The sequence below is a fragment of the Ostrea edulis genome, chromosome 5 (genome assembly GCF_947568905.1).
Source record: "Ostrea edulis chromosome 5, xbOstEdul1.1, whole genome shotgun sequence".
Taxonomy (NCBI): Eukaryota; Metazoa; Mollusca; class Bivalvia; order Ostreida; family Ostreidae; genus Ostrea; species Ostrea edulis.
Genome location: NC_079168.1, coordinates 81642472 through 81786650, shown reverse-complemented (window position 1 = coordinate 81786650; position 144179 = coordinate 81642472). Strand labels below are relative to the sequence as shown.

The window sequence follows — 144179 nt, the reverse complement described above, 5'->3', positions numbered from 1 at the left end:
CAATTAATCCACCCTCAGATTGAGGTTTAATTCAGAGTTTATTTTCCAGCTTTGATAACATCCTGGATCACAACATTTTTTCATTCTGACAGTTAAAGAGAGAGAAAAAAGAACATGACGAGTTCTCGGATCGAGTGCCCCGCCTCCCGTACCACTGGCGAGTTTCTCACGGCGGTGGACCAATGAACGGGCACCTGCTGCCGATCTCTATTCCGGTTGAAACTGTCTCTGCAAATTCTGTGGGGATCCAAATATTTTTTACCACTTCATCTCATTAAAACGTCATTCAACGGTAGATAACGAAGGACATCTAAAACATGTATGCCTGTAAATATTTTATTTTTCTATTTGTATATGATACTATTCTTATGCTTTATCGATTGGATAATAGATATATTTTTATATAAATCAAATTATGTATAATTTGTGATTCGTTTTTATGATCTAAAAGTTGTGAGTTAAATCTTATTCAGATAATGATATCAGTAAATCTATATATTGATTTACGTATTACCCAGAAGTATTAAACAACAATTCACTGTCCGATACACATGTAACAATAGTCTTTCATATAGAATTTCGTATTTCAGATTACGCTAAAACGCCCAAAAGAACAAAAATATTGATAACAAAATTGGTCATAACAAATCACACATATCTTGCTTTATTTTTATCCGCAATAGTGCAAAAAACTCTTCGTAACTCTTGCGATAATCATAATATTTACATTCTTCATAATTTTGATACAAACATATCAATTACACGTTTTTCTATCAGTTAACACAAGAATCTCTGCCGATGGCCCCTGCTAGTTGTCATGATTCCTAGAGAGGTCTCGTCCTTCAGCAAACAGCACGCGAGAGTAGCCATATCGTCTGACATATCAGTGGCGGGAAAACATGCCACACAAACACCGCAACAAGGCCCCAGTGTTTCTTCAAATATTTGTATCTTTATGTTTGCCTAAATCGTCACTTGAGATACCTGAAAAGAAGCTTATGACTCCTTAGCGTTTGGATATAGTGACGGGAGATTTAAAGAGCGGATCGGCCGTGATGTGATTGACGTGGGTAGGGAGATCCCATGAAGAGGTGATGATTCAGACACGGAGTAGCAGAAGACGTTCCCATTTGACAAGGTACCACTTGTCAGACACCGCGAAGGACCATCAGGCCCGGTTCTCTGCCGGGAAAGTTACATATTGACATTGAAACAGAAAGCGCACGTATGATATCAATTCTTGTAGTCACTGTGCAATAGGTTATCATGCATTTCTTATGTAACAGCTGTGATGCTCGGCGTTAACTTTTTGATCGGATGTACAAATATATTTCAAGACAAGGGGTAATCGTGCATCTGTATGCCATCAACATTCACTCTTTTGAAAAACATCAAATAACCCCCATATGTCGAAATATGTTAGTTTTAAAACAAATGTTTCAATAGCAGCATGTCTTGTTTTTATTGATCTGTTGAAGAACACATAAAAATTCTAAAATCATAAAACGAATGTCAACTAGAAGTACACGAGGAGTATAAGTTAACATGGCGGACTTTGATGAGTTTTTAGTGAAGTTTTTATTGTTCTCAAATGTATCACAAGTTTTACAGGAGTTCTCTCACATCTTTTAGCAACACATGTCCCCATCTACAGGTCTCTTGACGCCGGGGTGATGCATCATCGCGACAGGCCGATTCGATTGATTTACTGGACTCAGACGCTATAGATCACGGTGTGTTAATGCCACTATTTGTAAATGTTTGGTCAATTAACGCCGTCTTAATCCAATCAGGAATTTATTTTCAGTGTTTGAATTAACATGATATGACCAATATCAGATTCCAAACTGTAGAAAATGACCATGCAAATTCAGGTTTCATTTGGTGTCTTAGAATCCTGATCAAACTGTTTGTATATGCACGGAGGATGTGTTATAAGCTTGACCAAGGTCCTATGTATTACTACAATCTAACGAAAGTTGTTCTTTATACAGTTTGCTCCGAAAAAGGTCATCGGTAGTGTTGGGGTTTATCACGTGACTCTCTCTCTCTCTCTCTCTCTCTCTCTCTCTCTCTATATATATATATATATATACACACACAAACCCAATATATATATAGTGTTTGGAAAGACCAATATGCCCGAGTTACACACCCCATCTATGCAAATACTGAATCCAATCCAAAATAAAGTGCCCAAAATGTAATCATTTGTTGCTGGTCACAAGGAATTTTAATAAACATCTACACTTCACGCGTGACCTAATTCTGTTGTTACGTAATACTGCTGATAGACAGACAAACAAACAAACCAAGTCCGAGGGAGGAGGTAAAAAAGATTTGTGTTATGTCTAACACCTTGTATGTTCCATCGCGGTTCATGACTTATATTTCCCAAAATAATTTCGGATAACGTTTTTATTTGATTGTTTGACCCCATTCCTGATCTGGTTTTCTCACTAGAGTCTCACTTTCACGTTAAAAACGTGACGTCCGTTGACACTGACGTTAAGGGGGTCCTCTCCACGAGACATACAAACGGGTCATTGTTCTGTCTTTTGCAGGAAAAAAAATGGTTGTGAACATAAGTTGAACAGAGTGCGTACATTACTCACGTTAAATGCCAGTAACCTTGGAAACAAAAAAGTTAGGAGGACACTTTTGCATGACGGTGAAAAGTTCTGGGGACTTATAATGGGACTACGGAGAACTGTAGCTACCGGCTGTGATTAAAACTGACAGGGGAGATAATCGGACGGGACAGGTGCCACTTGTTCACATTGACCAAATGATTACGGGCGCTACATCCGAGACCATCACAAGGTCCCAAGAGCCCGGATTGTAAATAAATGCATTAAGCATGCAATCATATGGTCGACTGTAATGAGGCATTGTGAGGCGAGACGTAGCTGGACATCCAGTGAAAGCAACATGGTTAAAAACCAAATCAGCGGAGATTTGTGCTATGACTAATGCAGATATTTACGACTAAAGAAACCGGGAACAAAAATCAAGTCATAATAATGAAATATATTAACAATGGATCATGCTCCAATTTTCCGGAGGGAAAAGTCAATAATGGCTGACATTGCTAATCACACAGGTGTTAGAACCGCTTGGATCAATGCTTGAAAAAAGGGAGTTGGGACATTTATGCAGAATTAATAATGATTAGTGTTGTTGCGAGATATTTGATCCACAACAGCAAATTACAAATTGTTTCCTATTGTAAAACATGCAAACTGCAATTACCCAAGGCATAGAATGTAACTGATATTCTAATTGAACAGAATAGTAGACGGCCTACGAATGCCTGCTTACTCCGACCTCCGAGATTATTGAACACTAAATTCTAAATATCTTCGACATTGTAAGTTGTACAAACAATCCACAACTTTTAAAATATTTAAAAAAGATACCAGTCCAATACAAACTATCTGACAAGAGAGAAATGGATGAAGTGGGGGGAGGGGGAGGGGTTCACCTATTTGACCAAAATGCAGTGAATCCGCTATCGGAGAAATTTCTGGATCTGCACATGTATGGGTATTCTTTTATATAAACTGCATCATCCTTAATAAGCTATCGATTATGATTGAAATATGTACCCATCCCACGATATTAACAACAGAAATTGTTGTGAATACTTCAGCACAAAAACTGAAAAAAATACTCGCTGAAACTTATACCAGCATATGTATTTCCGTATCATACTGAGAATAGTTCGACGAAATAATACACCACGAATATAGACGGCCTACTTCAATGAAATTAAACTGTTAGCAGCATTTTATCGTAGTGAGAAAATTTGTTTGACTGATGCAGTAAGAGTTGCTGTTTTGTTTCCGTCTTCCAATAGTTCGCGGATTCCTAGTTCATTGATTTCCCGGACTAAAGAAAATAAATAGTGTTTTCTGGACATTGATTATAAAATAAATCGTAAAAAGAGGTCGCATGCAATGAATCGCCTCGGTTTGAAATCTTATGTTGATCGTTATATATTTCCTTATGGATACCCGTCTAAAATAATGTTGCTCAACCTTTTCGCTTTAATAATGAATTCTGCCATTAATCATAAATGGAATGCAAACAATTGGCTTCTTTATGACAATGTTATAAATTATGGTTTGAATATTTGACAATAAAAGGGCCAAAACTTCACAATTTCGTGTGGAAATTTATATTTATAAAATGAAGTCCATGGCATGAGCGAAGATAGAGTGCCAACTATCAACGATCAAATGTTTCCAGGATAATTAAGTATCTTCCTGCTCTATCCGAGAGTTAGATTTCACAATGTCACAGATTTAACTAAAAACTTAATATCCCCCAGGATATCTAAACTTGTCTTGTTCCACGAAAACGCGCGTGAGATTACGCGGGAGGAATTATAATGACGTATTGAAACTGTCCTGTTGCAAGCCGCGATCAATTCGTCCTTACCGATCCTCGCTCTTTTTATGTACGCCCGGTAAAAGCTTTTTAAGAGTTCGTAATTAACTGTTCATTACATCTGTTTCTTGGAGTATTTTGCGAATTAAAATTATAGCCCGAATCCCTGTAGAAATTTTTGGGTTCCTTGCCAGTAACGAAGTAATCGTCGCGAAGAAAATGAGACGACGGTCTCCAAAGACGCCGCTTCTGTTTTGGCATTTATTTCGCGTGAAAGGTAAGAGACGAACCAAGCTAAGTAGGCGATATAAAAACTTCCGCTAAGACGATTAAAAGTTCAATGTGTTATACGAGTATATATATCGAAAATGAAATTTAGGAAACATCAAAACATATCTATGAGGCCTTTAAACGATAAATGGTGCGTAATTTTCAAACCACGTTCCTTTTGTAATATTAGTGATCTGGTATGATACCGCATTTGTAGCAGGAAACACGACAAAATACAAGTTTCGAGTGATAATTGTCATTTCTTATATGACAATAAATATATGAATATCTATATAACATAAAGATAAAGGGGAGATCACCACGCACTAGTTCTCCGAGATAACTCAATCTGAAACGGAGGTCCCGTGTTGCGGCGGGCGTTGATACGTTAAATACCACCACTACTACGGTCCTGAGCGCTAAGTATAGGTCTAAAGTACAATCAGCAGCCGCTGAAGTCTCTCAACATCAGTGAACAATTATCGAAGACATGTAAAACGAACACGCAAACATTGTCGTTTGAGCAGGGTCAAATTTATTGGGGAAAATTGGAAGTTCTTGTGCAGGCCTTCTTTGGCTCGGACCTATGGTCGGCACCTAGAAAACGAGATCCGGGGTTGCAGTAGATGTAGCATATAAAAGAACTCTCACTGCTGCTGAAATACTGTAAACGCCAAATGTTGAAACCCTTTATGGCAAAGGTGATGTCTCCTTATGAGTAATGTATTCTCACAAAACGTTCAACACCACACAACCAATCTCTTCCTCAAGGTTAGCAAATACTATTTACAGTGATGTATCAATTTCTATCAGTAATTACATTTTTCTCTACATCACATGTCCTGCCCTGACCCAGGCCACAAACAAAGATTTCATGATAGGTCTTAAGGTTTTCTTGCTCACAATAATTATGCAACGAGTTTGTCCAGGAGTACCTTCACTGGATGAGCAATCTAGCCTCACCCAAGCCCAAAGAACCTCTGACCGAGGGTCGTGGAGTCCTAATTTTAGTAGCGTGATCATTCTTTCTGTGCACACCCTGTGTGTTTACTAGATTTTCGGGAACAATGAAGATATTCTTTGAACAAGATTTTTAGGTCACCTGAGTTAACTTCATTGGTTGTCGTCCGTCGTCGTGCGTTAACAATTGAACATTTCTAACTTCTTGATAACTACTATTCCAATTCTTTTCAAATTTGGTATGAAACATCATTGGGACAAGATGGACATAAATTGTGAATTTAAGGAATCCAGCACCCCTGGGGCCAAGGGGCGAGACAAAACTGCCAAAAATTGACCAATTTTCAAAAATCTTCAGTACAACCGCACATGTGCAAGAGAAACTAAATGTATATAGTGATGTAAAGCAGGAAGGCCTCTACCAGATGGTAAATTTCATGATCCCCGGGGTAGGAGTTCTGACCTCAGGGCGAGGACAAACTTATTAGTGCTATCAATACTAAACTGAAGTTAAATGGATATTCAGAAAGAGCAGGTAGTCCTTTACCAAAATTGTAATTGACGACAACAGGGATAGGGGTTTTGGTATTAGGGTGAGGTCAAAATGGTCAGTTATTAAATGTGTGAACAATAGACATTTCTATTTTATTTTTGATAACTGCCATTCCAATTCTTTTCAAATTTGGAATGAAGCATCTTTGGGATAAGGAATACATAAATTGTAAATTTCATGACTCCTGCACCCCGGGACCTCAGGGCGGGGCAAAAACTGCCAAAAATTGATCAATCTTTAAAAATATTTTTCTTTACACCTGCGTATCTTAAAGAAAAACCTAAATTCAAAGTGATATAGAGCAAGAAGGCGTCTGCCAAAATTATAACTTTCAGAATCCCCAGAGTAGAGGTATTGATTCCAGGGTGGGGCCAATTTGGTATATATGGTGCATATGTGCAAAACATATAAATGACATCTTCTTTAATGCCATTTATACTAAACTGAAACTAAATGGATATTTCGGAGTAGGTTGTCCTTTACCAAACTTGTAAATTTCATGATCCTAGGGGGTAAGGATTTGGTTTCAGGATTTGAAGGACTTCTTTGAGTTTTCTGATACGGTGTAAAATCTAAATGCATGTTTAAGAATAACAGAAAAGGATGTATTTTAAAAATGGGGAATTTCGGAACCCAAGGATTTTGACTCTAGGATGGGTCCAAATTAGTCATATCGTTTAATGTTAATGCATATGTAAAACTTATACGGTACCAATATCATATCATATAAAACCTTTCACCAGTGTATGCACTTCTGAGGAAATTGAAGTTTTTTAAAAGAATGCATCTTTTTTCTACTTTTGCTGAATATTAGCATTTAGCTTACATTCAAAACAGGGATTTTTTTCTTCTAGATTTCATAGCCCTTGGGACTAGTGATACTTTTAACTAGTACTCAGGTGACCGATAAGGCCTGTGGGCCTCTTGTTAAATACAGTTTTACTACATTGCTATTAAACCCATTCAATCTAAACGAAAGACTTTTGAGCTCATTTTCGTAGCGGAATTTTCCCCCCAGGAAACTTTCGGAATCGCAAATAAACGCGTATTTTTCACGATATAGCACAAAATATTGTATATGAATGAATGATTATTTATTAAAGTATTCAAGGCCACTGGCCCAAAGTACAATACATTTTAAGTCACATGTATTTACGTAGTCAGGTTCAAGCATAAACCCAAATATAACATCTTTATCCTTGTAATTTTTGTTGTTGGTATTATACAAGTAATGTACGTATTTTAATCTTCTTGGGACTTCATAAAAATGTCTCCTCTTTTAAAAGCAAGAAAAACATACTTTGTCAAAGCATTTAGGCCTAAGATATTTGTTCCTCCATATTGAAATAAGCTTTCAGTATTTCCCAAAAAGAAGAGATATTTTGATATTCAACAGCTTTTTCTAAGATCATTATACAAATCACAATATTCGATTAAATGGACTTCATTTTCAATACAAAGAATATCTTATGTTTTTAGACATTTCTTGGAATATTTATATACCTATAAGATATGGCATATATAGTTATGTAAAACAGGAACCAGTGATTAGTACAGTGAATGAAGGCTGATGTTATACAAAGAACGATACACACACGCTAGCTAACACCCCTACATTGTACGCACGCGTATTGCTAAATAGAGTTAATTACTAGTAATACCAATGTTGCTTAGTTAACAACAGCTTTGAATATAGGGGTATAAAATTTCCTCCATTGAAATCAAGCCTTAAAAATATTGGATTAGGAATCACTAAATCTCCGAATTTATGTTATGTTATTGAGTAAACATGGCTTAATCTACATTTTCTTTTTATTCATTTGATGACCTAAAAAACGTCAGAGTGTCTCTAGAAACCTAAGTTATTTTCTTCCGATAGTAGATGAATGGTTATGCCCCTTGGCTGTCATCTTTGGATAAAACCAATCTGAAGAATTCTCACAGTAACCTTTGTAACGTATTGTTTTATAACTTTGTCATTTGATAAGCTATTGGTTATGGTTTTAACATATTTTATTGTCTAGAAAGACAATGCCTATGTGACAATTAATTACAAATTATGCTCGAAAATTTAAGTACGATGGAATCAAAGGTCAATAAGATGATCTTCTTGCATAAAACTATACAAAATCATAAAGTACACTTGGACAAGTCTATCGTTATTTTTCTTCATTCATTTCATGCTACTATTCTTAATTTTGATATTTTATCGATGAATTAGGATTTATGCCAACGTTTTGTGTTTATATGCAAAAATTTATGCTCTGTAATATGTTTCGGTTATAACGCGAAGTTTTTTCAGCAACGAAAATGAGCTTAATGGGCTTTCGTAAATATATAAGACTCAAGGGGCCATGGATTTCTACAAGTTTTTAAAGACAACCAAACTGATCTATATATACCGATATCTTATTGTTCAGTTTGTCAGCTAGATAAATGAGTAGAGACGTTAGAAATGTTCAGAAGTTTACGACGGCTAGCTTATAAGTCAAAAAGGAGGCACGTGAGGCATAGGAATGAGACATATAAATGGAATATAATTATAAATGAGGCATATAAATGGGATATGAAAAAGTGAAGATAACGGACATTGATCAATCTCATAATTCTCATAAAGAATACAATTTTAAGAGTAGGACAAACATGGGGTCTTTGGAATAAGGTGTCAAGGGGAAGTAAGCATCCTCTGTTGACCGGTCACACCCGCCGTGAGCCCTGTATCTTGATCAGGTAAACGGAGTAATATATAAATGAGGCATATAAATGGGTTATATGAGAAAGTAATATAAAAGGATGTATAAAAAGGCATATGAAAGAAGCTTATGAATGGTATATGATGAATGAAGTGAATGAATAAGACATTCAAATGTACGAAAGCCCAGAAGGCTCATTCGAGATTCGAAATTCAAAATACGAGATTCGGTCACCCCCCCCCCCCCCCTTCCCGCTTTCTACGGGTCTGTCTGCATGATGAGCATACATCAAAACATTAATAGTTTCGTTGTTTGGTAAACAAATTAGAAGAATAAGCTTTCTGTCATATGCATGTACACTCTAACCTTTAACCTATTGTGACCTACATTTTAACTGGTTAATTTGGATTTTAAATATCGAATCTCGTATTTTGAATTTCGAATGAGCTTTCTGGGCTTTCGTACAAATGGGATGTATAAATGGAATATATAAATGCGATATATAAATGAAGCGTATGAATGGAGTATATAAGCGAGGTATGAAAATAGGATATATAAGCGAGGTATATAAATGGAATAGATAAACGAGGTATATAAATGGGATAAATAAACGAGGTATATAAATAGGTATATAAAATGGGATATATAAACGAGGTATATAAATGGGATAGATAAACGAGGTATATAAATGGGATATATAAACGAGGTATATAAATGGGATATATAAACGAGGTATATAAATGGGATATATAAAAATATATGTAAATGGGATATATAAATGAGGTAAATATGATGGAGGTCCGCTCCTCAGACATCAATCCCAAATCGACCAGTCTTCTCAATTTAGAATTTTTATTGAAATTTTGTTATCATGATCTCTGTTCTCATTACTATAGAATCCCAACCGCTCAAAACATTCAATGCGTAACACAACATGCTATTTGGTGGCTATATACACAGAAATCTCGGAATCTGCACAATGTTCTCCTTCAGAGTGGTCTCAATTTGTGTTTTCTCCTTTCATCACCTTACCTAAAAAAAAAAAAAAGTCGTCTAAATTGAAATCATGCTTTTAAAAGATTACAGACTCGTTATATTTTCTGTAATTTTGTGATTTGTAAATAATGAATAGAATTAAACTTAGCAAAACATTCCAAAAATTGCCTCACCGAGGAGTGATCAAGCCTTGAACTCAAACAATCTATGTAAGTTATACAGCGATAATGGCATTCACAGATGACTTATCTATATTCTCATAACAAACGTCAAAAAAATTAATTCCTCGATACCTATCTCAATGATTTACGCGCAAAATCTATAAAAAGCATGTATCATGTAAAAAAAAAAAAAAAAAAAAAAGTTAGCTCCTCAGCATTTAAGCACAACCGCGCAGGACGCTATAATTGTGTAGGTACTGGTTCAATGCCTATTTTATTTGTCCAGTTGATTTTTTTTATGTTAATTCTGAAAAGTTTGTAGAGGACGAAATTTTTCGGCGGATGGATTGTCTAATCAAAATGCTAAACATTTGTACGGTTTTACCGTCTCTATTTCATCTAATATACTGTCCAATATCTATACCCGTAGACGTGTATTTCATTTTTAGACGGTAACTAGTCTTATGCTTCCACTCCTGTGGACATTCCTGTATATGCACGGGGACCATAGCGGCGGAAATTTGCAGACAGAAAATAAAGGAATTTGAGTTGTTTTTATTTTCAAAATTGAATGTCTATGATTGTAAACAGTTCTTGAAGCCACTAACATTTTGTGCTATATACGCGAAGATAATCCCCAATTACTGATATGTTATATTCCTCGATTCATAAATATTCATAAGATAACGGCGTAACAAGAATACCGCGCATGCACTGGATTTGAGAGTTCCTCATTGACAATATCATTGTAGTCTTTGGTGATTAGGTCTTCCAACAGTCTGTTGAAATTCCCATGGACACGAATTGTTTTAGTTGACCAATTCTTATTCTCTTATGAAGCATAACTCCCATAATCAATACAAAATAGATAGTTGGGCAAACACGGACCCCTGGACACACGAGAGGTGGAATCGGGTGCCTAGGAGGAGTAAGCATCCCCTGTCGACTGGTCACACCCGCCGTGAGCCCTATATCCCGATCAGGTAAACGGAGTTATCCGTAGTCAAATCAGTGTGCCAAGAACTATGATTCTCCTATTGAACTATGATTATCCATCGTCAACTTCCAATATTTATGTAGCAATATTCCATTATCTCCTGCATATGATGTTTATATCTCTCAACTGATTCGATACGCAAGCGATTGTTCTGCGTATAAACAGGTTTTAAATCGAGGCAGGCATATGTCGAATCGATATATCCCTGTGAACTCGAAACAAATGACACCACCACAGAGTCGTCCACTTCTGCTCCATACTTAGTTATTTTATTGAAAATAGATAATAACGGCAAACTAACAACTTAACTTTATGATAACCGGGATAATTTTTAGCTTCTCCATCGTCAACTTCCAATATTTATTAACAATATTCCGTTATCACCTGCATATGGTGTTTATATCTCTCAACTGATTCGATACGCAAGAGATTGTTCTGCGTATAAACAGGTTTTAAATCGAGGCAGGCGTATGTCGAATCGATATATCCCTGTGAACTCGAAACAAATGACACCACCACAGAGTCGTCCACTTCTGCTCCATACTTAGTTATTTTATTGAAAATAGATAATAACGGCAAACTAACAACTTAACTTTATGATAACCGGGATAATTTTTAGCTTCTCCGTCGTCAACTTCCAATATTTATGTAACAATATTCCGTTATCACCTGCATATGGTGTTTATATCTCTCAACTGATTCGATACGCAAGAGATTGTTCTGCGTATGACCAATTTTTAAATCGAGGCAGGTGACTGACAAACAAGTTGATGGTGCATGGGTTTCAATACTCTCGTTTAAAGTCAGCATTTTGCAAATTCTATGGTCGTTATAACAATGTAGTTTGCCAATACAACCTATCATTGGGTCAAATGCTGTTGGATGCGTTTCATACCGATTGTTAGTCCGTTCTTGACACACTGGTTTTGACTACGAATAACTCCGTTTACCTGATCAAAATATAGGGCTCAGGGCGTGTGTGACTGGTCGACAGGGGATACTTACTCCTCCTAGGCACCTGATCCCACCTCTGGTATATCCAGAGGTCGGTGTTTGCTCAACTCTCTATTTTGTACACAGGCACTCGACGTTTTAAATATCTATAAAAAAAAAATTGTCTTCCTCTAAACATAATATTGACAAGGTATACCACGCCGCCATCTTGGTTTTCGTTTTTACCAGCTGCATCGCTTGAAAATTTCGGCGAAAAGTTCGATATTTTCGTATCGTACATTTTCTCGGAAAATACAATGAAAATATTGATTATAAACAATAAACATCTATTTTTCATGGGTAATTTTAAATTGTTTGAATGAGGTAATTTCATGTTCCATCTTCATTTTGTTAATTTTCAAAATCTTTGTGATTGGTGGAGTAATTGATATCGGTTTTAATTGTCTTTGGTCTCAGTACGATAGCTATGATTTGTATGTTGTTTGTTTATTTAATTGAGAGTATCAATACCGATGTTTCAAAAATTCCGACTTACCAAGCGCCTCGGCTCAAGTCTATGTGGCATATTTCATAACAATTATTCCTTCCCTCGTGAATTTTGGCGTATTTAAATTTGATATTGTTCACATTACGCAAAGCGACGAGTTTCCTTCAGCTAAAGATAAAAAACCGTTATTATGTAAGGTGCGAGGCTAGTTGAAATCAAAGGGGAATCAATCTGTCAACGATGATAACAGCGATAATTTCTTCGCGCTAGCATCAAATTACAGGTGGTTGTCAAATGTGAGTCTCTTTCATTTTCATAAAGATCCCAAAGATTCACTTCTTTTGATTTCAACAGGAGTGGAATTCTTTTCATTTATAACAGCTGGTACACATGGATTTCTTATATATAGATTTGACATTTATATACAGGTAAAATGTCATTTAGAGTGTTTCTGAGTTGTAATTTTACCAGAAAATGTCTTTAAGATAGTTCAGAGTCAAATTCTGGTTCACTTTATGCATCGTTTATATTTGTGTTGTTTTACGCCTAATGTGAAGTGGTTCCTAACTTGTTTCCAAATAAAGAGATTTTATCGATGCTAATAAAGTTCACCCTGTAACTATTCTTTCTGCATTTTAATATTTTGAAATTTTTCTAATTTTGCAGATTTGTGTTGATTTTACATCCTCTCTGATCGAGTCAACTCTAGATATCTTTTTGATCCAACATTCTATTAGTTTGGGAATTGGTGATTGAGAATTCTAAGACAGTAGACTTCAGAAAATTATTTAATAACGCAAGATATGAAAATAGTTTAAACACGTGTTTAAGAACTTGATTAATTATTTTAAGATTGCATAACTGTATATTACTGGAGATCAGAATAACAAAGGATTTAAAATGAGTGAAAATAAGATAAAAATATAAGAAGTTAGGAACATACACGACTAAAATAAAATATACTTTGAGTCGAAATATCTTGAGAACTTGAACGTTCCATTACATTTAAGATTTTCTACTTTTTAGCAGTTCTGAGGTTTGTATGATTAGAGACTATAGCAATGAAAATTATTGAAGAAATTATAACAATTTGAGAAATATGTGAACATATCATCATTAAATATGAGAACTACATGTATCTACAAATCTGTGAAGATGAGAAACATTTTAAAGATTAGAATAAATAGGAATTATTTGAACATATGCGGACTTTAGAGAATTTGATTAAGCTTTATTGAGATTACATGACTGCAATGTTTGGTGACTGAGAAGTTGACATTACATGGATATCTGAGAACAACGACTAACACACTCTCGCTGAGTCAAGACATCTTCTGAAATCTTGAGCATATCATTAATGATTTTTCAAGGTATGTTATGTTATGATTGAGAACTGTAATACTACAGCAATTAGAATGTATGATAATTTTTGTTTTACCGTCCTTAGATTTGTGTATACTTGATATATCAAATCCAACGTCCTTTTTAAAAAGAATACTACCCCCCCCCCCTACTGAATACAGAATCTGAAAAGCAAAGAAAAGATTTCCCATGCCACCTAGCATTGTACTTAAATTCGTTTTCTTTAATATAATGAGTTTCCTGTAAGAAAATTATATCGTCTTCAGTCATTTAACCATGTATAGATCTTTTGTCTTTTTTCAGTATTTAATCCTCGGCAGTTTATTGATTTGACTTTTAAAAGTTCCATGTTAGTTCATGTAATTATTTTAGAAGACAACGCACTTAGTCTTAAGTCACTTTACCGTTCCCCTCCTTGAACGCGTTGCTGATTGGCTGCTTCGCATGCCTCTCGCTAACTCGGAGTATAATCGACCCAACTCGTTGTTTCCCGGCCAATGTTCAATGGACGTATTGAGCTCGAATGTTCCAATTTTCTTGAGTCCCGAACCCCACGAGTTGAGCAAATACAGACCCCTGGATATACCAGATGTGGGATCGGGTGCCCAAGACGAGCAAACATCCCCTGTCGACCGACCGGTCATATCCGGCGCGACCCCTTTATCTTGATCAGGTAATCGGAGTGCTCCGTAGTCAAAAACAGCAAGTAAAGAACGGCCTAACAATTGGTATGAAATACGTCAGGCAGCATTTGACCCATTTACAGGAGTCTGGGATTATACAAAATATCACTGTGTGGAAACGGTCTAAAACAGAGCAATACGATACTTCCTCGGTGTGCATCGTTTCAAACCGATCCTAGTAGTCCAACGAGAAATTGATGATCAACATCGTTCTGTCAATATCAACTGAACATGATGCGCCTTTGGAACCATATCTATTGATGATGGACGAGGAACGAATTACTTAAAAAGTATTCCACTGGGATCGTACCCAGCTAAGTCAGTCAAACTGGACCGCCCACATTAAAGCCATATTGGACTCATTAGATATGGCTAAACATTACATAACTTTAAGAACATGTGATCTTCAAGCCACCGACGCCAAATTGCCTCAGCAATTCTCAGTTCATTGGCTCCAAAATATGCGCATACCCAGAACTTACTCTCTCTTTAAAACTCAATACAGTGTCGAAAAATTTGTGGAATTAGACCTCCTAAAAACGTGAGATCAACTATGGCCATGTTTAGATGCAGAGTTTCACCACTGAGAATCGAAACTGGTCGATATGAATGCAAACCATATGAGGACAGAATATATGTTTTGTGTGATCAAAATGAAATAGAAACAGAAAAGCATTGTTTGTTACCTGATCCCTATAAACTGTAATTTAAGGAATTATTTCTTCAGTAGAGTAGGTGTATCTCAATACCAAGATTTAATTTTAGATTATTCCTTGTCTGTAAATGTAATTATTAATTATCCACTACAGACAACAAACTTTATATTTAATCAGGTTGCAGAAAATAAGTAGAAATTGACAATTTGAAACTGGGTGCCACCAGATAACTGAAAAATTGTTGAGTGTGGCGGAAAACATCAATCAATCAATCATTCGCATATATATCTACATTATTATAATACATAATCATATATATATTGATTCAAAATGACATATAGGTCCGTTTGGGCCGGGTGTTAAATCATTTATGTACTTTGTAAAATGTTGTGAATTGCTGTAAAACACATGTCATTATAGCAAACTTACTTACATGTATAATAGACCGTTCTCCATTTCACAAAGTGATCGTTTTCAAAGTTCTGAAATATATTCCCTATAAACTGAAGAAGAAAACAGTGCATGGATATGAGTTCCATGTTCCTTTTATTATTTCACAAGAAAACAAATTGCTCATTTACATGGCATTATCTTAATTCTGGTTTGGAAATTTTTAAACTATATGTACATGTTTCTTCTTTTGGATTTAATAAACTATCTATGTATTCGTTTATCAGCCATTACTGAATTATTACAAAATGAATCACCATTAATGATTGCTCATAAGGCAGTTATAATTTTGGTACTGTTTTAAGGTCACCTTAGCTAAGCTTTTCCCAAACCACACCACCGTCTCTCAGTACTTCGATTCAAAATACGAGTAGTAGACACTTAAATTGAAATTAATTCTATTGATGCAAATCAATTGATTTGGTTGAGTTATTTTCCACAAACAAAACAATTCTAAAAACATCTACATCAATTTACCCGAAATTTTGCATGAAAATTTAGTTTCTTGACTGATAATTCAAATCTTTTATTTATAACTCCAATAAGTATACATGTAATGCTTGTTTTACTTCTGATGTAAAGACACTAACAGTATATGCAAATAAATCAAAAAGTAGATTTTAAATGCAAAGAGGTCAAGTTTAACACACTGTACCTCAATAAGTACTATGACCCTTGTTTTCTTTTCATATCTCCCCTTCAATCTAGAATTCTGAAATTAAGAATAAACTTCCAAAAGAAATGGCAATACGACAAAACTCAGGTGCGAACTCTTTAAGAAATATTTCTTTTAGATTTCTTCCTAGATACACGTTCTATTGTATGTTTTCATGTTGTTTCACCATACGTTTGTATATTGTCAATACAAAACAACAGACTATTAAACGCGGTGTATGACCCGTCTCACGTAATTGTCAATACAAAACAACAGACTATTAAACGCGGTGTATGACCCGTCTCACGTAATTGGAAAACACTTTCTTCACGGCGAGAGAGAATTGCATGATAATAATACTTCCGGATCACTTAGTGACTTGATGGAATTTATAATTGATCAATCATGCTGTGATTGGAACAACAGAGCCTTAAAAACGTATCATTGTCAAATACAGCTCCGCCTCCTCTACATTTAGCTTTACAGTCTACTGTGAGTCGGCAGAACGATTTACAGCCCTGACCCATTTTACAGTCTACTCACGGCGGAAAGATTTACCACCCCGACCAATTTCACAGTCTACTCACGGTGGAAAGATTTACAGCCCCGACTTGCGTTAGAGTCTACCGTGACTCGGTGAAAAGATTTACAGCCCTGACCTATTTTACAGTCTACTCACGGTGGTAAGATTTACAGCCCTGACCCATTTTACAGTCTACTCACGGTGGAAAGATTTACAACTCCGACTTGCGTTTAGAGTCTACAGTGACCTGGTAGCAAAGATATAATCGGTGGCGAATCCAACGTTGGCGCGACCGGCGTGCAACCCACCCACTCTACAACAAATATGATCCATTTTATTTATAGAAACATGTCTTAAACACTACAACATATTACACATAATTTTGTCAAAACTCAGAAGCTTCAGGGGGCTTCGCTCCCTGTGCCCCCACCAGGGCTTCGCTCTGAATCCACCGAGGCTTCAAGACAGTCTCCAACCCCCAGCCTTTTACTGAGCCACCCCCATACAGAGAAGTCTGGATCCGCCACTGATAATTTACAGCTTGCCTTCTTAGGTTTACAATCTAACTTGACTTGGTGGCAAAGACATAATTTATAGTGTTTACAGTCTATATTGACAAGGTAAGATTTACCGTTCGGGTTTACAGCTCATCACCGGATATGAGGCGCAGGTTAGTGGCATTATAGGGAGGGAGGTGGGGCGGTGGGGCGGTGGGGGGGGGGGGGGGCGGCGGCGGCACGGATTAGTGAAATAAAATACATCTTTTGAGTTGTTGCCGGTTCAATTGTAAAATATTAAACGTTAGGGCTAGTATAGATCGGATCACCCCCTCCCACCCATAAATAATCACATACACTCAAACAACCTCGAATTTAAACTTTACTACCCATACATGATACAAATTGAATAATCACTTGCTCTCAGACATAAGATTTTAACTTTACCTACTTATAAACAATTACATACATACTGAAAGCATTGAATTTAAACTCTACTACCCATAAATAATTGCATACACAGAAAGCATTATACTTAAACTTCACCTAGAATTTGAAAATATTCATCAAATTACTTATCCTCTTTCTTCTAATTTTAAGTATCGTGTGAGGGCTATTGACCGATACGCATGACAGGCCACGATAGCGTTCTCCGTCGTTTACATAGGAGACACGGTCATTTATCTACCACTGTGAAACTGAAAAAAAATCGTCTTTACGTAAGGCGACATTTTTTAGACCACCAACATTCCAGGAACATAATTCGGTCTAGCCTTACTAAATTAATTTACAACAAATTAATATCTTTTTCAGGCGATTAAGTCAGCTTTCAGTCAGGGAAAAAACCCTCTCTTGTTGCGGAGGAGATTAATATTTTGCCTACTCCACGCTGTCCTGGATTCATTACTGCGGAGTTACAAAAGGTTCTAAGGCTCTCTCTCTTGCAGTTTCTAATCGCCATCTGAATTGAATTTCCAGCAAAGGAAACGACGGATGAAGCACGGCTGCAATTTTCTGTCGGATGAACAAACTAAAATGATGAAGTTCATTCATATGCCGAGAAAATCATCGTATTAGTCGGTCGGAAGACGGGACGGGGGAAGGACGTCTTGACGAGCATCAAGAGGAAATGCTGTTCACCGTTTCCGAAAGTTTCCTGATATTTCAATGGCTAATTCTTTTCTAGGAAAATATCTTTACCATCTCTCCTTGAGTCGCTTTAAATGCAGTTATATATGTGTGTCACAAAATATTTGTTGAATAATTTTCTCACTACTACAGCCTCCCCACGAGTCTTAATCGCTTATCCGGATCTCTATTAATCCTACACATTCGACAAATATATGTAGGTTTATAGAAGAGACTGAAAAGGTCGATCTATATATCAGATCCGATATCGAATCGAACACTCGATTCGTAAAAATTCACCATTTGTAGATATGTGCGTATTTTCTTTAATAATGCCAATACTGACAAAGATCGGGGGGTTATTTATTTATTTGCTTGCATATCCATCCCCACATCTTGGATAACACGTGAAGAAGGGACACCTACTCAATGACGTAGAACAGCAGTGGATTATTTATGTTCACGATTCAAAACTTTGGAAACGAATAAATAACTAAATCAGCCAGAAAATCCACGTAATGATTGTATGACTATCGACAGATCTATTGGTTTTTGTAAGCCTATCGACAGATCTGTTGGTTTTTGTAAAAGATTTTTTGACACAGTTCTTTATCATATTTTTAATGTCAGCGTCTCCCTTGATTATGGACTGAAAATCATTGAAGATCTAACTGGTCAACACTAGTGGACACCATTATTAGTATTTCTAATATTGATCAGTCAGCAAGCGATCTGTACAACTTGTGCAGTGTAAATGAATGGAGGTCTTCTTCCCCAATGACATTTGAATTTTTTTACTAGGAAATTCCTGAATTTCGGAGAAATAAAATAAAGTTTAAATTTCAGGACCAGAAATGACACTGTCGGATCTGGTCTTTAGCCTTGGTTACACTTGTATCATATCAATGAGCTCAAACCTAAAAAGTCCCCTCCTAAACTACCCCAGATCTGATGGGAAGTCGCTCTTCTCTCTGTAGCAGTTGTCCATAGTATCACATGCTAATTTTGACAATGAAAGTCCCGTAACTCCAGAGCAACAGATAGGAAAGTGACCCATGGTACACATTGCTCATATGAGCAGAAGCCTTTTCCCGCGTCAAATCCTCATTATGACCCTAACCTGGCCCGCGGGAGGGGGAGGGGGGGGGGTCATGCTCCGAACTGTACCGTTAACCTATCAAAGAATGCACAGTGTATCCTTAATTGTGGTTCAATCCTAGATGATTAACTAAGAACATCCCAGGAAAAACTGCATAACCAGCGTTTGAGAGACAGTTCATGAAATTGACATGCAAGGATTCTCATGCAGTGCAAGTTCGTGTTTGTTCACACCTCAACCCCTGGTGTCTTAAATAACTAAGCTTAAACAACACATGGTCAGCCTTTGTAATTATCTTCAATAACTAAGCTTAAACAACACATGGTCAGCCTTTGTAATTATCTTCAATAACTAAGCTTAAACAACACATGGTCAGCCTTTGTAATTATCTGCAATAACTAAGCTTAAACAACACATGGTCAGCCTTTGTAATTATCTGCAATAACTAAGCTCAAACAACACATGGTCAGCCTTTGTAATTATCTGCAATAACTAAGCTCAAACAACACATGGTCAGCCTTTGTAATTATCTGCAATAACTAAGCTCAAACAACACATGGTCAGCCTTTGTAATTATCTGCAATAACTAAGCTTAAACAACACATGACCAGCCTTTGTAATTATCTTAAATAACTAAGCTTAAACAACACATGACCAGCCTTTGTAATTATCTTCAATAACTAAGCTTAAACAACACATGGCCAGCCTTTGTAATTATCTTAAATAATTAAGCTTAAACACATGGCCAGCCTTTGTAATTCTTCCTTAAGAGAAACATAAGGATGTGATTAACAAGTATTTTCAGTAGTGCATATACTACGGTATATCAAGTTTCCTCACACCATAAAGCCTGGGGTCTGGACAGAAGTTTATGTATAAGAAAAATGTCTGCGACTTTCATATCCCGTTTAACAAACCAAAGAAAGATGTGTGTATTCGGAATTCCAGAGAATATTTCATAAATGAATAAAATTTATTAATGATATCAGTAAATATTAAGCTTTTCTTTTTCATTACAACTTGTGAACGAATTCCAAATTAAGTTGAAGATTGTTACCGAATCTGTACTTTTTCTGTTTTTTATTTTTTTGTTTCCGGTCCCGTCGAGAATTTTTCACTCAATAAACCTCAAACGGGTAAACGCGTTATCGGCTATTCGGTTGTTATCGGACATTCAGTTGTTATTGGACATTCAGTTGTTATTGGACATTCGGTTGTTATCGGACATTCAGTTGTTATTGGACATTCGGTTGTTATTGGACATTCGGTTGTTATTGGACATTCTGTTGTTATCGGACATTCAGTTGTTATCGGACATTCAGTTATTATTGGACATTCGGTTGTTATCGGACATTCAGTTGTTATTGGACATTCGGTTGTTATTGTACATTCGGTTGTTATCGGACATTCAGTTGTTATCGGCTATTCAGTTGTTATCGGACATTCAGTTGAAAGTGGTTTCTGACTGGTAAGCTTATCTGCTCAAATTCATTGTGATTGACGTTCTTTTAGGGCATGACAACCGGTCTGGGTTGAACCGCAAATATTAAAAAGTCAAGAAAAATGCGCTGATATATTCTATAATGGTGATGTAGAAGAATAGGAAGTTTATAAGTGTAGAATTCACCAATTTTTGTTAGGCATTTGGGTCACAAATTTTTTTGTATGTAAATGCAGCCCGACATTTTCTGCAATTTATCAACCATCACTTACTGTCAACAATATAACATATGGTCAGTGTCCGTTAAAACAAGTTTTGTCAATCTACAAGCAATAGTTTTGATTTTAATTCATTATCGGAAATCCGATTGATTGTTTTAAATGTTATCGGAAACTCCGGTTTTGGTTATCGGTAATTAAGTTTGATGTTAATGTAGAGGATAGTAAGAATCACACGAATCACTCAGCATTGACCATTTATTGAGTTGTATATGGAATAAAATAAGGTGGAAAAGACTTCTCTTCTAATAAAAAGTGCAATTTATTTCCCCTTATTTGCTTTTATAAAGAAGTTGTACGATCTCTTCATCGGGCTTTGCTTCTTTTCTATGTATATTACATTAAAGTTAGATTAAAAATGACTATCAAATACAAAAATACGTGGAGTTCTGCATCTTCTTATCTTATAACAAAGACATATAATACTCTGCTTATTGTAACAAACATAATCAGGCTTAAATTACAATGTTATTCAAATAAGTGTGAATATTTGAATTCATGTACGGAGAAGTATATGTGGTGTGGAATTTAAAAGATGCAATGAAAATGAGAAATGTGTCGAAAGAGACAAATATCAAACAATCGGGCAAGAACCAGCCCTATAACATAATAACAACTGGTCAGTGGATAAATGTGCCAAGTGCATGACAAAAAGCCTTTTGCAGAATTATCGGACTAAATTGCATTGACATCAAATAGCATGTTATGCATGGTCGGAAAACATGTCCTCATCTGATAGAAAATGAATGTCCCATCAAGTTAGAGTTTGATGACGATAGAGAAAGGGGTGTATATTTATCCCTGTCCACACATCTCGATTGAGTTTTATGTTAGTGTGTTTTGGTGCATGTGTCAGCCACTATATATTCTATGTTGAAATTAATATTGTTACATTTGATTTACATATGGATTGGTCTTTGGTAGGTAGTACATCATAGCCTAGTTCTTAGTAGGTTACTGTAACATATACATGTATTTTCGCTTGGGTGTCTGGTAAGTTTACGAATTCATGCCATTTTCTCATTGTATAGCCGTAATATTTCACGTGTTAAATCCTAATTACTAATTGTCTGTATTTAATAATATCATTGGGATGGTTATCGGTACAATGTTCTACTATTATTCGGAATGGGAGGTCGAGAAGTTACAGTAGTAGCACGTGAAATCATCCATGGTATCTGAAACAAAATTTAAAATTCGGATTCAATGAGGGCTTAGATTTTTTAAATGTTTTCAAAAATCCACATATTTAGGAAAAAAAAGTTTTTTACTCGATTATTTTATAACTTGACATCAGTCCAAACCCCCTCTTCCTAGTATAAAATGCCCCATACCTTACATGTACTACCCTACTATTTTGGCTGACCCTGCTTGTCCTAGAAGGCGACTAAATGGGGCGGTCCTTCGGATGAGACCGCTTAAACAGAGGTCCCGTGTCACAGCAAGTGTGGTACAATAAAGATCCCTCCCTGGTCAAAGGTCATAAGCGCCGAGCATAGACCTAAATTTTGCAGCCCTTGACCGGCAATGTTGACGTCTCCATACAAGAGGCCCACAGGCCTTAACGGTAACCTGAGTATCAGAGATCATACAAAAATTATATTCACATATCCATCTAGTACCCTCCAAGCCTATAAAATCAATGATTTGGAAAATGACAGACTGCATTATAATCTCTTTACATTAGAATTCAGCGCTCCATATATTCAATGCATGTCACCGAAATATTTTTATAGAAATAATGCATTTCCACTAAATAACCACAAGGCCACACCCTCGCTCTCAAAAACCCGTCCTGAGGGTCATGAAATTTACAATTTTGGTAAACGCTGCCTTGCTCATTATACATGTAACTATATACTCACTTTATATGTTAGATGTCCAGGAGTAGAGAAGATTTTTAAATAAACGATTTATTTTCGCTACATACATGTAACAATACATGACCCCGCCCTTGCACAAGAACTCCTGCCCTGGGGACAATGAAATTTACAATTTTGGTAGAAGCTTCCTTGCTCATCATTACTATATACTCACTTGCTAGATGCCCAAGAGTAAAGAAGATTTTTAAAGAAATACATCAATTTTACAGTTTTTACCTCAAAATTAAGGCCCCTTAAATTTACAATTTCCAGTCTCCTTCACCTACAGATGTTACATACCTTTGATCAAGACCGGCTCAGTAGTTTCTGGGAAGAAGTTCTTAACGGACGACGCACAACGCACGACGGACACAGACCAATAGCAATAGGTCACCTGAGTGACTCAGGTGACCCAATAAGTGAAATATTCTGGAGAGGGATGTTAAACAATATACAAACAATCAGATAGTCATGTGTCCACTCAGACGATACGGAATCGGCTTCACAATGCAGGTCTCAACTCGAGAAGGGCATGTGTTCGAGTCCCTCTGACTGTTCGACACCGGCGGGAGCGATTGGACTGGGCTGAAGATCATGTCACTTGGACACAAAATGATTGGGTTCAAGTTCTGTTCACCGATGAGTCCAGGTATTGTTTGGACTTTACAGACAGGAGTCACCGAGTGTGGCGACGACAACGTGAACGTTTCCATGATGCCAATATCAGTGAACATGACGGTTATGGTGGTGGTTCCATCATGGTCTGAGGTGGAATCAGCAGGGATGGAAGAACAGATCTTCATGTCCTGGAGAGAGGAACAATGACGGGGGTGTGGTACCGGGATGAGATCCTCGATGTTTACGTCAGACCCTACGCTGGTGCTGTTGGCCCTGAGTTCATCCTGATGGATGATAACGCCCGTCCTCATCGCGCCGGGGTGGTGGAGCAGTACCTTCAGCAGGAGACAATTGTCCGTATGGACTGGCCAACGCGATCGCCGGACTTGAACCCGATTGAGAATGTATGGAACATGCTGCAGGTTGCCCTTTCACGCCGTAGAGCACAACCCACGACTTTGGCAGAGCTCGGAAACGCCCTCGTGGAAGAGTGGAACAACCTTCCCATTGGAAACATCCGGGTGCTTATTGACAGCATGGCTCGACGTTGTCAAGCCGTCATTGATGCAAGGGGAGGCCATACCCGGTATTGACACTTCATCGACTAAGTGTAATGATGGACTATCCCCAAAAACTGTGTAATTCTTTCTCTGGTTTGCTGTTAACTTTTTGTAATGAAATGCCTTTTGGTGTTGTTATCAGATTTCAAGCATTCCCGTATTGATAAAAAATTTCATGCATAACCTGAGTAAACACGTTTCTGAGTCAAATTTATGTCTTTTGTTATGTTAGTGGTAAATTACACACATATAACCTAGTGATCCTTATAAAATTTTGAGTAGTATATATACATGTTTAAAAGGAAAATATAGGAAAATAATGAAAAATTAAACCATACCTATGGAACTTGAAAATTTTGGTCCCAATGGCATCGATTTGAATATTAGCGCGTGGACATGTATTTCTCCATTTTGAATCTCGTCTACCCTAATTCACGTCGTTCTGAGATGTTACATAAAATCCGTAAAAGCATGTAAATCTTATATATATATATATATATATATATATATATATATATATATATATATATATATATATATATATATAATATAATATATGCAAGGTGAAGATAACGAACAGTGATCAATCTCATAACTCCTACAAGCAATACAAAATAGATAGTTGGGCAGACACGGACCCCTGGACACACCAGAGGTGGGATCAGGTGCCTAGGATGAGTAAACATCCCCTGTTGACCGGTCACACCCGCCGTGAGCCCTATATCCTGATCAGGTAAACGGAGTTATCCACAGTCAAAATCAGTGTGCCAAGAACGGCTTAACAATCGGTATGAACCACGTCATACAGCAATTGACCCAATGCGAGGTTGTATAGACGAACTAGATCGTTATGACGACCATAGAATTTGCGAAATGCTGACTTCAATCGAGACTGTTGAAATCCCTATGCTAACTTCGGGTTGTTTTTTGTCCTGTTTTGGATATAGATACTAATGCCAATACATTTTGCTTCGCCCTCAAACACGGTCACGCCGTAAGACATATTAATAATGTTATTATTAGTATACAGACAGCATAACTTATATATAGAAACAAGTGCCTGTGGGGTGGCCCAGTGGTTACAAATGCAAGACGACGGGCGATAAACAATTTAATGTTAATTACGGTACGTAGATTGGGCAATCTATAAGTCACTTGATTGATTCATATCAATCACTCGGAGCTCCTCGCGTGGTTCGTATAATGTACCTCACTCTGCCATGTGAAGTTGAGCGGAATCACGCATAATTTGTTTGCCATTTCCTAAAAACCAACATTTTGTTTATACGATCATTCATTGAAATGTAATATAAAATTTGTTTTCATGCGTATGATAGCTGCAGAACTGTAGCTCTCTGAAAAAATATTTTGACAGACTTCCGTCAAAATATTTTTTCAGATAGCTACAGTTCTGCTCTCTGAAAAAAATATTTTAACGGAACAGATATTTCCGTCAAAATATTTTTTTCAGATAGCTACGGTTCTGCAGCTAGCTAATGCCAGAGGAATACATTTTAACCAAGTAAAAATGTTGGCAACACACCCATCCCCATATTTACACTATCCCACCATCGCGACACAGTTTACCCAATCCCACGTGACGCAATTTCCTTTCAAAACAATATGGTGGTGGTGAAAGACGGGTTAACAACATGCGTTTAGAAAAGTGCTATTTCTGTTCTTCCACCGTCTACCCAGGTCACGGAATACAATTTGTTCGTAACGACTGTAAGGTTGGTTGTTCTCTTTTTGTATTTTTATGCGTTTTACAAGTTGCGAGGAGAGCACGTTCTCTTAAGAATTTCAGACACGCGCGTCAGCTAATCATATCACAGCTAAACACCATTAAACTACGTTCTCCTTCCACCATTCCCTAGCTCAACTAGAGTTTAAGAACAAAAAAGTCCATGTGTTTAAGTCACAAATATATGTATTATTCATTTCTGAAAATGTGATATTTTTGTCTTTGAACGGCTGAACGCTTCTCTTACTTCATTTAATTAATCCGAGATTTCTCTCCGACACATCACAATATAAAAGCGGGGGTAAGAGTTGGAGGAATCTCAGATTAAGAGGGAATTTGTCATTAAGGTTCATGAAAGGACTTTTTATTAAAAGTCTTAAACTCGTTCTAGATTTTCAGATTCTGTCGTTCAAAATGTCACAAAGCATTTAAAAACAAGAGAAACCCAAGAAAAGCTAAATGGACAAAAGCATTCAGGAAGGCTGCTGGAAAAGAGCTTGCTGTGGACCCATCACTGGAATTCGAGAAACGCAGAAATGTACCTGTCAAATACGATAGAGAGTTGTGGCAGACATCATGTACGTACTTGGAATAAGAAATAATAGAATATTCTTCAAAATATTTCACTTCCTCAGTAAGTTGGAATTTGTGATGAAAAATTAATTACCGATAATTAGACTTTTGTTTCACCATTAAATTATGCTGTGTTTCCAAACACCAAGATCCAGTGTATACATGCCAAAGGCATTGGACCTTTAAACTTGCTAATCAGTTGACTGACCAGCATATTAGCTATTGGTTGGGGTTATTGCATTGTCTTAATGGACCATTTTGAGTGATGTCTTGGAAAGCCTGGACATGGGATGCTGTATTTAATTAATAACAATAGTTTCTGCAACACAGAATAACAAGGAATGGGAGTCCAGTGCACTTGTGCAATAACATGTCTGAGCATGCTGGCTCACAGGAGGAACTGTTAGGGGTTAAAAAAAAAACCAACTGGCATACAATGCAAGAACCCAGGGAATCCTGTATTCATAAAACTCTCTAGCTTAACACCACAACAGTTTGGTGGGCAAGTAATGTTTTCAAAAGGATGTGTAAACATTGTATTCATGGCTGTAAGTTTCACTCACCTAGTCAAGAGTGACTGGGATGTCCAAATTTTCTTCCATTCCCTGTTCAGGAATAAAAATGTTGATAATTTTTTTTTTGATGTTTGCCATTGCAGTAAAAGCAATGAAGAGAATTGAAGAGATCCGAGTGAGGAGACAAAATCAGTTCATCCTGAACAGGTAAGTGGTACTTGTATTTTATTATCATATCCTAATAAAATATGGTAAAAGCCTACAATCTTACTCATGGGGGGTAATCTTCATTTTTCAGACTAAAGAAGGGCAAAGAACTCAGGAAGGAAGCTGATGTGAAGGAGTTTGAAACAAACATACACTTAATCAGAGCACCAGCAGGTTTGTCTTATTCTTATATTAAATAACAGGGTACAGATTATGTTTAATTTCCATTTAAGGGCCGGGGTGGGGGTGTACAATTTAAACAGTATGATCCAATTTAAACTGTTATGATACGAAATATGTTGCATGTAATCTTTCATATTCATCTGAAATTGGATCATGGAAATATTGAAGATGTACAATACTGTTTAAAACAGTATTGCATAGGCAAGAAAGGTGGCTGGAATGCAGAGGTACTGAGGGATGGTACCCGTGTACAGTCATTCAGATGAGAGGTCTTGTATTCTTAAGTGGCCTACATATAGAAATGTTAACTGAATTAAATGTGACATGGGAAATAACTCATCCGTTTCACTGGGAACAAAAACCAGTGGCTACCACCAACTGCTTGGAATGTATGTGGTTGTCATGTGATCAATGTAAACCAACGATAATATTACAAATTGCAGAAGGAAGATATTGAAGAAAAAAAATCCAGCTAATTTGTTTCTTGTCTCTGTAGCCCGTGCCAAGAAACTAGAGAAGAAGATGGTACAAGTAATCCAGGAAGAGGACGATGAAGATATGGAGGAAGTATAGGGATCAGTGGGTGGATCTCACAGGAGTGGGGACTTGGGTCATTACTTTCTGTTATCAGTTTTAACTTTTGACATTGTGCTGAATGTGACCTTGGTTCTTTTATCATTATTGAAAATACACGTGTACATATAGAAGACTTTCCTTCTGTCACTGAATTCAATTCGCAATTTTCAAAACTCATTGCAATTAAGTATTTTCATAAATTGAAAGTCTGTCACTTTTAGAAATATGGCAGTGTTTAATAAACTGAAAAGAAACATATACATGTGTGATTTTTTTTATGAAGATGAAATACAGACCAGGGGAATCAAACACCTATCAGGTTATGGTGTAAGGATGAATCAATATATCGATATATAATAGGGGGCTGTATTATGGTGTTGAGAACATGTCATTTTTGATGACTGTGAAAAGAAAAACAGTTTAAAAATATTTCACCCAGCTGTATGTGATTAAGGATATACCAATATGAAGAAGGTGGTTCCTCCTCAAGTAAAATTAATATCTAAACAAATGTCTATGATTAGCCCTCATGGTTTATGCTTGAAATATTTTAGTTTTGTCCTTTCAAATAAGAAAAAATATTCTTGGATTTGATCATCAAACTTGATTTTAATCTATAGAACTCGAAGACTATTTCGAGACTGATGGTGACAAAGTAGCACTGTAAATACACACACACTTGGACCAGCAGCAGTACTCACTAGAAGTACATTTTACAATGAATTGGACTTCTTTTCATCTGTTCAGTAACAGTTTGTAACAGAGTAATGATGTGTCTGGACTGCCGTCATGTTAAAGGACCCGGGTTGGTGTAAAGCTGGTGGATTAATCTGCTAGGGTTGATTCCCAAATTTCTGAAAAGAAGTACAAATTATAGAAATTATCATATTGCAGTTGTCCTCTCATCTATAAATATTCTGTGTATCATATAACAAGACATACTCAACAAAGAATATCAAGGTAACTTACCTGAATGACTTGTTTACTTTGACTGTGGACAATAAACCTTCTGCTGACTTAGAGTTTGGACATGATCTGTAAGCCTCCATCAAACTGCAAGGAAAAGTGTAAATAGTCAAAACATTACGTGTAAAGTCTGTCTGGTGATGACATATAACACCACATGTACATGTTTGTGTGGGGTTGCTCTCCACAGCTAGACAGTTATCGACCGTGTCAGTGTAGGTCACAGCCTGATAATTATTGGGTCAGTGTGGGATTAGATCTGGGTCACTGATACTTACTGATTGACTGATTGTATATTGTTTTACGTCCCTCTTGAGACTATTCCACTCATAAGGAGACGTCACCACTGCCGGTGAATGGCTGCAAAATTTAGGTCTATGCTCGGCGCTTATGGCCATTGAGCAGGAAGGGATCTTTATCGTGCCACACCTGTTGTGACATGGGACCTCAGTTTTTGCAGTCTCATCCAAAGGACCACCCCATTTAGTTGCCTCTTACGACAAGCTAGGGGGGTACTGAGGACCTATTCTAACCCAGATCCCCACGGGAACTGATACTGATTGGGTCAGTGTGGGATAGAGCTGGGTCATGGCTTGATACTGGGTCAGTGTGGGGGTAGATCTAGGTCACAGTCTGATACTTACTAGGTCATTGGGGGTACAGCTGGGTCACGGTCTGATACTTACTGGGTCAGTGTGGTAGTAGATCTGGATCATGACTTGATATTTACTGGGGTAGATCTGGGTCACTGATACTTATTGGGTCAGTGTGGGGTAGATCTGGGTCATAGCCTGATAATCATTAGGTCAGTGTGGGGTAGATCTGAGTCATAGCCTGATAATCATTGGGTCAGTGTGGGGTAGATCTGGGTCATAGCCTGATACTGGGTCAGGGTGGGGTAGATCTGGGTCATAGCCTGATACTTGGTCAGGGTGGGGATAGATCTGGGTCACTGATACTTATTGGGTCAGTGTGGGGTATATCTAAGTCACAGCCTAATACTTATTGGGTCAGTGTGGGGTAGATCTAAGTCACAGCCTAATAATTATTCAGTCAGTGTGGGGTAGATCTGGGTCACTGATACATATTGGGTCAGTGTGAGGTAGATCTGGGTCACTGATACTTATTGGGTCAGTGTGGGATAAATCTAGGTCACAGTCTGATACTTAACGGTCCAGTGTGGGGTAAATATAGGTCACTGGTTCTTACTGAGTCAGTGTGGGGTAAATCTAGGTCATGGTCTGATACTTACTGAGTCAGTGTGGGGTAGATCTGGATCATGGTCTGATACTGGGTCTGTGTGGGGTAGATCTGGGTCACAGCCAGATCCTTAATGGGTCAGTGTGGGGTAGATCTGGATCACAGCCAGATCCTTAATGGGTCAGTGTGGGGTAGATCTGGGTCACAGCCAGATCCTTAATGGGTCAGTGTGGGGTAGATTCGGATCACAGTCTGAAACATACTGGTTCAGTGTAGGGTAAATCTAGGTCAAAGCCTAATACTTATTGGGTCAGTGTGGGGTAGATCTGGGTCACAGCCAGATCCTTACTGGGTCAATGTGGGGTAGATCTGGGTCACAGCCTGATACTTATTGGGTCAGTGTGGGGTAGATCTGGGTCATAGCCTGATAATTATTGGGTCAGTGTGGGATTAGATCTGGGTCACTGATACTTACTGATTGACTGATTGTATATTGTTTTACGTCCCTCTTGAGACTATTCCACTCATAAGGAGACGTCACCACTGCCGGTGAATGGCTGCAAAATTTAGGTCTATGCTCGGCGCTTATGGCCATTGAGCAGGAAGGGATCTTTATCGTGCCACACCTGTTGTGACATGGGACCTCAGTTTTTGCAGTCTCATCCAAAGGACCACCCCATTTAGTGTAGGGTAAATCTAGGTCACAGTCCAATACTTATTGGGTCAGTGTGGGGTAGATCTGGGTCACAGCCAGATCCTTACTGGGTCAATGTGGGGTAGATCTGGGTCACAGCCAGATCCTTACTGGGTCAATGTGGGGTAGATCTGGGTCATGGCCTGATACTTACTGGGTCAGTGTGGGGTAGATCTGGGTCATGGCCTGATACTTACTCGGTCAGTGTGGGGTAGATCTGGGTCACGGCCTGATACTTACTCGGTCAGTGTGGGGTAGATCTGGGTCACGGCCTGGGCTCTCTCACCGGACATCCCACTCACTTTGCTCAGGTGTTTACAGAACATGTCCTGGACACTCAGATTCTACAAGTAAATCAATACAACTTGTGTATTGTAATTACAAACATTAGATACTGGTTTCTTTATTGAAAATATAAATGTGAGAAATCAGAAGATTAAATCAGATTTAGACTTGCCTTTAATAATACTGTAAACCAACTTTTATTTGTGTCTACTTTATTTCACAATTTACCAGAGATGAAGCAGTTCACGGCGACTAATTTTCATGACTTAGATTACCTTAAACAAATAAAAGAGACACTAGTGAACTGGTTGCGGCGAGAAATATTCATGATGATGAGGTTCTCCTTATTCTAGCAAAAATTTCTCATTTGCAAAAAAGGTTGGTTTACGGTAAGTGGTATTCTTAGCGAGACACAAATTTGAACGATTTCTCCATAAAATATGGGTACATATACTTAGCTGTTCCGCACCGGACAACAACCAAAAAAAAACTGTTGGACCAATAATTTTTTTTGGGGTCTGCGACCTTTTAAGAGGGTCGGGCGGCTAACGCCCAACAAACAATTTTTTAATAGTGGCCTAACTTAAAGTTTTACCATTCACTATCAGCAGAATGCTTAACAGAAGCACATACCCCACACAAATTTAGAGTTTTATCATTCACCATAAACAGAAGCGCATACATGTACCACACAGTAACTTAAGAGTTTTACCATTCTACATCAGCAGAATGCTTAATAGAATCGTAGACTGCAGAAAAAGGAGGCACAATGCTGTTTAGTAAATTCCTAAAACACGAATAAGTTTCAAATTTTTAGTCACTGATCGGTATGACACCAATATAGTCGACTAATCAAATTCTGTTTGATACTCCCGAGTTGGAGTGTAATTTTGCCTGTGTATTTCATATTCCGATTGTAATTTTGCCTGCATATTTGATGTTCCGAGTGCAATTATGCCTGCATATTTGATATTCTGAATGTAATTTTGTCTGCGTATTTGATATTCCAAGTTGAAGTGTAATTTTGCCTGCGTATTTGATATTCTGAGTGTAATTTTGGCTGCGTATTTGATATTCCAAATGTAATTTTGCCTGACTGTGTATTTGATATTCCGAGTGTAATTCTGCCTGCGTATTTGATATTCTGAGTTTAATTTTGCCTGCGTATTTGATATTCCGAGAAGTGTAATTTTGCCTGCATATTTGATATTCCGAATGTAATTTTGCTTGCGTATTTGATATTCCGAATGTAATTTTGCCTGCGTATATGATATTCTTAGTGTAATTTTGCCAGCGTAATTCACATTCCAAGTGTAATTTTGCCTGCGTATTTGATATTCTGAGTGTAATTTTGCCTGCGTATTTGATATTCTGAGAAGTGTAATTTTGCCTGCATATTTGATATTCTGAATGTAATTTTGCCAGCGTATTTGATATTCCGAATGTAATTTTGCCTGCGTATATGATATTCTGAGTATAATTTTGCCAGCGTAATTCACATTCCAAGTGTAATTTTGCCAGCGTATTTGATATTCTGAGTGTAATTTTGCCAGCGTATTTGATATTCTGAGTGTAATTTTGCCTGCGTATTTGATATTCCAAGTTGAAGTGTAACTTTGCCTGTGTATTTGATATTCTGAGTGTAATTTTGCCAGCGTATTTGATATTCCGAGTGTAATTTTGCCTGCGTATTTGATATTCCGAGTGTAATTTTGCCTGCATATTTAAATATTCTGAATGTAATCTTGCCTGTGTATTTGATATTCCGAATGTAATTTTGCCTGCATATTTGATATTCTGAGAGTAATTTTATCTGCATATTTCATATTTTGAGAATAATTTTGCCTGTGTATTTGATATTCCGAGTTGAAGTGTAATTTTACACGCGTAATCGATATTCTGAGTGTAATTTTGCCTGTGTATTTGATATTTCAAGTTGAAGTGTAATTTTACCCGTGGATTATAAAGCGTAAACTGACCCAAACCAGGTTATACTCGTATAACCTGCCCCAGAATTAAAGTCATTCCTTATAAATTAATGCAAGAGACATAAACTCGGAAAAATACAAGTCAACTAAGCCGCGCAATGATTTACTTAGCAACAGCGACACGAAGCGTCTAGCTGCGAAGCCGAAGGTCGCCATCTTTAATCTTAGTTCTACGGACCATAGCCATTTATCAAAATACTGTATCGAAAGTGAAGTTTATCATGATAGAAAATATGCGTAGACTATCCATGCAATGCGTATTTCGCTGCCCTTTAGAGATAGAGATCGACTTTGAAGTCGCTCATCTCCGACAGATTGAGAAAATACGGGAAATTGCATTGTTTAGGCCTACCCAAAATAGATCTTCAAATATCAGAAAATGCAATAATTTACGGCTTTCAACTCTGTGAAAACTTCTACTAAACGAAAACTTACCCTTGTATGCAATGTTGTCGCTAATAGAAATTCCGACACAAGAAAATATGTAAGCAAGTAACAAATAGCGATCCACATGTCAATGTGTCTGACGTCATGTGATAAAATGTGACGTATGAATTTTTGTTTGCTTTGTTGAAAGATGGATCAAGGAATGAAACAAGAGGTACTGTGAGCAATGCTCACAAAGAATACCCCCCACTTACCCCAATCTCCCAAATGGTGTTGGTAATAGGTATAAACTACCTCTTTTCTGAGTGTAAAAAACAAATGGCATGACAAACCGAACCATATTGCTACTTCGATGTCCAGTGCACGTGACCTTTGACCTTTTGACCCCAAAATCGATAGGGAACATCTTCATCCCATGGGTAGTCCATATATATGATATGGTGACTGTAGGTGGAAAGGATGACGCTTTAGAGCCCGGAAACCATATTGCTACTTCGATGTCCAGTGTGCTTGACCTTTGACCTTTTCACCCATAAATCGATAGGGAACATCTTCATCCCATGGGTAGTCCATATGTATAATATGGTGACTGTAGGTGGAAAGGATAACGCTTTAGAGCCCGGAAACCATATTGCTACTTCGATGTCCAGTGCGCTTGACCTTTGGACCCCAAAATCGATAGGGAACATCTTCATCCCATGGGTAGTCCATATGTATGATATGGTGACTGTAGGTGGAAAGGATAATGCTTTAGAGCCCGGAAACCATATTGCTACTTCGATGTCCAGTGCGCTTAACCTTTGACCTCAAAATCGATAGGGAACATCTTCATCCCATGGGTAGTCCATATGTATGATATGGTGACTGTAGGTGGAAAGGATAACGCTTTAGAGCCCGGAAACCATATTGCTACTTCGATGTCCAGTGTGCTTGACCTTTTGACCCCAAAATCGATAGGGAACATCTTCATCCCATGGGTAGTCCATATGTATGATATGGTGACGGTAGGTGGAAAGGATAATGCTTTAGAGCCCGGAAACCATTGCGTCTACAGACGGACGGACGGACAGACAGACGGACAACCCGATTCCAGTATACCCCCCCCACAACTTGTTGCGGGGGGTATAACAACACACACACCCCCCTCCTTTTCCCCAGTGAGAAATTTATTTCAAAATGAACAGGGTAATGCTTACTTGGCAAATCATTAATTCGAATACATCTTTGTTTTAATCTATTATTCGACCATACATACAGAGAAAGATGTTTTGCAACAGTGATTTGCGTACAAGTAGATGCTAATATTGACAACGAGAAAACAACATGTGTATCAAACCGAAGTATCTTATTGTGCACGTTGACTTTCTATTCCATAGAAGGCTGAAAACAGTGCTGCGATGTAAATTTAGAGAGAGAGAGAAAAAAATATAGTTCCGACATCTGGTTGTCAAGGGGGTGTGTCCCCATACCAAACCAGGTTATACAAAAATAACTTGCGTTCCTCAATTGGAATTTGACCAATCAGAGACAAGGATACAATAAGAATTAAATTATTCTAAGTTGTAGTGTAATTTTGCCTGCGTATTTGATATTCTAAGTTGAAGTGTAATTTTGCCTGCGTATTTGATATTCTAAGTTGAACTGTAATTTTGCCTGTGTACTTGAACACTTACCCTGGACTTGACAGATCCTGCATTGAATTCATTGAATTCCATCAGTTTAACCTCGCAGTCCTGGATGCTGTTGGTCCAGTCTTGCTCTTTGAGGTCGTCCCTACTGCAGGCATAGAGTGTCTTGTTCTTAAAAATTGACCTAATTTTGTGATATATTGATAATCATATAAATGCAAAGTTAATTACCTAAATATATATAAAAGTACAAACTTTGTTACACGTTACAGAGGTCCATGGGTCACAAAAGTCACCTGGGTCATGTGTAATCAACTATCTCCATGTGCTTATTTGTCTATCTCAATGTGCTTATTTGTCTATCTCAATGTGATTATTTGTCTATCTCAATGTGATTAGTTGTCTTTCTCAATGTGCTTATTTGTCTATCTCAATGTGATTATTTGTCTATCTCAATGTGATCATTTGTCTATCTCAATGTGATCATTTGTGTATCTCAATGTGATCATTTGTCTATCTCAATGTAATTATTTGTCTATCTCAATGTGATTATTTGTCTATCTCAATGTGATTATTTGTCTATCTCAATGTGATCATTTGTCTATCTCAATGTGATTATTTGTCCATCTCAATGTGATTATTTGTCTATCTCAATGTGATCATCTATCTCAATGTGCTTATTTGTCTATCTCAATGTGATTATTTGTCTATCTCAATGTGATTATTTGTCTATCTCAATGTGATTTTTTGTAATATCTGGATATCACCATCAGGTAGGTCACCGATTCCTTGTATTTACCTTGTAATACCTGTGTAGATATCTCTTCATCACTGTCAGGTAGGCAACCGATTCCTTCACATTCTTTGTTCTTTTGATTTGAAAACCATCAATGACCTGTATATACATCCAAGAATGCATTTCATAACCTCCCTACAGATTTGTACAGAATATTGAAAAATTGCATTCATTTTCATCTTTTTTTCTTCTGTAAATTTAAAACACTCCAAATATTATATCCAGGACCCAGTAATGAGATGCACAAAAGTTAGTGAATTTTAACTGACAGTTAACACCTACTTAACACTCAATAAATGTACAAGTTAAACTTAACGAACTTTTCTGCAACTGAGTCCTGGTTAAATAATGTTGTTTTAAATCAATGCTACAGGATTACAAGTGGTTTAATAAAACTCTCAACGCAACATTGGATGTTTGCTTATTAATTCAATAAACATGTAACCTTGGGTTCTTGAGAGGGTGATTATAACACATATTCCTAAAGTGTTATATATATTCCGAAATATCTGATGTTTTCCTGGCTTTTTTATTTTTGATATTTACCGTGCCAGGAAAACGTCAGAACCGGCGCCATTATGTAAACTGGAAATTTGCCGCCTCCAGCTCGGGCCGATTTTAAATATTTTTAAATCGAATTCAATGTTAAACTCATAATTAATCAATAAAACAATGCTTCTTTTACTTACTAATATCGATTAAAAGAAAATATCACTCCAAAATTCGATAACAGAAACACACAATTGTAGTCAATTGAATTTTAACTGTCATTTGAGCGAACGAGTCACATGACTCAAAACAAAGCTCGACAGTTTATTAAAATGTTTTCAGGAGACTGTTTATGTGATGAAAGAATTCATAAAATCGATATTAGTAAGTACAAGAAGCATCGTTTTAGTGATTAATTATGAGTTTAACATTGAATTCGGCTCACAAGTATTTAAAATCGGCCCGAGAATGATACCTCCAGTTGGAGGCGTCGAAATTTCCAGCTGACATTTTCCTGGCACGGAAAATATCAAAATCATAAAAAAGTCAGGAAAACATCAGATATTTCGGACAAAGGGATTGTGTGCTGTGTATCTAAGAATCATTTGGTCAAACGAGACGTTATAGACAATCACCATCACCTTAAGATTTGTTATTGTTTGCCTGATGCGGTCCTCTGGGATGCTGAAATGCTGAAGGGAGCCATAGTCCTCTATCATGAAGATTGGTTTCTTCAGGCCGCAGTGCTTTAGGCGGAACTACAATGCATAGTTTATAATTCAATTTGAGAAACAGTCACTTAGACTTGATATGATGAATGTCTCTATATATTCAATCAAGGTCGATTGGTCTGTATACATTGTAAATAACGCAATAGCTGTTCACCACAACAAAAAACGCTTTACTAACAAAGAATGGGAGCATTTAAAAGGGTTAACTTGTACCAAAATTATTCATGTATTGTGATAAAATTTATTTAGGATGACTGAAACTTGTGGGAATTTTTACCATCTTCCCTACCCTATTTGAATTAAGATTTTTATCCGACATTCATCTTTTGATATTGATCTTTAATCCATATCCATACTAGTTTGACCTGCTCTGAACTCTGACCTTTTGATCTGGAAGTCTTCCATCTGTACAGCTATGGACGAGGTCATCCATTCTCTTCCTCTCCACAATGTAGTCCAACACAATTTCTCTTCCCTTGGGTTGACCAAAACCTACTTCCACAATAACCATAAAATAAATCCTTAGATATTGCTCCAAAACCTCATATCTAGAATAAGTCTGTCTTCATAGTAAAAGTTATTCCCCCTTACCAACTTCTGTCTGATGAGTTTTCTCCCTTGCCACCCACAGCAGGTCTCCCACATGGAGTTTTCGGAGGTCACAGGTCACACCATTCTTGATCAGGTCAGGCAACAAGGACTTTCCTCCCCCTTGCCTATACATACAAGATGGTAATTTACATCAACTTAATAAAGAATGACTTTCCGTGGGTAAAAGTGGTCGAGTGTACCTTTTATGTAATACACACTTATTTATTGTGTCTGGAGCTAAAAATGATCTGACCAAACACACAAAAACACATGTACAAAATTCTTAGGCACAAGAGTCTTCCCAAATCATTGTTGAAATCTACAAGGTTTTATTTATTTTCCTATACTCGCACACATTTTAGTTATGGAACTAGCACAAAAATGCCTAAGTGTTGTGGAAGAGAAAGAAGTGGATATGTTGCAAGAACAGTTCACAGACTATTTACTGTCCAGTAAGGTGGATTTGCCACCCTTTGAAGAGGAAAATATGGACAGCTTTTGGCACAATGTGAAAACTACCACTGACATCAGTATAATAAAACCAAGAGTTAACATTTCTTTTAAAATTGGCTAAAACTCTACTTGTTTTGCCTAACAGCAATGCAGATTCTGAAAGGGGATTCAGCATTGTTAAAATAAAGTGCAGTGGTAGGGTACATGATACCACTATCTGGAACCACATGTACACGATGTGTATCTATATGTATGTTTGCATGCTTGAAATCACAATCTGTAACAATGTCAATTGCAATTCCAAAATGAGGTTACAGTGACCTACATTTGGGTTGAGACACACCTTCCCCCCCTAAAGATGCATCAGCTGACCATGTCTGATGGTACTAGGCCTCACCGTGTGAAAGATATGATCCGTACACAATTTGAGCATGTATGACAATAAAATTCCAGAAGGAGGCCATATTAACCTACTTTTGGTTCGTGACACACTTTCCCCATAAAGATACATCAACTGACAATTTTGATGGTCCTAGGCCTCACAATGTTAAAGATATTACTGTTGTATGTTTCTTCGAAATATAAACACATACTGTATTCAAAAATTTTGCACATTATGACAAGATTTTTGCTTTCCAAAGAGGGTTATAACCAGATTTTTCACATGCTGGAGGTCATCTTTGCAAACTAAGGGTGACAATCCAGTGTTTCTCTATTCCCCTTGGCAGATTTAGCAGCTTTAAAAAGAAGCATTCTGAAAGTATTGCATAAGAAATATATGTCCCCTACTGGTGCCCCCATTAATTGACAACATTATTTAATATTCAAGGAAATGTACATTTGATGTTGTTTGACCTTGAACTTTGACCCAATACACTGGCACCAAGTCACCATGTTTACCAGTGTCAAATTAATTTAATGTTTTGTTGTTCGTAGAGTTGACACATGTAGTATTTATCAGGATGAAATAATAATTTTTACAGAAAATAAGTGGGGGGGGGGGGGGGGGGGGGGTTATTTAAATAATCGTGCAAGTGGGACACAAAAAACCCACAGATATAACATTCATATCTGTATGATAAATACTTATAAAGGACTTCTAAAAATACTACTTACTATCAACTGTTTGAAGGACGATTTTAAATATCCCGACAACACAAAAATACTCCGAGTCGGTGTAATTACCAGATTTGATATATATCTTCATTAATATGTTCCTTTTACGATGAATAAGCTTGAAATGTTAAATTAATGAAGTGATTATCTGCACAATCAGTGACTGAGGCTCATTGACTGCCTCTATTCGGATGTCCTACTTTTAATGCATTCCCATTGGGAACACAATACCGATGAATAAAAAACGTAGAATCTAAAAATTAATTTCTTTAAAAGTTGTCCATCATATGTTACGAAATTCGAACTTGATCTTTAGTTTGCAATTCTGAAATTACACTGTACGTTTCAAATGAATCCACGAAAGCATAATGGAAAAAAGTTTGGAAAACCAATATGGGACAGACCAGGCTTGCAAGTGACATTTTGCAAAAAATAAGGGCCATTTTTGGGGCAAAATTTTTAAGGGCTTTTTAGACAAAAATAAGGGTTAAATTTACAAATCAATAGGAAAGAAAAAATGTTTTACTCACCATTTGCAAGAGCAATAATACAACAAGAGGCCCACAGGCCTTATCGGTCACCTGAATACTAATGAAAAAGTATCACTACTTCCATGGGCTATGAAATCTAGAAAAAAATTTCTGTTCTGAATATCTAAGCTAAATTCTAATGTTCACCAACAGTATAAAACAAGATGTGTTCTTAAAACCTCACTGCCCTCAAAAATGCATACACTGATGAAAGGCTTTAAATAATACGTGTATTAACATTAAAACATCAAAATATATGACTAATTTGGACTCATCCTAAAGTCATAACCCTGGGTTGCGAAATTCACCATTTTTTGTACATGTACATCCTTTTCTGCTATTCCTAAGTATGCATTAAGATTTTATACAGTATCAGCAAACTTACACATAAATACTATACACTATTAGTTTGGCCTCACCCTGGGGTCAGAACCCTTACGCTGGGGATCATCAAATTTACAATTTTGGTAAAAGACTACCTGCTCTATCCATTTAGTTTCAAAAGCACTAAAGAAAATGTTATTCAAGTGTTTTACACATAAACACTATATAACAAGTTTGGCCCCGCCCTGGGGTCAGAACCCCTACCCCGGGGATCATGAAATTTACAATTTACAATTTTGGTAGAGGCCTTCCTGCTCTACATCACTATGTATTTAGTTTTTCTTACATGTGTGTGGTTCTTGAGAAGAAATTTTTTGAAAATTGGTCAATTTTGGGCAGTTTTTGCCCCGCCACTAGGGCCCCAGGGGTCCTGGACTCCTGAAATTTACAATTTATGTCCCCACTTATCCCAATGATACTTCATACCAAATTTGAAAAGAATTGGACTAGTAGTTATTAAGAAGTTAAAAATGTTCCTATTGTTAACGCACGACAACCAATTGCAAAACTAATTACCCACTCAGAAGATCATACCAGTGGTTATCAACAGCCATATTTGGCATTCAGCACAAACCATGATATAATTGAGGTGGACTCCCATGGCTCACAATCAATGCTGAATATAGCTGATAACCATCAAGATGTCTTCTGAGATGTACATTTAATCAACATATTCATTTTCTGAAAGTATACTAAGACTAAATTTAATAAATTCCAACACTTACTTTATGTCAAATTTTTTTAAACTTTCAAAATTTGAAAATGTAGGAATTTCAACAAAAAATTAGGACTTTTTTTTCGGATTCTAAAGCTCAAATAAGGAAAACAAGGGCTGTTGTAGAAAAATAAGGAAAATAAGGGCCCGCTTGAAAGCCTGGACAGACTGACAGACGGAGAAGAAAGCTATAGTCCCCTTCGGTTTTACAAACTGGTAGGGGAGTAATAACACACCTAAGATATTGTGTTTAATATTATGAAACATAAGGGCCTGGTTTGAATCCCTTTCACAGGATACATTTTCTTTGATTACCAAAGAAAGGTTTAACAGTAAATACCTGCTGCCATAGAATTCAGCGTTGTCTACACACAGAATGATTTCAAACTGCCCAGGTTGGAGCACAAAATTTGGTATAGAAGCACTACTACTGGATCCCTGAGAATTCTCAATGCCTTGTATAGTGTCTAGACAACTAGTTTTGACAGAATCAGTGGAAATTCTGTCTAACTGTTTCCTGGCGAAAACGGAAGGCTCCAGACTTTGGAATGATAAAAGTTGTGGTACAGCAGAGGTAGAAGACAAAATGTCTGGTGGAGCTTTTGTTCTCTTCTTCCCTTCTTTAATTGGTTTGACTGCAATAAGGAACAAGAAAATGGAGTCACATACTATGAATTAGGAGCTGTCAACAAGTAATCTCGGTTGAGATTCGGCTCGGCTGAATATTTGGACTGACGCCTTCACCGAATCTCGGAGCAGTCCGTCATAATTCATGTCTGGAAATTTACTTTCAGCTTCGACTGGTTCTAGCAATTAATGTGCACTTAGGTGACACTGCTGTTCGCTTCAAATCACTTAGTTGACTATTAAACCAAATCTGTATCACTATTAATGCTGTATTACTTACCGTATAAGTATGTAGATTCCATAAAATAAACCATCACTTATTATCCGTTCAAATGAAGACTTCTATGGCGCAATATTTTATCTCCAAAAATTGAAGAGTTCTTATAGTCTGTTTTTTAAATTAGCGAAGTGCAAGTAGGTATGTAGATACAATGTATCAGTAACTAGATAAAGCAGACTAAAGGAACTCTTCAATTCCAGGAGATAAAATATTGTGCCATGGAAGTCTTCATTTGAACGGAAAATTTAGTGCCTATTTTCATTTTGGGATTTTTATACCAAGACGGTAAGCAATACAAAATTAACAGTGATAGAGAGTTAGTTGATAGTCAAATAACTTATTTGAAGCGAACTACAGTGTCACCTAAGTGTACATTAATTGCTAGAACTGGCCGAAGCTGAAACTAAAATTTCCAGACATGAATTATGAAGGACTGCTCTGAGATTCGGTGAAGGCGTCAGTCCAAATATTCAGTCGAGCCGAATCTCAACCAAGATTATTCAACAGGAAGTGACATGCTATGAACAGGAAGCGAGATGTTATGACATCAGATATTGATTCAAGTACATCATATTTTTAGGAATTAAATCATGATTTCTATTCACCTGAAGTCACAAAGAAAAGACACATTTAAAAGGATTAAATAAAACAAGATGTGTTTGTAAAACACAAATCCCCCCAATAATGGCCAATTCCAAGGATGGCCAATGTCACAAGGACAAATATCTTGGTACCAGTAGAAAGATCTTGTCACAACAAATGCTCACGTGCAATATGAAAGCTCTTATATTTACCATTTAGAAGTTATGACCAATATCTAATTTTTTAAAAGGAGGTCAAACTCCAAAGTTAAGGTCACAGGGTCAACAATGTTGGTACCTATGGAAAAATCTTGTCACAAGGAATACTCATGTGAAATATCAAAGCTCTAGTATTTACTGTTCAAAAGTTACTAGCAAGGTTAAAGTTTTCAAAAAGTAGGTCAAACTCCAAGGTCAAGGTCATGGGGTCAAAAATGTTATTGGCAAGGTTAAAGTTTCAGACAGAATGACAGACAGGACAAAAAACAATATGCCCCCCGATCTTCGATCTCGGGGACATAAAAATTTCATCTGCCGTGTTGATAACAGTGCACCTGTAAACATATTAAATAATGCAGGTTAGTGTATTGTTTATTAACAGTACAACAGATGTCAAAACGCAAAAAGTTTGAAAGAATTGTAATCACCAATTTCCTAGAACTCTCCATGTTTGTCAGCCAATTGTAAAGAAATAACTGTGACTAATCTCTACAATGTACTAGTTGGTCTTATCTTAGTACATCGTCAGAAACCCCCAGTTGGTCGCACTTCTTTTAAAAGAGGTGTGACCGACCATGGGTTTCCGGCGATGATTTTGATATTACCTGCAGTAACAACTGGAGTTTCCTCTACATCTACATCGGTCAATGATGGTAATGCGGGCATTTCCTGTATACCAACATTATCAACAGCATCATCTCCATGCAGATATACAAAAACATCTTCTCCCAAAGGCCTGCAATTATCAACTAAAACAATCAAAATTCACTAGCAGATTTAATTATGCTTGTGTACTTGAGTATTTTAATAAAATCTGGAGTCCGATCATGTTACTACTAATTAACCAGATAACAAACAAACAAACTAGTCATTATACATGTACATTTGTTTAGATTTACTTTATTAACTTCTACAAATGTTACTAGTCATTATACATGTACTGTATATATATTTGTCTGTGAAGATTTACTTTAATTATATCTGAGCTCGGACTGTATACTTATCATTACAAGTAAACATGCACACGTATCAATGCCACATCAGCAAGGAGTTTGTGGGTAGTTATTTGAGTGGACATTTAGACCTTGTTGTGTTTATTTAAATGGACATTCAGACCTTGTGGTGTCCAGTCTGTAGCGTTTCCCACTGGACAACAGTTGTCGGTAATTCACTCTGATCAGAAATCCAATCCCTAGATCATCTGAAATATACACACTTGATGAATAAAGTGTCCTTAATTTTGTAAATGAATACTTGTACATGTATGTGAATAAAGCATTAAATTCACATCTGTTCAATATTTGTTAAAATTAACACACATTCCTAACCATCTTCACCAAAATCTTATTAAAACCACCCCCTTCTTCTTAAACTCACCTGACAAGAGTAAAGAAAAAGGGGGTGGTTTTAATCAGACTGTCTTCAGCATTGATGAATTTCTGATATGCTACTCTCCTCACAAACACTAGGCCTATTGTTTAATTTAAACTGTTTAATATTTGTTAAAATGAACAGACATTCCTACCTTATCTTCACCATGGACAGGTTCCTGACCTACCTTATCTTCACCATAGACAGGTTCCTGACCTACCTTATCTTCACCATGGACAGGTTTCTGACCTACCTTATCTTCACCATGGACAGGTTCCTGACCTACCTTATCTTCACCATGGACAGGTTCCTGACCTACCTTATCTTCACCATGGACAGGTTTCTGACCTACCTTATCTTCACCATGGACAGGTTCCTGACCTGCCCTATCTTCACCATAGACAGGTTCCTGACCTACCTTATCTTCACCATAGACAGGTTCCTGACCTACCTTATCTTCACCATGGACAGGTTTCTGACCTACCTTATCTTCACCATGGACAGGTTCCTGACCTACCTTATCTTCACCATGGACAGGTTCCTGACCTACCTTATCTTCACCATGGACAGGTTTCTGACCTACCTTATCTTCACCATGGACAGGTTCCTGACCTGCCCTATCTTCACCATAGACAGGTTCCTGACCTACCTTATCTTCACCATAGACAGGTTCCTGACCTACCTTATCTTCACCATGGACAGGTTTCTGACCTACCTTATCTTCACCATGGACAGGTTCCTGACCTGCCCTATCTTCACCATGGACAGGTTTCTGACCTACCTTATCTTCACCATAGACAGGTTCCTGACCTGCCCCATCTTCACCATGGACAGGTTCCTGACTTGGCCTCACCCATAAAGTTTTCCAGAAGACTTGTGTATGATCAGACCATTCACCACAAACCTGATGTTGATATCATGCTACTGGTACATTAGGAGGCTTCAAAACAATGTTTCGAGAGAAAAGCATGCATAAAATGTGGCATACACTCATACAAAGGTATATCAAGAAGATTCTGATCTCAATCTGGCCATTGCATTTTACAAATACAGTAAAACACAGTTACTGCGAGCATACTTATAATGAATCCATGCTTACAGCAGTGATTCCCTGTAGTTTTAAAATATACCTGTATTACGAACTTATTGGATATAACAAATGACGCTTAAAACAAATCAAAATGTTCATATCCAGCACTTTTCTATACGCTTGTTCTACTGTAGATCCATTTTGTTCAAAATTGTCTTATAGTTATAGGAGGCATTTGGGGGGGGGGGGGGGGGGGGGGGCTATGTTGAATAAAAAGAACACTATCTTCAGAGTAGAATTGAAAATGAAGAATCCCAACTCCTTCAAACTTAAAACAAAAATACCATTAAAAGTGTTAAAGCATTAAAATCATATAATGATGGGCATTAATAAATTGTTTATTCTGCATGTCATTTACATAATCAAAGAGAATTTCAGAAGAATTTGAGCATGAAATTTGATTTGTTAATAAGTAAATTGCTTTAATTTCTAATGAAGTAAAGAAAATGCTTTTCAGAGAATTCTGCTTCTGATGAGAAAATCTCCTTATTTTACATCCCCAAAGGTTAAGGTATCAGAAACATGGGCAACTGATGAAATTCACGTCTAAGGTTCGTAAGGACATCTTCGCTAGGCAAGGGTTTTCATGGGGAGCGGAGTGGACCAAAAACCCTTGGCTAGCAAAGATGTTGTAAGGAGAGCAATGTATTAGAAAATGGCCACTGATGAAGTGACTGTGTAAGCGTTTGTGAGGAGATAAATGTATATTAAACCCCGACGACAGATTGTGTTCATTCTACATCCTCACCATCAATCAGAACAGCGGCTTTATCCTTGTGTTTTACCTCCTCTCCATCGTTTGTTACATACTTGTACAGAAGTGTCCTGAAAAATATCACAAGTTTAGAGATCAGTCTTGGTGCTCTCTCTGTCCATCTTCCTTACTCCACCTGTATTTAAGAGACACCTCACCCTCTGTCTTGACTGACAGTGTTAGGAACTATAGCTGGTCCTCTCTGGACTGGTGGTGGTCTGGCTGGAAAGTCGTCTGCCTGAATTGCTTCCAGTCGATGTGCCAGCTCACACCCCGCCTCGGTCAGACTGTACTGAGCTGGACTACTCTCCTTGACGACTAGTCCTTTCTTTATCAGTGTTCCCATTGAAGACCAGGCTGTGTACCGACAGCTGGGGTCTGCCTGTAAGGGACAAATACTAATCTGTATTATCCAAACTTTAAAATAGCTAATTGACAAAAATAAATTCATATTCAGACTTTATTACAGTCGGAGTCTGGCTGTAATTGACAAAAACGGATCTGTATCCTGACTTTTAATACAGAATTTGACATTATTCCTTTTAGATTTCAAAGAATGTACACTTACTACAGTGAAAGATTTCTCAGCTAAGGGCTGGGCTTGACTACATAAATCTGATTTTGTCATAAATCCTCTCCCATTTGCAGACTAAAAAAAAAAAAAAAATCTGATATAAAATACAAATGAACAATAAAGAAAGAAAATCACACTTCTTGCACTGGAAATACTGTACTCCACAGGAAATGATGTGTGCTCCACAGCAAATACTGTGTGCTCCACAGGAAATACTGTGTGCTCCACAGCAAATACTGTGTGTTCCACAGGAAATGCTGTGTGCTCCACAGCAAATAAAGCAAATGTGTGCTCCCTAGAAATGCTGTGTGCTCCACTGGAAACACTGTGCTCCACAGGAAATGCTGTGTGCTGTTAGATACCTGTCTGTCTCTGTTTAGGGTGATAAGAAGAGCGAAGGGTCCGGATCTGTAGGCAGGTATATATTCCCTTTCACCACTTCCTATTCCTATTCCAGATCTTGGTCTTTTCTGCATTGAAATTTGGAAAGTAGGGTTAATTTCAGTTCACCAGCAGTGTATCTACAGCAGTCATCATTATGTTACGAGGTTAATTCATAAAAACATAACAAAGGTACACTAGTCACACACACAAGAACGCCATGCTTCTCTGCGTTCAGTTATAAGACATTAGACCTAAATATATTCTTCATTCAAAAATATTAAGAAGTCACTGTTTGTGTAGCTAGCACATTGCTGAAGATGGAAGACATTATTGTATAGGTTTGGGAGAAATATTTTGGTGGTGACTGCACGCTTGAAGTCTGCAAGGGTTTACCCTGGGGGGTTGCGGAGCCTCTGCATCTCCTTCACTTTCAGAGTCGGACAGAGTATGAGCTGCCCCACGGGGGACCACCTGCTGCTCTGTCACAGGTCTGACCACTGTCGCTGCTGGCTTCTTACTCGGTTTTGGTTTCTGCCTGGGTGGTGGTTTGGTAAATGAATTCTCTGGCTGTGGGGGAACTAATGCACCTACAAAATAAATAAAAGTGGTCTTTGTACTTTGCACATCAATTTTCTATCAACTTTCAGAATTCAATTTCATGTACAATACATGTATTCTCTATGTTACTGTGTATATCTACAAGAGAATCCCCCCCTCCCCCGAATATCATTCCTTTATTTTTTTTGTGGCATACATTTGATATTTGGAGTAAAGTCTCACAGAGACTCCCAAATAATCCTCGCCTAGGGTGGACATACATGGATTGGACATGTATGTACGTGTATATATGTATACATACATATATAATGTATATATATAGTGAATTATATGCATATTTTAGAAATATACTTTTTAAATTACATGATATTAAACATAACATACATGAGAAGTTGCTTTTCTTAAAATTCAAAACACCCTATAAAAACATATTTAACTCTTGAATGCTCTAAATACATTGTATGTCAACAAATATTATATTCTAATAACAGCTCACAGACAAAATCATACAAAGATTTACACACTCTTACCGTGTTCTTGTATGTGTTTCTGAAGTCGATCATCCAACAACTTACACAGTTTGTCTCCTACAGAAAGTCAAAATCAACAAAAATTATGGGGAGATAATCTACCAAAAAAATTAATCAACGAACATTAATTGAGGGAAGATTAGCTCAAAAAAATTAATCAACGAATATTAATTAAGGGAAGATGAGGTAACAAAAATTCAATCAAATATTGTTGATAGTAAACCTGAAGTAAAAAGGAAGTTTTTACCAAAATTTTCCAAAATTTTGCAGTCCTTTCCAGATGTCAGAAGAAGAGGATATTTGCGAAGTGACTTGAGCGCCTACAAACAGACATTGTGATTATTTTATCAGAATTAAGTAAGTGTCCGCTAGCATCTGCCTACAAACATTGTGATTATTTTATCAGACTGTCCGCTAGCATCTGATCTGCTTGGTTCTTTTTCTAGTGCAGACATATGCATATAGTAAAATCAGTCACTCAAATTCATCTTGATATAACTGCAGAATGGTTGCTAAAACATTTCTGAATTTCAAACTGGAGAGGGCTTAACAGACCTAATACTCCCTATACCAAACTAGGGCATTATCTTTTCTCCCAGTGACCTTAATCTAGTGAATGACCTTGCCTCAGGGTCATAACACATGCTTCAGTCATAGATTACCCAGTATGAGCTTCTACAAAAGTTAGGACCTGGACAAAATATTTGAACTTCTTATATCTATTACCTTGGACAAATGACAACTCCTGTTTTATGAAAACAACTGTAACAAGCACAGTCGTATTGTGACGTACATCAAAACAGACATGACGTCACACTTCGTCTCACCCTGCCTTTTAGCAACATTGTATGGTGCACTGTATTTTGGAGCTAGGAGACCACAAGATTGGGATGATAATCCACGTAAGTTCACAATCTTAATCCAGGGTGTGACTTTGTGAGATCTTTGTTGTATTTTTTCAAATCATTACGCTCTCTCAGTCGTGTTCATACCTAGTTCATAATCCGTTCATAGTCAATATGAATGGATTGTGTCGCGTACTGAAATTGGTGGGTTCATAGAGGAAAATGCGATTTGTAATATAAATATATATTCACACACATACATATATTTTTTTTTTCCATTATTAAAATCTGCACTGTATATAGGAATCCATCATACGCATTTGAAAATCTGACAGTGATTTTAGAGACTAAGATTTTGAATTGGATCAACTTCTTATTACAATTTCTGAATTATCTGCTTTTTTCACTCGAGATAAAAAAGCATAAAAAAGAATTGTCCACGGATTGCTTGTGTCCATTGAATTGAAGTTCTGTAAAATGATGTTTACCAAAGGCAAGAAAAATTTAATGGACAAACTTTAAATAATAATTGATCCTCTGGTTGACAAAACATTTGCAGGACTGACAGAAAATTACAGATTTCCTGTCCTGATGCCTTACAGATTTTTTTAATGATTCAACATGTCAGACAGGTTGCTGCCCATGTACTGTTCTTTTTGTATCTCGATACAGCATTGACAAGTTATAGATACCTTGGCATAAACATATTGTGATTTGATGCCTTTATCGACAGCTTCCTGTTTCCATTCCTGCAGCCACGTCTCAAAGAAGGGATTAGGGGTCTTGTTCTTTTTCTTCTTTCTCTTTCCATACAACGATTCCTCCTCCATCAGCCTGATTTAGAACTGCAAGGTTAGAGTAATAACAAGACAATAATAAACAAATGATAGCATCAGACTCCAATTTCAAATGCACTTTTGTAGTTTGCTTTGTTTCGGTATTTTAAACAATTTATTGCATGGATGTTCGGGAAATATGAAAATTTATTCACCCAAGAAAAATCATATTCCCCTCTTGGGTGAATAAATCTTCATATCTCTCTCACTATCATGCAATAAATGTATATTATACACAACTTTGCTCAGATTGTGTCAAAACCCTGTGATATTTATAAACATGGGAAAATACTAACTTAACTAAGGTCGCGTTTTTGCTCCGCTCCTTCGACCTCGCAATTTCGCACTAAATGCAAATGAGTAAAATACTGGTCAATGGACTTGTTCAAGATCAACTACGCCTTGGAGTTGCTCAATATTACATGAAACTTACACAAACTGACCGAGTTACAGACTGTGAACCTTCAAATATGGCGCCAAAATAAAATAAATCCATTGATAAACTATTCGATCAGATTTAAATTGATATGATTTATTCAAAATATAAATCAGTAAAATAATAATTTTCTTAAACTTTCGAAAATGTTTGAAACTGCTAAAATTTATTCACAAAGATAAACTAGAAGAATATTTTTGAAATATGCACGAATACAACTATGATCGAGTTATCTTTTAAATTCTTCATTCCGAGAAGTATTTCCGGTGAAGTATTGTTTTCATTCGCAACAAAACTACCAAGCTGGCTGGCAAATTAGTGGTTTTGATTGATTATTTGTGGATGTAGATAGGAAAGTAATAGATTGTTTACGAGAGTAGACATTCGTTATACGGAAATGTCAGGCGAAGACAAAGATCACATTGAAAATGACACGACGGGGTAATTATTTTAACAGGTTTGGAACACTTCCCCTATAGCGAGATATTCTCGCTAAAACGTGATTATCCCTCTCTAGCGAGAATAAATATATCGCGTACAACAGAGAAAAACACTCGCGGAGTACATCTTTTCGTGATGCACGTGAAAAGAAGAAAAAGTGCTAAAATGTCTGATGCTTCTGCAAATATATGAATCAAAACAAAAACACTCACGATGTGTATTAGATTTCAGACTGCTTCCCTCTTACACAGCAACTTTGGTATGCAATTTCATTACTATGTTGTCAATTTCATAGAAACAATTCGCATCATGTTGAGTACGTGTCGCACTTATTCAGCGTTACACGGGATTTGCCGTTATTTTCAATAAAGACGCCAAAACACCTGTTTATGGTAATGTTTATTTCTCGCTAAAGAGGGATAATCGCGTTTTAGCGAGAATATCTCGCTACAGGGGAAGTGTTCCCAACCTGTTTAACACTGTCAGATCACAGGGGCATGTCACTAAATATTTACATTCTTTTATCTATGACCATTCTCTCTATATGAAATAATTATTATTCTATATAGAGAGAAGTGTCGTATAGAGAGAATGGTCATAGATAAAAGAATGCAAATATTTCGTGAAATAAATATATCCGTACAACGGAGAAAAACATCCGTGGAGTACATCTCTTCATGTTTCGCGTGAAAAAAAGAAAAAGTGCTAAAATGTCTGATACTTCTGAAATCTCACGATGTGCATTGGATTTCAGCCTCCTTCCCTCTTATGCAACAATGTTGATATGAAATTTCTTGACTGTGTTGTAAATTTTATAGGGACAATTTGCGTCATGCTGAGTGTGTGTGTGTCACACTTATTCAGCATTGTACGGAATTTGCCATTATTGTCAATAAAGACACCAAAAACACCTGTTTATCGTAATGTTTATTTCTCGCTAAAGAGGGATAATCACGTTTTAGCAAGAAGATCTCGCCATAGTGGAAGTGTTCCCAACCTGTTAAATATAGCTATTTGAAATAGCTTTTATCAAACCAATTTCTAAACAGCATAAAAATTGATTGCAGAATTTCACTGAGGGAAAATACAGTGGAACCCCGTTATTACGATTTTCATTTTGTCATAACGTAATAAATGTGAAATCCGTTAAAAATATCATTTGAAATTGTTTATCTTCTGTTGATACTCCGTGAAGGGATGTGTGCGTCAATGTATCTTTACTGTTTCTTTGTTTAAAAGACTATGACACTTGATTTATTTACATCTGTCTGTCACTCTTCATGTCCTTATCCCTTTTCTTTATTTCTTGTGTTGGATACATAAGGATACTTTGATAAGCATTGTTTATCGCATTTCGTTTCCGCCATTTTGTTCAACTTTAACATAATGCATTCATATAAATTTCTCTCAATAATTCATTCTAGTTTGTATTCAACATTCGTACATAAAACAAAAAATTAAAAAACATCGTTTTTATTAAAAGTTCTCTTTTTACACAATACACAACACAATAAGAAAAATCCCACCCAAAACACAACAAAACTAAAGACACAAAACGCACACGATACATAACACTTACACACTTTTCTCACCAACGATAAACACGGAGAACAGTTATCCAATCTTCAGCATAGAATAAGGATCAAGAAAATAATGGATTGGCAATCGGATTCCACATTGTAAAGTCATCACGCAGTTGTGTTAAGTAGGGCCATAGAAATATATCAGGAAAAAAGCATTAATAAACAGATCAATTTGTGACAAATTCTGTAAACACAACCCTTTTATACAAAAACAATATGTATATATCATTAAGTGCATATTGACCTCTTATACATTTTTACCAGACCGACAGTCTCAACATCAACTCTCTATCACGTGATCAAATATCAAGATAAAAACGTATCGTGTATGTATAAATCGTAAAATTGGCACAATATCCAGATATCAATGCAAGTTGAAGTTCATATAACTTCAAAGCATATTAATTTCTTAATTTGTAAAGTGCTGAGAGCAAGTTTACTGTGACTTGTAACATGTCTAATTTTTGCATTGAATATGCAAGATGCAGCGATTTTTGCACATACGAAGTTGAATCTAGCCTGAAAAACATTTTTTCTGTTGAAGCCAGAACTTGCTCCCCTAACTTTCCTTTGGCACTGAAGTTCACATGTCACATAAATGAAACATCTTTCACTTAAAAACCTCGGGGTGTCGTGCCAATGATGAAATTTTTATGTACGGAAACCCTGTTTATGCAAATGAGTCCATTGTGAAAGTAACTATACGTGTAGATTAGGGATGATATCAATATCACAATATAGTATGGATATTACTTTAGCATGTATGCTATATAAAGAAGAAATTGAAACTTTTTCAATATCAAAGAGAATTAATATAACCCATTTGACAGAAACTTTTACGCGATTGCAGTTTACCGTTTGACAGCGGTGGTAAATAACGAAACAATATTTTGACATTTCCAACCACAAAAGGACTGTAGATATGTACGTCATGACCTTCGTCATGACGTAATTTTCATTGTGACGTCGTACAATGTGCCAGTGCGGGAAAGTATATTTATGTAAAGCACCGGTATTAAAAATTTTATGGGGAAAGCCTTAACTCAACCGCGCATGCTTATCTATGCTTCATTGTGCACAGGATAGTGGACAGTTACATGTAATACACTAAAGAAGTTCTCTTTTGATGAAAATTCTTAAAACAATGTAGTATTGTCATGAACTCTAATTAGAGCAGTGTTGTGGTTGGTAAAGTTAATAAAGCTATGTAGCTAAACATAGACTAGAGGTAGTTCTGGACCTGTACATAATGAATTGTACTATTACATGTCGACAGTGAACAAAACACCAGGACAAGTACTCTGTATTGTCGAGTTTTCATTTGCTTTTCTTTTATAAATAGGTTTTTTTTAATGATTTGGTGGCAGAAAGAGTTTTTTTTAGATGCAACTGGCATTTGTATGAAATTTTCCCGAAAGATGAACCCTGAAAACACTTAAAAATCTGTTAACTGTTTTAAAATTTGTTTGTGTAGGTTGATGGGAAATGATAAATGGCTGGATGCCTACAAAGACCCAGTAGCCTCTCTGTATACGCTGACACAGTGCATCTGTTTGTCTGATGTCCAGGCTGATGGGGACTGGAAACTCATCATAGCAGACCTAGGGACTGGCTCTTTCAACATGAAACTGAAAGTCTACAAAGGTAAGGAAAGCGTCATTAAATGTGTAGATGTAAGGGGGGGAGCATTAAAGTACTAATAAAATGTACATATTTTTCTATATGCAGGGGGAAGCATAGACTTACAGATATTTGCAAAGGCTGAGGAAAGATCTTGAAATTAATACTTATGTGTACTGAAAGTCAATGTAGTTTAGTTTTGGGTTGCCTTTGGAGCAGAACAGACATATTGGGATCACTTTGTTTATCTGTGTGGATGGAGTCACACTTTTCTAAAAATTGTTAAAACATTCTTGAATTCTAATACAACTCCTTCCAGATTTAACACCTGATTACTTTATATGGAATTTTATTTTCTATTTGAATTGCAGAATATTCATCCCAATGTGTGGGGATCAGAAGCATCAGTGTTTACTGTGATATGATATACATGTACATGTATGTGTATCTATTGTTAACTTTTTGTACATTTGTACTCTGAATGAGGGGGCGGATCTAGAGGGGGTTACAGGGTTTACGGGGGCGGATCTAGAGGGGGTTACAGGGATTGCATCCTCCCTTGGGTTGAACGTTTTAAGGTAGTACTCTACATCGTCATAATGGCTGACTTCCTTTAAAAACATGGATGAAAAAATAGATATCAGCAATATTATACTTTTCCTTTTCTATTTAAATACCTAGCCGAGTAGCTCAGTAGGTTAGAATATTGACTACTGAACTGTAGGTCGCAGGTTCAAGTCCAGCAGGGATTTTTAAATTTTTAAATCTTCTATTAAAACTGTATTTTTGACAAAATAAAGTAGATTTAAAAATTTTCAACTTCAAAATATTGTTGTACATATCCTCCACTTTTCATCTACATCAAATTTCTCTGGTGTAGCATACATCCTTAAACACAAGTTGTCTTTTTTGTCATTTTGGGCTCTTCAACCCCCCTTTCAGGGCAGAAAAGGCACAAACTTAGGTCACACACACCCTTTGAAAATTTTCTGCATCCAACACTGCATAAATTATTAGATATGAAATTGCAATTATTAGATTAACATTACCATTGCCATGTAATGTTACAAAACAAATACGTGTAATATAAAGTAAGGGAGACAATTTACATGTGGATTTATGTGACCCCCTGCAAGTGATTGTACAAATAAATAAAATCTTGCTGCAAATGGCACCAGGGGGTGATATATTTGAAAGCAATATGTGTGCAGTAGATATCAGATGTACTCTCACAGGACAGAGGGATAAGTTACTGAGTTACTGAGTCATGTGTGCAGTAGATATCAGATGTACTCTCACAGGACAGAGGGATAATTTACTGAGTTACTGAGTCATGTGTGCAGTAGATATCAGATGTACTCTCACAGGGCAGAGTGATAATTTACTGAGTCATGTGTGCAGTAGATATCAGATGTACTCTCACAGGACAGAGGGATAAGTTACTGAGTCATGTGTGCAGTAGATATCAGATGTACTCTCACAGGGCAGAGGGATAAGTTACTGAGTTACTGAGTCATGTGTGCAGTAGATATCATATGTACTCTCACAGGACAGAGGGATAAGTTACTGAGTCATGTGTGCAGTAGATATCAGATGTACTCTCACAGGACAGAGGGATAAGTTACTGAGTTATTGAATCTTTAACTTGATGACTAGATATTGAATCTTTAACTTGATGACTAGATATTGAATCTTTCACTTGATGACTAGATATTGAATCTTTAACTTGACGACTAGATATTGAATCTTTAACTTGATGACTAGATATTGAATCTTTCACTAGATGACTAGATATTGAATCTTTCACTAGATGACTAGATATTGAATCTTTCACTAGATAACTAGATATTGAATCTTTCACTAGATGACTAGATATTGAATCTTTCACTTGATGACTAGATATTGAATCTTTCACTAGATGACCAGATATTGAATCTTTCACTAGATGACTAGATATTGAATCTTTATTTTGATGACTAGATATTGAATCTTTAACTAGATGACTAGATATTGAATCTTTCACTAGATGACTAGATATTGAATCTTTCACTAGATGACTAGATATGGAATCTTTCACTTAATGACTAGTTATGGAATCTTTCAGGAACAAACTTGGTGACTAGATATTGAATTGTTTCCTATTCATCTTTCAGGAACAAACTTGATGAGTGAACACACAATAATTGACTTGCCGACAGGAGTGGTAACATTCTATATGGACACACATGAACCACGCACTCCAGGTAAGGAGAAATTTGGAAATAGATTTTGCAGTAGTGTGTTGCTGTATTATATCTAACTGTATTGAGAAAAGTCATACATTATCCACAACATTGTCATAAAACTAGAGATGGTAAATTAGGTAAACAGTTCAATAACAAAAATTGACAAAATGTGTCAATTCATGTGTTCTTATATTTCATCTATAGCTTAAGAAATCCATGTGTTCTTATATTTCATCTATAGCTTAAGAAATCCATGTGTTCTTATATTTCATCTATAGCTTAAGAAATCCATGTGTTCTTATATTTCATCTATAGCTTAAGAAATCCATGTGTTCTTATATTTCATCTATAGCTTAAGAAATCCATGTGTTCTTATATTTCATCTATAGCTTAAGAAATCCATGTGTTCTTATATTTCATCTATAGCTTAAGAAATCCATGTGTTCTTATATTTCATCTATAGCTTAAGAAATCCATGTGTTCTTATATTTCAACTATAGCTTAAGAAATCCATGTGTTCTTATATTTCATCTATAGCTTAAGAAATCCATGTGTTCTTATATTTCATCTATAGCTTAAGAAATCCATGTGTTCTTATATTTCAACTATAGCTTAAGAAATCCATGTGTTCTTATATTTCATCTATAGCTTAAGAAATCCATGTGTTCTTATATTTCATCTATAGCTTAAGAAATCCATGTGTTCTTATATTTCATCTATAGCTTAAGAAATCCATGTGTTCTTATATTTCAACTATAGCTTAAGAAATCCATGTGTTCTTATATTTCATCTATAGCTTAAGAAATCCATGTGTTCTTATATTTCATCTATAGCTTAAGAAACCCATGTGTTCTCAAGGTTTGACATTTACTTTTTTGAGCACTAGACCAGTCGGACTACTTCAAATGATTTTTACTAGACCTGACCTTACATCCACTAGCCCTGACCAACTGTACAGAAAAAAGTGATAGTTTCTCCATATTTAATTTCTTACTTCGAATTACAATCGTTCAGTTTGAACTAATCCTTATTTGATTGTCTCAAAAAAAATCTTCAGTCTCGTCAATCAATTTGATATGCTTTTATTTTCAAACACATTTTCTGTTTCTTTAAATTCTACCTGGCACGGAAATTCTTTAGTCCATTTAAAATAAAATGACCTCATCTGGTTTTTTAAATTTCTATTTCATAAGCCCTGCTTTGTTTCTTCCCAACCATTTCCTTTTCTTTCTTAAGACATCTTTTCTTGAGGACGAGAAGTCGTATTTGAATATATAGAGACATTCCCGCATATATGTCAACACTGAAAAATTGCTGTTTTTATATCTATTTATCCGAAACATATCTTTATACCCATCATTGAGCAGATGTCGTAAAACATAACTTCCGATCGCGACTTATTCATTAGAACTAAAAATAGAGATTATGTCATCACGCGGTTTAAAATTGCTCGCAAACTCTTTACAGTTATTTTCTTAGTTAAGAATAAAATATCTTATTGTTTAAAGTTTCTTGTTTATCATTACTTTTAGGATCATTTTGTTGATATGTATATTTTCAATACCTTTAAATTATGCCTAGCTGTCAAATACTAGTTCATGTAGAAAGTTTTGTATGGAAGATATTGTATGCATGTGTGTGATTTTGTGTGTGAGATCATCTATGTAGATGTAATTGTAAATGTCTAAAAATAAAGCATGATAAAAAAAAAGTTTCTTGTTTATTTTTTCATCATGACCAGTCGGACTAGTAAGTCGACATTTTACCCGACCGGACCCATCATTTAGTAGACTCGGTCGGTCGGACGTGCCCTAGTGTCAAACCCTGAGTTCTTATATTAGAACTATAACTAAAGATGTTCATGTCTTTTTATATTTCAGCTATAGCATTAGAAGTTAATGTGTTCTTGTATTTCAGCTATAACTGAAAAAGTTTGTGTCCTATTTCAGCTATTAGTGTTCATGTGTTTTTATGTTTCAGCCATAGCTGTAGCGTCAGGCCCTTACATTTATGTTTACAAGAACCTTAGGCCATATTTCAAGTTCACTCTGCCAACACTAGAGGTCAACCCAGTGGAAGCTGATCTCTGGAACCAGGTCAAAGAGGTACCAGTCCAAATAACACATGTATAATTTGTATACAGGAGCACTAGTCCAAGTAACTTAACTGTAATCTGTATACAAGAGGTACTACTACAGTAACTTTTGAATGTGCTATAATAAGTACACAACCATTTCAGAATATATTACACAGATGAAACTATGTTGAAATTTTCAGGAGAAGATAAATATATTTGTTCTGAGAGAAATGAAACTATGTTGAATATTTCAGGAGAAGATAAATATATTTGTTCTGAGAGAAATGAAACTATGTTGAATATTTCAGGAGAAGATAAATATATTTGTTCTGAGAGAAATGAAACTATGTTGAATATTTCAGGAGAAGATAAATATATTTGTTTTGAGAGAAATGAAACTGTATGTTGAATATTTCAGAAGATAAAATTTATATATTTGTTCAGAGAGAAATGAAACTATGTTGAATATTTCAGGAGAAGATAAATATATTTGTTCTGAGAGAAATGAAACTATGTTGAATATTTCAGGAGAAGATAAATATATTTGTTCTGAGGGAAATGCTGGAGGGGATGAGGTGAGCACACACTCCTCGTGTTAGATGACTTATTTCTGGAATATTTTGAATTTGTTAGATAATATTCATGTGGTTTTTTTTACTCAGGTCTGAAGGCACAATCTTAACTGTAAGATCATTGAGATTTCTACAACTGCAGGATGTTGGGGATTGTGAAACTTTTGCCAACATGTACAAACACACCCCACTAAAGCGACAGGTAAAAACACAGACTAACTCAGACATGTACAAACACACAAGGTGTACAGACCAAATCAGATGTGTACAAACACGCCACTAAAGCTACAGATAAGCACAGACCACATCAGACATGTACAAACACATGCCACTAAAACTACAGACTAACTCAGACATGTACAAACACACCCCACTAAAGCTACAGATAAACACAGACTAACTCAGACATGTACAAACACACCCCACTAAAACTACAGATAAACACAGACTAACTCAGACATGTACAAACACACCCCACTAAAGCTACAGATAAACACAGACTAACTCAGACATGTACAAACACACCCCACTAAAACTACAGATAAACACAGACTAACTCAGACATGTACAAACACACCCCACTAAAACTACAGATAAACACAGACTAACTCAGACATGTACAAACACACCCCACTAAAGCTACAGATAAACACAGACCACATCAGACATGTATAAACACATGCCACTAAAACTACAGATAAACACAGACTAACTCAGACATGTACAAACACACCCCACTAAAACTACAGATAAGCACAGACCACATCAGACATGTATAAACACATGCCACTAAAACTACAGATAAACACAGACTAACTCAGACATGTACAAACACACCCCACTAAAACTACAGATAAGCACAGACCACATCAGACTTGTCTGTATTAAGCATTGTTGTTCATCATGCACCATCATGTTTTTAACATAGTCCTTTTGCCAAATGTTTGATTTAGTTTGTGTATTGCAGACTGTGATAACATGTTTAAGTACAATGAAGAAGTCCATGGCTGAGGAGGACGCAATCAGCTGTCTGGTGCTGGGAACAGAAAGTGGATCTGTTTATGTCCTTGACCCTGAGGCCTTCACTGTGCTGACCACAGTAAGTCAAACCCCATCTCCAAAACCAAAGTTTGTTTGACCATCTCCACTAGCCAAGGGTTTAAGATTCCCTCCTTCTCTCCAAGTTTCGCTAACCAAGGATTTAGAATCCCTCCATTTCTCTTCAAGTTCCGCTAGCCAAAGGTTTAAGACCCGCTCCTTATCTCTCCAAGTTCTGCTAGCCAAAGGTTTAAAATCCCCTCCATTTCTATCCAAGTTCCACTAGCCAAAGGTTTAAGACCTGCTCCTCTTTTCTCCAAGAATGGATTGTACACTTTAGTCTAGTGTAGATGGTCAAACCTTGACAGGAGAAAATTTCTTAATACCTGAACAGAAATTATGCTCTTTATATAAACACCAAGCTTGTTTTCCAAATTCAAATTTTTAGTTTTCTAAAAGAAAAGCAATTACTCATTTTTTGCATGCTGATAATCAAATCTTTTAAATTTAAAAATGTGTTATAGTGACTGATTAATCAGATGAACTGATATTTAGTCACTGGAATTACAACTTGATTGGTTTAATCACAGAATGATTTGTTTAACAATATCTTGATTTCTTTACATACAGCATGATTTGTTTAACAACATCTTGATTTCTTTACATACAGCATGATTTGTTTAACAACATCTTGATTTCTTTACATACAGCATGGTTTGTTTAAGGCAGCTCCATCCTCATGTGACTTATCAATTTCAATGGTTCAAAGTGGAAGAACTGTCACAGTATCAATTTCCACTTAATATAGTTAAATCTAATCAATGACCAAAGAAAATGTGTATGTTAAATCTAATCAATGACCAAAGAAAATGTGTATGTTAAATCTAATCAATGACCAAAGAAAATGTGTATGTTAAATCTAATCAATGACCAAAGAAAATGTGTATGTTAGGCAATAAACAGAAACATATGTCAACACCAGAATATCACATAATTTCATTAAAAAGAATAATATACTGATTTGCCATCAGTTCCTGTGTTTCTCAGTGTTACTGGACTTAATGTGTTTCATTACAGCTTGATTTGCCATCAGTTCCTGTGTTTCTCAGTGTTACTGGACTTAATGTGTTTCATTACAGCTTGATTTGCCATCAGTTCCTGTGTTTCTCAGTGTTACTGGACTTAATGTGTTTCATTACAGCTTGATTTGCCATCAGATCCTGTGTTTCTCAGTGTTACTGGACTTAATGTGTTTCATTACAGCTTGATTTGCCATCAGTTCCCGTATTTCTCAGTGTTACTGGACTTAATGTGTTTCATTACAGCTTGATTTGCCATCAGATCCTGTGTTTCTCAGTGTTACTGGACTTAATGTGTTTCATTACAGCTTGATTTGCCATCAGTTCCCGTATTTCTCAGTGTTACTGGACTTAATGTGTTTCATTACAGCTTGATTTGCCATCAGTTCCCGTGTTTCTCAGTGTTACTGGACTTAATGTGTTTCATTACAGCTTGATTTGCCATCAGTTCCTGTGTTTCTCAGTGTTACTGGACTTAATGTGTTTCATTACAGCTTGATTTGCCATCAGTTCCTGTGTTTCTCAGTGTTACTGGACTTTATGTGTTTCATTACAGCTTGATTTGCCATCAGTTCCCGTGTTACTGGACTTAATGTGTTTCATTACAGCTTGATTTGCCATCAGTTCCCGTGTTACTGGACTTTATGTGTTTCATTACAGCTTGATTTGCCATCAGTTCCTGTGTTTCTCAGTGTTACTGGACTTTATGTGTTTCATTACAGCTTGATTTGCCATCAGTTCCTGTGTTTCTCAGTGTTACTGGACTTTATGTGTTTCATTACAGCTTGATTTGCCATCAGTTCCTGTGTTTCTCAGTGTTGCTGGACTTTATGTGTTTCATTACAGCTTGATTTGCCATCAGTTCCCGTATTTCTCAGTGTTACCGGACTTTATGATGTGGAATACAGGATTGTTGTTGCGTGTCGTAATGGATGTATATACACATTAAAGAGGTAAGTACTGTTTTCAATGTGGAACACATTCCACAGAGAAATTCATATATCAAAACGATGTTAAATATCTTGTTTATGTAGTTAACTAGGACACAGATCTAAAGAGGTTAGGACAATAAGGGAGCTATTTTGCCCTATAAGTTGTAAGTCTTTGAATCAAAAGGGTAGTACAGTTTTACTGTTATAAGTTACTGTTATAAGTGCTAGCATGTAAGAATTTTAATACAATTCACCACATCAATTTTAAATTGAAAGAAATTCAAGTTAAAAGTATAGCAATATTTCTTTAAACTATAAATCTATGGGATTTCCCCGGTTAGATTTAGGTAAAAGTATGCTTGAAAACAATAAAACTAGATATTCACAGGAGAATTTAACATTTATCAAAGCTAGAGAATATGAAATTCTGAATGCTTCTTGCATGCTTTCACAGATAAATTGCCCCAAAAAATATTGTTGCCAAATTTTTTGTTTTAGGAAGTTTATGCTTTATAATGATTCAGAATGAACACAAACCTTGAATTGTATCAACATTTATGTAAATCCAATATCCTTTATTTCTTTATGATAAATCAGTTTAGATTTGATATGGATGTACATATCGGTCTGAAATAGATTTAGTGACCTTGGCCTTATTGACCTTTGCCTTAATGACAGTGACCTTTTTTTCAGAGGGACAACAGACCCCTTGAAGAATAGCATTGAGTTGAACTCTCAACCTGTTGGTCTTGAGAGGATAAACAAAACGATATATGTAGGAACAATGGATGACTCTCTACACTGCTACACGTCAAAGGTAGATAAGTCTTAAGGTGCACTATCCCTCAAGAGAGATAACTCTTACATCGATACCTTTAATTGAATGACTCCTCTTGCAATGGCAAGGTACACTACTACAAGTTCTTTATTTTTCTGAAACAACCTGCGCTTTGTAGTACAATGTAATATGTGTATTATCAACAATGTAATGGACTTATTATCAACTTTTATAGCACAATGTAAAACATGAATTATCAACTTTTATAGCACAATGTAATACGTGAATTATCAACTTTTACAGCACAATGTGAAACATGAATTATCAACTTTTATAGCACAATGTAATACATGAACTATCAACTTTTATAGCACAATGTAATACATGAATTATCAACTTTTACAGCACAATTTAATACATGAATTATCAACTTTTATTGTAATATGACCCTCTTTTGATTTACTTAGATTATTCTGAAAAGAAGATACCTATTCTGTTTTTCTATAAAATGCTATACCCATTAAATATCTTTTATCAAGGAATGTTTATTATAACATGTGTAATCAGAGTATGTTTATTTAAACTTGTGTAATTAGAGAATGTTTGTTTAAACTTGTGTAATTAGAGAATGTTTGAACAGATGTAATTAGAGAATGTTTGTTTGAACAGATGTAATTAAAATATGTTTGTTTGAACATGTGTAATTAGAGAATGTTTGTTTGAACAGATGTAATTAGAGCATGTTTGTTTGAACAGATGTAATTAGAGAATGTTTGTTTGAACATGTGTAATTAGAGAATGTTTGTTTGAACAGATGTAATTAAAATATGTTTGTTTGAACATGTGTAATTAGAGAATGTTTGTTTGAACATGTGTAACTAGATAATGTTCGTTTGAACATGTGTAACTAGAGAATGTTTGTTTGAACATGTGTAATTAGAGTTTGTTTGTTTGAATATGTGTAATTAGAGTTTGTTTGAACTAGTGTAATTAGAGTTGATTTGAACATGTGTAATTAGAGTTATTTTGAACATGTGTAATTAGAGTTGATTTGATTGGCAGGGTAAGAAGTTATGGACAGTAAAGTTGCCAGGCAGCATGACAACAATGGAGGTGATAGACTACAAGTCCAAAGGCTTCAAGGCTGTTATAGTGGCCCTCAACAACTGCCAGGTCCACATCTACAAAGAAAAATACTTAGTGAATGTCATCAAGACGGACGACGTTGTCACAGGACTAAAGTTTGGGCAGTTTGGGCGGGAGGAGGGGACTCTTATAATGACTCTGAAGGGTACGTGGTATGTTAAAATGACAGTCTGGAAAACGAACACCTGCTCCTTAAAGTACATCTAGTTCAAGGTCAAGCTGCTGTTTCTCTTTGTGCTGAAACATGTAGCTTTAGACTGACGTTTCAATCTAACTGCAGGAAAATTAACATTGTCAGCTCAAATACAGTTTCAAAGATAATGTTGATTTAGAGGAAACTCCTAAAACTGCATCTTTGTTTTTGTACAGGTGGAGGATTGATGATTAAGATTCTGAAGAGGAATGCCACATTTGAAGAGAAGGATTTGTCCGGGGGTCCCCCTGCTGCCCAGAACACTCGTCTCAACGTCCCAAAGAAAACCAAGCTGTTTGTAGATCAGACCATGAGGGAGAGGGAGAGTGCTGTCAGTATGTATATTCTTCTCCAGAAGAAAATTCCATCATAGTCTTCTATGACATTATTCGCTGACTTTTTTTTAAATGTTTTATCATCACACTATAAGAGGAACCTATTTCTTCTTTAGCTATGCACAGGACCTTTCAGCGAGACCTGTATCTGCTGAGGCTGAATACGCTGAGGGAATATGCAAAGTCCCTGGACAACAGCATGAATCCCATTTCATCTGATCCCACAGAGCCACTGAAGCTCAATGCTCAGGTATGTGATTCAAATTACTCCAACTTAATTCTCAGATAGGTGATTCAATTTACCCAAACTGAATTCTTGGACAGTCCTGTACCTGTAAATTGTAAGTGGTATGTAAATGCTGGATTTTTGCTTCTGTCTTTTAATTTGCTGTATGTGTGTCACTGTCAGGTACAAGGAATTGGTCCGACCTTCAAACTGACCGTCAATCTACAGAACACGTCCCTAAGCCAGCCTTCCACGAGTTTGCTGATCACGTTTCTGTTCGATGAGAAATTGTACTCCTTCAAAAAATCCTTCATTGAGGTTTGTACAAGCAGTGTCAATCTGAACCTCCAGTAAAATGTGATTTTTTAAAAAGATGACTCCCTACATTTTGAAAGAGTATTTCAAATCAGCAAATGTTTCAATTATGAAAGATATGATTATATGTAATAAGTACATTTGTACATATGTCAAAAAATATGCATTTTTGGATTTAAACATGATTTTCAAAAATTTATTTGAGTAAATATGAACAAAATACTGACAGATTTAAACTTGGGATCTGCGGGTTACTAACCCGATACTTTATTCACTACTGATTGACAAATTAATTGACTGATACAAATGATTTCACAAAACATTTAAATCACCATCTTGTGTCGTAAACAGTATAATTCTTGGTGTTATGAGCTACCATAATTCTGCAGAAGACAGTTGTATACAGTATATTTGTCTACCATTGTTAGGTCCCAATGTTAGTTCCTGGCCTGAACTACGCCTTCGAGACGTTTGTGGAATGTCAGAGTGATAAAGGGGTGTCGGACAACATCAAGGTACACACAAAACTGTACAACACAATTACAGGGAAAACTGTACAACACAATTACAGGGATTAACTGTACAACACAATTACAGGGTAAACTGTACAACACAATTACAGGGAAAACTGTACAACACAATTACAGGGAAAACTGTACAACACAATTACAGGGAAAACAATTACAGGGAAAACTGTACAACACAATTACAGGGATTAACTGTACAACACAATTACAGGGAAAACTGTACAACACAATTACAGAGAAAACTGTACAACACAATTACAGGGATTTTAAAATTTCAGGGTTACATTTTTTATGAGTTCACTAGGGCTGAAAATTTAAGTGAGATTTTCCTATCAAAGTCTGTCTGTTGTCCGTCGTCTGTGAGAGATTTGTTTCTTGATATAAACGTGACCAATTTCAACAGTCTTGCCTTGAATCATCCTTAGGTGGAGCAAATTCAAATTTGTTCAAAAATAGTGAAAATTGGATGGGATGTTTTTAAAACCTTTATACTGAACCAAAAATGTCAACACTTCTGCAAAATATTCCATATATCATGAAGATTCAAATTCATTCAAACCATGACCCCTAGAGTGGGGGTCACGTTATGGGTTTTAAGTTCTACATGGGATTAGAGAAGAAAATTCAGCAAAAATCTTCTTCTCAAGAATTACAATTTGTCAAATTTACATGCAAGTGTCCTCTTGTAGTATATATACATGTTCATGCTGTAAAACTTGGGCTCAGGCCACTTTAGAGTTTTACATGGAGGGACATACAACTGTGTAGGTGAGCTATGTGGTGCATGGGCCACTTATTGTACATTTAAAATTTACATGTATTCTACATTTATATGAATAATATCTGTTTTTTGATATGTTGTGTTCATTTTGAAAGTTTGTGACCTGTTTGTTGCATTTGTGCAAATGAAATGCCTTCTTCTTCTTCTTGATCTTCTTCTATTTCTTTTTCTTCTTCATCTTCTTCTTAAAAGTTAAATTCAGCATGAGGCAAAAAAAATCATTTGTAGGTTGCTGAATCTTCTCTGTATTAATTTTGTCATGTGACCTGTCTTTGTCAGGCCTTTGTTTTGAAGCAGGGTTCCCAGGTCCCAATAATTACTGGGGTAATTAGCATGCCCTGTACCGATGTGGAACCGGTGTCCAAAGTCTCAACCAAGAATAAGGATCTCTTTGAATAAGTGTAAAGTTGAAATAACAAAAAAATTCAGCATGGTAGAAATAGCATTGTAACATGAGAAGAAAAAACCAGCATGGTAGATGTAACTATGTAACAACAGTAACCTGAGAAATGTGTAAATCACAAATCAGAGAATTTCATGTTCAACTGAAGTTCTTATTTGTACCTGTTCATCACGTGTATCATTCAGAAACTTTTGAATATTTTTATTTTCAAATGACTTTCAGGCCTTTTGGTTACTTATTCTTTAATGTCAACTAAGAGAGAAGAAAAATTTGTGTCAGAAGTTACCTCCCTTAGAACATAAACCCAATAGGAACAGCATCAAATAACTAGTATTAATTTGTATTAACCCAGAATCAACAGGACTACTGATGAAGCACAGTCCTTTATATCCAACCTGATCAGGAACATGCTTGATAAACACATATACTTGTTTCAGCTACAGCACACACTATATATCTACATGTTAAACGAACTTTTAACTTGAAGAAATTTTTTTCCAGTGTTGTTTATTTCTTTAGTCATACACATTTATGTGTGTTAGGCTTACATCAAATGAAATTTTAACGTATTACTGTAATATAGTAAAATATTCCTTTAATTTTACCATTTTTTCCTCGGAAAGATTTAAGAAGCAATTCGGCCGGAGATTTTTAATTTAATCCTTTTCACCAAAATACTTTGTGATTAAATTTATGTTAGATTGATAATTTCATAGCAACTTTGAGTGGTTGAAATTTTTTTGATGATACCTGCATCAACTGAAAAATGTACTTTGGCATGCTATTGTTTGAAATGTTTGTTTTGGAACATCACAACACAGGATATACAATTGTTTGACATTGGTGCAGTAATGCACTGCACACTTTGATGCAGTTTTCCATCCATTATTTTGGTCAATACCTCTGCAGCGATTAAAAATACATCAAAATAATTTCTTAGATAACCAAATTCCTTATTAACGAGGCCTTTTGTATTCTCCATGCATTCATGTATAAGACAATCTGTAGACATTTACTTTATTAGACATCATTGATTGTTCTGTAGTCTGTACTTCAGTACAGCAATTGTCTCTTTTATTACCATCCCTAACGTAATAAATGCCATTCTCTCTGATACTACTATCCTTAACCTAATGATTGCCAATCTTTCTGATATTACCGTCCCAAACCTAATAAACGCCAATCTTTCTGATATTACCGTCCCTAACTTAATAATTGCCAATCTTTCTGATATTACCGTCCCTAATCTAATAATTGCCCATCTTTCTGATATTACCATTCCTAATCTAATAATTGCCAATCTTTCTGATATTACCGTCCCTAATCTAATAATTGCCAATCTTTCTGATATTACCGTCCCTAACCTAATAATTGCCAATCTTTCATGTATTACCGTCCCTAACCTAATAATTGCCAATCTTTCATGTATTACCATCCCTAATCTAATAATTGCCGATCTTTCTGATATTACCGTCCTTAACCTAATAATTGTCGATCTTTCTGATATTACCGTCCTTAACCTAATAATTGCCGATCTTTCATATATTACCATCCTTCAGTTAACGATTGTCAATCTTTCCTATATCATCGTCCCTACGCTAACAATTGCCTCTCTGACCAATAATGAGTTGTAATTTTACAGATATTGATTTAGCACATATGATTTACATAAACCTTGTTATTAAAAACCAATTGTGTCTCTGTGAAATCTTGCATGTAAAATGTTAGCAGCAGTCAATATTAATGAGAGGTGTTGTTTCCTGAAGATGATGAATTCAAAAGTCTAAGATCGACATCATCTATGCGTTTTATTATTACATGTTTCTGTGTATCAATTAGCATTGTGCAGTTATTAACTGAATTAATTAATTAATTAACATGTAGTTGTATTAAAGAGGAGTGATAGAGTGGCTCAGCTGACAGCTGACTTGACTTACTGACACAATTACTTTTCTCTTTAACAATATTCTCAGAGTGACATAAATGCTTCTTTCTGTTTTGTGTGTAAAATTGTCTATGATAATTCAGAAAAATTTTATTCCCATTGTAGTCTCCAAATACATTCATCAAATGTCAACTCAGTTTTGGTTTATAAATACAATACAATTTGTTGATGATTTTCAGTGATTCACAGATAAAGTTAGTGTAAAGTTTTACTGTAAGAATTCAAATAATAAAAAGTCGGGGGAGGGGGTGGTGTTAATAAATTCATTCAAGGACAAAGCTGTTCTGACCTTATGCATTGTATAGTTAAATAAAAAAAGGTGATACCGGTAGATTTTATAGTTCTATGATTTTATTGATGAGTGATTTTAAAGTAGATGATTTTTATAGTATAGTGATTTTTATGGTTGAGTGATTTTTGTTTTGGCAGGTGTTCGTTCTGAAGGATGGAAAAAGTGTTCCTATCATCACAGGGGTCATCAGTATGCCAGTCAGTGAGGGACTAATTGTTGTCTGAGGTCACCAAGGTCAAGAAAAATCATAATCCGAGCCATGATCCACATATCTTCTCAGTGGAGCAATTCTCTCAATGTGTTGAGGAGACTAAGTACTTGCTTATCAAAATATATCTGTTATTCTTTGCTGAAAGACTTCAAACTGAAATGTCACAGTGCAATGATTATTTCAGAGTTATTGATTTATTAGTGAACAAGGAGAGGTTTGTCATTTTCTGTCTGTAGTGAATGTAAATGTAAACTTTGTGTACTATTGATAAAACATTTTACAAACTGAACCATTCTGTTTGTTGATACAGACTTTTGTGTCATTAAAAATTTGATTTATTGCAATGAAAACATGAAAAAGAACAGTATGATACAGGAGACAGTGGTTATGTTAGTATTAAACATGAACAAGAACAGTATGATACAGGAGACAGTGGTTATGTTAGTATTAAACATGAACAAGAACAGTATGATACAGGAGACAGTGGTTATGTTAGTATTAAACATGAAAAAGAACAGTATGATACAGGAGACAGTGGTTATGTTAGTATTAAACATGAACAAGAACAGTATGATACAGGAGACAGTGGTTATATTAGTATTTCTTTTTTCCTTCTTTTTGATCATTGCTTTGTGATCCACCACATTTCTCACAGAGATGACAGAAGAAACATGAACCTATTAGATGGATGTACGCAGTATCTGAAGAAAGCGGTTTTAAAATATGCAAATTATAACATGAATAACGTAAATCACAAAGTTATGCAAGACATAAAAGTATTAATTGAAATTCTGAGGAATGATGCAAATTACAACAAAAATAATGCAAATCATAAGATATGATAATATGTTTTACGGTGTGACCATTGAGAGGAGCGAAGACCCTCGGCATCCTGCATAATGACTTTAGACATTTGATCCGCCTAATCATTTAATGGGGGAAATATTGTGATGTCATATTTAGCTTCACGTTTTCCTTCAGCATCTAAACTTACGGAGGTATGAGAGGCCTTGTTTGATTATAGATACATGCCGCTCTGTACTGGTTACCTTCCATCCTCACAACGTCAGGGATCCAGAGTCCAGTCGTGGCCGTGGGATTCATGGTCACAAGTGGACTTGGGGACTCCTGATATTGTGAGAATAATTATCGTCAGACTTTTATAACAACAGGTACACATACACACAATGACGAGTTTTCATGTTCGAGCACAGACACCTGAAGTGTGGTTATCTTGTACCCCCTCCCTCCCCCTTTACCCAATGAAGAATTAAATATACAACCAATAATTTTTCCAAAAATATGTTATTTCCCCTCCTATTACCTTCATAAGACATTCTGCATAGCCAGTTTCACTTTCTGTAAGCTTTTTTATAAGATGACCACTTTGTGAGATCGATGTATTCACTAGTACGTACATGTACCTGTTTCTCATGAGTGGTCATCTCAAAAGCTACAGAAAATAGAAACTGGCTATTCAGAATGACTCATGGGGGTGATTGGTGGGGATGTCACATATTTTGGATGAATTATTGGTTCTATATTTTTTCATTGGGTCAAAAGAGAGGGGGGGGGGGGCAACAATTCAGTTAAAGATCTTTTTAAAAAATTAGTGATGTCTTCAATTTTGAATCATTGTGTGCGTTAATTGAATTGGTGATATAATTAGATATTCTGCTAAATTGATGGTAATTGAATTATTGCTCTCTTCAAATGAATTGATGATATCAACAATTGAATTGATGCACGCTACTATTCAATTGAAGGGAGTAACGATTTAATTAATGTATGCATCAATTCAATTAATGCATTATTGCAATCAGTTAATGAATTATTACTCTCTTCAATTGAATTAATGAATTCATTTGATGTGCGCAATAATTATGCCCCCCTTCAAAGAAGAGGGGCATATTGCTTTGCACCTGCAGGTCAGTCATTCGGTCAGTAGACTACATGTTGTCCACTCAATATCTTGAGAACCATTCACTTGATTGTAATATTTCATATGTGGGTTGGTAATGAGTAGAAGAGGACCCCTAATGTTTTTCAGAGTCAATCTACTCTAGACATAGGAATATACTGTCCACTCCATATCTTTAAAATCCTTTGTTTGACAGACATCAAACTTGGTAAACTGGTACAGCCTAAAGAGTAAATTACCCCTGTTGAATTTGAGATCACATGGTCAAGGATCAAACTGGACATAGGAATATACTGTCCACTCAATATCTTGAGAACCCTTTGCTTGACAGACATCAAACTTGGTACACTGGTACATCTTCAGGAGAAGATGACCCCTATTGATTTTGAGGTAACATGGTCAAGGTTTAAACTGGACATAGGAATATACTGTCTGCTCAATATCTTGAGAACCCTTTGCTTGACAGACATCAAACTTGGTACATTGGTACATCTTCAGAAGAAGATGAACCCTATTGACTTTAAGGTCACATGGTCAAAGGTCAAACTGGACATGGTAATATACTGTCCGATTAATATCTTGAGAACCCTTTGCTTGACAGACATCAAACTTAGTACACTGGTACATCTTCAGGAGAAGATGACCCCTATTGATTTTGAGGTCACATGGTCAAAGGTCAGTGGTTGAACTGGACATTGTAATATATTGTCTCCTATATTTTAATATTTATTTGCTTGATTGACACCAGACTTGGTACACTGGTACAACATAAGGTGTACATGACCCCTATTGATTTTTAGGTCACATGGTCAATCCACTCTTGACATAGAAAGATATCGTCTGCTCAATATTTTGAATTGATGATACTACTATCAATTAAATGACGTGTGTGTATAACTCTTTTCAATTTTGCACCATGGGGGGGGGGGGGGGGCATATGTGTTTTACAAACATTTCTTGTTCTTTTAAAGCTAATCAGAGATGTTTCCAATTCAACATACTCATATCCACAATTATATTGTTGCTCTCCTTAAAAGAATTGATGTGCGCATTAATTCCTTATACAAAATCATTGTAAATAATTAAAGATCTCTTCAGTTGAATTAAAGATATCATCAAATCATTTATACCAATCTCCAAATTAATTTTGCAAGCAATAATTCCATCAGATGCGCTCATCAATTGAATTGATGAGGGCATCAAATAAATTATCACTTTCATCAATTGAATTAATACACACATGAAATCAATTATTGCTCTCATCAATTTAATTGATGCATGCATTATTTCAATATTGTGCACAATAATTGAATTGATGCACACATCCAAAAAATGCTTTGTGAAATACCTCTGATTCCATGCACAAGTACTCTGAAGTTGAAATAAAAAATATGCTGGAGTTTCTCATTGACAATATCTTCATAGTCTTTGTTGATCAGGTCATTCAACAGTCTGTTGGAATTCCCGTGGGCACAAATTGTGTTCCTTTGATAGCTGACCTGTTTTTCAGGAAGTGCGATTATAGCGGTATATCGAGATAATTTGTGGCACAATACGTATCTTGATATGGCGGAGAGAGAGAGAAACCCGGTATTTTTGGACATATGTAAATTCCAGAAAAATTACATTTATGTGTTAGGTTTCAAATTAACAAAAAAATAACAATGGCGCCGAACATGTTAAGATTTACATATAATCGTCATATTTTTATTTTTCTAGTCACAGGGTGTGAGTCATTTATTTATTATTTGATCTGAAGTTTTTGTTATTTGTTTTATTACAGTTACTTATACAAAATAAGGATTTAAAATGTATTGATTTTGGCTTTTTTTACGCTTTAACACCAAAGCAGCAAGTTTAATGGAAATAACAGAGAATTAAGGAAGAATATAATTTCCTAAAATATCGTGATATTATCATGATATTGTGAAAAAATATTTCGTGATATAAAGAGAATATTACATGCCAAAATCCATATCAAGTCATCCGAGTGGCCCCGTATCAGCCCGAGGGTTGATATGGGACCTGAGGGCTGATATATGGATTTTAGCATGTAGTATTCTATTAATCATATACTGCACTTTTTAATGCTTCCATATTGTATACGAATGGCATATAGTGTCAGGGCCGTAAATTAACCTTCAATTTGGAGGAGGCAGGAAATTAGGCGGGGGTCTGCACACTGAACACGTTTCGTGCAAAATCCTTGATTCTAGGGCCTTCTAAGATGTTACTTGACTAACTCATTCTAAAAGAAAGATTTGGAATGCTTTTTAAGGGAGGTATCATGTTCTTAGTTATTGGAAACAACATAAATTCTAATGAACTTTAAATTTTAATTTTTTTTGGCTCAAAAGTTGCTGCCTCCTCCGCCTCCATGTAATTTACGGCCCTGAGTGTATATGATGTGTCCCCCCCCCCCCTTAAATTTGATACGGAGCTCGGGAGCTGATCTTATAAAATGCTTTCCTTTTTCTCACATGCGGGTTGCTTTTTTTGCATTTTAAAGGTACATCGAGGAATATTTGAGATTGATCACTGTTCGTTATCTTCACTTTTCATCAATAAAATTGATGAGAGCAACAATTGATTTGATGCGCATTTCAATTCAGTTATTGTGCGCAACTATTGAATTAATGATATCTTCAAATGATTAAAGGTATCTTCATTTATTTGAGTTTATGTTAATCTGGCGCTCCATATTTCTTTTGGTCGCTCGGAGAAGACAAAGCGATTCTGTCCTAACAGTATATATCCCTTTCTACGCGCTTTCGGTACATAATGATTGCTGGGAACGATGACTTTGGGTAGTGTTTGCTAATGTGATATAATCGCAACTTCTCGGGTCTTTCTGGCAAGCACGGGCAAGTTTTTTTCCGTTTGCCGGAAAAGCCCCATGATGTGCGATTGATGGTAGTAAGAGGTTTAATTAATACTAGAGTTCCGTGGCTATAATGATTAATTTTATTGGACAATAAATTAAAAAACATAAGAATGAGCGAATTGGTAGAAATCGACCCACAGGTGATGGAGAGGGGATTGGTTGTATATTGTTTTACGTCCCTCTCGAGAATTGTTCACTGATATGGAGACGTCGCCATTACCGGTGAAGGGCTGCAAAATTTAGGTCGACGCCTACGGCCTTTGAGCAGGAAAAAATCTTTAACGTGCCACACCTGCTGTGACACGGGACCTCGGTTTTTGCGGTCTCATCCAAAGGACTGTCCCATTTAGTTGCCTCTTACAACAAGGGGTAGTGAGGAGCTATTCAAACCCGGACCCCCACGGGACGACAAGCAGGGGATACTGAGGAGCTATTCAAACCCGGACCCCGCACATTCAACCATGGCTATCCGACAACGAAGGCCATTTAGATTTTGAGAATGTGTCGAAAATCTCCTCTGATATCTGACAGTATAGTGAATTTATATTTAATCCCTCGTCCCCTTTCCTCCTCTGGGTCCCCAACAATTGAGGTCTTCGCAAGGTGGTTCCCACATCCCTTGTATGGATGGTCCGTTGTATACAACTAGTATCAATTTCGGCAGTAGAATGTTTTAAATTCGTGAACGGTGACACACAGGTGACCTCTATGGCCCACAGGCTAATCCCTGCCCTATTTTGGTGATTGCAGATAGAGTCCAACAATATAGGTGTACTTTTTTTACCAGTGTGTACTAAATCCAAACAATTCCACGCTTCACCGTCATTGATTGAAAGTTGATTTAGTAAAGCTCTGTACTGTGTTAACCAGAGACAAACACGGCACACTATACCAAAAAGCTTGTGCACAGTTTATACAATGGCTATGGTAGATGTATATTGACAGACACGAGTGGATACTAGTATAGGTTAATTAATCATTGATTAACAGAATAATCAATACCACTTAAATTTAAGGTTGAGGCTTCAGAGATCGAAAAAAAAAAAAACGGCAATTAGTGTGCGTGTGTATTTATGAAAAAGTAATGACCCATTTTACCAAATATATGTCGTATCTAAAAGGCAATGACCCATTCAGTTTGTGATACATTTATTGTATGAAGGTTAAAGGATAAACAACCAGACCAAAGAAAATAGAAATGTTTTGGTTTTTGTCAATTTCAAATATATTTGTCGATTTGTTTTCATAAAACACTTGTAAGTATATCGTATCTATGAAAAAAGATTTTTAAAAAACTTATTGGTTCTGATTACGTCACATGCGACAGCGCCATTTTGAGAGTTCTGTTACAGGCTCTTGTGCTCGTACTTTTGAGATTGTTTTAAATGATTATTTGTGTGTATATTTATGTACATGTATGTATCAACTGGAATGCCCTAGGGAAGAATAGTGCGTGTAGTAACCAAGTCACCTTGAAATAAAGTATTGTCGTAATAGTCGAGGAAATACCTGACCAATCCCTCCAGACAGGCTGTGTCCATAGAAACGTCTGGCAGGATGGCGGGTCAGGATATCGATATATCATTAGATAGCTCATACGCAGATGAGTCGGGCTGTGGTACCACACTCCTCCCTTCCTTGTAGAGCCGATGATGTTCATTGGCGAATTAATACTATATTAACTTTACAGCTATTTAAAATCCACCCCCAAACAGTTCAACAATAGGACATGGAGTATAGTAATAACCGAATTGTCCTTAAGATATGCGGAGACCCATATGTAACAGCAAACATCAGATAACAGAAATCATGCACTTTTCCTAAGTACATATATATGAAAAATGTATGTACAATCCAAAGTGAGGTCCACAAAGAAAAAGAAAAAAAAAATATAACAATACGAAAACTGGCACTATATATATATAGTTAGTGTCTAACCAGTCAATGATTGGATTCAGGTCAACAGCCTCTTTTCTGCATTTGTCTGACATCTGTTGGAGTGAAACTTGCTGCCCAATTGCATGTGTGAGACTCCACATCCCTGGACTCTGGGCAGTGATCATCCAATGTTCGGATAGCCAGAACAGGGCCTGCAAGAAGGGATGGTCTAGTCGATAGGGGAACGACATCGTCAACATCTTCTGTAAATCGCCCCCACTGTGCATGAGCTCTGCGACAGTAATGGCAACCCCCGCAGGGTAAGCTTGAGGGATCTGAGCCAGTCTGATAACAATAACATTCAGATATATCGTCTCGTAAACGACTCATTCCATCAGCATGTGTATGCTTTTTTCCCGGTCTGTGAATTATCTCCATGTTGTACTGTGCTAGTTCTTCCAGCCAACGGGCCAGCTGCCCCTCTATGTGCTTGAAGCGCATCAACCATACCAAGCTATTGTGGTCAGTGCACAACAGGAAACAGCGCCCAAGGAGGTAATGCCTGAAGTGCCTGCAGAATTTAACAACGGATAAGAGCTCTTTCCTAGTTGTGCAATACTTGCGTTGAAGTTTGAACAAAACATGACTTGCATAATAGATAACCTTCTCCTGGTCATCCTGGACTTGGGATAGTACAGCTCCGATTGTCTTATCAGAGGCGTCAGTATCCAATATAAATAGACCTTCAGGGCGTGGATATGACAAACAAGGTGCTGAAACTAAGGCCTTCTTTGCTCTGTCAAATGCAAGTTGGTGCCTATCCATCCAAGCCATATCCCCCTTTTGCTGTGCCAAATCATAAAGGTTTGCACATATTGTTGCGTAGTCCTTAATATGGTCTCTGGGATAATTCAAGAAGCCCAAAAAAAAAGATAGCAGCTCAGTTTGCGTGGTAGGTACGGGTCATTTCGCTACTGCCTCTGTCTTAGAAGGCGACACAGAAATGCCTGAACTGCTCACTACTTTGCCCAGGAATTCAACTTTTTTCTGGAATAACGTGTACTTTTTTGGTTTTAACTTGTTGTGTAACCTAAATATGTAAAAGGCCTCCCAAGCTATTTTCGAAACTACTAGTATGCCCAAGAACTACAATATCATCTAGATAGACAAGGACCTGGCTCCAAGTGAGACCTCTGAGCACAAGCTGCATTGCCCTTTGGAAAGTAGCTGGGGCATTGCAGAGACCCATTCCCATACGAGTGTGTTCAAACAAACCATAGCGTGTTATAAAGGCAGTTTTATGACGATCTTTTTTGTTTATCATTATCTGATAATAACCGGAGGCCATATCAAGCATGACAAAATATTTTGTTCCTTGAAGGGTATCCAAACAATCCTCGATTATTGGTAAGGGGTAACAGTCTTTCACCGTCTTTTAATTCAAGGCTCGATAGTCTATGCACCATCGCATCGGCCCATCTTTCTTTCTTACAAGGACGGGCGGTGATGCCCAATCAGAACTTGATGGCTGTATGACTCCAGCTTGTAGCATTTTGTCTAATTGTTCTTTTTCCTGATCTTGAAACCCGAGGGGGGTTCTGCGCATTTTGTGTTTGACTGGCCGATGATCCTGAGTGTTTATCTTGTGTGTTATCGCTGTTCAGCATCCAAGGTCAAGATCATGCTTTGAAAATATGTCCCGGTATTCCACTTTGTCTAACACAGCACTTTTCTGTGTCACTGAGTTCAGAGACTGATCTATTGTACATGTCAGTAAGATGTGCTGGAAGTGTGTAGTCCTCACTGAAACCAATCTGGTTAGTTCGGATACGAAAAGCGCCACTGTCTTCTAGACTGATCTCCTTGTAAACTTCAGCCTCTCCGACTACAGTTCCTTCTTTGATCTTGACGTTTGTATTGGTATCATTTATAAAGTTCATGGTTGTGGTACATCCCATTCCTAAGGTATGGGAACCTAGAACACCAAATTTCAGACAAACTAAATGGGTTGTCAAGTTGGACTGGTACTCGGGCTATAGAATTGGGCGGTATACACGCTGTTCTCTGTACCCGCACCTGAGAGCTATGAAGCCCTTCATGTAGGTTAGATATCAACTCGACTGGAAATGTTTTGCCTTCTAGAGACAATGTTTCCTCTTTTATGTTGATAATCCCATGATTGGCCTCCAGAAAGTCCAGTCCAATTATCATGTCATCTTCCATTGGCACAGCACAGTAGTCCCATGATACATGTAGAGTGTCAATTTCAAAAGTGGTATTTTTAGTAGCCTGTCGTGCACAATTTGGGATCCTAATCCTTTTAATTTTATGAGCTCAGCAGTGACTAGACGATTCTGTGGAATTATGCGTTCATTGATAAGGGTAATCATAGCCGCTGTATCAATGGTGGCATTTGATGGTTTCCCCTCCATGATGACATCAAGCTTAATACTTTTTCCTAAAGTTCTTCTTATAGTTATTAACTGATCCTTTAGGCCGCTATCATCAAGGGTCAAGTGAGGGCCTATAGACTTGACCCCTTCCCGTGTAAATCAATGGATTTGAGATTTTTGTTCTCGACTACAGTCTTGTTATACTGGCCACTCCTGATTGGGGAATTGTAGCGCTGCCCTCTGGTTGGCGATCTAACTGGACTTCGTGTTCCTAAAGAAACCACCCTCGCAGAACTGGAGAACTTTCAGTCCTCGTTCATTGTATTAATCACGGGTTCCTGTTTTACATAACTAACTTTATATAAAAATATATCGTGTTATAACGAGAAAATTACGCGTTAATTCGCGAAATTTCACGTTATAACGCGAACAAAATTCAGCTTAGAAAATGAGCTCAGTGGGATTTTGTAACAAGGTACAAAATCATGCAGTCTCCTGGAGCATAGTAAGTTACTACGTGAGTACACGTACAGTGATACGATAGGACCTGTTGAATCCAGATGCCAATAATCTCGACGATTCATCTTCTGCACCGCTTTTTGTGGGAACTAGATTTTGCATCGTTAATCTGGAAATTTTCGTTCCGGATCCGGATAGTCAGTTTATTCATGGAAAATCGTTTCATAATTAAATCCAAAGAGTACTTTTTTATGTAAATGTTGATGTCTTATATTTGACAAAGCTTAAAATGTGATGAAGATATAGGTAACACCGGAAGCAGCCCTCTAACTAGAGAGCGCTGAGGCGTGTAGAACAGACGGTTGATATGTACAAGTGCAGAATAATCACAGAACTAAATCTGACCAGAAGCTTGGGGTGTTCCAGCATCAGATGGTTTCTATACAACAGCACTGGATCCCCCGTTGAGTTTGTTTGCATACCGTGACACAGATTGTAACTTTTATGCTAATGGTGTTGAATTATACATTTAGCCTCGAGATTTGTTTGGATTGGGAATAATTAATTTCAGACAGGTCAAACCTAATTAGAGTTTGTTGAAATAATTGGTTGGGATTATTAAATAAAATGAAGCTGGTTGTTAAAATCATTGACAATCGCAACCTCGACCACCAATGATTCTCACTGGTTCAATTAGAACAACAGACTCACGGGCCATGACGCTCACCCGAGTATCACATCTGTACCAAATAACCTCTACTACATAGAATCATCTTGTCTTTCATACTGAATAAAAGGCTGAATTCTAAACCTCTGAAACTACGAAGTAGACTAATCCCTGGGTTTGGTCATGATGCGTATATCCTAACCTTTCCTTGGTTTCATTCTCAATTTTCTTAATTGTTCTGGTGTCCTTTTAAAAAAAGAAAGATGTTAATCCGGATGGTTTTATGTTTCATGTCTGCAACTTTGTCATGAATACATATGCATACATTTTTAGTATAAATGATAGATTCCGTGACAAAGGCACCTGTACTGGTTTTGAAATCCCTTGAGGCGACGCAATGTCAGGTACAACTTTCCTGTTTATTGACGATGTTCTCCACTGTTTGCTACAAACACTGTGGTGGATCCAAGATATCACTACAAAATGTCGCACACTGTGGTGGATCCAAGATATCACTACAAAATGTCGCACACTGTGGTGGATCCAAGATATCACTACAAAATGTCGCACACTGTGGTGGATCCAAGATATCACTACAAAATGGCGCACACTGTGGTGGATCCAAGATATCACTACAAAATGGCGCACACTGTGGTGGATCCAAGATATCACTACAGAATGTCGCACACTGTGGTGGATCCAAGATATCACTACAAAATGTCGCACACTGTGGTGGATCCAAGATATCACTACAAAATGTCGCATACTGTGGTGGATCTGTACCTATTTAGCGAATACTAGCGGTCTGCGAATTATAAGATGTACATGTACCTATTTTGAGGTGTTGCTAAAACGCGGAACGGAAAACGGAACGGAAAAGTTAAACGGAACAGAATTTAAGAATTAGAATGATTAATGTAGCTAAGATAAATAATAATAATATTTTTATTTATATAGCGCCCTATATGACTAAAGCGCTGCACACAATGAAAATGACACAGCATATTATAAAAGTAGTAAAAGGAAATTACAATAGCATTAAGACAGATAATATCAAAACAATGCTAGAAAAACATCAATAATGTGAAGTAAAATCACTAAAATCTAAAACATGATGTGCATGAAGAAAGTTCCACACCGTACAATCAAATGATATAAAATACAATAGTTGAAATAAATATACAATTATACACTTGAAAAGGTCATGTTAAAATGATGGTAAAGAAACCATAAAGATTTAACCATCTATAATATACTAGCGGAAAAAAAGAAACTGTGCATTATTTAATATATGAAAAAATAATAGAAAATAACAATGAACAAATTTTATTTGTTGTAATACTGTTAACAAATGTATTCGTTACAACATTTCATAATCCATTAATGTTAACGTCGAATAACGTCAATTTCAGCACACCCGAAAGACACTGGTATTCGAACTTGAATTAACAAAGTTAATAACGCGTGTGACCACCATTTGCATTCACGCATGCTTGACAACGGCGCCGCATTGATGCCACTAAAGTGTTCAGAAATGCTTAAAGGGATGTTATTCCAGATGTTGATTAAAGCCTGGCCTAAATCAGCCAATGTCACTGGCTGATTTGGTAAACGGCGTAGACGTCGTTCCATTTCATCCCAGACGTGCTCGATCGGCGATAAATCGGGGGAAACAGCTGACCAAGGGAAGACATCGACATTCTGTTAAACAAAAAAAGTCCCTGACTACACGTGCAACATGTGGCCTTGCGTTGTCTTGCTGCAGAGTGATGTGATTTTGCTGTCACTGTATGAAGGGTATCACATGGCGCTGAATAATTTCGTCACGATAGCGTACGCCGATGAGATGTCCATTGACAATTTGTAGAGGGGCCCTTCCACGTGTTGTTATTCCACCATAACGTTACCTCCACCGAATTGTCGACGTTGCACAACACAAGCGTCCTGGTACCGCTCCCCAACGCGACGATACACTTTACAACGACCGTCACTGCTATCCAAATGAAATCTGGATTCATCATTGAACAGAATATTGGCCCAGTCCTGTATTATGAATCGCAGATGTCGTCTGCACCACGCTAGTCTAGCGATACGAGGACGTTGAAGCTATATTGGGCGCACCACTGGACGTCTTGGTCTGATGTTGTGCTCGCGCAGACGATTACGCACATTTCTTGGACTGATTGGTCGAAGTCCAGGAATGCTACTAACAGTCAAACTTGCTGTCTCGAAACGATTTCTCAGGTGCACAAGTCTAATGTGGTTGTCCTGTCGACATGACGTCACACGAGGACGCCCAGAATGTGGTCGATCCCGAGTGTTACCAGATTGTTGGAAACGTCTCCATAATGACTGGATGGTGTTCCGATGAACTTCAAAGTGTCTTGCTACGATATTTTGTGCCATTCCAGCTTGAAGCATCCCAACAGCACGATTACGTTGGTTTTCGCTGAGTCGTGGCATGACAGAAGGGTAAATTTTGTCAAAACTAAAGTGCTTTCCTTAACGAATAGTGTCCAAACAAACCTTTTACACCTCTTACTCCAAACAGTATTGGCCATTAAAACTCGTGCGTGCGAACACTTCAATAAACATGTGTTCACTAACCATGAAAAAGTCCGTGCATCTGAGTCGGGTACTATGCGATATTGTTAAAAAAAATCACCTTTATCGGTTGTTTAGATTTTATAAATTTAAACAATAAATATAGAAAAATTATATTAAATTTTATAATGCACAGTTTCTTTTTTCCGCTAGTATACTAATAATATGCAAGTCTAAAAAGATGTGTTTTTAAATGTTTTTTAAAAGTGTTCAAATTCTGACAACGGCGGATAGTTCCACATCCAAGCGTCTGTTTCCATATGTGGAGGTTCGACATCTAGGTCTAACTAATGTCGGTGAATTTTCAGATCTTAGAGAACGATTTTGTTGGTAAACAGTGATCACCTCCTCCAAGTATTTTGGTGCCATCTTATGAATCACCTTATATGAGTAGATGATAATTTTGTATTGGCTGTGCCTGTCAATAGGAAGCCAGTGTAAAGAAATCAGCACTGCAGTTATGTGATCACTTCTCTTGGTACGAGTGATGATTCGTGCTGCCATATCCTGTATCCGCTGCAGTTTTGCCACGTCGGTTGTGTTAATATTGGAAAGAAGAGCATTGGCGTAGTCGAGCCGAAATGTCACGAGGGCACATACTAAGGTCTTGCACGCATCTTCTGTGATGAGCGACCGTATTCGTCCAGGTTACGTAGTTGATGATAGCAAGCACGAGACACAGATGAGATTTGCTTTTGCATGCAAAGTGTCTTATCAAACCGTACACCTAGGTTCTTCACAAACGGTGCTTCACTGATAATAGTGTCGGCATAGTTCAGATGGTACGATGGTGAGTCAGTGACTATGGTTTTCGGTGGAAAAAACAATGAACTCTGTTTTGTCCTGATTTAATTTTAGCATGTTAGCGGACATCCACATCTTTATTTCGTCCATACAAGCCTCAAGGCGGCTAGCGGTATTTTGCCAGTCATCTTTAGGTTTGAAAACTAGATAGGATTGTATGTCATCTGCATAACAGTGATGTAGAACAATGTTTTTAAGACATATTCCACCAATAGGTTTGGAGAAAATGGCATAGAGCCGAGGTCCTAGGACAGATCCTTGTGGTACGCCGCAATTGAGACGGAAATCACCGGAGAAGGTAGATCCAATTTGGGTCCTCTCTGAGAGATATGACTTAATCCAATTAAATTAAGGAACGAGACAGAAATACCAAGTCTTTTTCAGTATGATTTGTTTTCCCTTTATTAATATTTTTCATGGTAAGTTGATGATTTTAAAATACATATGCATCAATCTAATTAAAATTAGATGTTAGATACATAACGTATGCGAGTACGCAAGCGGATCTAACATCCAATTCTACTTAGATTGCATATGCATTAGTATGAAGTATATGAAACGGTGGATTCTGTGGATGACATCCCGTTCTCTCTGTAATTTCTGCTTTCCTTGTTCATGACAAACCTTTTATTTTGCAAAATGCTGACCTCGTAACATTATTGCATACAATATTTTCCGTTCCGTTCCGTCTTCCGTTTCGATTTCTGTTCCGCGTTTTAGCAACACCCCTATTTAGCGAATCCTAGCAGTCTGTGGATTATAGAATGTACCCTATATGTAGCGAATCCTAACGGTCTGCAGATTATAAAGTGTACATTATATATAGCGAATCCTAGCAGTCTGTAGATAATAGAACTTACCCTTTATATAGCGAATCCTAACAGTCTGTAGATTATAAAATGTACCCTATATACATGTATAGCTACAGAACTGTAGCTCTTTGAGAGAATATTGGGACGGAACAGAGAGCTACAAATCCACCCCTTATAAAAACCTTCGATTTACGGCGCACAAAAAGCTGCGCACGGTTGATATCGTTGTATTCCATTTCTTGTGTTACTGTCTCAAAACTTTAATATCAAAAAATTCTTAACATATTTTCCTAATATACATGAGTCCAAACATACCTTCAAACATTAATTAAAGCCCCAAACGTCCCGAAAACTCACAGCTTTGAGTTTGAAATGATTTCGTTTGCTGACGTAGCCATGTTAGGTAGCCGGGTCAATTCGAATCCCGGTTCATTTCCATACTTGCACATACCGTGTCGATGTGAACTAATATCCCCACAAATATTTTAGCTAAATATTTTAAATAACATATCATCCAACTTCCTTTAAATAAAAATTATTCACAAACCTAAACTCACGGCAATGCGGCTTTCATTAGTCAGGTTCGGTCTCCATCCCTGCCACACGAGTGTTAAGGATCATATTGGACATTTGTAGCATTTTCATTAATCAAGAGCTTATTTTACCTTTAGAAAGACTATATTCTTAAATTTCTATTAATTATTCGTGTTGATAATAAATGAGGAGCAAATACATAACTTATAACGAATTTTATGAATAGATACCAACAGCAACAGGGTTCAAATTGACCCGGCTACCTAACATGGCTACGTCAACAAACGAAATCGTTTGAAGCTGTGAGTTTTCGGGTCGTATGGGGCTTTAATTAATATTTGAAGGTATGTTTGGACACAAGTATAGTAGGAAAATGTGTTAAGAATTTTTTTATATTGAATTTATGAGACAGCAACACAAGAATACAACGATATCAGGCCTAAACCTTGCGCAGCTTTTTGTGCGCCGTAAATCGAAGGTTTTTATAAGGGGTGGATCTGTAGCTCTCTGTTCCGTGCCAATATTTTTTCAGAGAGCTACAGTTCTGCAGCTACCCTATATATAGCGAATCCTAGCAGTCTGTAGATTATAAAATGTGCACTATATTTAGCGAATCCTAGCAGTCTGTAGATTATAAAATGTGCACTATATATAGCGAATCCTAGCAGTCTGTAGATTATAAAATGTTCACTATATATAGCGAATTCTGGCGGTCTGTAGATTATATCGTCGACTGCCCTATTTCGGTGACTGACCAGAATCGGTGACCTTTTGTTTACGTGTGTGTGTTGTCGTTTCCGGGTGTAGATTGCGTCATCAATTTCGCCGTAGTGTTTTCAAACATATATAGAGTACATCTTCAATTTTTTTCCGAAAATGAACTACTAGAAGGAGAGTATGCAAAAAATCAACACGAGCACCCCAAAAATAAGCCCATTTATTACTTTTTTAAGCAAACCTTCAAATTGATATAAAGTATACCAAAAGTCTAGAATTCTACACTATGTTATTTTATTCATTGACGTTTAGTTGCACATTCCTCCTGTATATATACGTTTTAACAGTTACAAACTTTTGGCAAACCTATATTAACAATGGTCATCGTTTTAGGACCACAAATTGACATGTTTTTTGTTACGAAAATATATTCAATTAACATGCCAATGAAATTGGAATTTTTGGATGAAAGTAAAGGAATTTAATTACTTTAAAGGTAGGTGTATTGTTTATTTATTTAATCCAAGTGATTTATGAGAAAATCGCGGTTTATCACCAAGGTAACCGAAACTGGTCAGTCAACGATAAAATGTACCCTATATATAGCGAATCCTAGCAGTCTGTAGATTATAAAATGTACACTGTATATATCGAATCCTAGCAGTTCGTAGGCACAAAATACGTAGTTAATTCTAGCGGTCCGTGAACTTGTAAAATGTACCTATATCACTCATCGAAATGGCCGAAAGGGCATATGAACAATGCCATTGTTGTGCATACTGAGGATTGTTAGACAACCGTTTTCCATTCATGAGATATAGGAGTTCCTGCAAATTGTACCCAGCGGCGGACCATGTTTCCTCTACTCGATTAAAGATATGAATTGAAAAGGTTCTTTAATATCCAACTTGGTTCGCCCTGTTTGATTCACGACACATATTCTATCAGGCTATACGGGCACTTTGCCGTCGCGTGGGGTATGTCTATCAGGCTATACGGGCACTTTGCCGTCGCGTGGGGTATGTCTATCAGGCTATACGGGCACTTTGCCGTCGCGTGGGGTATGTCTATCAGGCTATACGGGCACTTTGCCGTCGCGTGGGGTATGTCTATCAGGCTATACGGGCACTTTGCCGTCGCGTGGGGTATGTCTATCAGGCTATACGGGCACTTTACCGTCGCGTGGGGTATTTTTCTAACTGCATGGATATAGACAACAGAGACACGGAGACGTTGAAACTTAATTTATTGATCGTAACATTAATATCACAGACAACATTGTAAGAAAATAGAGATTTTTTGCAAAATAAGTAGGAGATAAGTAATAGACTCGTTTTGAGATCTTTGTAAACACAGACCCTACAATTCGGGGGGAGGGGGTACTACAATATGTAGGTAAATAGACAAATTTGCAAAAAAAAGTATATACATGTATATCATATATACATAAAATTAAGTGTGACTTTCTGTGAGTAGTAGTGGAAACGTGGACGGATATATCGAGGCCCAGCAATACCTTGTTTGGATGATATTTCTCCTCGTTGGTTGAACGCTTTCAAGGGCCCTCTTTAAGTATTTAAGTAAGTAAGCAGTAACCACACCCACATGGCCTCGAAAGCGTCTGCCATGACCTTGAAAGCGTACAACAGCTTAATAGTTATAAAAATATTACAAAACTGCATCAATCTAGGGGGCACTCTATAAACATTGCCATCACAAAATGAAACACTGCCTACCGACTTAACACAGTTGCAATGGGAATAATATAGAAAGCCGGCATAGAAAATAAATAGAGCATTCATGTTTATGACCATCAAATCCAAACAATGAAGCAATACCGATGAAATATGTACATCAACACTCAAATAAAATTCAAGCTCTAAAATTTGAAATAAATAGATTAAATGCATCAACTCTATTACTATTCCAACCCTTTCCAATGTCTGTATCTCAAGTTACACTCTGGAAATCTCTATAAACAGGCAGGCAATCCGGTTGCCTTTGTACGGTATCCCAGGGCTAATTTAACAATTTTTGTTTTACATCTTTTCTCGTTCCGAAAAAGGCACGAAATTTGGGGACCAAACAGTATCATGTAGAATTCAAAAGAAAGAGAATTTCTAGAAAACTCCAGAGTTTTCTGGATCAGCAGTTTTATCCAGGTACAGCCAGCAAATGGATATCATCAGATATGACACTAGTCTTCGTCCTTATCAACAATTCCCAATTTTTGTCCAACCCACTTGCATTTAGCTATAATTTCATCTTGCATCAACGAAAAGCACATAGAAAGAATGGCCATTCCAAAGAGCACGTAAATGGCGCCAAGAATGAGCTGTGCTGTCTGCTGGGGGTTGTCGAAATCAGTTCCCGGAACAACATCACCAAACCCAATGGTACTGAGCGTGATGAAGCAGAAATACGCAGACTGAAGTTCATCCCAAGTCTCCCAAAGACCAAACAACATGGCGCCGCCCAGAATGTATCCCGCGATGACAATCATCGTGACGGTCAAAGGAACTGTTATCTTCTTCTCGTCCAAATCATCGTCTTCATCATCGCTGTCGTCGTCCATAATCATTGGTTCTCCTCGGACTTGCTGAGATCGGTTGGCGAGTTCTTGTTGCGTTTTGAAGGATTTGATGTCCAGCGGGATGATTTTGACTGGCTTGCCGGTGTCGTTTCCTTTCATGCTGTCTGGAGTCTTTGGCGGGATCTTGCTGAATTCACTGGTCCCCATAGGAGGGGCCGCCGTGATGATTTTGGATTTGTCGCTGTTCCAGTTCGGTTCCTGGGCCACGGGTTTGATCTGCACGACCTTGGTTTTGTCCTTCTTTCGGCAGCAGCCACAGCAGCATATCTTGGCGTATATAAATCTGAATATGTCCGCCAGCACTTCGCCGATGTTTGCCAAACAGAGTAACATCAGAGGAATGCCCAACATGGCGTAAGCGATGCATACCAACCGGCCCCAGAATGTCTTGGGTGCGATATGTCCATAACCTAAAAATGAAAAGGTTTTAAACGATAATATTAATCGACTAGTGAATTTTGGATGATTGAGAAAAATGAATTCTTCTTTTGACTTGTTGCTAACATTGAGGACAATTTTGAACTAGCCTTTTTCTTATCAGCAGCGTCAATAATAACGTAAAAACGTAATGATATCCGGTGCAACGCGTACTTTAGATGTTTTCCCAAAGATAAGTAGCAATACAACAGCGGTTCCTGCTGAACAAATGACGACATTCGTTTTGACGGCAACTTGCAAGTGCTTTCTGGCGTAAACAGACGATGCTTTTTAATTCAGATTAAAAGGATGGACTTATAAAATCGTCATTAACGTTTTTTTATTGATCGTTTTGTAAAGTTGGGTTGAATGAGCAATGTTATGTAAATTGTCTCCTGAAACAAGTTTTAGAATCAGAACTTCTTTGTAAACCGAATGTGTATGACTATATGCGAGATTCTCAAAGCTCCTAAAATCTTAGGGGGGTGTTCATATGATGTGGTACCAAACATGTGGAGTGATTTTGCATTAATGTCGGCAATTACTTGATGTAATATTTGCATTCATTAATCGATTAATGAGAAAGTATATGATCACAGCTAACGACATGATAGGATAAAAAAAAAATGTCTGGCCAAATCGATGGGGGCATAAATGTGCACTACCGTATCATTATTATTGATTAAAGAAAGAAATATTTCTATTATCTAATATTCTAAGGTAGTTAAGTTGTAAGGTAATGAGGTTGTAACTACTGCAATATGACACATTTATACACGAATACGTTTCTTTTAATTTGAAGATTTTCATCAAATTAAAAGAAACGTATTCGTGTATAAATGTGTCATATTGCAGTAGTTACAACCTCATTACCTTACAACTTCAATTATGTTTGAGCTACTAAGAATAAGAAATATCATACATTCGAAGTGTATCCTTATTGATATTCACAAAATGTCTGTATCTGACAATGAACACGATTGAAAAAAAAATGAAACATCTAATTAGAAAAGTGTTGAAAATATCAAATGAATTACTGTTGATGAGATGAATGCGGGTATGAAATTGTTTGCATGATCGATACTTTAATCTTTAATCGCAACGACGGAATTTCTGTACTGCCTTTGTTTTAAAAATCAATTTTTAAGTAGTAAAAATATTTCAATATATAGCCGTATATAGATTTTTCTTGTGTCTCTTCTCCCAGAACAATAAACACAATCATGTACCAACCCAAGCATGACAGGGCGATCAATAGGATGTAAAAAATTCTTCAAATTCACTTACAAGTCCACAGATCTAAGTGCATATCATATTCCAGAATATGTACAATATATGCAAATACTAATCATATGTATACATTGTACATGTATTACATATAAATATACAGTGGCGGATCTAGACGGGGATACGGGGTTGCACTTTGGTTGAATATTTGAAACACAAAATGGTAATTTTTTGTCATTTTGACCTTTTCAATCCTTCCACTTTCGGGCGGAAAAGATACTAAGTCGGGCTGCATGATTCCCATCCCCCTTTTTGATAATTTTTGAAATCCGCCTCTGATATGTAACATTATATGTAGTATGTCAATCTTATGAATAATATATATAAATATTATGCTAATCATATGAATATTTATATATTATGTTAATTTTATGAATATGTATAATGCTAATCATATGAATATGTATTAGATGGATGTTAATTACATGCAGTTTGTTTGATTAAAAAATTATTCGTATGTATTTTGTAATGAAATACCTCGTCACTTGCGATACAAAAATGATAGATAACCAAGGACATATGGCATGAGAGAGAGAGAGAGGTAGAGAGAGAGAGAGAGAGAGAGAGAGAGAGAGAGAGAGAGAGAGAACCCAAATGCATGCAATCCACTGTTTAAAGTAGCTATTAGTATGTTTATCCAACCCTTTGCGACTCGATATGTTAAGTTTGACCATTATATCGAAGCCCCACCTTCCAAATCATAACTTTTATGATATTTATAAAAATGAACAAGCTGGTAACAAGACACGTCTCTCACTTGATCAAAATGTGTTTGAGTCTAGAAATAAAGAATTGGATTTGTTACGTAGCACGAAGAATATACTATCAAGCAGACCTACAATGACAACTGACTAAACCCAGAGTACATCTAAAGGGACGTCTAACTTACCTAACGGTGACTTAACGCGAGAACTTGCTGTAACCACTTGCATTTAATTGATAACATACCGATGTATAGTTTGACGTAACGACTTACATTCAATTGATAACTTACCGAAGGCAGATTTGACGTAAGGACTTGTCAATGGTCGATAACTTCCTGATAGACGATTTAACATGTAGACTTGTTGTTGGCTGCCTGCTTACCGACATGTATTTTACATAGGATTAATTTGCTTATGCTTGATGAGATGTGAATTTGGCAATTCCTTATGTCAGCTTAATGGAAAGTCCTCGCGTCCTTCATGTATCGGTATGTTAATCCTCGCGTCCTATCATGTAACAGTATGTTAATCCTCGCGTCCTATCATGTAACGGTATCTTAATCCTCGCGTCCTATCATGTAACAGTATGTTAATCCTCGCGTCCTATCATGTAACAGTATGTTAATCCTCGCGTCCTATCATGTAACGGTATCTTAATCCTCGCGTCCTGTCATTTTCGATATGTTAATCCTAGAATCCTATCATGAAAGGTGAAAATAACAAACAGTGATCAATCTTATAACTCCTATAAGCAGTACAAAATAGATAGTTGGGCAAACACGGACCCCTGGACACACCAGAGGTGGGATCAGGTGCCTTGGAGAGTAAGCATCCCCTGTCGACCGGCCACACCCGCCGTGAGCCCTATATCCTTATCAGGTAAACGGAATTATCCGTAGTCAAAATCAGTGTGCCAAGAACGGCCTAACAATCGATATGAAACACGTCAGACAGCATTTGACCCAGTGATACGTAGGTTGTATTGACCAACTAGATTGCTATAAAGACCATAGAATTTGCGAAATGCTGACTTCAATCGAGACTGTTAAAACCCCTGTATCTTCAACTTGTTTGTCAGTAGCTTGCCTCGATTTAAAAACTGACCATACGCAGAACAAGCTCTTGCGTATCGAATCGGTTGAGAGATATAAACACCATATGCAGGTGATAATGGAATATTGCTACATATAGATATCGGAAGTTGACGATGGAGAAGCTGAAATTATCCCGTTTGTCATACAGTTGAGTTGTCAGTTTGCCGTTAATATTTACTTCCAATAAAATATTTAAGTATGAAGCAGAAGTGGACGACTCTGTGTTGTCTTTTATTTCGAGCTCACAGGAATATATCGAATCGACATATGAATGAAAGTTATTATTATTAATAGACAAAACGTCGTCGAAATATCTAAATGTCGAATCACAGGGATATATCGAATCGACATATGAATGAAAGTTATTATTAATAATGGACAAAACGTCGTCGAAATATCTAAATATCGAATCACAGGGATAAATCTAATCGACATATTATGTAACGGTATATTAATCATCGCGTCCTATTATATATCGTTATGTTAATCCTCGCGTCCTGTCATTTTCGGTATGTTAATCCTCGCGTCATATCATGTAACAGTATGTTAATCCTCGCGTCCTGTCATTTTGGATGTAAATCCTCGCGTCCTATCATGTAACAATATCTTAATCCTCGTGTCCTATCATTTTCGGTATGTTAATCCTCGCGTCATATCATGTAACAGTATGTTAATCCTCGCGTCCTGTCATTTTGGATGTTAATCCTCGCGTCCTATCATGTAACAATATCTTAATCCTCGTGTCCTATCATTTTCGGTATGTTAATCCTCGCGTCATATCATGTAACAGTATGTTAATCCTCGCGTCCTGTCATTTTGGATGTTAATCCTCGCGTCCTATCATGTAATGTTATGTTAATTATCGCGTCCTATCATCTGTTGGAATCTTAGTCTTTATGTCCTATCAATGTGTCGGTATGATATCAAGTCAAGAATAATCTAACGCGAGTATATCTATTGGTTTGAAATCTTTCAGATGGATGACATGCCGATTTTGTTGTAGTTGGTTGATCACATACCAGTTGGTGACGGAGGTTTTGCCTTTGGTTTTTACTAAGTTACCTACGAACAATTTGATGCGAAGTTTTGCCGTTATCTGTTACTAAGTTATCTACAACTAATTTGACGCGATGTATTCATGTTGGTTGTTACTAATGTACTTAAGGACCATTATACAGGTGATTTTGCCATTGGTTGTTTCTAAGATACATGTATACCATTTAAGACGAGGCTTTGCCGCTGATTGCTTCCTTTTCGCTTATAAGAGTTCCCGCATTTGTTCATATGACGTTTAACTGATTTAATTCGCTGTTAGCGTGAAATGTTGACTTTAGGAAGAAATAATGAGATCTGGGTTTTGGTTAAAACAGTATCATACCTATCACAACTGATCAAATGGCGCAAAATCCCTCATTTATGACTGTTAAATGGTGGCAATTCAACTCACCTATGGTTGATATGACGGTGACAGAGAAGTAGAGAGCTCCTGGGAAGGACCATTTATACGGAGGACCCCCTTCCTTGCCGTAGTCCCCACAGGAATCACCTCCATAACCAATGGCGATACTGTTGTCTCGGAAGGTCTCCAAGATGCTCTTGAGCTGGATCGTCATGACGTCTTTGTTTGAGTTGCCTTCGTTTTCCGTCATTACACTTATCATCTGCGATAGAGTCTTGTTCTCCATGGGAACATATTCGTTCCTGGAATCGTAGCAGATCTGCTGTTCGTTGTTTTGCTCTAAGTGTCTGAATATGAATCCGCCTGCTACACAGTAAAGCGCCACCAGAACGCACAGTCCCACGTGAGAGAAAAGAAACTTCATGAATTTCCGACAACATCCTTCTTTTTTCTTTGCCATGTCTTCGTGTTTGTGTTCAAAAGTCTTATCCCACTTTTTTGAAGTAAAACCACTTTTGCCTTAATTCTGTTATTTAGTTACATTATTATTTTTTTGTGTGTTCGATATCGAAAATCCTCCTTGCCTTCTTTTCCAAACCAAGATGGCGCGGCTGGTACAATGGCGTATTGACTACCTGAAATGATAGATTTTTTTTTCATTTTAAAGAGAGATCGATTCAACAAAACTTTACATAGAGGTAGAAACGTTTGTATGAATAATTCAAACCAACAATTCAGCGCTGGAACCGTATTGATCCGGGATTGTGTGGAGAGATGTCAATACACTAGAAATATCTCTGTCTCGCACCGATTAACGCTTCTTCTGAAGTATATACCCAAGTAACCGTAGACACATGAATGGGATTGTTATAAAAGATAAAGACATAAGCATCTCACATCATCAAACACGCGGAGTCAACTTCTCAAACAATGCACTCCACAACATTGGACAGACCGATTTACGTTCCGCCGATTTTTTTAATTCCGTTTTTGTTTTGGCTATGAATAAAAATTATATCAAAAGATACATTATGTCTAATGATTATTTTCATGTTTTTATATATCAAGGGAAGAGGAAACAAAACATATTTGTTTTGCAATTTGAGAATAAATCATATAAAAGGAATATGTTGCGTAAAAACAATAAACATTTTAAAGCCATCGATTTAAAGGTCGAGTGGGATGCTGGGTAATTGCGGGGGAACATGGTATCTACTTGTATTGTAATATATATAGGATAGCTTCATTTCCAAGGGAGGCAAACAGAAGGGGGACAGATACATGACCTCAGAATCTTATAGAGATGTATACAAATTAGTAGATGTACTGGCAAATAAATAGATGTACTGACCAAAAAGCATAAGAATTCTAAAAGGTTTTTTTTTTTAACTTTGAGCTCTATTATGGTTGTAATACGCAGCGGCAGGTAGATATAACGCATGTCCGTGTCTCATAAACACAACAGATGCAAAAAAATGGCGCTCACATTTACATATTATTGAAAGGTGTCATTGAAATTTCCGATTCCCTACGGCTCTCCGTGCTTGTCAGTTAACAAGTCGGAACAACCAGGAAATAGGTATGGATGTTTCGTCGAATTGCCATTATGACGTCAAAGTTATTCTTTAATGTGGCATTGTGCTATCATTGCGAACTATCATCCAATGAACCATCACAAAAGCATATTAGATTGGGTGGTTGTTAGTGTTTAACGTCCCTCTCGAGAATCTTTCACTCATATGGAGACGTCACCATTGCCGGTGAAGGGCTGCAAAATTTAGGCCTATGCTCGGCGCTTACGGCCTCTGAGCAGGGAGGGATTTTTATCGTGCCACACCTACTTTGACACGGGCCTCGGTTTATGCGGTCTTACCCGAAGGCCCGCACCATTTAGTTACCTCTTACATATTAGAATGTAAATACATGTATTTCCAAAAGCATATTTTTCAAAATGGATTTTTGCACATTTCAAATGTACGTCATTAGTAGAGACTTGAGAATTCATACTTCCTTTGTTCCTGAGATATAAGTTCTTAAACATTCATGTTCCACTACCGCACAGATGTCGAAAGAGATGACGTAAGAAAGAGGAGGGGAGGGGATCTTTCTTAGAAAGATGCGAGGGGAGGAGGCGCTCCCTTAAAGGGAAATAATTTTTTTTTTTAATTCTACAATTGTTTATTGACCAATCAAAGACCCCGGAAGGCGTCTATTTCTACCTTAGTTCAGAACAAAATAAGAAACTGTCGGAATCATCAATGCAAAGTAAAATCACAAGAGGATTTCAAATTGTCATGAATATTCATGTACAGTGTAACAGATAATCAAGTTACATTGTGTCCAATATCAATAATAATATGCTCTATATTATACCAAATTGTTGTTTTTAACGTTTTCAAAAATAAATTTCATAGCAAACACAAAACACATTTTCTTTCATTATTAAAACTCCATTAATTTCTCAGCAGGTGTTATGAAATAAAAGTTTGAATTGATTTTTCATATACATGTACATGTAGTGTCCATTAATTGTAACCTTTCATGTTGTTATATTTTGGACAATCTAGTACAAAATGAAGTTCCTCTTCAGCCTCCTTCAGAGTGCACCGAGAGCATAAATCAAACAAACGAGGGGGTCCTGTACAGTATCTCCCCTGTTCAATGTTTAGTGCATCAACAGAAATGCAAAATTGATTTCATAGTTCTGCTTTTTCTCTGATCAGCGGGAGAGTGCTATCTTTCAAAGTTATTTTTGAATGTAACACAGGTCCTTGAATTGTCATTTTGAGGCTCATTTTCTTTACAGGACTTCTGAATGAGGCAACAGTTTATACAGCCGATATATTGCTTTTCAATATATTAAAATTTCTACAATATTTTACTATTTCCTCTTTTTTGTAGCATGGTTGTATCACTGTTCTAGGTTTTTGGTCTTTTCTGTATCTTTGTTGCATGGTTTTATCACTGTTGAAAATTTATCATCATTATCACTAATAAAGTTTGAATCCATTGCAGTTTTAACCCGTGGGGATCCGGGTTAGAATAGGTCCCCAGTACCTCTAGCTTGCTGTAAGAGGCGACTAAATGGGGCGGTCCTTCGGATGAGACCGCAAAACCTGACATCCTGTGTCACAGCAGATGTGGCACGATAAAGATCCCTCCCTGCTCAAAAGCCGTAAGCGCCGAGCATAGGCCTAAATTTTGCAGCCTTTCGTCGGCAATGGTGATGTCTCCATATGAGTGAAATCAACCGACAATTGCAGTTCTAGCATTGAAATTGCAGTTCTAGCAATGAACTCGCCACATAAACATAATGACTCTTTTATCGCTAAGATTTTCAATATCTCTGTCAATGTTGTGCAGAATATCAAGTGTATGTCCTTGGGTATATGTTGACGCACACGGAAGATAATGAACGACACGTATAGAAATAAATATCAAAACCATAAAACAGTTTGCGAAGGTTTAACCATTGAAAGGCGGGAACCCCCCACAAGCCCCAAACAAAACCAACCAAACAAAAACCATAAAATATAGGATCTCATGTTTTTGATAAGGATTTCTACTCCTCCAAAGTACCTATTATTTTGATTTGTAAGTCTCCTGTGTAAAATGAGCCCGGGTCATTAGGACCAAGGTGTGTTTAGAACTACTAAATCATCTTTGGATATAAATAAGGTTAATGAAACTTGGATCATTTGTTTTGTCTGAATGTTTTGATATGAAACCACCTACATTCCACAAACACATCTACACTCAGACTGACTCAGATCTTTTTCTTGTATCAAGACTCAAGATTAAAGATTCGTGTTCTAGAATGATATAGGATTATTTACAATTTAATTATTTAATTGTTTACAAACAGGTGTAAATACTATCGTATATGTTCTAGCGTATTAATGATTCAGTGCTATATTGTAAACATGTTAAAAGTTCAGTATGTTCACAGTATGCTCATAAAATTGGTAAAATGGCTGAAATATTGCCAAAAACGGCGTAGAACATCAATCAATCAATCAATCAATCATTGCCTTGTATACTTCAGAAATGAATTCCACATCTATCTGAATTCCCGGCTGTTATAAAATATATTTATCAAGTAGTTCTGTATTCATTCGCGCAATTTTTACAATTGCGGCGTACTCGTAAGGAAATTCTAATCATTAAAAATTTATACAGATATCAAAGGCAAAACTATTTAAAATGTAAATTGATATTTATATCGTATGTACGTATTTGCGTTATATATCTAAACAATACTAGAATTCACAACAGAAAATCCTGAAAAGTATCAGGATTGTACTATGTTATCTAATGTATATGTAAATAGTGCAGTGTCTATTTCAAGGACTATTGACAAGTAACACCAAGGGACTGTGCTTCTGGAAAAAATGTTTCACCTTGTGTCAAATGCAAATAATCTATAAATAAACAATACATTACAAAAATTACTATGTAATAATAAACCTTTATTTATCCAGGATGATATATTTAGCAACAATGCTAGTTTTTAATATGGTTCTGCATGTACATGTACCATACATGTGCACTCGTATTAGTAAAACCACAGATTAAAAGAAATAAAGTAAATTTAAGAAATAAGTACAAAATGACATTAAAAAGTATGATAATTTCTAAGATAACTTCCTTTAAAACACAGTACCCTTATTGAGTTTCTGAAAAATGTACTTATATTGCTACCTGAAACTGTTCATTTGAATTAGAATTTCTTGTTTGCCTCTGGTTAACTTTTAGTGCATATTTGTACCATTTAAATAGTCTGACATTAATCCATGCGACTTTTCTTTAGACAACATAGTCTGATAGAGGCAATCAGTCAAGTTGTGTAAACTCTGATGTTAAGAATGACCCTTGCAGCTCAGTTTTGTAATATGAAAATCTTATTTACATTTTCAGCATTTCTTGGATTGCTCCATTTTGTACAATATGTAAAATTACGAAAAAATCATAGCATTAAAAATCTTCAACAGTGCATCAATTGACATAAAATACCCTATTCTTCTTAAAATGCCAATTCTCTTGGAAATGTTGTCCCCAGGCGTTTCTATATGATTACGCGTAATTACTACTGCTGCACACGCTCTACGTTTGCACAAGTTCACAAAGCTTAATTAAAACAAAACACCTGTATCTGAAATACACTGTAGCATATGACAGCAACCTCTTAGAGAAATTTCGCAGTTGTCTTGTTTGCCATAGTGCCCATTTCAAGGACTATTGACAATTGTCACCCAGGGATTGTGCTCTTGGAATACAAATAATTTAAGTTACTGTTTCATGTCGTGTCAAGTGCAAATAATCTATAAATTGTAAAGTGATCAAGGGCATATTTTAACTTCTGATCAGGCAGCAACTATTAAAACATCAAACTAAACAATCTATGAAAATAAAATGTTGTTTCTCCAAATTGTAACAATTTTAAAAAGGTCTAGTATCTGTGATGTCGACAAAATCCACAGAGTTGTACGGTCTACTTAGGAACTAAAGTTCTTGTTTTTATGGGTGTTGTACGGTCTACTTAGGAACTAAAGTTCTTGTTTTTATGGGTGTTGTACGGTCTACTTAGGAACTAAAGTTCTTGTTTTTATGGGTGTTGTACGGTCTACTTAGGAACTAAAGTTCTTGTTTTTATGGGTGTTGTACGGTCTACTTAGGAACTAAAGTTCTTGTTTTTATGGGTGTTGCAGATTACCTCCGGAATTACCCTGCATCATCCACAAAAACAAGAACTTTATTTCTATTTTGTACCATAGTTTGGCGTGCTTTCTTTTGTTAAAAGTGTGGGTTATCTGTATATAGCCAACAACATTATATGGGGTAACTACTACCTACTACGACTCAGAAATATACAGCCGATCGTTCATGAATACAGCTACCAATTAGGTTACTTTGTGACGTCATGAGTTTCAGAAACGTACTAGGCCTACATTTTTTTGCTTACGAAAAAGGTAAGATGGTAGAATATACTAGATATATTCTGGAAAAATATATATTTCAAGTATTTCGTTTGATGCTAACGGATTATATCAACTGCTTTGAATACACAGTCCAAGAAAACTACACATACGTCAACTTGTCTACGTGCATCGCCATGTTTGTTTACATGTGTATAGATCTCAGAATGCAGATGATTGATTTATATTGATTGACAAATATTCTTCAGCATTTATAAATTTGTTTTTCAACATATATTGATTAATTACATAATTAAATTTTCAGCTATTGACTTTGTTGTATTAGCAAAACACGAAATGCAAGTGAGATAAATCGTCGACTGCTCTATTTCGGTGACTGACCAGAATCGGTGACCTTTCGTTTACGTGTGAGTGTTGTCGTTTCCGGGTATAGATTGCGTCATCAATTTCGCCGTAGTGTTTGCAAACATATATAGAGTACGCCTTCAATTTTTTTCCCCGAAAATGAACTACCAGAAAATCAACACAGACGCAAAAAATCAACACAGACACCCCAAAAATAAGCCCATTTACTTATTACTTTTTCAAGCAAACCTTCAAATTGATATAAAGTATATCAAAAGTTTAGAATTCTACATTATGTTATTTTATTCATTGACGTTTAGCTGCACATTCCTCCTGTATATACGTTTTAACAGTTACAAACTCTTGGCGAGCCTATATTAACAATGGTCACCGAAATAGGTGACGTCACCGTTTTAGGGCACAAAGTGATATGTTTTTTGTTACGAAAATATATTCAATTTAAGCCAATGTAGTTGGAATTTTTGGATGAAAGTAAAGGAATTACTTGAAGGGTGGGTGTATTATTTATTTATTTAATCCAAGTGATTTATGAAAAAATCGCGGTTTGTCACCAAGGTCACCGAAACTGGTCAGTCGACGATATATCAATTATATTTCATAATCAGTTAGAACGTATGAAAGTATATCGCAGAATAATGACAGTGGCATTCCCCTGATCTTTGCAATAACCGTGGTAGAATTCTAAGTTTCTGTGGACCTTCCCAGCACAGAATTGTTCTTCCACTTCATATGTTTTGGCCTGTAACAAGTGGCATTATCCTTGACTAGTATACCGGGGTTTGGATTTCCTCTGGATAACATGTTCCAGTGATCAACATAGTGTATTTCAGCCACTATTCCGCCATTTGACTTATACTAAGTATTTTCTCCTCTTGGTGTAAAACCACTAACAATGATTGATCTTCGTCACAGGCCATTTGGATAAGATGACATCTACTTATTCATTAGGTGGCATGGATTTTAAGTAATTTGTTAATTAGTACAATATAAGGACCTAGGGTGAACCCCGATGTTCCCAAATAAATTCAGTTTCATCTAATGTTGTTTTCATTTTGTAAACTATCCCAGACAGTTTATCTTCTTTGATGTCTTTGACGTTTAAAGTTCCGATTAGAAGTACATCTAGTTTGTTTTGAGTTAGAATAAACTTCTCTTCAAATTGTACTGGACTGTTTAACTGTTATTTCCATTGAGGATTTCACCTTCATATCTGCCTAGTTTAGTTGAAAAATTCGCAATCCTCTCTGTCAAATTATCAATTTCTGTATTCTTTTCGTTCAATCTACGTGCCATGTGTTCTAGTTCAACATCTTGACCACAAACTAGCTTTCTAGCTGTGGACGAGTAGCCGCTGACATTTCTTGATCACAAACTAGCTTTCTATAGCTGTGGACGAGTAGCCGCGGACATTTCTTGATCACAAACTAGCTTTCTATAGCTGTGGACGAGTAGCCGCGGACATTTCTTGATCACAAACTAGCTTTCTAGCTGTGGACGAGGAGCCGCGGACATTTCTTGACCACAAACTAGCTTACTAGCTGATTTACAATATTGACTAGATGGTCCATGCAAGATTAACTATATACTATCAATAAATCACGTACGGGTCATCTTTATTTGATTAGGCATGTTCGCGTAAAATTCCCGCTTAATTTCTTATCAATTCCAGCTGTATCAGACAGTAGACCAATCTTTCTTCGTAAACTGAGGTAAGATATAATGATGTATTCTTCCGCGTTTCCTCTATTCAAGAGCCTTTTAAAGATATCGGACTTGGGATTTGAAATATCACGATACTTCTTTCTTCCGTTGGCATTCTTTGACAAACAGACGACTTGAAAAATCGTTAAGATAAATCCACATCGGGGGCTGTAAGTCTCGTTTCTCGTCACTTCCAGTGAAGCGTTTCTGGTGACAAACAAATCCGATTCCAGTATTACGAGTATATAGAATTGGGCCAACTACACGTCCGAAAACACCAACGCTTATGCGTAAATCAGAGAACGCTATGTACCACAACCATTTGTTATGTCCTTGTTTAACAAGTTGACGTACATTGTCAATGCTGTGGTTCAAGTGTCGATGGAGAACAAGTTGCATAAAGTAACCAGGTAACTGCAAGTATACCTTCATCTTCATGAATGATTATTCGATAATTACGCAATTCATTTATACTTTTAATTCAACTTCTTCTCTTTCCTAGGCCTGTTATTGTTGATAATTGACATACAAATGTACAATGTAACTCAAGTAAATAATTTTGTGATGTGGCTAAAATTGAGGGGGGGGGGGGGTTGTGGTTATACTATGGCCTATTACATCACTGGATATTTTTTTTTATCATTATCATTTAAGCAATTTGGAGAAATTGGTATTATTAAGATAACTTGATTATCTATGGCTTGATTAAGTTTTTATATATTTAGCACAAAATTACAGTGCGGGGTGGGGGGTAGTTCTTGTCTAAAGATATCAGTTGGCAAACACCAGAGAGAGTAATTTCAGTGGTGGCTCCTTCCAATAATGTGGCAGAGAATTTGTAAAATGCATATCTTCTGTATAATTAACGACTGTTTACAGCCAGATAGAAAAAAAAATGTTAAGCATCAGAAAAGTCTTGAATTAATTTCTGAGCTCACCAATATTTTCTTTGTAATATTTCTCATGCGTGTGGTATATACTAGTGGTTCAAGTAATAGAAAAATGTTACTAACAGTTATATATACTAATAGAAAAATGTTACTAACAGTTATATATAGTTGAAGTGAAGAGTACTTTCTCTGAAGCACAGTTAACAATAGATAAAGCGGTACACAGTGTAACGATTTTTACCTTGTAAGCATTTCTCATGTTTGGCTCTTTATTGTGAATTCTCTTTTTATAGGCTTCACTGTACATTATATAATAAACTTTTCGTTACATTTAGAATACAGGAAGAGAATTTACTCCCTCAAGTCAAGCCATCCTTACGATCACCTAATACAGGGCCAGATTTTGTGCAATATGAATTATTGCGTCTTGATTGTTTGGACTACAGCCAACTGCATGCAAAGTTATCCGAATCATCAAGGACTCTTAGTGGACAAAGAACATTGCAAAGTGATAGAATTTTCTTGCTGCAACTTGATTATTTGAACAACAGCTGACTGCAGAATTATCTGGGACCATAAAGGACTCTGAATGGACACATACCATTAACAGAATTATACTTCTAATATTTCCATTCCTGAATGAATTCAAAATCAACATGTATTGATAAAATATACTTAGTAAAACAATAACAATCAGTAGTGCATTTTTTATTTATACTAAACTATTTGACACATGAGTTTTATTTTATTTATAAATTCCCGAAGATATGAACATGTAGAGCATTGTACTTTTAAAGTAGTCACTCCAGAAAAAGTTAATAAAAGATTACTGTTGAATAAACAGTTAATAATATTTAATATACTGTTTAATGCATCCCATGCACATATTTATCTTGGTTGATATTGGCTCGTAGACTGCTGGCATGTGGATTCTATCCTTTCTTTAGCCCTCTTGACGTAAAAACTCCCCTGGCTATTATGTAACACAGTTCAACTTTTTTATAAGCCAACTGTCCTCTTAAGGATATAAAAGCTGGAATGTTCAAGGACACACCTTGTGGTAAGTGATCACAGATGGTGAACACCTAAACCGTTTTCCAGCCGTGGGTTTTGCAGCAACTTTGCTGTGGAGCACATGTTAATCCTGTATTCAAAGTTGAAAAATAAGTGATTGCACCATTCGGTGTTACACCAGTCACTGCTTGGACGGTATGTCAGCATTTTCAGGAACTGTATGTCATGGCCTGGATATCAAGGTGTCCAAGAATATTGCAAGACATTAGTCTCAATGGCATCGATCCATCTAACCTAAATTTAAAAAATTGGAAGAAAAATAATTTTCATACAATACGTTTCTCTTTATCTCAAGGAAGTTATTGTAAGACTTAGTCTTAAGTTAAAGCCACATACTTGAATTTGGTATAAACTAATACTTTTCTATACACAAAACTGTTTAAACAATCTGAAACTGGTTTAGGAAGAGAGGATAGAAAACTTCAATACGGATGGAGAAGGTTTGTTTGATAATAATATTCCCAATAAACCAGCAGTACAATTGTACAACTCTAAAACATAGCGTATCATGTTATCAAAGTATACCCCCTCACCAAGTACCAACCGAATCTCAATGAATCCACTTTCTAAAACAATTTATTGTTTTATAATATTAAATACTATCACTTCTTTTTGAAAATTGTGTAATTATTACATTTATCAAGGTATAGCTGCAATAATGTAGCCCTCTCCGAGTTTTTTACTTTGACGCCCCCCCCCCCCCCCCTTTAAAGGAGACTAGGGCTAAATTATTGCAGCTAATCAAGATTATGTACGCGCGATGCCGATAAGAAATCAGTGATGAAGTCGTGTTGTATATGGAAAGAGTACTACACTGCTGTGTCTGGAATGTTTTTCGTAAAAATTCTCTCTATAGATCGTAAAATCATGCTCCTCCCTCTATAAACATTTGATTTATACAATTTCAAGCGTGACTGCATGTGATGTATAACTGTGTACATTTTGATTTGTGGATTGTAAATAAATAAATGTAAACCTATTTCGATCTACTTGAGCGTATATTTTACTGAACACTGATGATCGGTATGATTAATGAAGGCCCTAGATGTGGTAACAAACAAAACCAAGATATTTATTATTTAATGGAAATCAAGTTTACTACCGGTATTTGAATGCATTTATACTTACTGCACAACTTTCCACATAACGTCCATTTCTTTGCATCGGCCAAAAAACGATAAAAACTGCAGGATATTTCCAACTGGTATGATTTCATGCAAACCGTAAAGGTTTGTTTGTCACCGGGAATACTCAAATCTCGCGTCATCTCGTTTGTGAGCTTACAGCCCCTCGGTCTTTTCTTCTTTCAGTTTGTTATTTTACCAACTGCATGATATAATCCGGACCTAACCCCCCAACCCCCCCGATACTACACTCTCATCGATGTAAATGACATTAACCTAAGACCCCAATTCCCTCTCCTAGTCTCCGGTCTGTGAGCGTATGTATATCGAGAGCTCAGCAGGAAAGACTTTGAGCCCTCTCAATGTGCGCTTATATCCCGAACATTCTTGACCAAGATGCGAAAAGTCTACGCTGCTTCCTCGACCTCAACTCTGTGTTTCGTCCTGTTCATGGTGTGGAGAGAGCGGATCATCCCGATGTCAACACTGTACCCAGTCCTGTTCATGTGGAGAGAGTGGGGATCATTACTGGCCACCATACTATATTCCGTCCTGTTCGTGCAGTAGAGAGAGCAGGGATCATCCCTAACCTCCACACAGCCCCCCGTCCTATTCATGATGTGGAGAGAGCGGAGACCATCCCCTACTTTTTAGATAATTTAACATAGATATGCAGAACAGGAAATTTTGTACTATGAAAGCCCTTGAGGCTAGTGATACTCAGGTGACCGATAAGGCCTGTGGGCCTTTTGTATTGTTTTACCAGCTGCAGAAGACTTTTCTTTTCAAATATACACTCCCCCTTCCCAGTAATCTAACACAGGGGCGGATCCAGGAATTGTGGTTACGGGGGGCGCCAATTTATGAGGCAGGGGGTCTGGTTGAAGCACTGGTGGGGGCCAAGGGGCGAAGCCCCCAGAAGCTCAGGGATTTTACAGATTTTATTGGGCTTGAAATATGTCTCCTATTTAACCATTTGTACTACTTTCTATCATTTTTAATAAGGTGAAATTAATAAAGACGCAAATTTTTAAGGTTTTTGGAAAAAATCAAGTTCTCCCAATAAAGTAATTCAAGAAATCAAAAGATTTTTTCATTTATTTCTCTGGGAGTGGAAGAAATTATTGCTTCTATTATCGTTTAGTACATTTTTCTAAACAAGATACCACGATTGACCTTAAATTTGAAAATTCTTGGGGGGGGGGGGGGGGGACCGGCTGTCCTCCCCCTCCCCTTAAATCCGCCACTACTCTAACAATGTTCAGATATGGAGATAACCAGTCGCAATGATGTTCCGAACAAATTAAAATGCACATACATGTAAAATGTACATTTTACTAAAACCTTCTCCTTGGCGAATAAGGCAACGCGATAGAGGGTCGAGTTTGTCCCTGAAGAGGAAAGAAAAACGGTTCAATATATGTTTCATTTGCTGTTTTCAGATTTGTCGTGTGAGTTCTTTTCATTTCATTGCCATCTTGAACTCTGACTGCACCTTAATATACTATTAAATGCGAAGAGATAGATGATCTTGCACACACCATTAATTTGGAACAGGTTATGGGTGTTCCGAACGGCCAATGGAGCGCGTTCATCGTAAACCTTCAGCTATTAAAGATGGCAAGATTATTAGATGTACTGCAAAATGAAAATGTGCGCTAAAATTTGATAAATCAAGAAAATCTTTTAAGTGTTATACATATTGTGTAGATTGTCTATATACAGAGTTCATTTCTGGCGTAGGGATCCTAGAAACAAGAAGATACACGACACGAACCAAAAATCCAATAGAATGTTTTATCTATAATCAATCCGACACTACAAACCAGAAGTTTTACTAAACAGAAGAGCAGCAGAAAACAATGGATCTGTGACGTGCACCTGCGTCATCAACTTTCCATATATTTTACGGCTGATGAAATATTCATGTTGAATTGATCGCTTTATAAATAATTTACCGTACCGAACATTATATCCTTACCATGAAACGCACATTTATGCATTAAATCTTGAAAATAAAATTGTAAAAAGATCAATGATCGATAGCCACAAAATAAATTGGCTCGTCTCTTTTCTGTCCATATAGCCATATGAAACTCGATTGGAAAATGCGACATAATTTGTATGTAGTTTCCCCTCACGTAACACTAACGGCGTGTGTTATGTTACGAGAAAGAGCTAAAGCGAGATGAGACACACCAGTTTAGGTTTATCATAGAAAACGATCCTGTGAACCATTAATTTTCATTTCAACGAAAGCCGTTAAAAACTGGCGAGTCATTCTAGATATGTTGGAATTATTCGTGACCTTTCTTCCATTTTTTCCCCCGAAACTATTTTTTCATCTCCTCAATATGGAGAGTTCTTGTATAATTTCTGAAATAGGTTTAAAGTTGATATTGTGACAATGTTACTAATCTTTGTATATCAGCCTGATCAGATCAATGGAAAAGTACCGAGTTTGATCTTCCATTGATTCAAAGACCCCCCCCCCCTCTTCTTTGCTACAATTACTTAGTAATGTCCATTTACTACCGTCTGTAATGATACAAAATAGATGACTTTACAGTTTTACTTGTCACAACCAGGAACTATCAAAACATGCTAACTCTAAAACAGGCCTGGTAACCTACAAGTTTTTTTTGTTTTTTTTTTTGTTGTTTTTTTTAGAAACAAGATAGGAGGCAAATGAAATGTCACGAAAACTTATATATCATTGAAAACCATCGCGTGTGACCTTAAGGTGGGATAGCACCTAGTCACCGTGACGGTAAGGAGTGCCAGAAACAGACAGACATGGAACTTTTAAAAGAAATCAACTGTTTCTAATTATAGAGAAAAAAAACTTGGAACTTCATCGTCTTCTCCATTTTCTAAAATGTAAAATTTCTTTCGTCTCTACTGTCGAGATAAATCTCATAAGATCCTTGATAATATCATGATTATAGGATCAATCAGTCATAAATTTTATGAAATAATCTATTTTATAATATAATTTAATTTACAATATAAAGTTCATATTAATGATATGACAGTAAATACGGTTCAAAAAAGCTGAAAATACACTCAAAGGGTTTAGTTAAAGTGGTCTGTGGGGGAAAATTTCAAGGGGGGGGGGGGTGACAGAAGTGTGTGTATGCCCTCTTCTCAACCCTAAGATTTCCCAAAATTTTGAAATATCCAGTCCCCATCTCGAGGAATAGTTCTGTGACTCCGCACTTTTTTGCACGTACGAGGGATATACCATTTTATAACTAGACTAAGTTACTGGGTTCGATTTCAAATTAAATGCTGTTGCTTCGTTCAATGTTTTAACCATATACAGTCCCTGATACGTTCTACTTTACCATTTTTCTGTTCGCTCACTGTGTGCTCTCCGTGCGTTCACCGTTCAAGTGGGAAAGAAGAACGTTTCAGGGACTGTAACTACCGATTGAAATCGACAACAATAGTTGACCAAAAGAGATCAGGGCCAGGTTTCATAAAACTGTCTGTCATAAGATAGATCACAAGAGTGTCTAAAGAATGACAATCTTACGATACGACAGTACCGCTTCACAAAACAATCTTAACTTTATCTTAAGATAGATCTTATGACATTAATACGCAACTTCCGAGATATCAGCTCTTCTGTGATAGAGGTACGTTCAGTGTTCTGTTGAACGTTTGGGTGGGTACAAGATGTATACATATACTGTAGACTAGCAATGTAAGTACGGATAAAAGTATATCAGCCATTGGTATACATTAAATTGACCATATTAAGAATAAAAATTGATTGAATTAGGCCATTAGATGTAGTTTGGGTGGTTGCATGATGTCTGATAATCGGCCTTTAGGCAATAAATGAAGGCAGCATTTGTACCCACCGCGTCAAAACGATAGTATGTTCCACAAAGGGAAAGAACTATTGAGCAACTCGGAAATTGCGTATCATACTCGTTACATTGTAAAATATTTTCCTTTTATTTACTTTTTTAAATTGCATGAATGAATTTAAATGGTATATAAAACATTAAAGTATATAATAAACTAAATAGGAAGCTGAAATATCACGATACTAGTTATTTGCAACGATTGAATGGAATTTAAAAATCATACTGTTTTACACATTATTTTGTATTTATACCCGCACTTTCTAATGTTATCACCCTGGTCCGTCCGCCTGTCTGTCACGCCTCCTCCTCTTTTATATTTAGCAGTAATTAATTAATCTTTTGGAATATGATAGGTGGTGTCCTGTGTATGTTCAATAAAGTTTCGGAATTTTCAATTTTACCCAGGGGGCAAAAAGGGGGTTAAAATGTTTTTGTCAAAAAAAAAAAAAAAAAAAGAACTCCTCTTACACTTTACGCAAGTAATTTTTAAAGGTAATTGGTGGTGTCCTATAGATGTGCAATGAGGTTTCACATAGTTCCTGATTGTGGCAAGTAAAAATGTAGAATGAACTCTAATGCATTATAGAAGAATGTATAAATAGATATTGCTACAAGCTATTGTACGTGACAAAGAAGGGGAGAAAATATTTAATTAATTGAGATCGAACCCGGGACCCTTGTATTGCTATCTAGGTTAGATGGAGATCTGTAGCTTTCTGTGAAAATAATTGGCACTTATAAAAAACTTCGATTTACGGCGCAGAAATAATGCGCATGACTGAGGCCTTGCATCGTTGTATTCTTGCATCACCGTCTCAAAATTGTTCTAAACGTATTTTCCCACTACATACCCGAAAATTCACAGCTTCAAATGATGTAGCCCCGTTAGGTAGCCAGTCAAATCGTTGATTTTTTATACACCCGATTCTAGGTAGATGTATGTATTCGGTCTTCATTTATCATGAAGATGAATAATAATGTAAGGTGTATAACTTCTCTATATGGAACAGTAGATCTTGAGTATTGAAAGGTAATTCTGATATGTTATGAAAGAATAGTCTATAGTTCTCGCACCCGCCACTAATGGCGAAGTGTAATGAAAGCCGTGAATTTAATTCAAAATGCACGCCAATATTTATAAACAGTTATTTCTAAACGAACTGGAATGATTTCATCCAAAATATCCAACTAAATATTTGTGGGGATAGACATTAAATAGTTCGAGTATGAAAATGAACGGGATCGATCTGACTGCCTACGTCAACAAACGAAATCATTTGAAGCTGCGAGTTTTCGGGCCGCATAGGGCTTTGATGAATGTTTGAAGGTATGTTTGGACACAGGCATAGGGTGAAAATATGTTTAGAATATATTTCAATATTAAATTTTTGAGAAGGCGATGTAAAAGTTTTATAAGGGGTGTATTTGTAGCTCTCTGGTCTGTCCCAATATTTTCCCAGAGAGCTACAAGATCTCACCATTGAGCTAACCAGGTCGACACATGTACCTACGAAGTAAAGTGAAAAATAACCTCTTTCAGAAATCAGACAAGAACTCTTCAAAAAGAAGAGATGACAAGATAGTTTTAGACAAATAAAAATGGCAGAAACCTCAAGTATGACCTAAGCCACATACCTGGACGTCTTAAGGTTGTTTTGCGAAACTACTATGAAGGGATCTTATGACAAATGTTGGTCTTCAGACAGACTTTAGTCATAATATAGTTTTGTGAAACTGGACTCAGCAGATTGATTTGACGTACATTGGAATATTAGTGTCTGTGCGTTTCGTATTCCCAGGGAATTATGGGTAAATGTAGACTGACTGTTACTAGTGTTCTCCGGGGATTGTGGGTAAATGTAGACTGACTGTTACTAGTGTTCTCCGGGGATTGTGGGTAAATGTAGACTGGCTGTTACTAGTGTTCTCCGGGGATTGTGGGGAAATGTAGTGATTTACCTCTGAACATAAAATTCATTGAAGTACATATCATTCAAATGTTAAAATCTAAATTTAGATATATTTTTGTTCCTTTTCAAGTGTTTACAAATCGATACACTTTTATGATTCCCTACCCACCTTAATATTACTTTGTTTCAATACCTGGGAAAGAATTTAAATGTAGTGTGAAATTAGCGACAAATGTATTTTTCAAGTGTAGCCTAAGATCATCGGACCCCTCTCGTCTCTCTCCATGGCAACTTGTTCTTTCTCTCGTGCTCTCGTCGATCATGTCATCCATAATTAAATGGAACGGTTTTGAATTTAAACAGTCTAGAATCTCAAGTTCAATAGACTTCTTGGCGACAGCATTAACGGGCAAAGCAAAACCGCTCGCGGTAACTCAATGGTGAAGCGTTCGCTTCCTAACCGGGAGGTCGTGGATTTGAGCTCCACTTGTGACATGGCCGCGTCAAACCTAAGACGTTAACATTGGTGGTGATTGCTCCTTCGACAAATGCTTGGCATTTAGAAGTGAGGCTCACCTGATCATAGGAGCATTGTCCGAACCAGTTTGGTCATAGGAGGATCATAATTTTAAAAAGCTTAAGGTAGCTCATTGACACCTCTTATGAAGTATGATTTCACCATCGAAAGAGTGATACAAGCTCTCACCCGAGTCACCTTGGCCCATATTCAAAGATTTTCCCTATATATTCGCATGTAAAACTTTGATCCCCTTTGTGGCCCCATCCTACCCCGGGGGACCATGATTTGAACAAAATTGAATATGCACTATATCAGGAAGTTTTCATGTAAATTTCTACTTTCTTAGCCGAGTGGTTCTTGAGACGATTTTCAAAGATTTTCCTATATATTTGTATGTTAAACTTTGATCACCTATTGTGGCCCCATCCTACCCCCGGGGGTCATGATTTTTACAAACTTGAATCTGCACTATGTCAGAAAGCTTTCTTGTAAGTTTCAGCTCAGTGGTTCTTGAGAAGATTTTTAAATGACCCCACCCTATTTTTGCATTTTTGTAATTATCTCCCTTTTGAAAGGGACATGGCCCTTCATTTGAAGACATTTTAAAGTCCTTCAAATAAGGATGCTTTTGGCCAAGTCTGGTTGAAATTGGCCCTGTGGTTCTGGAGAAAAAGTTGAAAATGTGAAAAGTTTACAGACGGATAGACAGACGACGGACAACGGGCGGTCAGAAAAGCTCACTTGAGCTTTCAACTCAGGTGAGCTAAAAAGTAGTAAAAAAAACTGCATTTCTTTGATGTAAAATGGTTTTAAAATTAAACGAATTCATAAAGGAAACTAATTTCTTGATGAAAAGTGCATACAATTAGCAACAATATGATTATTTTAGTCAGTTCTATCAATTTTGATCGGAATCCGTACTTTCTCTCTCTCGTTTGAATATACATGTAGTGCAATATCTGAAATTTGGTCATTTTGCTTCGATATATCTCTTTTCTAACTGACATGTCTTTTGAAGATTTTATCAGTAGATTTAAAAAATATTAACAAATAACATTTTCAATTTTCATAAATTATTGGTTTATTAGGTATTCATATCATGCGCCAAATCACAGCTAAATTTGAATTCTAGAATCTCTTATTTGCAAATAAAGCATCTTTTTATCATTCCGGAGAAAATCACAAAAAATTCATATAAAATGATTGAAAGCTTGTATCACTCTTTTGATGGTGAAATCATACTTCATAGGAGGTGTTTTATATAACGAGCCATTAAATAAAATTTTGGTATAATGAGGTACCTTAAATGCAGAATTCGGTATACAGACATGTATGTAAAACTGCGCACAACAGCCGAGCCGGGTTAGTTGACCCCACTCCCACTTGCTTTTTCAAACTTAAGAACAACACAATCGTTTCAAATTAGTAATAATTTTGATAAGCAAAGTTTGTGCATAAACGCACGGTAATTACAGATAAATTTTTCAATATCATTATTTAAGAGTGGATTCTTCATTTATGTTTGAAAAAGTGAATTTATGCTGTGAACCCAAATGTATATCTGTATGCTGCAGCCTAGCAAGTTTACTGCTCGTGTCCACTCATCGATCCTCTTATCAAACCAATACATTTTTCTAACCTGAGGTCCGTCAAGGTGACAACAAATTGGGGGGAAAATGTTTTCTCTATACTGTACAATTTTCCCTAAAATATATGTTATCATCTAAGAAATGGAATTCAATTTTGATAATACATGAGGATATGAACTGCGACACTTTAAACCAGCATACTTCATGAAGCGCATTGGTGCTTCGTGGAAAATATGCTGGCGTGAAGCGTTGCTGTTCATATCCTCATGTATTACTTTCATTTCTGTCGGAATATTCCAGCCGTTAAAATAGTCGTACTATATTTATCTCGTGTATATATGAAAATCGTGCGTGTTTCGGGAAAATTTCAAAATCAAGGACTATATGCATGCAAATATTGTATTGAACTGTTTGTCTAAATAAGTGTATACTTTATTGACGATGACATTGCACGGCTGCACATAAAGTATTGTTTCGGAAAAAAGAATGTTATCATAAGTCGTGGGTTTTTTAATTCGACCACTGTGTTTATTTACCAAGGCATTGATCTTTAACACATCGAGAATCAATCTTCCCCAACCAGCAGTATTCATAATGCCCTGATATTGACCTTTGAATTTTGGTCCAGTTATAAATTACATGCCGATCAATCGCATCGAACTTTAAGCGCTTACCCGTGAAGCACGTAATCCCAGAGGCAGATACAGACAATTTTCAAGAGGGAGGGGGTTCTGACCCAAGTATGTACTTTTTCCATCCCAGAAGGGCTCGAAGTGGCAAAAGAAGATCATTTTGCTCAAACGGCTTATACCCAAAAAGGGTTGCAACTCCCCGTAACCCCCTCTAAATCCGCCCTTGTCTTGAGTTCCTTCAGAGAGAGAGAAAAGAGAGAGAGAGAGAGCACATATAAAGGACCAACGGGTCATTCTTCTGTCGATAACCGTGACTATGTTCATATAAAGAGACATTCTTCTGTCGGTAACTGTGTTCATGTAAAGAGACACTCTTCTGTCGGTAACTGTGACTATGTTCATATCAAGAGACATTCTTCTGTCGGTAACCGTGACTATGTTCATATCAAGAGACATTCTTCTGTCGGTAACTGTGACTATGTTCATGTAAAGAGACACTCTTCTGTCGGTAACTGTGACTATGTTCATATCAAGAGACATTCTTCTGTCGGTAACTGTGACTATGTTCATGTAAAGAGACATTCTTCTGTCGGTAACCGTGACTATGTTCATATCAAGAGACATTCTTCTGTCGGTAACTGTGTTCATATAAAGAGACACTCTTCTGTCGGTAACTGTGACTATGTTCATATAAAGAGACATTCTTCTGTCGGTAACTGTGTTCATGTAAAGAGACATTCTTCTGTCGGTAACTGTGTTCATGTAAAGAGACATTCTTCTGTCGGTAACTGTGTTCATGTAAAGAGACATTCTTCTGTCGGTAACTGTGACTATGTTCATGTAAAGAGACACTCTTCTGTCGGTAACTGTGACTATGTTCATATCAAGAGACATTCTTCTGTCGGTAACTGTGACTATGTTCATATCAAGAGACATTCTTCTGTCGGTAACCGTGACTATGTTCATATAAAGAGACACTCTTCTGTCGGTAACTGTGACTATGTTCATATCAAGAGACATTCTTCTGTCGGTAACTGTGACTATGTTCATGTAAAGAGACACTCTTCTGTCGGTAACTGTGACTATGTTCATATCAAGAGACATTCTTCTGTCGGCAACCGTGACTATGTTCATATAAAGAGACATTCTTCTGTCGGTAACTGTGTTCATGTAAAGAGACATTCTTCTGTCGGTAACTGTGACTATCTTCATGTAAAGAGACATTCTTCTGTCCTCATACTAAACTTTCGTAAGTCATAAAAAAAAAATCCAATCAGTTGAAAATACTTCATTATATCTTGATTCATTCGAATGATTAACAGGGACGTATTTGCCAAATCATTAGAAAATAGTTTGCTTTGATAATGTCGATAAACGTGATCATAGAGGCACAATGTCGTACAGTAAATAGTTCAAATTAGATTGATTGGTGCGAATTAAAGTAAAGTGGTTCGGCAGGTTGTAACATATTTCAGGTCGCAAAATGAAAACCTGTTTTATTTTACATAAAGAGAGCTTAAACATTTCCAAACAATTATTAGTTATATCACACGTAGTCTATATTAATCAACCTAATCAAATATCCAACTATAAAACAATGTTCTTTGATACAAAGCTGTGTGGTCTTTATTTTAGTAATCGCTGGAGACACAATATCCGCTCTGTGCAACTTTAATGCAGAACTATCGCATTAGCGGACAAATATTACAAGTATTGCCTAACCATCAAGCAGTACACCAGTAAAGCCTTCAACTGGATTGGACAAACATCCAAGTGCCAATTTTCGCGCTTTTTCGATGAATCAAAGTAATTTCCTCAGCACATTTAACGTTCAATTTCAATGATCTAGTAGGTCCTTGAACTAAACAAATACTTGTTTGAGAATACCGTATAGTAGCTTTTTTGGCGAGTATATAATTTTGGCCTATTTCTGGTGATTTACAAAGATTCACCACACTAAAAATTGCCAAATTTAAATACATCAGTATACGTATACATTGTATAAAAAAAGTAAATTACAAGCGTTCACCAAAATTTTATCCATCAAAATTAATGGCATACTTTGTACACCCAAATCCACCAAATTTGTGTTCCGCCAAGAAATAAGTTTGCGCGGTATTGTTACTCAGTGTATCAATTTATTTAGCTGTGGTCTTCGGATAAAATAACTATCCAAAAACTCGACATTAGATATGTTTTCTTTAAATTAAGTTTTTGTGTTTTAAGAACTTGGGCAAGATAAAGATGAGCCGAAACCGATGACGCAAAAATCGTGGTTCACGGAACACCTTGATGTAATTCTACAAAGGTTGGCAAACATTGGCAAAAATTACATTTTGTCTGGATGACAATCATCAAAGGTTGTGACTGTCTTGCAATTGTACATTTAGAATGGAAAACAAAGCAGAATAGGATTCAATATTTACCGAACTGACAATCGACACATTACAGGAAATAAAAGATAATATAGGTCTTTCTAAACATATTGATGTTTCAATGTAGATATTGGAAATAAAGATTTGGTAACGTTTCATATGGAAGTCGATAATCTCTAGTAATGGGTTCCCGCTGTAAATAAATGGAAAAGGTCGATAAATGATTCGTCTGAAGCAGACCTCCAACGACACCAAAATTCTCACTTTTATTAGGTATCCAAAAGATACCCAATATTACACGTTTTTAAATCGAAGTCATGAGCTTGATTTCATCATGTGTTTCCATGATAACTGCTGTATACATGTATATAACTTCCCCAAAATAATTTTGTTAAATTGACTTTACTCTTCACATCTCATTTTGTCTTGTAACAGTTTTACCGGATGACAGTAAATACAAGATTTACAATTGATAAGTTGTCACGTAGAAAATTGTGTATCTACTGCAAGCCCGCAAATACCAAAATTACACATAACATCATATCGCTAGATGAACTTTCTCATGTGATTAAAATTCTTCCTTGTTGATTCTATTATGTTGTAGTTCTTGTTTGAAAAGTGTATGCTACATGTAGGTCAAATACACGTCACTACCCGACCAATGCCGAAGTACTGCGTGGATTGTTATTTAACCAAGTACTATGTTCCGTCAACATTCCTCCTGGGAACGATGTCTGAGAAATTAGAATATTAGTAACCCCAATTTTTCTTCAGGCAAAGTGAATAGAGATAGATGGCAATCAATACGAGGGAAAGTTAATTAATATCCTTAATTCTTGCGAGAGTCGGATACAATGCCCCGTTACCAAAACTAATAAAAGCAAAATTGAAAATGCTAGCTGGTATTTCACTTCTAAATTTTATACAAGTACTGTCTGACGATGCGTGCAAGACTAAGACAAAGTCGGAATCGCGAAATATTCCCGTCTCAACGTCGATATTCCTTCAAGACAAAAAGTATGTTCGCACTGCAAAATATCAATTCCTGGAAACCAATCTCGAGGTTTCAAGTTGATAGCTACGAATTTCCGCCATTGAACCTAACCAATAGGTTGGAAATGTAGATTTCTTATGAAATCAAATTAATTGATTATTAGTTTTTTAAAACAAGTATTTTTTATGCATCATTGATCAGTGAATGCGACGGAAATTTGATTAGCGAACATGCATCATTTTAGTTTCAAATGACCACAGAACATAAGAATTACGAAGCAGTGCCCGGGAGTAATTTTTGCGAGTTTTGCTTACCTTGTTTAGGTAACGTTTCACCGTGCAGTCGTCTGTCGAGTCCGTTGCTTTCTGTGGCGCGGGCCCCAATCGATCTACCTGCTACCATAACCTGTCACCTTGGTTTCAAACGACAGGTACAGCTGAGCAATCGATATCAGTCTCTAAAGGTGCTTATGTGTCTCTGATTGAATTTTTTCACTATTTCGATTTTTAAACAATACGTTGTTTAATTTGGATAAAACTATCCTCCACCCTCCACAAGACAATTACAGTGTTAACGACGGCATCACAATTCAGTACAGGACTATTGACTGTACACAAGCACGGGAGAAAATTGCTTTTCATTTTCCTTAATGAATTTTTGCAGTCACCGTTTTGACCTATAAGTTTTTAATATAGGGGGATGAATAAAATTTGATGCAACATTCATCGAGCAAAAAAGTATGTTCCAGAAAGAAAAAAATCTTTTGATACGCAAAATAATTTTCTTCATAGATATTGAATAGGAAAAAAGAATTAAAGCAAAACTTTCGCGAATAAACGTGTAACTTTCGCGAATTAAAGAGAAACTTTCGCGAATAACCGCGTAACTTTCGCGTTATAACGCGAAACTTTCACGAATCAACGCGAACGTTTTCGGTTATAAAGCGTAGATTTTGCTTATAAACACGGATTTATTAATTGAATACGCTCAATACTTTAAAAAGTAGCATAAAGTAATTTGTTCTTTAGAATGAAAGAAAAAAAAAACCCCGATGATTTACAATTAGTTTACGGGTTTAGCAAGTGTTTAAGGAATCAGGTTGAATTGCGATAGCAAGAATAGAATGCGACATGCCTGTACGGAGCTTAGTCAACACGAAACCTGCGACATCGCGAGTAGAACGCATTGGTGTGCGACTGAAAGATGGTATGCGGGTTACAAAATCTTCAAGCTCATGTAGGCACCATCGGATAAACTTGAAGGATTTCCAAAGTCCAGTTTTTTTGGTAGAAGAAATTAACATTCTGTTTCGAACATCGTTTAAAATGCTAGTTATTTCAGTTGGGAGTTAATTCCGTTGACATTTTCCTTAATTTTATTATATCAATATGACTTCCCTTTTTCAAATGATTATTTTGTAGATGTGTGATGCAACATTTTACACCATAAGGAACTAGAACTTCTTGTGATGTACAAATGTACCTTGCCTCATTTGGAATAATTCTTTGGGATTTAGAGGATTTTCTACAGGTAACACCGATACGTCTCGGTTTGCCAGTGGAAATACTTGGAAGTTCAATACTGTTATTTGATACAAGAAGTTCATGTTCTACGTGTTCTGCCTTACTAGTTATTTCCATATCTTGACCTACTGACACCCGGATACCTCACCGCCTTCACCTACATTTGAAGATCCTTCAGGAACGTTATTCGATCTCCTTTCAAAAATACTGACGGGCACCGACGTTATTTCATCTATACGTTTGAGGTACAGTCGACCGTATAGATACCTACATTTAGGTATGTATAAACCGGGCCCCTCTGTGCAATATCTGTAGATATTCCCATTTCTCCAACTTGAGAACTATCTATTGGTTCATTGCCCCCCCCCCCCTTTTATCTCGGAACAGTTTTCTGCATTTATAGCAGATAAAATCATCTACCCCACACCTTTTCCCAATGACACAATGTATCCTCTTTTGAAGAACCCCACCAACAAACCTTTTGCTGGTGGAGTTTTTCGACAACCAATCTTGTTTAGCATCGCTATTAAAACGTGGCGTCTGTGTCGAATGATGCGTGGCCTTGTGCTATACATTGAAGAGAATCCCATTTCATTTGAGTGAATCCATAGTTAAGATTTAAATTTTTGGGGCCTTTTTATGTACACAATTGCAATTTGTACCTTGTTCTTTGGGACATACGTTACAACAATAATTTTTGGGGACTCGGGGGGGGGGGGGGGGTTCGACATTTTCACCCTTACGTCAGTGGTGTCCATGAAAATTTTTGTTGTGATAATGAATCTGCAATTCAAAACAAATCTGAAAATGTTTAATTTGTCCATGGGCACAACTGACGTCACGCTCTTTGAAGGGAAAGTACTGTCAAATTTACTACAAAAATGAGAAAACAGTGTTACTTGCTAAAGAGATCATCTAATTAAAAAAACATTATTATACCGTTATCAGTGAAATTCAGAAACTTTATGATTTGGAGATATTTGAGTGCATATAGACAAAAAGATGACCCCAAACTGATATTTTTTTGCCGGAATTCTGAATCTTGCTGTGGGTCGATTCCTCAAGCAAATTCATATCATCCTTTAGACCTAGCAGACACCTGTTGCAAGATGGGACCTCGGTTTTAATTAAAGGCCTTATTCGAAAATTCGCGCGGCTCTTAACTTCTAAATGCCGAGTATTTGGCAAAGGAGCTTTTTATACCTCAGGTTTGACGCCGATAAGGCACGGATGGAGCTCGAAACGACCCCCACCCGTTACGCTATAACCACCGAGGCACGGATGGAGCTCGAAACGACCCCCACCCGTTACGCTATAACCACTGAGGCACGACCATTGTCCTGTCCGTGGTTGATGGGAATCAGCATGGCGAGTCTATACGGTCATCATCAGAATTCATTACTACAACACACAATACCTGGTATATGGGTATGAACTGCAAGACTTCACGCCTACACACTTCATGATGCGCGTTAGTGCTGCGTGGAAAATATACCGGCGTGAAGCGTTGCAGTTCATACCCTCATATTTTCAAAAATGAAGTTTATTCTTTTATAATTACATTTTACTTTCATTTCTGACAGAATTCCTAATCGTTAAAATAGGCATACTACATTGTATATTTATCAAGATTCATGCGCTCATTGATCATAACTGTCATGCATTTTTGAGGAAATGGCTATCATTGATATTTGTAAAGACAGTTTAAAAAAACTTTAAAAACAAAAGAAGTATAAATATATCAAGAATGACTACTCATGTACGAGAAATATACTCTTTACGAATAAAGCCTTCATAAAAATAGCTTTATTTCATAATATATATATTGCCTGAAACTGTTGTTTTGCTTTCACCTAGAGGTCAGAAAAAAAAATTACATTCTAGTTTATTAGAGCAAAAGAATTTTTTGATCGTAGATGTGAACGGCCAGAGTCTGAACAGAAGCAAAATATAAATAAGCTGTTGAGAAAGAGATGTCTGTTTGGTCCTCTCTGTGTTTGCCTATACACCATTAATCCCCACTGTTTCTGTGTCTATGTATCACCATCCTATCAGTGTCTGTAACTGGTTTCACAAGTGAGGAGATCTACAACCATGAGGGGTTCCGATACCCACCTTTCTGGGAATATTCGGATTGCCTTGGCCGTCACTGGTACGTCCAACTTGAACACAGAAAGAGCATGGGCGTTACTTTTCTCGCGTGTACCAACATCAAACACCTATAAAGAGACCAACCAAAAAAAAAAGAGTTTGAAATCTTAGAAAATCACAACACACACACACACACACACACACACACACACACACACACACACACACACACACACACACAAAACCAGTGTCATGGTATCCCATGTTGTGTAATATCTATTTCAATTAACGCAATCTAATTTGTTTGTCTTGACCGACAGAAACAGTTGTGGACGCCTTACCCGAGGTTGGTTGAGGCGATCTACATAACTCTGCCATGGATTAGAATCCCTCCTCTTGTGATAGAAAGAGAACTTCGTCACAGCGCCCCACTGTAGCTGAGAACTGCTTCCGGCCACCCTCAGCCCGAACACGTTAGTTATTTTCCGAAAGTTGATTTCCAGATAGTATTTCTGGTTCCTGGAATTCTGGGAGCTCTTCGGAATCCGGAATCGATATGGTTGTATGCCCAGTCCGTACATGGCTCGCCAGGCTTGTCTACTATCATCCAGCGCGGAGAATGCATCGTCCGGCCGGAACACAGAGTTTCCATACCTCCACACCGGCTTAGACCGACAGGATCCGTCTGTGAAATAAGACAATTATACCACTTACTTAGGAGAAAGAAGAATCAAGTAAAAGTGTACTGAGATTTCACATCCCAATGCTGAACCTGAAAATTAGAGTATAACGGTCACCAATCCCATTGCTGATCACTATCGACTTGAAAAGCTTTCATTCAAATCTAATATTCTATCAGATTGAGGGAAAGCTAACTTAGTAATAACACAGCATGAATTCACATAAAGAATAAAGGGTTCTGCTTTATTACCTTTAAAATATCACAGATATATATTGAAATGTACAGTAACTTACACACAGATAAATATTGAAATGTACCGTAACTTACACACAGATTTCGAGAGATCAGTGTTCTCTTTTTCTAATTCCTTCATCGCCACCAAGGATGAATCGGGCTTTGTTTTGGAGGACGATAAGCTTTCGCTCTCCGTCTTGAGGCTTTTGTTCCCGGTGACCTCTGGTGTGTAAGGCTTATTGACTTTGTCCGATTTCTTCGGAGACTGTTTGTCAATTTCATGAACTTGTTTCTTCAGTTGGGTTAACTTCTTCACAGTTTTGTCAATTTTCTTGGACACTTGACCCAGGCTTGTGCTCTTCTTTCCCTGATGAGGTGCTTTTCCTTTGTCTTTACCTGAAGACTTTTGACTTTGTTTTGCTGACTTTATTTTCGGCTTTTCTTTAAACTTTTGATGTTTGTCTCTGTGTTTTGTCCTCTCTTTGTTTCTGTGTTTTGTCCGTTCTTTGTTCGTTTGCTTTGTCTGTTCTTTGTTCGTTTGCTTTGTCCGTTCTTTGTTTGTTTGCTTTGAATTAGTGTGTGAGGATTGAGACTTGTTTTGTTTATTGACAATCTTTCTGTTTGCGGGCTTTCGACCTTTTTTCATATGATTACTACTTGGCGTCGTTTTCCGTGTTTTCTTCTTCACTGACTTGTGTTTATCATTGTTCTGATCACGGCTCTGTCTCTCCTCTAATTCCTCCAGACTATCACTTCTATCGTGGATTTCAACCATTCTGTTCTTTTGAAGGGTTTTTGTGTTTCGCCTAGGTTTTGTGGGTTGATCAGTAGACTTTGTGTGGGTCTGTAGAGCTGGATCCTTTCCCGGGTGTTTTGTCTGGTTTTGTGCAGCTGAATGTTTTCCGCTCTGTTTTTGTGCAGTTGGATGTTTTCCGTTATGTTTTTGTATAGTTGGATGTTTTCCGCTCTGTTTTTGTGCAGTTGGATGTTTTCCGCTCTGTTTTTGTGCAGTTGGATGTTTTCCGCTCTGTTTTTGTGCAGTTGGATGTTTTCCGCTCTGTTTTTGTGCAGTTGGATGTTTTCCGCTCTGTTTTTGTGTAGTTGGATGTTTTCCGCTCTGTTTTTGTGCAGTTGGATGTTTTCCGCTCTGTTTTTGTGTAGTTGGATGTTTTCCGCTCTGTTTTTGTGTAGTTGGATGTTTTCCGCTATGTTTGGAGTATTTTTTATCCTTATTCTTCATGTTTGTCTGATATTTTCTATGTTTTATTCTCTGATTTTCAGGAGACTGTGGTTTCTGAGTTTCTTCTCCATGATGAATGGTCTGAACTCTCTGGTGATGCTTCGGCTGACCAGCCATCTTCAACTTCAGCTGTTGCACTCGCTGCTGAAGGTGGCCAATCTTTTCATGCACTTTGTTTTTAATCTGATCTTCCAGATTTTTCTTGATTGAGTTGTGTGCCAGTTGTAGTGGTAGAATTGGTCTCTGCTCCGTCGCCACGCTGTCTCCACAGTGTTGGATAGACATCAGCATGAACGGAATGCCATCCCATAATTCAGGAATGACGCGTAATACGAGCGTCGTCACAGGGTTGGCTAATGAGATGCTAGTTATGGTGTCTGGCATGGCAATGTTTCCAAGATTGGTGAAAATCTGTAGAGAAAAATAGCACACAATGCTCTGCATTCAAAAGCAATATTAAGTACATGGTGTAAAGGGAAAGAGCTGTGTTCACCAATAGTACAATTTGGTTCTAATTCTAGTGGATACATAGAGTACACCGGCATCCATATCCGATACACTGGGGAGTATATTCACATTCCAGTGTACACTTTTACGGTTATAGAGTGTTTATTCCTTTTAGCCTATTAGTGTAATTATATTTATTAACAATGTAGATTATTAATATTTGTTGTTAATAATAGTTGCTGTTTGGTTGTTTTTTTCATAGTGTGATATTTGTTTAAATATAATCTACGCATCTTGATAAAGACGCGTCTAAAATTTGAGATTGAAATAACCAACAGTGTCGTGGCCTTTCTTGTGCTTCTATAAATCTCTTATTAGTCTTGTAGCTTTTCAGATCCGACGCTTTAACACAATGTCACAAGCATATGGATGTCTCGCTATTAGTTTCAAAGTGTGCACGAACCACGATCAAACTGAGTTATGTAATCAGGTGTTAACCTAAACTTTATAAATAGTTATACTTAAAAATACATGGTTTGGGGGGTGGGGTATCTAAAGTTGGGTTCTTACACGAACAAGTAAGCTCCTTACGCATGTGATTTGCTGTCAACGTACGGCATATATATATACATTTTCCAAAGAGGGACAGCATCTCTTTTTGTCGTGAAATTTTATTATTGATTTACTTTGACAGACCTCTTTGCCAGTCTTGGAATTATTGATTTACTTTGACAGACCTCTTTGTCAGTCTTGGAATTATTGAGTTACTTTGACAGACCTCTTTACCAGTCTTGGAATTATTGATTTACTTTGACAGACCTCTTTGCCAGTCTTGGAATTATTGATATACGACCATTTCCCGTCACTGTTGAGGAACTGGATCATGTATTCAGTGATAATTCCCCGTCCGTCTTCATGCTCCTGAGAGATCCGTCCCGATTTCCCCCGCATGGTCCAGCCATAAACAGTAGTTAGGTGAAGGAACGGGATATCGGCAAAAATCCGATTGTTCCTTTCCCGGTAGTCGATCCGGCGGCTCTGGAGCTTCCAGAAATAGCGGGAAACCTGTGTAGTGACTCTCCGGATACAATCTGACCCTGTGAGATAGAAAGAAAGCTTTTATGTTCAATATTCACGGCATGTTTGGTGTACTGCGTATGCTAAATGACGCTAATTACCATTAATTAGCAATACACCTCACCCGTTCCAGTCCGCTGATTTTCACTGGGTTGGCTGACATTTTGCCCAAACACAGCACAACTAAAAGTAAATTACATTTAATTTTTAATATCAAAAGGTCAAGGTAATTGATCGGGAACACACAACATTGTGGATACAGATTAGATGTCTATAACAAAATGTAGGGAAAATTAGGAGCTGTAAAAACATTGACAGGGTAACTTCCATGAATTGTAGACATTTCCCAAAATACTGCACATTGAGTGTATTCCACACTCTTTTTTTTCTGGAGATTAACACAACTAGGCACGAGTGCTTGATGTTGCAAAAACTCGGGTAGTTTCTAGTATGTCTGTCCCTACTTTGCGTGATGAGGGTCGGGGGTTAGGTGGCTAATATATTGGCGCCATATTCACAAGGACCGATATCGTCGAAAACCCACGATTGGTCGCACTTCTTTACTGCGAAATAAAATTTCCAGATTCAGAGCAAATATTGCTTAAATCTTCCATGGTACTGTGCATAAACAGTCTGGTTCCTTTCGGTTTTCAATGTTGAATACAAAAGTGAAGGTCATTGGAGGGGAGATTCCTTTATACATAAAGTACTTTTATAAATACGACATACTATAGACGTACTTATTTCCACAAGGTAAAAATAAATCCGCGGATTGTGTCCACGGTTACGAAATGACGCGGATTGGTGTGCGGCCATGAAGGACCAGAATCTGTAGCTAGCTGGGACCAGAATCTGTAGCTAGCTGGGACCAGAATCTGTAGCTAGCTTGGACCAGAATCTGTCTGTCCCAATATTTCACCAGAGAGCTACAGATCTGCAGCTAGTCCGAAATATCTGACATTTTCCTGGTTTTTTCATTATTTTGATATTTACTCCTGGCACAGTAAATATCAAAATAATGAAAAAACCAGGAAAACGTCAGATATTTCGGAATAATCTGCAGCTAGCATGAAGCCAGATAGCTTGGTTTTAGGATTGGGAAATACAGCCATAATTATTGAATCAATTGAAATTATAATCATTATCCATAAAGTGATGATTTTGTTTTGATCTCTTAACTTGGATTGTGTTTATTTACTGTTTAATTGATGTGCAAAGGAAATTATTTTCATTGCGTTTTCTTCTATTGAGTGTTTGAGAACATGGAAGTTAATTGAATTATGGAAGTAATAAGTACACCAGGGTACGACACGCTTGGTGTATTGATCATTCTGTTCGACACGTGTCATTGCTCGGCACGTGTCATTTAAATGACCAAATATACATATACATGCATTCAGTTTTCCAGCCAATGTAGACATACACATTTTTATATGCATTACTGTTTCTTTAAGATATATTTCATATTTAGACTCGTTATCTGTATGACAACAGAATTCATAGTGTTTGATCAATCGTCAACATGCTACATGTACAGACTTTTTCCAATGAAACTTTCGGGATTGGCGTGTGGTTTTCAATAATAAATGTATAAAAGGTAACCGAGAGCGTTGAATGGCGGCCTTTTGTCTAATTTATCTCCATCAGTCATTACATTCAGGTGTATTTTGTATATTGTTGATTTTTAATGAAATATGAATATTGTATAAACTAACAAAATGTCACTGAAAGTTATAGTCGTAATTTTTTTTTGTACACTAAAATTTGCAAGGCTGACATCTCAATGCTAAAAAGCTTGTGTTTTAAACTTTTAATGAATTTCATGCTTGAATACTAGACACAGTAGTAAATATAAAGAGAAAGGTAACTGAACTAGAAATTTCAAATCCCCTGTGTTCTCAGAAGCGCTTTCAATGGCGTTATTTTACTATATGCTATGTAACTATGTTGCGAAGGGGGTCCTTATTAATCATCAAAATTTGCTTTGAAGTTTTGTATGAAATGAAACCCATTTCCTTTGTAGAAAGTGCAAGTTGCAACTTGTATATTTATAAATTGGCATATATTTGCTTCGTGGTAGTAGTTTCAAGCTCAGAGCAAGCTCTACTCGGAAGACAGAATATTATATCAAAATCAGAAATATCTTATCGAAGTGTCACATACCAATACAATACCAACAATCCAACATACAATTCACACACATATATATATATATATATATATATATATATATATATATATATATATATATATATATAATATATATATATATATATATATATATAATATATATAGGTCACTTTACAGTTTACCAGCTTATTGAAACATATCACAGTATAGTGAAGAATATTGATGAAGGTAGATCATGTTGTATGGTTTTTTGTGATCTTTCTAAAGCTTTTGACAGGGTTTGGCATAAGAGACTTCTTTTTAAATTACAAAAATATGGAATATGTGGAAACCTTTTTCAATGGTTTAAAAGTTAGTTGTGTAATAGACGTCAGAAAGTGATGTATAAGGATTTGTTATCATCCAGTTTAACTATCAATGCTGGAGTGCCTCAAGGATCTGTACTAGGACCGCTTTTGTTTTTAATCTATGTCAATGATGTAGCACAAAATATGTTATCGTTTTGTAGATTGTACGCAGATGATAATTCAATTCAATATGCAGATAAGAATATATGTAATATAGAAAATGTTATGAATCATTATCTCAAAATTCTTGAAGAATGGTCAAATAACTGGCTTTTGAAATTTAATCCTAATAAAACTAAAGTTTTATTTTTTACCAAGGCAAAGCATAATAAAATTCCAAAACTGCTTTTTCAAAATTGTCAATTAGAATTCATTTCTTCCCACAAACATCTTGGTCTCACTTTTTCCAATGATTTAAAATGGTCTGTGTATATCAATGATATTGTAAACAATGCGTATAAAAAAAACTAGGACTTCTAAGGAAACTCAAATTCACTTTATGTAGAAACAAACATTGTATATGACTTTTGTTAGACCTATACTAGAATATGCTTCAGTCGTATGGGATGGATGAATTTCTTCTGCAGAAATTGAAAAGTTAGAAAAAGTACATCTCCATGCAGCTAGAATTGTAACGGGACTGCCAATTCTTGCATCCAAAGAATCATTATATTTAGAAACGGGTTGGGAAGCATTAAGTAAAAGACGGGAAATCGCAAAATTAATGACAATGTAAAAAATTCACTTCAGTCTTGTACCACAATATTTAGGTGATATCATTGACAATTTTCGAAAGGATACATCGCGCCACAATACTCGTTACGAATATGACTATATACCTCCTAGAACTAAGCAAGAAACATACAACAAATCATTTTTTCCAGATGCCATTCGCAAATGGAACTCTTTAGCAAACGAAGCAAAGAAAACAACCTCTATCTGTCAGTTCCGTCGAAACATTTCTAATAATATCAATATTTCAATAGTGCCTAAACATTTTCTTGGCAAAAAGAATAGTAAATATAATTCATACTAAATTAGACATAACTGTTTGCTGAACTATGATTTACACCGAAAAACATTGTCAATTCTCCTAACTGTCATTGTGGTATGAGAGAAGATGCATATCATTTTTTCTTTGTTTGTAAAAAATTTTCAGTAATAAGAAATGTTATGTTCAACGGACCTTTTCAAACACAAGAATGATCTATTATTGATACACGGATTTTACTTTGGGTCAGTGACAATTTGGGTTATGAAACTAACAGCAAAATTTTTAATGCTGTTCACAAATTTATACTTAATTCAGGCAGATTCTCATGATAGTAATTCACTTTATGCTAAATGTACATGTATTTATTTTATCTATACATATGTTTTATGACAATTTTTATCAATTAATCTAAGGTGAGAACCTCGTAAGTTGTAAGAACTTGTGTTCAAACCTGTTGTACATTATATATGCAATAAAATATGTTCAAACCATATATATATATATATATATATATATATATATATATATTCTTCCTCTCCCCATCACATCACGTGATGAAGAGGGTCTAGTCTACCATGCAGGCCTATCTGATGATGGCGTCACTTTCTCAAGCTAGTTTGTAACTATCCAATGAGACAAACCAGATTCGGATCCATATTATGGCACTGCACATGACAAAAGAATCAGCACTGAAGGGACACAGTACGCTCCCAGTGGATCCAAAAAGAAAATAATAATAATGATGATAATAAATCTATAAGTCTGTGTAGGTATATAAACATTAAATACATGCCTGTTTGGGCCCTAAATTGGAATAAATCATACATCATATGCGTTTTTAAAAATATATGTAGATAGATTTATTCAGGTGAAATTTCAAAATCATTGGTGATATAAAGATGTAGCATATTAACGGACAAGAACAATGGAATATAAATGCATGTATGCATATCCAGTATGATTTTGAAATTCAATTGCCATGAATTCATCTATTTTAAATTTCTTTTTAAGGTAGAGACGGATAGCAACCATGTGATCAGTAAAAATGGTGTATTCCATGAATTTATTTTTCGGAATTCCGTACACCGTCATAGAGTAGTTGAAAAACAAAAAGGGGTTCCGAAAATGCAAGTTGTTGCTGTGACTGACTCGATGATTGAGGGGATCGTCTCGACGAGAGAGATGGAGAAATTTGGCCATAGTTTAGATTAGGAATACGTCAACGTAATAATAGTTGACCAAATGTTTCGTCCGTGCAGAATGGCACTTTTTACTTCACGAAATTCACCACCATGCATAGCTGCGCTACGTAAACAAAGTTGTTGATGTAGCGTGATGTCCGAGTGTTGTGAGTTTCAATACTGTTTATGTAGTCATTGAGAGTCTAAACAAAGACTTGGATAGAATCAATAATGTATTTGTGAGCCCAGAGCACTGGATATATTGTGCAACATACAAAAGTGTGAATTTAATGGAAAACAAGTACATGTACTCATGTATTACATGTCTTTTTTTTAAAGACAATAATATTGCATAAATATAGAGGAAATGTCATTGTTGATTATTCTAAGTTTTTGATATATCTAAATCAGTAAACATTTCAATCTGATTAAAACCAGATCCTGAGATTCGCTCACTTAGATCGCTACACTAGGATCTGACGTAACCCCATAGGGGATCATGTCCGCATGACTTTTCGCTTGGAATATTCATGAGAACTATCAGCCAGTCAGATTGCGCCATACAAACAATGATGGTTATTTAGGCGGTTCCTGGCAATTCGTAAACAAATTGCAGTAATCTCTCTCCCACGAAGTTTATTCCACACTGTAAAGTCACCCGGCGCATGCGTTACTAGAGAGGTGGTGAAATTTCACTGTCCGACAATTTTCAGAATTATGTGAATTATAACAACATATAGTGTGAAGGTTTTGTGATCTGAATGAAATAGATCACTTTCCTTTCACTATATAAAGACTGAATAATTTTCACAACGTATTTCATAACTGTATATATGTTTTTTTCCCTAACTATCAAGATTGTATTTGTTTTTCTGGGATACAACTCCCAATACAAAGCTGGAATTGAGTCCCTCCTAAGTGAGGGGATGTTTTACTTATTTGTTTTTTGCATTTTACTTGTGTCCTTGAGCCTGATCCTTACTGTCTCTATTCTGCTTCTTATTTTCTTCCACAGACCTATTACATAATGCCAGTTAGTAGTACTATTCACAGGATCAGGACAGGTTTATACTATGATATGTCTCAACCCGTAAAACACAATTATACTCTTGATTTGTTGACAATATTGATGGTTAATTTGCTTGTGTCATATGGAACAAATGCTTTATCCATTATTGTAATAATCTCTCTTAGCTATAATGCTACGAAGGTCAATACAACTTTTGTAAACGCAATTGACTGCTCAAATCCAACCCTGTGTAGAAATGATAGCGTATACCTTAAACATGTACTAATCACGAATCTTAATGCATTCATCTGTATTTTGTATATTTGATATGGATTTCATTAACTCTACTATTGTGTGGAGATATTGAAGAAAACCCTGGTCCATTCGAATATCAAACAGATTCAGAAGATTCGGTAGATAGCAATATTAATTCTCTTGATTTTTTGATAGAAAATTCAACTTCATTAGTGCATCTTAATATCCAAAGTATAAATAATAAGCTTGATATTATTCAAGCTGAGTTTGGTGGATTCGATATCATAACATTAAATGAAACCTGGTTAGATAAAAATATACTATCTCAGGATATACTGCTACAGGGCTTTCAGGAACCATTCAGGCGTGACAGAGTGGAAAACCGATACGGAGGGGTAATTGTTTATATTAAAAATCATATTCCATGCAAACGCAGACTGGATTTAGAAGTCGAACAAATAGAATGCATTTGGCTTGAATGTTGTATATACAAAATGAAATTCCTCATAGGAACGTTTTACCGACCACCTAATTCGGAGGTCAGTAAATGGGAATATATAGCTTACTCACTGGAAAAGGCCAAAGATACACGCATTGATAATATAATCATCACTGGGGACTTTAACTGTAATTTATTTAACACAACCAATTCCAAAATGGGTGATATAAGTGATCAGGGAATGTCACAACTTATTTCAGAATGTACACATTTTACCGAAAACTCCGCAACATTGTTGGACCTATTGATTGTTAATAATATAGATATTGTTGAATTTTCAGGTGTTGGGGATAATATTCTCCCGAACACAGTACGATACCACTGTCCCATTTTTTGTGTATTAAAACTACCCAAATCACATACGAGAACTTATAAAAGAAAGATATGGTCTTTTTCTAAAACAGATTTCCGATATTACCAAACTCACTTAAAGAATACAGATTGGGATGCTCTGATTTGTAAAGATATTGATCAAACATGCAATAACATATCAAACTGCATTATTGATTCAGCCACAAAAACATTTCCAAATAAAATCATTACATCACGCCCTAATGAACCTCCATGGATGCACAACGATATTCGGAAATTTATTAGAATTCGTAAACGTCACCATTCAACTGCTAAAAAAACTGATTGTCCTTGTGATTGGGCACGGTATAGAAAAACAAGAAATATATGTATCAACAAAATTAGAAATGCAAGACAAACTTATTACACAAAAGTAGCTGATACATTAAAATCAGGTATAGTAAATTCTAAACAATGGTGGACAAAACTAAAAAGAATCATTAGTACTAAAAACTCGAGTACTTATCCTCCAATTAAAATTGATGAACACAGCCCGCCGATAAGTGACACTAAAGGAAAATCAGATTTATTTAATATTTATTTTTGTTCCCAAGCAGTAGTAAACGATGAAAGTATTGAGTTACCCTACGATGACAATCCTGGTGACATAAACACTCTTTCAAGCATAGTAATTTCTACTCAAGAAGTTAAAGAAGTCTTGGAAACACTCGATACAAACAAGGCCACTGGGCCGGATTGCATCAATCCTACTTTACTTAAACAAGCATCATCAACTATTGCTTTACCTTTAAGTAAGTTTTATAATTCATCGCTTCATAGGTCTAATGTCCCAGACCAATGGACAATAGCAAATGTTATCCCTGTATTTAAAAAAGGCAATAGTAGTATCGTCAGTAATTACAGGCCAATATATCTATTAAGCATTCTTGGTAAATGCATGGAAAAGTGTGTCTTTAAATATTTATATAATTTTATTCATACCAATGCTATTCTTACGTCACATCAATCTGGCTTTAGGCCTAACGACTCTACAGTCAATCAATTATTAAGTATTACTAGTGACTTCTATAAGGCACTCGATCAGGGAAAAGAAGTTAGAGTTATATTTTTCGATATAAGTAAAGCCTTTGACAAAGTATGGCATAAGGGGTTATTATACAAGCTTGAAAAAATTGGAATTCGTGTTGAATTACTCGCTTGGTTTAGAAGTTACTTAAATGATAGGAAACAGTACATCGTTATTAATGGTAGTAAATCAGACATAGGATACATTAGGTCTGGGGTACCCCAAGGGAGTATACTTGGTCCTCTACTTTTTCTTATTTATATAAATGACTTGGTCATAGATATTGCATGTGTGGTCAAACTGTTTGCTGATGATACATCAGTTTATATTGTTGTCGATAATGCAGACACTTCAGCATCTTTGCTTAATGAAGATCTCGAAAAAATCAACAAATGGTCAAAACAATGGCTTGTATCTTTTAATCCCACTAAAACAGAATGTCTAACTATATCTAATAAGGTCAAGAAACCTTTCCATTCTTCATTGATATTTAACGATGTTCATCTAAAAGAAGTCGAATCTCATAAACATTTAGGGGTCATTTTCAGTAGTAATTTATCTTGGCAAGTCCATATAGACGAAATAGTGAAAAAAGCCTATTCACGCCTGAGTATGTTACGAAGGGTCAAGTTTATCTTAGATAGAAAAACTCTGCAAAAAATATATTTTTGATTTGTAAGACCCGTCCTAGAATATGCTGACATTATATGGGACAATATACCAGAATATTTAGTTAATAAAATTGAAAACATACAGTTAGAAGCAGCCAGAATAGTTACGGGAGGTAATAGACTAGCATCCAGGCATCTTCTATATAAGGAAACGGGATGGGATCCATTGTCAAAGCGTAGAGAAAATCATCGACTTATTCAACTCCACAAGATATACCATAACATGACTCCCAATTATCTAAACAATATAATTCAGTCTCTGAGAAATCAGGGTCACAACTACAACACAAGAGCAACTAATTCACTGCAAGAAATCAACTCTAGAACCAAGCTATACTTTAATTCATTTTTTCCATCTACAATAAGGAAATGGAATGCACTTCCTCGAAATGTCCAATTAAATCCATCTCTAGCTAGCTTTAAGAAATATCTTAATATAAGAGTCATTAATATTCCAAACTATTTTTATTTAGGAACAAGAATCGGACAAACTCTTCATGCAAAATTGAGATTAGAATGCAGTGCTCTTAATCTTCATATGTTTCAAAGAAAATTATTTAATTCACCCCTTTGCATTTGTGGAGAAGTAGAAAGTATTGATCATTTTCTTTTACGCTGTAATATGTACTCAAGAGTTAGGACCAATACAATTTTGACACTGCCATATCCACTTAATGTAGAATTATTGTTATACGGTAATGAAAATTTATCTGAAAGTGAGAACAACAGCATATTTTATTTAGCCCAAAAATTTCTTGTTGAAAGTAAAAGGTTCTGAAAGCTGTTTTACTACATCTACATGTAATACTGTCATATTGTATATAAAATATACTCATGTGCACCAAGGTTGTAATAAGTGGAAAACCTGTGTTTATTACTTATTGTTTATATGGCACAACTATACAATTTATTATTTCAACTTTGTCTATAGTTTATATGCATTTGATCTGTATCGACACTTATCATACATATAAACGTGTGTTATTTTATCTCCCAATACTCAATTCCAGCTTTTCTCTCTTATTCCTATTTCTTTTTGCATGTATTGTAATAATTAGTATACGACCTATTTTACTTAGAATTTTCATTCACCTCTTACTTGTAAGATATTTAGAGCGAGATTAATATAAGCCTTTTGGCTTGTTTCTCAATTTATTTCATGTACAAGACATTGTTTGTAAACATTATCGAATTATTTACGAATAAATGTTGTTTAAACTAAAACTAAAGTTGTATATTCTCGCATAACGAATTTTAAACTTTCGCAGTAATGCCTAATCTAGTCCGTTCATTCAAACAACAAAACGTACGATATGAAATATACCCAAATTAAATTAATTGTGAATTCAGATTTATGTATGAATAGGGACGGGTACGAATTGAATAGTTTTCAAGATGGTTTACTTAAATAACGCGAGGAATATAACGTCAGTCGACGTAAACGGTGCATTGTGATGTCGCATCTAGCTGCGATATGTTTTCTTTCAAACCAAACAAAATCGCAGCCATTTTCCTTGAATTGTGAACTCCACGGGATTTTTTAGCGTTTGAATGAAAGAAAACCCGCAGAGAATACAGAAGTTGTTTAAATCGCATGTTTTGACAGGTGTGCAGTCGTCTGTCAAACGCGCAGCCATTTTTTTTCTTGCATCTCTAACGTAAATAATGACGCAAAGGTTCATGGGAAAAAAATTATCGTGGGTTTAAATCGACAGGGTCAGTTTGATTGGCTTAACGAAAGGTCATGCGGACGTGACCCTATCTCAGGATCTGGTTTTAATCAGATTGTAAACATTTCTAAATGAAATTAAAATACCAATTTTATAACTTTAATTAATGTGTTTGAATTTCTCATTTTCTAATTACACCCCCCTACACACACACATACAGTGCACATATACCATGAACTGGGAAAAATTACAAATAGTTAATGCAATATGCATGCATTCTGAGTTATCCAATAGCAAGTTTTTGTTTCAGTGTGAGATTACAAGTAGGACTCTTAAATTTATGAAAGACATATATATCTGTGAGAGCAAGATAGCTCATATAGGCCTTGAGATCCATGGGTCGAGCCGCGCTGGTGATCTAGAGGTTAAAGCGTTCGCCACGCATGCGAAAAACCGGGATTCGAATCCCGGCCGCGACAGACCTATGTCTTTAAAATAGATAGTGACAGTTCCATCGCCAAACGCTCGGCATCAGGTGTGAATGTCACGGGTCCTCGGAGATGACCTTAAAAACGGATGACCCATGTCACAGCAGGTGTGGCACGCTAAAGAACCCTCACTGCTCAATGGCTGTAAGCGCCGAGCAAAGGCCTAAATTTGAAGCCCTTCACCGGTCTTGGTGATGTCTCTCTCGAGAGAGACATAAAACAAGATACAATCAATCAATTAATGGGTCGCTTGGGTTGAAATCTTTTCATTGGTATTGAATATAAAGTTATTTAAACATATTTGGTGCACTATGCTGTATAATCATATAAATTTCTTCAAATAGGTATAATAGGTTATTATAAAAAATTGTATGAAAAATATCTAAATATCAATGCAATCATTGTGACTGCAAAAAGGTCAATTACAAGAACACATACAAAAATGCAGTGGCGGATTTAACGGAGGGGGGGGGGGGGGGGGGGCAACCAGCGTGAGCCCCCTAAAATCAAAATCGTGGTCTCTTGTTTAGAAAAATGTATACGATAAAGGAAACAATAATTTCTTCCACTCTCCAAGAAATAAAGGACAAAATCTTTTGATTTATCGAATTACTTTTAGTGGGAGAACTGCTATATTTTCCAAAAAACCCTTAGAATTTGCGTCATTTTATTAATTTCACCGTAATTATTAGAAATGACAGAAAATGATAAAAATGACTACATAGGAGACATATTTCAAGCCCTATAAAATCTGTAAAATCCAGGCCCCCGGCCTCATAAAGTTGCGCCCCCTCTAACCGCAATTCCTGGATCCGCTCCAGCTCAGTACCCCCTTGCCTGTCGTAAGAGTTTCTGGGAAATCGCCCATTGGCCCCCACTTCAAGGCGGTCCTCAGACCCTTGCCTCATACAGTTGCCCCCCTCCCCCGACTACAATTTCTGATCCGCCCCTGAAATAGCTTATAGAAACTAAAAATTATTGTAATGTTCAATTCTCAAAGAGATGATTTGGGAATGCTTAAACATTTCAAGTTATAAAAAGGTCAGTTGTTTATCTCTGCTGGCTGAATCTTTCTTCTCAATGCACCGAGTGCAATCTATGATGTCTATGTTCCTGCTCATTCTTTCTCCTCCATACCATGCAGTATATTAAAGGGGTTGGGATGTAATTTTGAGAATTGAGGAGACATTTGTTTAAACAAATATAAATTATATTTAAATTTTTGGTGTGAATCTTAATGTGGGAAAACTCTAATATTAATTATCAAATATGATGACGTATTTTCTGAGTGTAAGCTAAGATTTGAAATACATACTAACTTTCTGTATTATATTTATTAATTTAAAAAAGGTGTTACAAAGACTCTTCGAAATTCAGCAAGCTTTTTTTTTATGGATTGTTTACAATATCTTTTAATAACCCTTTTTCTTAAGAACACGTGTAGTTTGTTAAAAGGGAGTGGGGTTAGGAATTTTTTGCTAGTTCCATATCATACACATTATGGTGTATATTTTTTCTTCTTATATTTAACTAGCTGCAATAATGTAGCCCTCTCTGATTTCTTTTTTTTTTTTTTTTTTTTAGGGAGAGGGCTACAACTCCTTTGGATCTCCGTAATGGTGCAAATGCGGGAGTGATTCACTCCCGCAACATTTGCGCTCATTCTAAACATTTCCTGACTTTCTTTACGTATATAAAATGATATTCTATTTTCCTTAGTCAATATATAAATTTACAACCTGCAACTTAAGATTTGTGAGGCTCTATTCTACCGTTTTCAACAATTTCGATAAATTCCAATTTCTCGATTCATATTTGTGCGCCATGTTTGATGTTCTGAAGTTTCAACTTCCGATTGTCAATTCATTTGCATATGCCATATAAGGTAGTAGATACATCAATCGACAAGTATGGAGGTGAAAGCTATTTCGTCGGTATTGAAAAGGTTTGAATTTAATATCAAGTTAAAAACCGAACAGCAGAGTGTAAATTCTTTCTGCAACAATATGATTTTACTTTCTTTGTCGAAGTGGCTCGAGTAACTACATTTTCGCGCTGATTGTCAATGCTTAGGTTTTTCATTAGATCCACCTACGAGATCTCGCGATAACAAGCATGGCGGAGCAGACGAAGAATTTTGCATGCTGTACATTATATTTAATGAAAAACACCTTATTAGACATGCCCGAGCACAAAGTTGGTACTCCTTTTGGTGTAAACAACATTTGGGACTAATACACAGAGTTTATTATCGGTTATTCATAAAATTATTTTGCACCATTACGGAGATCCTATGGAATTGTAGCCCTATCCCGAAAACGTCAGAATAAAAAAAAATTGGATAGGGCTACATTATTGCAGTTAATATTTAACTTACTAATAGACTAACCACTTAATGAAATAAAATAAGAAATTTGACGGGAAATTTTTTTTGCAGTTAAAGCAAAAGTATGACCCTGTGTGCAAATATTGTGCACTAATTTTAAGGTAATTAATTTAGCCAATGTAGCTTTGTTGAAGTAATGTTGTTGCATGTTAACTATGATTGCTGAACTTGAAACTGATGTGTAATATGCAATTATGTGAAACGTTGTTTGGAACAATATATGACAAGTCATGATCCTTTTTACAATAAAAATGTCTTAGCTCTGTTTGTATATTGCTCTATACTTATTTTTCTTCACTTTTTACGCTTTATAAAGACTGAAGAAGGTGTCATCAAGATTGCCATATTTCTCGAAAACAAGGTCGATTACCTACATTGAATTTTTAATATGTTTTATATCAAAAATTCATCATAAACATATATCAAAATTAAAATAATCAATGGTTAATTTTTTTAGCATCAACCTATCAATCTCTACTTTAAGGAGATTTTAAATGTTGTCAAGTGAAATCGTACTAGACCTAGTAAACAGCAGCAGAGGAACAATTGTGCAAAGAGGAGTGTAAAAAAAAAAGGGGGGGGGGGATTCTGGGAAGCTGAAAAATAGGCTACTCGAGCAATCTACCGATAACTAGGATTTTCTGGAAAATCAACACCAATGATCATGTCATCGTTTTGTCAATTTGATGCGATAGACCTGTCTAAACAAACTTCAGAATTAGGTCTACGATAGCAACTTTTTATCAACAAAAATGTTGACTCATATGAATGTGTCAGCTTCGCATCATTTTGATCACGCATACCTTAATCCTACGAAAATCACGAGTTTCAGATGAAACATTCTGTGGCAATCATCTTTGACTACATCTTAAATTATGACGTCACTTTTGACATCATGATTAACATTATTAGGTACTCGAGTCCGATTGGAATGCTATCATTATTCGCCTTCGTTTTTCTCAAATATCTTGGAACTCCTCGGTTGTAAAATCTTTGAAAAATTGTTAGTAAACTGTTACGTCATATTTCAATCCACACGAGTATGGAGCGCCAAATTAATATAAACTAAATTAACTTGTCTTCAATTATTTGAAGATATCATCAATTTATTTGATGCGCGCAACAATTGATGATAGCATTAATTCTTCAGCTGAATTGATGCGCGCTTTAATTGAATTAATGATCTCTCCAAATGAATTAATGATATCAACAATTGAATTGATGCGCGCTACCATTCAATTGAAGAGAGCAATAATTGATATAATGTGCGCATTAATTCATTTGATGAGAGCAATAGTTGATTTAATGCGCGCATTAATTCAATTATTGCTCTCTTCAATTGAATTAATGATATCTTTAATTCATTTGAAGAGAGCAATAATTCTTTTAGAGAGAGCAACTATATAATTAAAGATATCTTCAATTCAACATATCCATAATTGAATTAATGATATCTTTAATTGAATTATTGCTCTCTTTAAAAGAATTGATGCGCGCATTAATTCCTTATACAAAAGCATTGTAAATGATTTAAAGATATTTTCAATTGAATTAAAGAGATCATCAAATTATTTATACCGAGCTCTAAATTAATTATTGCGAGCAATATTTCTACTAAATTGATGCTCTCGATCATCAATTGAATTGAAGAGAACAATAGCTGAATTAATGCGCGCATAAAATCTATTTTTGCTCTCATTAATTCAATTAATGCACGAATCAATTGAATTGAAGAGAGCAATAATTGAATTAATGCGCGCATTAAATCAATTATTGCTCTCATTAATTCAATTGATGCGCGCATTAATTCATTTGATGAGAGCAATAATTCATTTAATGCGCGCATTAATTCAATTAAAGAGAGCAACAATTGAATTGACGATATCTTCAAATAATTGAAAATATCTTCAATTATTTTAGTTTATGTTAATTTGGCGCTCCATACACGAGTGTAGCGACAATAAAGAAAGAAAAGGAAAAAAGAGGATTTTAATCAGTTTGGTCAGGCCTATATATTTTCCATCGATATATTTTCAGGATCTACAGTTCTATTGTACAGAATACAATTTTTCATTACGAAAATTACTTTTAAACAAATATTTATCATACTGGAAATTCTCAAACGAAAACACAGGGATAGGATGCATATCTATAATAGTATTTCAGTTTGAAGAGAGAGAGAGAGAGAGAGAGAGAGAGAGAGAGAGAGAGAGAGAGAGAGAGAGAGAGAGAGAGAGAGAGAAAAGAATGATATCCAGGCGTTTGTATAGACGTAAATTATGCAGTATTGTCGATATGGTAGGTGGGATCAGGTGTCTAGGAGGAGTAAGCATCCCCTGACGACCGGTCACACCCGTCGTGACCCCTATATCTTGATCAGGTAAACAGAGTAAATCCGTAGTCATAATCAGTGTGCCAAAAACACGTCAGATATGAAACACGTCAGACAGCATTTGACCCAATGATAGGTTGTATTGACAAACTACATGTAGATCTTTATAACGATCATAGAATTTGCTAAATGCTTACTTTAAACGAGACTATTGGAACCCCTGCACGATCAACTTGTTTGTCAGTAGCCTGCTTCGATTTGACAAGAGGCCCATGGGCCACATGTAAAACTTTTATCCCTATTGTGGCCCCATCCAACCCCCGGCGGTCATGATTTAAACAAACATGAATCTGCACTATGTCAGGAAGCTTTCATGTAAATCTCAGCTTTTCTGGCTCAGTGGTTTTTGAAAAGATGTTTAAAGATTTTTCTTATATATTTGTATGTAAAACTTTGATCCCCTATTGTGGCCCCATCCAACCCCTAGGGGCCATGATTTGAACAAACATGAATCTGCACTATGTCAGAAAGCTTTCATGTAAATCTCAGCTTTTCTGGGTAAGTGGTTCTTGAGAAAAAGATTTTTCTTATATATTTGTATGCAAAACTTTGATTCCCTATTGTGGCCCCCATCCAACCCCCGAGGGTCATGATTTTAACAAACTTGAAGCTGCACTATGGCAGGAAGCTTTCATGTAAATTTCAGCTTTTCTGGCCCACTGGTTCTGGAGAAGAAGTCGAAAATGTAAAAAGTTTACAGACTGACGGACAGACAGACGGACGGACGACGGACAACAGACGATCAGAAGAGCTCACTTGAGTTAAAAATTGACAGAACAAGTTCTTGCGCATCGAATCAGTTGGGAGATAAACACCTTATGCAGCATCTTCGCTAGCCAAGGGTTTACGATCCGCTCTGCTTCTCTATAAGTTGTAGAGAAGTGGAGCGGATCGTAAATCCTTGGCTAGCGAAGATGCATATGCTGGTGATAATGGAATATTGCTACATAAATATGGGAAGCTGACGATGGAGAAGCTGAAATCATACCGTTTGTCATAAAGTTGAGTTGTTAGTTTACCATTAATATCTACTTTCAATAAAATACCTAAGTATAAAGCAGAAGAGGACGACTCTGTGGTGTCTTTTACTTCGAGTTGACTGGGATATATCGAATCGACATATGAATGAAAATTATTATTGTTAATAGATAATACGTCGTCGATATAAATGTCGAATTGAAGGCCACAGCAAGAGATTTTTTCTTCTCACGTAGAAGTTTTTGAATAAATTCTGCTTCATAGGAATATTAAAACAGGTCAGCTAACAAAGGAGCACAATTCGTGTCCATGGAGATTTCAACACACTGTTGGAAGACCTGATCACCAAAGACCACGAAGATATTGTCAATGAGGAACTCCAGCATATTTTTTATTTCAACTTCAGAGTATTTGTGCGTGGAATCAGAGTGGTGTTTAACAAAGTAATAAAGTAGACCTATTCTCGGCCTACGTCACAATCAAATGTAAATGCGGAACCACGCGTCCGTTTTCCGAAATGTGGTATTTTAAAGATTTTTACATGGCAATATGAATGTCCGATATTGATTCCTTCCAAGGCATTTTCAGTTGCGGTCAAATTTTGTATTAAAAAAAAGGGGGGGGGGTAGAGATGATTCAAGCTTTAGAGAAAAAAATCGGTTGGAGAACAGACAGTTTGGCGGATGAGAGCGTCCGTGAGGTACATTGACTATTCGTGTATGTAAAAGTTTTACAATTATCCATGTTCAACATATGGAATTACACGGGCATCTTCCACCAGCATCATAATAATAATATTATATCTTTTGTGAGGATCCGGGTTAAAATAGGTCCTCAGTACCCCTTGCCTGTCGCAAGAGGCGACTAAATGGGGTGGTCCTTCGGATGAGACCTCAAAAACCGAGACCCCATGTCACAGCAGGTGTGACACGCTAAAAATCCCTACTCGGTGTCAAGCAAAGGCCTAAGTTTTTCAGCGCTTCACCGGCAATGGTGGCGTCTCCCTATGAGTAAAAAATTCTCGAGCGTAATAATTGCTAATTCAAAACTACGCAGCTGTTGAATCCAAATTATCATGAACAAATACATGGTAAGCTTGTGTAAAAATAAAAGTTCACACTTCGCTGCTCCAGTGACCACAGATATCGTAGTTGTGTTCGCTGCTCCAATGTTGCAGATATTGACGCAAGCTTCAAAGAACGGCTGCAAATAATTTGTTTTATTTCACCGACCGTCATAAATTTATAATTTTTCCCCATCCCCTCTCCTTTTTTTTTTCTTCAAAATTATTGGGGCGGCATCTGTATAACGCGATTAGTTTCTTATTGAGATTGCATCTACATAGATCGGCGTAAGTGGTGTACATGTACGTATATCCATTTATGTACATGCAAATGATATCATGATAAAAAATATAACACACATTACACACATGCATTAATCATATAAGCAAAACCATCAAAATTCAGTTTGTTACTTTCGTTTTACATTCACATTGTGAATACCCTCTTCCTAGAATGATTTGTTTTCAGATAAAATGTAAAATCTAATTGCAAACCACATGTACCTTATAATACTTATAGTTAACATAGTTCAAATTATTATCCAAGGTTGTAAATATACTCAAATTTCACATGTCTTATGAAAATATGATTATGTAATAATCCCTTTTCCGAGATAATAATCTGTAAATTAGAAACAATTTATTCAAGGTTTAGTCCAGAAAAATTGGGGGAAAAGACCAATATTGACATCAAATGGAATTTTCAATAGTATTTCTTATAACATGTTTGGGCTCACAAAGTGTACATTATGAAAATAGTTATTTAAATTTATTAAGATAAATGATTACATATCATTAAATAATGGGTATATAGTCTATGTTGCTTATTACAGCCCATTTGTTTGGAAAAATATTTTAAATTATTAAGAAAAATAAGAAGGAGGAATACATTTTCATTAATGCTGATTATATGTGGATGGGGTACTTACTTTTGAGAAGCAATAACAATGAAAATAGCATGTTAACATATATATTTTTCAATGTTTATCTATCACTGGAATATATATATCTCTCTTATAAAGGCAAATTTTTATGATTGAGTCCATTTAAGGCCGAGTATAGGTCTACCTTAATTGGATGATCACTAGATATGAAAATTTACGTTTTCCATTTTTGTTTAAGAAACAACAGTCTATGATGTCAAAAAGTCTAGTCTTTTTTAATTTATCGTGAGGAATGGTAACGACATAAGCTCGTGATTTTCGACGCCATGTTTACGTTGACAGCAGACAGTTTGACAGCTGTCGCGGTACCTCATACATGTGTATGGATTCTGGTCAGAGGAAATGTTATTACATATTTCTAGTCCTGTGTATTTATTCGAAATAGAGATCGTAACACATTGATCAGAATCTTTGCACAATTTTAAAAGTATAGACAAACTGAACAACAAGAATTGGGGCTAAAAAACTTCTGCAAAATTTTTATCATGCCAGAGAACCAGTAAATTTCTTCATCTCAGCATCATAAGTGTCATTAGTTTAAAGTTTATGTTTTAGAAGTGGTTATCATTTCTGTGTCAAAATTTGCTATAAAATTATTAATTAGAATTGTACATATTTTAAGTGTACATGACATAGGTCGACATACAATTAGGAATGGAACCATTTTTCGACCCAAAACTCCCAGTAACCATGATTCCCAATCAAATTAAAATCAGACTTCTTAGATCCACGCCGTATACTCTATTGTAGCGATTGTGAGCGTATTTAAGTATCTCCGATTTTAATTAGATTGCCATAAATTCCCTTTTTTGGCTAGCCTCTGTGAATAGAACAAAATTAATGGATTCTTGGATTCTTGACACTTCGAACACCGTCGTTGTCCGTAGATTAATGACATTTATCTAACATCATGACTCGTTAGCATTCCGCTAATCACAGCGTGTAGTGCAGAAATGTTGCATGTGGTATTTCAAGTGCAAAAATGTCAGAATGAATAGTGTCCTAATTTATCTGAGGTTTTCATAATTTGCAAATGTGGAGACATAGGAAAACATGTTTTTCACAACATATTCTGTCAACAATAGGCTTACGTGCTCCGATGACCCCCAGAGTTACTAAATTCCTAAGTATACGCGAGGAATTCATTATCGCGTAATTTCGCGAGAGGCATCACTCACGAAATAAATTATTCGCTTTTATTTAATACATGTAAGAAGTCTTGATTCTAAAACAGACCACATGCGAATCCATGTTCACGCGATTTGAAGTATACGAATCATTTCGCCATAATAAGTACTCGCTAAAGTATGCGGGTGAGGGCTTCCTACCCCTGGCAGGTTCAACCAAGTTCACAAGTCTGCGGGGTAGGAGCCAGACAAAACGATACACCCTGGTCCTCCAGATTGGGGGTTGTGTAGTGGAATGACCACCGCTCACTTAAAAACCAGTCTGTTGCAGAGACTGCAATATCTCCGGACAACGACAAAGTTGGGAAGGGGTTCTCTACAGTAGAGTCTATGATGCGAGCTGACGAACCAGTGCGCCGAAAGAAACGGAGGCTAACACAGCCAGCATGACGCGGGCCGATAGCAACAGAGACAACTATATATGGCCGACATGACGTGGGCCGCGAGCTGAAGATGACCACTTGAGGGGCGTTGTTGCGGTCTTTTGTTTTACGGGGAATCAAGCGACACAAGTAAAGTACGTCCTAGTGAAAAAAAACCTGCCTTAACTTTATACATTGAGATTCAACTATACACAGGATTGGAGAGCTATGTTGCTATGCAGAGTGATGGGTACCAGCCTTAACTATAAACTGGATTGGAGAATGACGGGTACCTGTCTTAACTATACACGAGACTGGAGAGTTGTGTTGCTATGTAGAGTGATGGGTACCTGCCTTAACTATACACGAGATTGGAGAGTGACGGGTATCTGCCTTAACTTTACACGAGATCGGAGAGTTGTGTTGCTATGTAGAGTGATGGGTACCTGCCTTAACTATACACGAGATTGGAGAGTGATGGGTACCTCCCTTAACTATACACGAAATTGGAGAGTGACGGGTACCTGCCTTAACTATACACGAGATTGGAGAGTTGTGTTACTATGTAGAGTGGTGGGTACCTGTCTTAACTATACACGAGATTGGAGAGTTGTGTTGCTATGTAGAGTGATGGGTACCTGCCTTAACTATACACGAGATTGGAGAGTGACGGGTACCTGCCTTAACTATACACGAGATTGGAGAGTGATGGGTACCTGTCTTTACTATACATGAGATTGGAGAGTTGTGCTGCTATGTAGAGTGATGGGTACCTGCCTATAACACGACTTACCTTAAATTTGAAAATTTTAAGGGGGGGGGGGGGGAGGGGCAGCTGCCCCCCCTTAAATCCGCCACTGGTAGAGTGATGGGTACCTGTCTTAACTATACACGAAATAGGAGAGTTGTGTTGCTGTGTAGAGTGACGGGTACCTGCTTTAACTGTTCACCGGATTGGAGAGTGATGGGTACCTGTCTTACCTATACACGAGATTGGAGAGTTGTGTTGCTATATAGACAGGGCAGATCCAGGAATCGTGGTTACGGGAGGGGGCGCCACTTTATGAGGCAGAGGGTCTGGGGGCCGCCTTGAGGCCCCCAGTGGGTCCAGGGCAAAGCCCTGATGGGGACCCAGGGGGCGAAGCCCCCGGAAGCTCATGGATTTTACAGGTTTTATAGAGCTGGAAATATGTCTCCTATTTAGTCATTTGTACTATTTTCTATCATTTGTTATAAGGTGAAATTAATAAAAATGATGCAAATTTTAAGGGTTTTTTGAAAAAAAATTAAGTTCTCCCAATAAAATATTTCAAGAAATCAAAAGATTTTGTTATTCATTTCTCCGGGAGTGGAAGAAATTATTGCTTCTTTTATCGTTTAGTACATTTTTCTAAACAAGATAACACGACTTACTTTAAATTTGAAAATTTTAAGAGGAGGGGGGGGCGGAGCCGCCCCCCCCCCTTAAATCTGCCACTGGTAGAGTGATGGGTACCTGTCTTAACTATACACGAGACTGGAGAGTGACGGGTACCTGTCTTAACTATACACGAGATTGGAGAGTGACGGGTACCTGTCTTAACTATACACTAGATTGGAGAGTTGTGTTGCTATGTAGAGTGATGGGTACCTGCCTTAACTATACACGAGATTGGAGAGTGATGGGTACCTGTCTTAACTATACACGAGATTGGAGAGTGACGGGTACCTGTCTTAGCTATACACGAGATTGGAGAGTGACGGGTACCTGCCTTAACTTTACACGAGATTGGAGAGTTGTGTTGCTATGTAGAGTGATGGGTACCTGCCTTAACTATACACGAGATTGGAGAGTGACGGGTACCTGCCTTAACTATACACGAGATTGGAGAGTGACGGGTACCTGCCTTAACTATACACGAGATTGGAGAGTTGTGTTGTTATGTAGAGTGATGGTTGCAAATGTAGTATACAGTTTGAAAACAT

At 36.5% G+C, this 144179-nt stretch overlaps 6 protein-coding genes and 1 long non-coding RNA gene across 9 annotated transcripts in view; 3 read left to right on the top strand and 4 right to left on the bottom strand.

Annotated features, from left to right (window-relative positions):
* LOC125649617 (protein CEPU-1-like) overlaps nt 1–111 on the bottom strand; it is a 55868-nt gene extending 55757 nt beyond the window's left edge. Inside the window, exon 1 of the mRNA XM_056166179.1 lies at nt 1–111. This exon is cut by the window's left edge and continues 106 nt beyond it. The gene's annotated coding sequence lies outside the window, so the exon portion shown is untranslated.
* A 25734-nt stretch (nt 112–25845) lies between these two features.
* On the top strand, nt 25846–28331 carry LOC125650826 (probable ribosome biogenesis protein RLP24). Its single transcript, XM_048879365.2, has 5 exons — nt 25846–26008; nt 26411–26597; nt 27251–27314; nt 27406–27488; nt 27994–28331. The coding sequence occupies exons 1-5, from the start codon at nt 25928–25930 to the stop codon at nt 28068–28070; spliced, it is 492 nt and encodes a 163-aa protein (XP_048735322.1). The 5' UTR covers nt 25846–25927; the 3' UTR covers nt 28071–28331.
* LOC125650824 (crossover junction endonuclease MUS81-like) lies at nt 28037–50169 on the bottom strand. 2 transcript variants are annotated; one of them, XM_048879363.2, is made up of 20 exons: nt 50109–50169; nt 49532–49684; nt 48242–48314; nt 47995–48051; nt 47300–47493; nt 46885–46992; nt 46517–46597; nt 46107–46330; nt 45943–46019; nt 43850–43934; nt 43339–43469; nt 41367–41661; nt 37829–37953; nt 37620–37729; nt 37148–37264; nt 36021–36116; nt 35267–35392; nt 31174–31277; nt 29043–29126; nt 28037–28927 (listed from the first exon to the last, which is right to left on the bottom strand). In XM_048879363.2, the coding sequence occupies exons 2-20, from the start codon at nt 49667–49669 to the stop codon at nt 28861–28863; spliced, it is 2292 nt and encodes a 763-aa protein (XP_048735320.2). In that variant the 5' UTR covers nt 49670–49684; nt 50109–50169; the 3' UTR covers nt 28037–28860. The 2 variants fall into 2 exon arrangements, with proteins under 2 accessions (XP_048735320.2, XP_048735319.2); XM_048879362.2 differs by having other exon boundaries at nt 49972–50163.
* Nucleotides 50170–50349: 180 nt separating this feature from the next.
* Nucleotides 50350–69119, top strand: LOC125651832 (Bardet-Biedl syndrome 1 protein homolog). Of its 2 annotated transcripts, XM_048880632.2 has the most exons (16): nt 50355–50552; nt 53610–53779; nt 55909–55998; nt 57961–58085; nt 58586–58632; nt 58720–58831; nt 59597–59728; nt 61593–61699; nt 62372–62495; nt 63519–63747; nt 63972–64130; nt 64247–64380; nt 64540–64674; nt 65100–65186; nt 66259–66380; nt 68757–68864. In XM_048880632.2, the coding sequence occupies exons 1-15, from the start codon at nt 50509–50511 to the stop codon at nt 66376–66378; spliced, it is 1815 nt and encodes a 604-aa protein (XP_048736589.2). In that variant the 5' UTR covers nt 50355–50508; the 3' UTR covers nt 66379–66380; nt 68757–68864. The 2 variants fall into 2 exon arrangements, with proteins under 2 accessions (XP_048736590.2, XP_048736589.2); XM_048880633.2 differs by lacking the exon at nt 66259–66380 and having other exon boundaries at nt 50350–50552; nt 68757–69119.
* Nucleotides 69120–85732: 16613 nt separating this feature from the next.
* LOC125650784 (TWiK family of potassium channels protein 7-like) lies at nt 85733–115427 on the bottom strand. The gene is made up of 3 exons (XM_048879309.2): nt 115301–115427; nt 92046–92632; nt 85733–87506 (listed from the first exon to the last, which is right to left on the bottom strand). Exons 2-3 carry the CDS (start codon nt 92455–92457, stop codon nt 86701–86703), a joined length of 1218 nt encoding a protein of 405 aa, XP_048735266.1. The 5' UTR covers nt 92458–92632; nt 115301–115427; the 3' UTR covers nt 85733–86700.
* On the top strand, nt 100123–101587 carry LOC125650787 (uncharacterized). Its single transcript, XR_007361117.2, has 2 exons — nt 100123–100410; nt 101226–101587. It is a non-coding gene; the product is annotated as an uncharacterized LOC125650787 (long non-coding RNA).
* Nucleotides 115428–118051: 2624 nt separating the features above from the next.
* LOC125650786 (uncharacterized) lies at nt 118052–136168 on the bottom strand. The gene is made up of 6 exons (XM_056166460.1): nt 136092–136168; nt 122405–122463; nt 122023–122300; nt 119610–121167; nt 118942–119285; nt 118052–118728 (listed from the first exon to the last, which is right to left on the bottom strand). The coding sequence occupies exons 1-6, from the start codon at nt 136127–136129 to the stop codon at nt 118561–118563; spliced, it is 2445 nt and encodes an 814-aa protein (XP_056022435.1). The 5' UTR covers nt 136130–136168; the 3' UTR covers nt 118052–118560.
* Between the last annotated feature and the right edge of the window lie 8011 nt (nt 136169–144179).

Bases quoted from the DNA above. Each gene is read 5' to 3' on its own strand.
- LOC125650826 (XM_048879365.2), top strand. From the start codon at position 25,928: ATGCGTTTAGAAAAGTGCTATTTCTGTTCTTCCACCGTCTACCCAGGT. The intron at 27,315-27,405 runs GTAAGTGGTACT...TTCATTTTTCAG, and splicing joins AATCAGTTCATCCTGAACAG to ACTAAAGAAGGGCAAAGAAC. The intron at 27,489-27,993 runs GTTTGTCTTATT...TTGTCTCTGTAG, and splicing joins CTTAATCAGAGCACCAGCAG to CCCGTGCCAAGAAACTAGAG.
- LOC125650824 (XM_048879363.2), bottom strand. From the start codon at position 49,669: ATGGAGGAGGAATCGTTGTATGGAAAGAGAAAGAAGAAAAAGAACAAG. The intron at 36,117-37,147 runs GTGATGGTGATT...ATGTATATACAG, and splicing joins AAACAATAACAAATCTTAAG to GTCATTGATGGTTTTCAAAT. The intron at 28,928-29,042 runs GTAAGTTACCTT...ACTTCTTTTCAG, and splicing joins AAAGTAAACAAGTCATTCAG to AAATTTGGGAATCAACCCTA.
- LOC125651832 (XM_048880632.2), top strand. From the start codon at position 50,509: ATGTCAGGCGAAGACAAAGATCACATTGAAAATGACACGACGGG. The intron at 59,729-61,592 runs GTAAGTCAAACC...GTTTCATTACAG, and splicing joins CCTTCACTGTGCTGACCACA to CTTGATTTGCCATCAGTTCC. The intron at 64,131-64,246 runs GTATGTATATTC...TTTCTTCTTTAG, and splicing joins GGAGAGGGAGAGTGCTGTCA to CTATGCACAGGACCTTTCAG.
- LOC125650784 (XM_048879309.2), bottom strand. From the start codon at position 92,457: ATGGCAAAGAAAAAAGAAGGATGTTGTCGGAAATTCATGAAGTTTCTT. The intron at 87,507-92,045 runs GTGAGTTGAATT...TTTCATTTTTAG, and splicing joins CACCGTCATATCAACCATAG to GTTATGGACATATCGCACCC.
- LOC125650786 (XM_056166460.1), bottom strand. From the start codon at position 136,129: ATGTTTCATCTGAAACTCGTGATTTTCGTAGGATTAAG. The intron at 122,464-136,091 runs GTATGCGTGATC...ATTTACTTTTAG, and splicing joins GTGATTTTCGTAGGATTAAG to TTGTGCTGTGTTTGGGCAAA. The intron at 122,301-122,404 runs GTGAGGTGTATT...TCTATCTCACAG, and splicing joins AAATCAGCGGACTGGAACGG to GGTCAGATTGTATCCGGAGA.